This window comes from Drosophila nasuta, chromosome 3 (genome assembly GCF_023558535.2).
Source record: "Drosophila nasuta strain 15112-1781.00 chromosome 3, ASM2355853v1, whole genome shotgun sequence".
Lineage (NCBI taxonomy): Eukaryota > Metazoa > Arthropoda > Insecta > Diptera > Drosophilidae > Drosophila > Drosophila nasuta.
Genome location: NC_083457.1, coordinates 6508148 through 6634483, shown reverse-complemented (window position 1 = coordinate 6634483; position 126336 = coordinate 6508148). Strand labels below are relative to the sequence as shown.

Sequence of the window (126336 nt, the reverse complement as noted above, 5' to 3'; positions counted from 1 at the left end):
CACGTGCATTTGGTAATAATTTCTAATGAACTGTACGCCAAAGCAATTGGCGTTAATTATTTTTACACAGCACGAGGACATTACGTATACGACGCACTGACATCACACTTATTTTTATACAAATATATACTATATATGCTTAAGTGCAACTGTGGTGCGGTGGCGGGGTGGTAAACACAACAATAACAAAAGATTTTACGATTGCAATAACAAGAAGTGCGCACAATTAAACACGCTCTCGCTGGATAGATGGATTGTAGTATCTGCGATTGGGATTGGGATGGATGTGCTTCAATGTGGTTACTCTGTGTGGGGGTGGATTTTGACTGTCTGTGTGGGCAGACAGTTGTCGAATAGCAACAGGAATGTTACTAGAAATAGAAGAATGGGCAATAAAACTTGCCAACTATCACGAGAGTGTATTGATGGGCACGCTTCCAGTTTATGAGAGCGCGTGAAATTCAATTAAAACGCTTGTTCGATATTAGTTGCAATGCGTCTGTTGTCTGTGTCATAAACAAGCTTATTGAATACAATTGAAGGGCATCAGCAGTAACAACACAAACAGATAGAACTACAGATACAGAACAACAGCAAAGCAGCAGCAGCCAGTGGCAATGGCAGTGGCAATTATTCAGCTCCTGCTGGCAGTTTCACACAGTTTTGTATACCCTCTAAACAAATAGCTCACTTAAGTGGGTAGCTTGCTTAGTGTCTATAATCTTCTGGTTAAACTCGTCATAGTTTTTATTATACTATCGATAAAGTTTAGATATCATTTGGGCCAATTTTAATCTAAATGGCGACGCAACAAGTTAATATTAGTATCCAAATCAAGACGATATCTAGTTTTTACTCTAATCAGAACACTACTAGTCTTAAGTTATAAAAGCGATTGTACTATCGATTGTTTTGTATTTCCAAGATGTCGAAGACCTGAATCACACACAATTTCTATTATCTCACTAATAATGTTTTACAATTTAATACGGCTGACTGCTGAACTTTAATCGAAGGCAGTATAATAAATTGAATTGCATTTTATTTAACTGTGCATCTACACCAAGAAGCTTTATAAAATATAATATAAAATAAATTCAAGTTTATTTTAAGCAGCTCTAGATCTATCATTCTTCATACTTATATAAAGAACTTTTCAAGAGGTATCTACTACGTTGCGCACTCTACACTTTTCAAGTTCAACTTTCACGTTTACCATAGACAATAGTTTTCATGTGTTTTATGCTCTGTGGGCGTTTGATTACTGTCGAAGCATTTGCGTCAATTTTCTCCGATTAGGCGTCATGCCGCGCTGTCTATAAAGATTATATTTAATATGCTGATTATAATCAGCTAACTTATCAGGAAAAATACGTAGAATAGCTAGCATAGCTTGGGAGCCAAAGAGGCGGCAGTTACCTTAAACATTTTTTTAGAGCAAAATTAATTAAAGTAATGCCATGAAAAATGTAATGAACTTGTCGCTGCCGACGACGACGACGATGTCGAGGACGACAATCAAAAGTGTCAGGCACTGCAGCTAATTGTAAACGTTGTTAAAATTTTATTAGCCAAGTGGAGAGGAGAGAAGGAGAATAAGAAGGAGCAAAAAAAACCTGACTTGCTGCCAGCTGCCATAAAGTGCAGTTGTGAACTGAACCAACCGAGCGAGTGCAGACTGTTGCATAATAATGAAAACTTTTGCCCTGTTGCACACACATACACATACTCCCGCACACACTCAAAAGGGAAAAGAAAAGAGCTTGAACCCAACATGACCAGTTATAGCAAAGTCTAGCATTCGCATTCACTTTACTCCCCAGCCAGTCAGTCATTTGAGTGCAACGAATGGAATGCTAACTAATTAAATTTGTACTCTCACTCGCACTGAAATATTAGAGAAGAGTTTCAGTTGCATGTTGCTGCATGCTGCAACTGAAGTCTGGCCTGGCATTGCGGCCGCTCTCTTGCATGTAATTGCTGCCCGTTTCAATTATTGTTTTATATTTCTCATAACAACTACTAGAACAACTGCAAAGATTTATAATACACTCTCTCGTCGATGTGAATTTAATTTACATTTAAGTAAGTTGAAGTTGAGATGTTGCTTGTGGAATTGCCACTCAATTTATTAGCCAGATTAGACAATGCTTGAAATTTCATTGAGTTTATTAGTCAATTTTGTGCAACACTTTTGAAGTGCTTCACGTTTTTGCAAAAGTTTCAACCTTTCTTGGAAACATAAAAAAAACTTAGTTAGAATTTGGGTTAAAACTTGTTTCCCATGTAATTCATATCTTTTAGCCCAATAAATTGCCTTGCATATGTTACACAGCTTTTTTTCCTTTTTTCGACAGTTCGTTGATTGACAATCCGACAGTCTGTCAAGCCAAACTAAAAGTAAAATTAAAATGTGATGAACAGGGAGAAAACAGTTTATAATTTTTTACTACTCCATCTATTTTATTAAAATGCAGACAGAAGAATGCAATTTAATTGGAAGCTATTTAAATTCTGAACATTTACTGGAGTGCAAAATAACTACCTAAGGACCACAAAAAAATAATATGAAAAATAACATTGTGAAACGGAGAACCGCAGAGAATAAGCGCACAAAGTTGTCGCTGGTCGTTGGTTGGAAGCTGGAAACTATTTGATAAGCTCTAAGATGGGCGGCAACCACAGCAAAAAAAGAAGAAAGAAAAATATGGGTATATATTATAAGTATATCTGAAAATATTAGAGAGAACTGTGTAAAATGAAACTGAGTGATGCGAAAAAGTCAAAAGTTGCTGCCTTGTTGGCCTGGCCAAACAGACGAAACATGCAACATAAAAGCCGCAGAAACAAAATGAAGTCAACAACATTGTTGGCGTCTCTCGTTGAAAAGACGGAAAAGGAAGCACGATAGCCAAGGAAGTTGGCCTCAACTCAAGTCAACTCGATAGCAGTTAGTTGTACTTATACATAAGTACACATACTTATAAGTATAGACTCGAATAATAAGGGAAAGATTTTTAAAGTCTATAATAAATATTTGTAAATAAAGTAGATAGACATCGAACGAAGCATTGAGTTCAGCGTTGCGCTTGACATCGTTGCTAGTATCTCAAAAATGCAATAAGAGAGCTTAAGCCAGATAAAGCAAATATGTGCCAACTTCCTCAAGTGGCATTGTCATATCTAAATATCTATATGCGCTATGAGTCTACACTTCTGCACGAAAGGTCCTCGCAATTGGTCTCTGAAATACGAGAAAAGTGTAACTGCCATCGACGCTATTTGCCCCGCAGACAAATGAGTTAAACTGTGTGCGGGTTGCGGAGTTTAGCAAAATGCAATTTTGCGCTAAGAATTCAACTACAGAATTGACAATCAAATAGCGCTCTGAAAAGTATGCTACAGTTTGCAGGTGACAAACAGAAAATTGCTGCATACTTTTCAGCGCGGCGCGGCACCTTTTGTTGAATTTCGTTAATGCAAAAGTATTAAATGTGATATTGCGCACGCATATTGATTAGCGCTTGTGCATTATTAATAACTGCTAAGGACACTGAGACCTGAAATTGACCTGCACCAAATTCCAATTAGAATTTAATAATTTACGAGTATGTGCGAATTAAGGCTAAAGCTCGTGCATATTCAAGGCCCACAAGTATTTCTGTATGCTTAAATAAATATATAACTGCGTACAGTCAAGTGTGCAAAAGTGGAACCAATCTTTGCTTATCTTACTGTTTGAATTTCTATGGAAAGTTGCTATATTAATAAAGTCGAATTTAGTCGCTTAATGAAAACGAGTTCCTAATTAAAAATGCTTTATTATAATCAACTGATGAACGGTACAACTCTTTACAATAACTTCACAATTGAAGTCGACTATTCAAGCAGAAACTTTTCAAGTGCATTAAGATGTTTAGGGTTAGTGAAGTTCGACTGTATCAGTGCTCGTATTTTATGATTCACAAGGATAGTGGAAAGGGAAAACGTGTAGGGCGTATCGCTGTATCATGAATGGAGTATGATTAAATTTGCGTCGACTCTACACGGTTCTTGTTGTTGTTGTTGCTGTTGTATTTGTTTTTGGTGTTGTTACGATAAGCCCGCAACACTGTTTCATGCTATGCCTCATAAATCAAGCCAAAATTCAAATGTTATCAGTTTGCGGAATATTCCCAAACTACGTAATAGGGGCAACAGTTGCCCCTGTTTCTATAATATATATGTGCATATAATAGCGGTCTATGTGTGTGTGTGCGGTAGATAAGCAAACGGCTGCTGCCCAGTAAGCAGCCACAGTCACTGCAACAGACTTCTCCGTATATATGTACAACCCTTGTTTGTGTGCGTTGTAATGTCAAATGGCAAGTCTTGTGCTGCTTTTGTAACTGGTTTCTAGATCAACTTGCAGCTAATTTGCCATGACAATTATGCTGTGGGTTCTTCGTACTCACACACACACACACACATTGACAGTTGTTTACATAGGCGAATGCAGATAACGAACTAACGAACGAGCGGGCATTGCATTAAATAATTGCGTGTTGTCACTTTTGCACTTCGTCAAAGGGCTTTTCCCACTATTTCGATGTGACAACAGCACTGTGGTATGCAGACAGCAGCAACAACAGCAGCGACACACACAACAACAGGTGGCAATATCTAACAATAGACAGAGGCAGCGAATTTATTTATTCCGTCAACCATATACAAAAATATATACGCGTATAAATATAAATAGTGCTGCCTACTCGGAGGCGCAGCATTATAAATGTCGAGTTGCTCAGCTGGCTGGCATTCATTCTCGCAAACTCCTCTATCGCGATCCCAACTCAATTCATTACAAAAAACATCTATGTAGTTCTTAAGAAACGAAATCGCTTTGCCTATCATCGATTAAAAACTAGTTATTGATCTTAAAACGCGTATATAAATGCATGCTTAATGCATAAGAAATAAAAACAAACATCGAAACAACGCCAACGAACGAACGCATCATCAGAAGTTTCCACACTTAACCACGCAGCGACCATAACACGTATGCGCCATGGTGTCCAAGGCATTGGTAAGTGCAGCGGCAGTCATCGTCGTCGTCGTCGTTGTCAAAGTTTCATGCTCTCGGTGGGCGAAAAACTAAAGTTTGTGAAAGAAATAAGAGGAAAACTACGCTTTGGGGAGCAAGTGAAAGATGCATATTTATTTTTGAATTAGTTTTCTGTGCGATAATCGAGAAGAAACTCAAGCGATAACTTAAACAGTTATCAATTGTAATTAAGTTTGCAGTGATTAATAATTGATTCAGCAATTAAATGTAGATAATTCTTAAAGAGTTTGCAAGCTAAATGGCAAAGTGATTGCAGCCTTCAGCTGACAGGGAATGTGCAATAAAGCGCAAAAAGGACACTTCAAAGGGCATTGCATACTTTTAGGGTCTGGTTTGGGTCTGGACTGAGAAACATGAGCTCCCACAATATGCAAACAGAAATTGAATTAATGCCATGCCTGCCTGCCAAGCTAACCAGTGTGACCACCCATGTAGTGAGAGTGAAAAGCGAGAGGAAAGGAGGGAGAGAGCGAAAAGTGAGAGACAGGCAAATGGATTTGGTTGGCAAAATTGCAAATTAACAACAAGTAAGAAAGCTACAGTCGAGTGTACTCGACTGTGAGATACCCGCTACCCATTTTGAATAAAAGAAATATATTTTGCGGGATTTTCTCAAAATATACCAAATATACTGCAAAAATACTAAAAAATATACCGAATGGTATATTTGGTATATCGACATAGTACCGTATTCAAAATATACCATAGACAGCACAATATACCAGATTGTCAGCCAAAGCAACTAAGACCCCTAGTAAGTAGGCGTTTTTGCCCATACAAAAGTATTTCTTTAATAACTTCGACAATTTTTATCTGATCGCAACCAAAATTTCAGAAATCATAAATACTATAGTTATTATTGTATATACCAAAATTCGGAACTCTAGCTTTAAAATTACGCTTGTTATTCGATTTTTTTGATTTGCGGGGGCGGAAGTGGGCGTGGCAAAAATTTGAAACAAACTTGATCTGCGTGCAAACATAACAAATGCTGTCGAAAAAAAAATTATAGCTCTATCTCTTATAGTCTCTGAGATCCAGTGTTTCATACGGACAGACGGACAGACGGACAGACACACAGACGGACAGACGGACATGGCTATATCGTCTCGGCTGTTGACGCTGATCAGGAATATATATACTTTATAGGGTCGGAGATGCCTCCTTCTACCTGTTACATACATTTCCTGCCGGCACAAAGTTATAATACCCTTCTACCCTATGGGTAGCGGGTATAAAAAGCAGGCGTAAAAAACGCTGGCACAAATTTAGCTGCAATTCAAACAAAAAGTTGCTTCCACACACACACACTCCCATACATGTATTTGTTGTTTAGCTTATGTTGCAAGCTGCATGAGAATTAGTGTTGCCACTCGACAGTTTTGCCAACAAGGAATCAGCCAAAGAAACAAGTCAGGCGCACAAAAACCCAACAAACTTGCTCCAAATCAGAGTTGAGCCCCCAAACAACAAGTGCAATGAGCGAAACGACAGAGACAACAATACTAGTAAGTGTGACAGAGCGAAAAAGAGAGAGAGATAGTGTAGGCGAACGTAGTGTGAAAACAATGCCTTGAATGCTTAACGTGTCAGTCGCCTGGTAAAAAGGCGACGGCTTCTCTCGGCCAGGCTGTGAAAAAATATGCAAATTAGACATCAAAAATGCTTTAATGAAAATTCCGCCCGCAGCTAAAGGCATGAGAATGGTTCAGCAGAGCAAAAAAAAAATTAAAAATTAGGTATAAAACTGCACAATTTCACACTTAAGGCGTTTTGTATTTGCAGTCGCTTAAGTGCAATGATAAAGCAAGCAAAATAATTTGAAATGTCGAATTGTTGCTTAATTACTGCTGAATATTTTGCATTTACCTTCGGTAGTTTTTTTTTTATTGCATTCTTTTTTTTTTGGTGACATAAAAAGTTGAACCGCAACAGCTGCCGCATAATAAAAAGCATAAATATTGCAAGCAACGCGCCAGAAAATTCGACCTGTTACAATATGCGGGCGCTTATGTGCATATTTCATACACGCAGACACACACATATTGTTGCATCCACCTGACCCGCCGCAATTTGCGTTTGCTGCCAAATTGCCACACTAAACGCCACACAAAGGCTCACAATTTGCGATTTGCTCCACACGAAACATGAATGCTATTGCAACTGCCAACAAAAAAAAAAGAAAGAAGAAAACAAAAAAAAATGGCGGGCAAAATGAAAAAAAAAGTAAAATGTATGTGGAAGTGGCAGTGGCAGACGCAGCAATTAAAATGACATGCAGCAAAGACTGCAAACTCTTTGGCGGCGTCAATCACGAAAATTGAACTGAATTACCAACTCTTCAACATGGCATTTGCAGGCAGAGCCACCAAATTCTTCGTATATAAAGTGAAAATCATATGGCATCTTACTAAATCATGCATTTATTCGCTAATAACAACTTTACAGTAGTGTTTCCGTATAGAAAGAAAAGTAATTTAAAAAAAAAAAACATTAATTTTTAGATTGATTTCAGCACAGAGATTTTAGTAATTCTCGGGGATTTAAGACTTGACTACAAAATTCTCGAGCCAACTGAATATTCTTTAAATTGTAATTTCGAAGTTTTAAGATCAAATACAGCTCCATTCGCAATACAACGGAATATAACAAATTATAATTAAATTAGGATAAATAATATTCAGGATAATTAAAAAAAAAACACAAGTAAGAAAACTACTATCGAGTGTGCTCTACTATGAGATCCCCACTACCCACTTTGAATATAAACAAAATAGTGTAATAATATTCCGAAAATATGCCAAATTAATATTCCGCCTAAATACTAAAATATATCGAAGGCTATATTTGGTATTTGGAATAGCACAATATTCAAAATATACCATAGAGTAGTAAAATATACTTGTACCCTATGGGTGGCGGGTAGAACCACTTTTAGCTTTTTTGGAAAAAATACCATTAATAATAAACATCGGTATTCAAATAAAAAGTACTTTCGAGTTGAATTAAGTAAATCAGGGTTTGGCCAAATATTGATATTCAATCTCATTTATTTATCCTGGATTTTGTTTTTTCTATGCACGTTAACGAACTATTTTAATTGACTTTATTTGACTGAAAGGAGTTTCTTATTAACGCAATTAGAGACGACGGCGTAAGCTCACTTTGATAAAGTAATCTGGTGGCAAAGCACACAGGTATTTAGAGGCAAACATACGTGGCAAGAGGAAGAGGGGAATAGAGAGGGCATGCACGTTAAGGGCCTTTGGTGGCTAGGTGGCAAGTCAAATAAATTTTGCAATTAAAAGTTGCACTCCTTCGAAAACATTTGTCAACGTAAATAAAAGTAAATTAAGTTTATTTTGCATTTCGCTGCGCAAATTTTCTTTGGCTTGCTTCACATTTTCTCTCAATGGCCAGTCGTCGTTGTTGTTGTTGTTGTTTTTATTGTGGTTTTTCCCTTCGCTTGTACTTGACTGTGTTTTCTCATGTTGTTGTCGGTGTTGTTGTTTACTTGGTCGCGTTTTCTGTTGTGTTTGCTAAATAGGAAGCAGCAGATAGTGAAGGAAGGGGAACCGAGTAGACAGGATGCAGCAGAGGGAGGCGAACTTCCGTTGAAACTGTAACTCGCATTTCATGTTGTTTTAATTACTTTCTGATTTATTTAACGTGCCCTGCCAACTGTACTCTACGCTGGCAAACTCTCCACACACACATGTGTGTGTATGCATTATGTAGTTGGGTTATGCCACACTCACACACACACACAAATTGTGGTATTGTTCTGTGCCATACATATCCATTGAATGCCATGCCATGCCATGCATGTAATTATTTGCATTGTCACCTGGGCGCGTCTAAACAAAAACTAATGGCATAATGGCCAAACATGAGCGGGCATAAAATGCAACTAAATATTTTTGTGCGAAACTAAATCGCTGTGGCAAACAGCAAAATTATATTTACATTATTTAAGTGCAATGCCAGACTTGAAAACATGGGCCCAAAATGCGACAGCAGCAACAGCAACAGCAGCAACGACAAATATTAGGCCTGCAACCACGTTGTTTGTTCTAAAATGAATTAAGCAGCTCTTTTGCATCCAACAATTTTGTTGTTCAGGTAATTTTATAGTACTTTACTCCCAGAATGCAGCGTCATCACGCCTCATCTCATTCCCTCTCCTTCTTCAATAGAATCTGTATTCACAGTCCACGCCAACTGACCAAAATTGTATGCAACATTTTGCAATGTTTATTAATTCAAGCGTGCTTGTTATTTGCTATTATTGCCATGGTTCAACCAATTCAAAAATTCAGCTTTTCATTATACCCTTTAAAGAAAGGTTTAACAAGGTATACTCCAAAATAATTGTAGAATCTCTGCTTTGTTTTTGCTTTGAATTTATCGATATGGTTTGTTGCCTAATGTCTTATCACTTATTTTAACTTTTTCATTTTATTTTTTTATTAGTTTTGTTTGCATCATATTTGCATCACTTAGACATTTTGTTTAGTTTTATTCTATTTTTCATCTTATTTATTTTTATTGTCTTTATTTAGAAAAAAAATTGTTAGTTCTCGAGTTGCTTCATTGAATAAACACTCAATTTTTCTTTTAATTTATTTAATTTAATATTTTGGAGTTTTATTAAAATTACCACAACACAATTTTATAATCTTATTTCAAGTTTTTGAAAATTATTTCATACAACATTTTACTGCATGTTCATATTTGTTATTATAACTTATGTATGTATTTGATAAATCTGAGAAAGTTACTTCCTTTTTCATATTGAGTTAATTTAATTATTTCACGTTTTTTGAAGTTTAGCTGACTCAATTTTTTCAAAATTATTTTCAATATTTTATGGAATATAAAATATATTGACTATATGTAATTATTGTACTTCAATTTAAACATTTTTTTCAACATTTTTATAACAATATTTTATTACAAATACATATAGAATTATTATTTCAATATTTTATAATTCAATGAAACAGACTTTCTGTTTCACATTTAATTAAGTTGCAACCAAAAACGTATAGGGTATTTTGTCTTCGGTTGCCTGATTATGTTTGTTCTTTCTTGTTTTAATTTTAACTAGTTTGCCGACGGTCAAAGCGATGATGGGTTAGGTCTAAACAAAGCTAGCCTCAAAATACACACACAATACTCACTTGACACACATACTGCTGAACAAACTACACATTCACACACACAAATGTATATCTATAATTCAAAAATATACAAAAGCTAAACGCAAATTTGATACTTAACATTCGACACATGTTGTGCCTAAAAACACGTCCCAAAAAAAGGTCAAATGAATAATTGGTGACCCGAGGCAAATGTTAACTTCATAATTTAAATGACGCTGTTTGAATTTTGCAGCCTGCAGTCAGCCCCTTTTGTTTACAATAGTAAGTTTATTACACTATATGTTATATATATATATACATGTGTGTGTATACACAATATATTAATATTGAAATTTGCACGACAATTTGCTACCCTGCAGGCAATTTTAATAGTATCACGATGCAATGAAAATACAAGCGATTTTAATGAGCCAATAACTGTGATTTACAATAACCGTCAATTAGCGACATTTATTTATTTTCATATTTTGAATTAATTAAAAAATGTAAGAAAATATCTTACTTTAAATGGTCAGCTTTAGCAAAATGAATTTCGCTCAACATTTTCGCAATATAATTAAAGTGAAAATGAATATAGCTTTTAGCTTTTAATCATTATTACAATTAGTCGTTCTTCAATTAAGTTTGCGATTACAGTTGACTTGGCTTGCTGCAACTTTGTTGCAGTTACCCTGACAATCGCAATGCTAATTAACGCAGCAGCAGCAGGCACGCAAAAACTGTTTACCAACTTTCGACTGCACATAAATAGTTAATTAAAGTAACAACTTTATGCTGCTACCTGATGTTTGTTAAATTCATATTAATATAGTAAAACGAATGAGAGCTGAAAATTGCATATTGCAAGCGTGTGCTCGCAAGAAATTAATTGGAATCCAAAATGCACAAATTCACATAACATATACAAGAGTGTTTGCAATTTAATTGCACACTTTTTTGGGGCGCGAGGCGCACCAATTAAATATGACGGCGTTGACATTGTGTATGTGTGTGCGTGTGTGTGTTACGTACTCGTCTGTACAATTACAAAACTAATGCCATTTAATTAAGTTCACACGTGCCACAATTAAATCTTCAACACTAATTGATGAACGTGTGTGCATACATGTCCTGTCGAGGCACTTTTAAGCGGAGCTAACCACCTCGCATTCGCATCCCGTCTCAATTCAACAACAAGGACAACAACATCTTTTTGCCGATGAGGGAGAAAAGCAGGAAAAATTTCTCACGTAATCAGCAAAGGCAAACAAATAAACGAGTGGACGGAAGGTATACAAAAATTGTGAAAGCTACTGAAATCGTGTTAGGAAATCATAAACAGTTTTGTTTTTCCCTCCTCCACTTGCAGGTTGTATACTTTCTGAATTAAGCAAACACACACACATACAGAGTACGCTCATCCATATCGTTGTGATGTGCTTTGCTTTGGTTGTGTGAAGCTCTTCGGTAGTTTTTTCTTTCTTTTTTTTTTACTTTTTTGTTTGCTGGCCTTTATCCCTTTCCACTTAGCGTCGTTTGTTTTGTTGCTGCTTGCATATTTGGCACGTTTGCGCCTCGTTTTTGGTTTGACCAGCTCTCCCTGGCTAAGTGGGCGTGTCCGCCCCTACTAACTCTTGCGTGTGTGTGCGATGCGTATGTTTTTCTTGGTGAGTTAGTGCCATTTATTTTGCTCGAACTCTGCACCAAAAAGGCCGCACAAAAATTCGAAAATTATTTAGCAAATTAACACGCTGACAAGTCAACTGTATTGAAGTGAACGTGTTCTGGGGATTCATTCTGGCTAGCAAGTTATGTGATCAGATTGCCTAAATTTATGTATGCCATGCATTTCAGGGCCCTCAACTAATAAACACAACACACACGCACAACAACATTGCCTCAATCCTTGCGCACCTGAGAAGTGCTTTTGCCTTTGGCCTTAAGTATGCGCAACATGCTGCTTCCCATTAAACTAAACTCAACCATTGTGTTTTCCCTTACAACTTTCTTTTCTCTGCAATGTTTTGTTTCCCTTGTTTTGGGTATGTATGTGTAAGTAAGTGTAAGTGCAAGTCACAGAGTTTCATTTGCACCTGTACCTGAGCATATCCTGTTCCACTCCGTAGCTGCATTTTGTTGTGGCCAAGCATTTATCGCTTATACTTAAGCAAATATTTACTCCCTGGGTATATTTGCTTATCTATTCAATGCTACCTCGGAGTGCTTCAAAATTTCAGTAGTATTAGTTTTAATTGCAGCTCGTTAAATGCGTGAGAGAGAATGGTTATTTGGTTTGAATTGATTGATTTTTTTAAGTTGAAAAGTTTTGAAAAACTAATTTTATAAAGAAAGCAGAACAAACAAAACTATACATACGATTATGTACTTAAATATAATCAGCTGTTATTTCTTTTAAGACTTTAATTCATTGTGTCTTTTAATTTTCTATTTGTTTTTTACTACAAACTCTCTTTATCATTTATCACAGAATGCTCGTTAGAGAATATTCATTCATTCATTCATATTACGCATACGCACCGTCTCTTTTTTCATTACGTGTTTCTTTTATAATCAGCTGCTTTTAAACTTCAATAAATTTGACTAATTTGCAAAGCTTTGTGCTTAAAGGTCGTTAGCTAGTCGAACACTTGAGCACATTGCATTTGCATTGCAACCAGTTGGCTATTCTGTGAGACAACCACAACATATAGTACACGCCACAACAGCAGACTTGGGCAGCTGTTTAGTTTTGGTTTTCGGTTAGACAAGTTTTATAGTATATTCGTAGTGCATTGTGTCGGCTAAATGTCTTGTTGATGCCTTAAATATACATGCTTTATTCGTACAACACACACATTCATTTGCCACACGTGCAACAGTTCGGTACGGTCAACGTAAATCCACTGTGAAGAGTTGTGCGCTTGACTTAATGAAGTTGCTGCCACATCGGCTTTTTTTGGGTTCATCAAAGTGAAATAACAATGCAAATGCATTTGCATTAATTTGGGTAGAAAGAGGAAGCGGAGAAGAGGGGAAAATAAATAAAGCAAACAAATAATGAGCGAGTGCAAAGCAAATGAGTAATGAGATTTTTATAAAGTTAATTAAAAATTTGTGGCAGACAGAACTCATAGGCCGAACGTTGTGTGCCCTCAAGTGAGACATTACTAAGAGCTGATGACGTGGCTGTGGCCCTGACTGTGGTTCTGACTGCGGTTCTGTGCTGCTGCTGCTACTGCTGCTGTCGCTGCCTCTGATGCTGTCGCTGCTTCTGTCAGGGCACGCCTCAAGTATGCACTTGGCATAATTTGTGCAGCAGCCAGAAACTTGCCACACGCTCATATATCAGACAGCAGGCGACGCTGAGTTCGACAAGTGTGCGAGAAAAAAAATATATATCATATATATATTTATATATATATATAGCAAATCCATGGAGCTGTTGCAACCAGGTCAACGACAGTGCCAAAAACTGGGCACTCAATGGCTGGGAAATGGTGTGAGGTGGAGAAATATGGGGCGTTGCCGCTCTCTTTCTCTCTATGCAATCGCCAGCACTTTGTGGATAATAAAACAATTAAACGCAAACTCAAACATTGCCAACACAAAACGAAAAAAAGGAGAAAATAAAAAAATCAACAACAAAAATTTCGCCTCACATTGCCTGCCAAATGAATTGGAATCCGAAAATGGAAATGCGGAATAGAACTGTGGCTGCCACACATAGTGAATGGCTGGCAAATGTTTCGCCTGCTGCCATACTAACCACATTTGCATGCCGTTGTTGCCGCTGCTGCTGCTGCTGCTGCAGCCTGGGGTGAATGGGGCGTATACTTAATCAAAACCAAAACATAGACGCACTGCGCCCCCGGCCGCGGCGTAGCGAGGGAAATTGCTCGATAGCTGCCGTCGCCTGCGTCGCCGACTCCCATTTTAGTCGTGCACTTACGCAGAGTTTAATTGGAATTTATGGTTGACATTCTGTTGCTGCCAATGCAACTGCAACTGCAGCAACAGCAGCGAAATTTAGCCAAATTTTCAATTAGTTGTGTATATTTAATGAGCCAAAACCATTTGCGCTTCGACGCCTTCGACTCGCCATTCAACCATTTCAACCCAGCCTCCAGTCTCCAGTCTACAGTGAAAGAGCGCGGCCACATTACGTCATTTATGATGCTTCAATGCTCCGCTGAGTGACGTTATCCGTTGAAAGTTTTACACGCGCCACGCAAACTCGCAGCGTCTCCCCGTTCTGTATGCGAATGCGTGTGTTTGAGTTTGAGCTAAGGCTAAGGTTAATGGCGGCTAACGGGCATGCCAAGGCTCCTTGTGCTACTGCTGCTGCCAGCTGTACATATTTCATAATCATTAAAACCCCATGCCATGTCATGCCCCATGTGCTACGTGTGGCAGTTGAAGCCAACTTCAATTAAAGTTTTCATCTTCAAATACATCAAGAAAAGAATGTATTTGCTATCCAAGCGATTCTTTTTTCTTGCAGCAGCGAAAAATATAGAAGCTTTTACATGGCACAAAATTAAAACAAATTAATAATAAATATTAAAATTATTTTAAATATTTTTTCTTTTTTTAATGTTGATTGAACAAACATTTTTTATCTTATAGACGATAACTATATTTTTGTCTTCTATTAATGAAATAAATTTATAATTGAATCTGCCTAATTTAATTTAAAACTTTAGAATCTAAGAGTTTTCAACATTTCAGTCTACTCGAGTCCCATTCTTTTCACAGATTAATTATAAAAGTTAAAAGTTTCGAGTTTTTATTAAAAATATTCATTAGAGCTCTCATTTTTTATTGTTTGATTGTTATATTTCTAAGATCATAAGATAAGATCGGCAGCAACCTTCATTATTTAATTTTCAATTTTACAATTGAAATGATTTTCAACATTTTTTTTTGACATTCTTTTTAAAGCTTAAGTATATAGGTAATATATGTATTATGTATCACATATCAATTAAAGTAAGCTTTTCAAAACTAGCAACTAAACCGAATTTAATACTCTTCTACATACACCTTTGTGTAATTTAAAATGAAATAGATTTTGTATCTTTCTCTTGTAAGCTGTGCAAATTCAAATGCTTGCCACAAAATACGAGTATATCATATATATTTAAAATAGAGTCTTTTGTGTATCTTTCTCTTTCCCTACCTCTTTCCAAGCTTTTCTTTAGAATAGGCAACAAACATTTCAGACACACTCACATGAAAAGGCTTGCAACAAAGCTTACGAAACAAATACTGACAAAACACTCGTGGAAAGGCCTTGGAAGTCCTCCTACTTTGATTGACTTTCCTTTACGCTTGCCACAGTCACTTTCAACTTCCCTATTGCCTTGAAGCGTTTGCAACTTTTTATATTAGATTTGAAATATTTTTAAAACTGCCACAAAATAAAACTTCACTTTTGATAGATTTTCAAGTCCAATTAGAATCTATCAAAATATCAAATGCGAGTGTAATTTTCCTTTCTTATCATTTTCAAATACTAATACTTTACAATCGGCTTAAGTTTGTGGCACTGCTTACAAATTTGAGCAGCTTTGCCCTAACAAGCTCAACACTCAACACTCACTAAACATTTTCCTTTCACATGCAAAAATTTGCTGCCTTTTTTAGAGGTTGCGATGTTTCTTTGCATTTGGCAAAGAATTTGTTATAAAACCATGCTGCACACACAACACTGAGTTCATGAAATGCTCTACTTTCATAATTAAGAAAATGTAAAATGACACTCATGTAAATTGTGTGCTGATGAATGCTTGACATCGTGATTCTCTATAGTTTGAGAGTTTAATTATATTTATATATTATATTTTCTTATTTTTAATTTAAAATATGAGTATTAATGAAATCACATAAATTAACTTTAAATATGATAATCAATCAAATCATAGGATATTAAGAACTTAATTTCAAATATGACAATAAATCAAATCAAAGGAAAATAAGAATATTATTTCAAAAATAAATATAAACCAAATCGAAGGAAGATAGGAATTTAATTTTGAAAATAATAATCAATCAAATTAAAGTAAAATACAATAGGAAAATAATTTTAAATTAAAAAAAATCAAAAATCAAAATCAGTATACGAATTTTATTTCAAGTATTAAAAATCAATGGAAAACTGTAATTGTAGTTCTTTATAGAAATATCCACTCTTTCCTTTATAGTTAGACGAACTAAAAACACCTTAAGACAGAGTCACATTCACCTGCCAAACACCAACTCAACTCATTGCCATCTGCAATCTAATACTCAAGTGGCTGAATCAATGAATATAACCCAAGTGCCACTCACTTACTATGATTTACATGCTAGATTATTTTCTATACACATCAACTCTGCTTCGCATTGAATTAAAGTAGGCGTGGCTGGCTGTCGTGTCAATTAGGGGGCGGTAGGCGATGTGTAATTGTGTTGAGCTGTCGATTTGCCACATTATTGCATGCCTCACGTCAGCCAAGATAGAGAACGCGGAAGGGTCGTAAAAAATGGCTTTAAATATTAAGAAGCTTAGGCAGCTTTTACGGCTCACTTGTCACTTACAATAATATGACACACACTAACACACACACGCACACATCTTCCGCTGGCCTCAACTAGCCATAAGAATGAAACGTGTACGCTCAACCATAAAATAAAAGATAATCATTATTTTTCTAAGATTGCACATAAATTTTTCGCGTGCGCGCTGTAGCGTTCGCCCAGGAAATGCATCAAAATTCGTTATACGAGTGCGAGTGTGTGTCCGCGTGTATGTGTGCGTGTGTGTGCGGTATTACAGGAAATGCGCCAGCGTACAGGAACAGCAGGAACAGGAATAAAGTATACGTAACGTGGCATACGAGTACAAGCAAGCCCGGATGCAGCGGTTGTCCGTAGTCCACACACTGTCTACCCACCTTCTCTCCCTCTCTCTCTTACTCGCACTCTCTGTTTCGCTATCTCTCTCGCGCTGCTTTGTGGCCCAAAAAAGTGCTCGGGCGTTAAGAATGCAACGCTTGCAGTTGCTGTTGCCTTTTGCCCGGATGCAGCTCATTTCACTCGGGCAAGCGCAAAATGTAGACCAGCAGGATCAGACACAAACTGCACAGGAGCAGTTCCAGTTCCCAAACACACACACACACACACACTGCTCTGATAAAGATGGATGCATCGAGCCAAGCCGATGCTTGATTTAATAAATTTTGAAATATTTTCACTTCACGCAAAAGACTTTTACAGGCTGGCAATTTAATAAACTGGCGTGTCAAAGTGCCACAAAAAAATATCATTACGTATACGTACACTCGCACCGACACACACAAGTGTCAGTGCGGTTGTCTGTGTACGCGTGTGTGTCTGTGAGTGTGTGGGCGGCACTGAGTGTGCGCTCCATTAAAACTTGAAAAGTTGAGCGCTTAATTAAATGTCGCGTAAATGAAATCTTCAACATTCTTCAATCAAACTCAACAACAAAAGCGAAAGCCGCACTTTGAATTCTCTACAAATTAACTTAACTTGACAATAAATGCATTTTATTATTCTTCTGTTTACTTAATTACATTCGACTCTCTACCAAATAACTTGTCTTTAGTGCAGAATTCAACTTTATTATAAATTAATCAATTTATTTAAATTTGAACATTTTATCAATTAGACGATGCTCAATAAAAAAAATGTTGTGGTTATTAAACATATTCAGCATTTAACAGTTTTTGTTATTTTATTTTAAGTAAGCATCTTCAGCACTTAAAACAGTTTTATGGGCTTCATAATCTTCATAAAACTAGATTCTTCTCTTTTTTTTATCGCATACTACTCATATGATTATCTTTGATAAACTCATTTCAAAATCAACTTATTGTGACAAACGATGTTGTCACATTTTGCATTCTTTGAAACTAGAGAGTACAAGGTGCAAAAGTTGATGGCACCTTCTCCTGCGGCTCTCGCTTCAGTCCCCTTCGACTGGTGATGCTGCTACTGCTGCTTCTGCTGCCGGCAAAGTGATTAAATTGAGCAACCATTAAAATAAATATGGCGACAAATGGCATAAGTGTTCGTCGAAGGCAACGGAAAAGCTCATTAAGGCGAAAATGTGCACAAAAAAGCGAGAACGTGAGTGCAAGAGAGTGAGCGATCAAAACAGAGAGAGAGAGAGGAGCGAACAAAGTTGGTAGAGAAAGAAAACGTTGACACGCTGGGGAAGTTTTTGGTGAACGAGTGTGCAGCATCAGCGGTAGCAGCTGCTGCTGACTTGACTTAACTTGACTTGACCCCGCCTACCTGTTTCTCTTTGCCTTTTGACACTGACTTGATGATTTTTTTAATAACGTGGCTAATTGAATTCAAATTAGCTGCCTAATCGACGAAGCCCTATGCAAATGATTGAGCCAACCGCCACGTGCAGCCGTTATGACAAGCCAAAAACTGCCAGTCAACTAACAATGGCCACTTCAATGCCAAGCTAAGTAGTAGAAGCTTGCAAGATGGACTATGTGATACCCTGTACTTTTTGGTATTATATGAATATTGAAAAAGTTGTAGCTTATTGTTTGAGAAGATTACATTTCAGTGACAAACAGGGTTGAAAAATATTTAATACAAATTCAGTTTTTTTTTAAGTTTATTTGATAATTTGTTTAGTTAATGTTGTAGTAGTCCGTTTTATAGTAATAATATAAATTAAAGTATATATAGATTTCAAATTTTGTATATTTTAAGCAGTTTCAAATTTAAGCCATGTCTTAGCCACTTCCATTAGTTAAAAAAATCAATTGAAATAGTTTGTCATTCCCTGCGACTCTCTATTTAGTTATAGCGTATAAAAGCTACTGCACTTGTCGGCGTGCTCAACCACAGCTACAGCAACAGCCACGTCTATGGCATCAGCAGCAACAGTCAGCTACTGAATCTCAGTCTTCACCTCAGACATTGTCCACTTGGACTCTGACTCTGAGTGTTTTTGGTGTTGGCCAAACTGTCATTGTGAGTGCTGCTGTAGCTGTTGCTGTTGCTGTTCCTTGACTTGCCTTGGTAGTGGTGGCGGTGCGGTGGTGTGTGATGCTGTGGGTGGTTGGGTGGTTGCCTAGCTGCCGTTTCTCGCTTCTCCGTTGTCGGCTGTCGGCCTGGCAATCATACTAAAAGTGCCACCTGACGCTTTGGCATAGTTGTTGTCTGCCTCTCTGACTGCCAAGTACCTAGCCTATTTGTTGTTTGTTATTATAGCCACAGCTTCTTCTTCCTCCCTCCCTCCTACGCTCTACGGTCATCCCCTTTAGCGTAGTCTGCCCGTTTGGACGACCGTAAATCTTTCCGCACACTTTAGCAATTTATACATAACCGCCGGCATTTATTGTCACATTTAGCTCGCAGTTCACGGCGTCACGTCTGCTATTTACATTTTGCCATCGCAACAGCAAACAGCAACACCAACAACAGCAACAACTAATAGCGAGTAGGTTGCTTTGGAGGAGGCTGCAAAATGTCAGCCATTTTTTCTAGTGGCGATGCCACGCCCGATAGAGTCATCTCATTTGCGGCCCGCGGCTGTCCGTCCGAACTTCTACTTCTACTGCTTCTGCTCCTTCTATGACCAAGTGTCACGTTGCAGACTTATTAGCGTGTCTTCTATATTTTCTTTTTGTTGTAGTTGTTGTTGTTGTTGTCGCCGCTATTGCGACTTTTTTTGCTTTTGCATTTTGCCAAGTTCCACGTTGATAAAATGAGGCGCACCGAAAAAAGAAATGAGATTAAACAACTTGGAATACTTTTATTGAACTGACAAGACACAACCCTCAGATACTCAGTAGAGATATTGTTTTAAAAGTTTTTAATTTTTCATATTTGAGTAATATGAGTAATAACCAAATTTTTAATTTCATATTGATTTATCAACATTTTTGGCAAGTAAATAAGGATTTTAAGACTTATTTATTATTTATATTATAAATTTATAAATATTAAAGAAATATAAATTATAAAAAAAAAACTTAAGTAAGGAAAATTACTCATACAAGATTTGTGTAATTTAAATTGTATTTATACTAAAACGAAAACCAATAAAGCCTTACTAAACAAGTAACTCTATTCCTACAGCTTATGTAGGGTATAATTATGTACTTTTTTTTGGAGAAATGCTTTCAAATAAATAAGCAAGTGTTTACTCCCCTCTCGATGTCCTTCCGGTACGGCCTGCTGTCAACTATCTCGCTCGCACTTGTCATTTGCATGTCGCATTTAAATTTGCATTTGTCAAGCCGGCAAAACCGAGCACATACACTAAGTTAGTTTGACAGCAATGCGAGTTGTCTTAAATATTTATCATATTACGCATACGCAGGGTAGGCCAGGCCATGCCATGCGATGCCATGCCAAGTCAGTCAGCCAGTCGTATTAGTGACTTGTCTGACTTCGTGATGATTTATGCTCATTAAAGCTGCGAGGCAAAATAAAACCGCAAGAGGCCAGCCAGAGAACCAAATAGAGAAAGCAAAGTCAACAACTGCTTGCTTGATGTATTGCGGTCATAATGATGCATCATTATTCCGGACTAATTGTGGGGTTGGCCAAGTCGTTTGTAAAGGTCAATTATCATAGCATTGAAATGCTCAAGGAATTGACAGGACATCGAGTGGAGGAGGAAATCGAGAGAGTGCCATCAGAAGTGAAACACAGTCAAACTGAGCATAATAAATTAAAGTTACGTTTGATCGCCAACAATTGATTATTCCCCCAACCACATATGTACATAAATACACATATATACAATATCGACCTACATATATCAAAATCACGCCACATGCGAGTTTGGGGTCAAAGGCAGATGTGTCACATTTAATTGGGTTTTGCACAGGCTTTTGCACCGTAATAAGCTATTAAATAAACGAAAATCCAAAGCGAAATCCATCGCATTGAAACATAATTGAGCAGACGCTCACACACACACACGCACACATACACACACAGGGAGAGAAGAGGCTCGTTCGGTTGTACAGTCATAAATAACACGCGAACTTCCGTTTGCCATAAAACTGATGCGCGCGACAAAGCGAAATGGCGCCCAGCAATGGCGGGCGCTGTTTCCGCTTCTGGGCGACAACACAGACGACAAGACGATCGCCAGCAACAACACAAACAACGACAACAATCACAACAATGATAATGACACTTTGCTATTGCTAAAGATGCCAGACCCCAATCATAAATTTCAATCAACACCGGGTCGAGTCTTTCGAAACCTATACCAAAAACTCGAATGACAAACACTCGCATAACTGTGAATTGCCATCACTTCCCCAACCGAGTACTTCTTCTCCCTCCCTCCATCCATCCCTCTTTTGTCTGCTGGCAGCAATATGACAGGCTTTTGCTATTAATGCCCCCCAGACTCGCTCTGCAACCGGCGACGGCGACTTAACTCATGTTTTATTGCTGCAAATCCCATTTTTGAGCCTCAATGCTGACAATAAAAGTCATAGAGATTCAACATCTACAACAACTACACCCGCTTCTGCTCTGGCTCTCCACTCGCCTTTCCCTTCTATCAGCTTCAATTTCTTCGTCGTTGACGGCTCTGCATCATTGGCAGCTGAAATTTTGTTGTTCACAAGCGTCTAGGTCATGATACCAGCTGAAAGTGTCATCAAAAGCTTAGACAGCAGACGAAATCAAACAGATTATATATTTTGGCAATATCGTCTAAATTATTTAATCAGCTGTCACTAAGTCTCTAGCATAGATTTTTGAATTGTACTCAATTTTCAGTAAATATTTTAACAACGACTTGTGCTAAAATGCGTCTTAAGAGTTGGTAGCATCTAAAAAATTTAGATTACATTTTTGAATTGTGTTAAAGTTATTTATTTATTATATTAATAAATAAAGCCCAAAATATTTAATATTTAGAAAAGATTTTTAATTAAATTCATTTTTTCATTTAATTTACACTTTAGTAATTATTTTTATTTGTATTTCAACAAAATCTTTGTCTTAAATACCATACTCTTTCAAGCTACATATTTGTAAATCCTATCTCGCTCTTTTTTTATTTATTAGAACTTATTATTTTCAGAGATTAGTAGCAACATCTTAAAGCCGATAATTTCTTCACTCTTTTTGCTTTTATTTAATATATTCAAAATTAATTTATTCTAATAGACTGTGATAGATTGTTTCACTAATATTATTAGTTCAAAAGTTCATTCTAACTCCTAAGGGACAATCTTACTTTTCAAAAATAACATATTTTTTTACTAAGCTTTCTTCTTCATCTATTGACAGCATAAGCTAGTGTCATTGGCGCACTTTTGATTACTCGCAATGGAATGTAACAGCATTTGAAGCTGACAACCCCTTAACAAGTTGTTGCAACTTTCAGAGAGCAGCAGCAGCAGCAGAGTCAGAGGCAGAGCAATGTGTGTGTGGCAATATGGTCGTAAATCATTAAAAGTTCACTCATAAAATGCCAGCCACAAGAGCGGCCACAAATTTCACTGTGTAGTCGCAAGTAAAGCTTTCAGCTTTTTGGCCAAAAACTCTCTGCCCTCTGTGTACTGTATATATTGTTGTGGCTGATAGCCCAAGTCATCTTCATGGCTGTCGCCTGTTTGCCATAATAGTTGTTCGGCCTTGTTTGTAGGGCTCGACAAATGGCTACGGCTGAGCAGGTTAATCGAAAAACTTTTGGGCAAATAATTTGAAAATGTTCAAATTGCCATTTAAATCGCAATATACCCGCAGGCAGACGAGGTCGAAGAAAGTGAGCAGCGGCGACCACAACTGAAAGCTGAGCGCCTAATTCTAGGCTCTGTTCTTTATTTACACACTAATTAATGTGTGTGGTGGTCTTGAAGCACACAAAGCAGGTTTATGGAAAATCAATGCGTTGCCATAAACCCCAAAAGTGTAACAGTAGCCTTTTGGTTTTACCAGTCAATTTCGAGACAAAGACCAAAAATTATATCAACTTAATTAGCGCACATCAATCACATGATTATTTGAATGGAAATTGGTTTTACCCAACCGAACATATTTACGATATTTAATGAACACGCACAAAACAGCTGATTACGACGAGTTCACAAAACAAAGCAAATACAAAAAAAAAAAACAAATTGAATTACACATAATGACATCAAATATACACATACATTACGTATACGTTATGTTGGTCCTAATGTATTGAATAAATATTTGGCAACGAGTTACGTGCATATATGTATGCTGATCAATCTCATCTCACATTTGCCGCTCATTTTGGGTAATTTCATTTCAATGAATATTATTTTAGTTTGCACTCAATTATCTTAATTGAAATTTAGTTACAAAATGTAATTAGTTTCAATGCGGAACTAGCCAAAATTTTACACGAAGAGACATAACAAATTATTCAAGCAGCTACTTTTCTGCAATTGCAATTTGCAATTATTTAAATTTAAAGCCCTCAATTTGATTCATTGTTTGCATTCAGTATTTGCTTCCCTGTTCTCGGGCTGTTGATTTAATCAATTTATTATAAATTAATTTAATGCAATGGCATTCAAAAGAATAACAGCAGTGCAAAGATAATTATTAATAAAATAAAAAAAAAGTTGCTAACGTCACATATTCAATCAATTATCCTTAATCTCAATACAAACACAATTCTACATATTTTTTTGTGCAAAAATCAGATATGTAAATGAGAGCTGGCACGGAATTTGACAAGCAAAAGATTTAAAATCTATTGGAATTTTAAATTAAAATTAAACTTTTCTTTAATATCAATATTGGCATTTGATGTCAGATTGTAAATATAGCAAAAAAACAGAAATTTTTATGCGAAGTAAAAGCCCAATCATATTGCTTATTTGGTAAATAGTGTAGGGGAGTATTCGATCTTTGTTTTAGCCATAAATATATCCAGTTGTGTGCCTGCTCACACGCATTTCTTAAACAATTTGCGTGTGTGTTGGGGGCCACATAAGCATAAACATTTATGCTGTTCAGTCCATATATATACAGCATATTTATATGTGTTGCCAGCCCACTTGACCCTTTTTTATTTTTGTTATGTATTTTATTGACAAACAAAATTTTTAGCTGCCACTAAAATGAGTTAGGACAGGCTGAAAGCCGCCCAGAACTCTGGCTTATTGTTTGTGACGCAGGCAGAGAGACAGTAAAGGTTTTTATATGCCTGCCAACACGAACAGCGTGCAGCGACTGTTCGACTAACTGTGGGACAGTTTGACATAAAATGCTGAACAAAATATTGACCGAAGCATGTATACTCTGCAAAAATAGAGAAACTATCAAAACACATTGACAAATTGAACCTAGTGCATGGAAATTTCGTTTGCCAAACTTTAAACTAACGGTAAACATGTGTCACTTAATAATGCAAGAACTTGTGCTACTCTATAAGCAAGCATATCAACAATTTGCAGCAATGGCAGCACACAAATATTTTTACGAATTCCGTTTGAAACCCTTGCAAAACGAGCAGCACATAAAAATGTACGAGTACACTCCTATTATATTATTTATAAATCAAAATCACGCACCGCAATTTCATATGTGACGCTTTGTGAGCCGAGCTATATAATCTGACATAACACACACACACACACACTGGCACACACACTTGCATACACACCGACAGAGAGACAACAAACAGTCGCACAGAGTGCGGTCTTCTCTTCATTTGCAGATAAATTCATTCATTTTCATTTGAGTCAAATTTCCGTTTGCTTAGCCGCACGTGCTATGCCTCATATTTTGCTTCTGATTGATATTATATTATATTGTATTATATCGTATGCTATGTATATACCGCCGAGCCTTTATCCGGAAATTTTTCCCTTTTATTATTATTATTTAGAAGTTGATTTTCCTTTTCTTACCGCACAGCAGACTGTGTATGCGTAATATAGCCTTTTATGCGATTAGTGGAACGCAGTCGTCGGCAGGCAATAAACAACTTCATAGTTGGCCAACACTCAGCAGCATTCCTTGGCTTGATTAACGCTTTAAGCTGTAATTAATTAAACCGCAATGACAATGCATTTCATATACATATATTCTGTACACACTTAAAGCTGAGAAAATTGACGGCAAGCAAGCGAGAAAAGAGGATATGCAGTTTGCGTTACTCTGAAAATGTTGATAAATAAATTTGTTATTTATTTATGGATTCAAGTTTGCAAAACATTAATGAATATCATAATTAACAATATACTTTAATTCTCATTATTAATTCAATTTAATGAAATTATTATTTAGTACTCCACTAAGTCAACTTAGTATTTTCTCAGTATTAAGTTGTAAATTATTAAAATTGCCCCTCAGTTTTTGGCTCTTGTTTACAGGGTAAAGCTACGCTTATAATTGAATTAGTTTCTCACGCTACTTTGACAGTTTTTTGGCTAAAGGCAGCAATTAGAGCATTGAGTAAAATGTAAATAATTACAGCCTGAGCTGTGTGTATGAAAATCAAAATAAATTGCTAAATCACGAAACTAATTTGAATGTCATGAAGCTTTCAAGCGCGCCGACAGGCATTGTTAGCACACTCAAAAGGACACGCACAGGACACTCACGTGCGTAAGTGTTAATGAAATTACGGGATTTATGTGTTGAATCATAGTATATACTAAATATACATTATAGTATGTGAGTTGACAGCTAACATTTCATAGTATTTATCGTGCAATTGTGTTGCACATCAGTTGAACTCAAGCATGTCCTTAATATCCTGCTCAGCACAGTGCATTTACTTATGCTTGTCTTCTGCTGACTTTTATCCTCTTCCCTTCCCTTCGCTTCTTCGCATATTGCCTGGCTGTTGTTCGCTTTCGTTTCCGCCATTCTCAATCCGAGTCTCGATACCGATTCCGAGTCCGAATCCGTTTTTGGTAATTTTTCATTCGGGCAACAGCACGCGCCATTTTCGCAGCCATTGGGTAAAAGGGAAATCGAAATTAAACTGTCCAAAGGCTGCAGCTGAAATTTACGACCTTTTCGTGCTAAGCGACCAGACACGACTCTCGTCCCCCCCTCATTGTGTGCTTTCTCCACAACTCGATTTTGTAGTCCGCAATTTACCCTCTTTGCTGAGCTCAACTGGCCAACAGTTTTGTCGTCCTTTCATTTGCCCACAAACATCCGCCCCAGTAAAATGACTTTGTGGCCGCCTTTACATAACGTGCTGCAAGCCAGCAAAAGAAAACAGCCAACCGACCAAGCAAGCATAGTCCAAGGCACAGAGGGGGAAAAGGGGAAGGTCCACTGGGTTGTCCGTTTAATCCTTGGCAGGATTTGCATTGCTGCATTGGTTTGCCCTCTTGATTTTTGGCCACTCATCGTTTGTGGCCGCATGAATGTTAAATGCGCATTTGTTTTCTCCGCCAAGCACTCATGATTATTTTATTGAGCAGCTGCATTTCTCTTCTTCCTCTTCAATTCTCTTCAAACGCGCAAATAGCAAATTGTATTTCTTAACATTGTTTGCTTAACAAGATTTAGATTATCCCACGATCTGGCATTGACATATTTTTTGCGCAAACATTGCGTAACACGTTGCCTCACAAAAGTTTCGCGACCAAAATAATAATCCTTCGCCTCCCTCCCAATTTCCCTCTTTATTTTTTTTCCTTTTGAAAGCTGCAGCTGTCGCCACACTAACAAAGCCAAGGGTGCAATTGAGAGGTGGAAGGGAAGGTAGTGGAGGGCATGCGAAAATATTTTCTTTCGAAAGCTGGCAAAAATCTCAACTAGCCGCAGTTATCTGCTCAACTATGCAGTTTTTATTTGCATCTACGTATTCAAGACATGCGAGAGGAGTAAACAAAGTTTATCCATAAAAATAGCATTATAGAACATATATAATATAACAAATACTTTGCTGGATATCTGGCTAGTTTGAACTGAACTTAAAGCTGAGTTTATACAGTTTAGATATCTGACAAATTATTTATGTTACTTGCAATGTAGAAGTACAATTTGGATAAGGAATTTTAGCTAACTTATACTTTAGCTTCTAACTGACAGTTAGTTTTTTAAATTACATATGAAACAATTTAAATATCTTGCAAATTATTTATGTTACTTACAGTTTAGCTCACTTACTTGCAATGTAAATGTATAATTTAGTTTCGATATATTATCTGACTTATAATTTAGATTCTAATTGGCAGTTAGTTTTCTCAATTACATATTAAACACTTTAGAGATCTCGCAAATTATTTGTGTTACTTACAGTTTAGCTAACTAATACTTTAAATTGTAAACGTCAGCTACAATTATGTTGTTTATTCTCAAAGTTAAGCTGCAGTTTTGCTTGAAACACACCTTGGAAATTGCACTCGCTCAACTTGCATAGACAGCAACATATCCTAAAAAAGCACTCCACCTTTGTTCGACTCTCCATCTATCTCCCTCTCTGTTCTCTCGCCATCTCACTTGAGTGTTTGCTGGCAACTGTTCGCTTCGTTGCACGCACAAATTGCCACTCGAACGGCCCAGTTACCGTTAGCTACACGCACACACACAAATACAACAGACAAATACATACATGGAGGGCATAATATGGACGACGTATAGTATCTGTAGCCAGAGTACTTGGAACTGGCATCGCATGTAAATAACACTAAGCACAATACTTCTCGTATATTACGACTACTTGGGGGGCTTCTTAGCAAAAACGTGAAACCTGCTGGCAATGCATAAAGCCGGAATAAACCAAATTTGTGCATTGTGAAAAGGGTTTTCATCTCCCTCCCACAAACAAAGTTATTTCCAAGTCTTAAAGTGTGATTATTTTTGTTGGTATTGTTGTTGTTGACCAGTCGAAAGCAATGGCAAATCAAATAAAATAAATCCTGACAAAACAATTTGACAAGGGCGACGAGGCACACAATAAAATCCAAATAATATTGTAAGATTTCCACGAATCGAAGAGCAAAGACAGCAAAGTGAATAAACCACCTGTCATGTTTGACTGCTCAATTGGCAAAATATTAAGTATACGGACGGATTATTCTATTCAATTCACAGTAAATTCTATTATTATCGCATTTGTTTTCGACAGATATTAATAGTAATTCCATATATTAAATGCACAGTACAAATATCATATTGCAGTCAATAACTTAAAGCTTCAACAAGTAATTCCAATTCTCCCTCACAATCAACCAGAATTTCGGTGCAATCAATGTCGAAAAATAAGCCTCATTTTGCTGAAAAACTTCATCACAATCACATGGTCAGTCGTATAAGTAATTCGGCGCAGTAAATGCACAAAATTTCTCAAAGGCAATTGCCAAAGAAATTCAGGCTGCAATTTGTGGTAAATGCGGTTTGAGCAGCAAACATTAGTTAGGACTACAAATGAAAAGAGGACAACAAAAAAAAAATACGAAAAGAATTCCAGACAGGAAATTAGCACAGCTCGATGCATTTTTCGAGCAAAATGCTAGAGCAATTGTCATGTGGAACAGAGGACAAATTTGTGTGCAACACTTGAAGCGCAACAAACAACAAACTATTGTACATCGTAGTGTACTCATCACATATGCCACACAAAGAATTTCAATTGTATGAGTCGGAAAACTGGGATGAGCCATAAATTGAGAGACAGCGGAAATGCTGAAATGCACATGATATTTATTACTGTCAACGCCTGGAAGGAAACTTTGGGCCATCAAAAATGAAGATGCAGCAAACTGCTATCTAACAAATATGTATAGTGAAGGCAGGACCAAAAAATAATGTCAACAATTGTTTCTGTCTCTGTCTAAAAATTTGTTCGCAAATTGCCAAAAGTGTAATTGCAAAAATTGTTTGTCACATTGCGACAGCTGCGCAGAGCAACAAAAGTTCCGGAAACTCTCGACCAAAATTTGTGGTCTTCTGATTGAAATGCTCATATGAGTATGAGAACGAATTCGAGACAAACTGAACAGAAATTTCTTCACTCTACTCGTAAATCCCAAAACAAAAGTTGTATAATGCCCATGAGCAAAAGAAACAAAACACACAAAATAATACTATACAAAAAAAGAGGGAGTCTAAAGACAGAAGTACAATTACTGCTATTTGTCAATGCTTACATACATTTAGTATATATAATATACTATATATTGAGTACTCAATGCTCTAAGCGACACTCAACAAAACTCAAAGGGAACTTAACTTAATCAATGAGAGATTAAACTTTTGCATTGTGCCAATGTCAAAGCATCAATTTGTCACCAACAAAAACCCTCGGCTAAAAGCAATCACAATCACAGCCACAGAGCCACCCAACTGAGTCAACAGGAAGTGAGGCGATGGCATTGTATTGTGTGCACAAATTATGAAAATCTTCCCCTAAACACAAAACAATCTCTCTTTCTCTCTCTCTGTGCTTTATAATAACGAAGAAGCAGCTAACGTTGCGACAGACTTTTGTCATTTTGACATATTTTAATGCGAATTTATAACACAGTCTCAGCTCCTTCGTCTCTGTCTACCACCCGTGCGGCAGCTCGTCAGCACTTGAGCTGTTTGCCTCAGGCCGTTGACAGTTGGTCAACTTTAATTTGTATGTCAGCCCTTTTACTTGGCCACCTTTAACGCAATTTATCGTTGCCTACTTCACGGCGTCGTTTTCCCTTAGCGACCAATACACACAAGCACACAAAAAAAGGGGCACTAAATTTAATAAATAAGTGAAGATTTCGCAAGATTTGTTGCCGCTTGTTGTTGTCGTTGTTGTTGATATCGTTACTGATGTTGCGCGCTGTTGTTGTTGTTGCTGTTGTTGTTGCTATTGTTATTGTGGTATACCTCAATCAAAACATGTCGCACACAATGCTGAAGCAAACGGCCCCAATGCGCCGTCTATCAACAGTGTCTTCAATAATATTTCACACACACACATACACACACAGTTAGGTTCTGTGTGTATGCTGTCACACTGTCTTGTTATATTCCCGTTAGGCGCGATGTCTCGTCGCAAAGGGGCAAAAATTGCAAATAAGAAAGAAATACACGCATATCACAAATGAAATAAAAAATAAATTCTGCGTCGCACATAAAGTGTATGGGCAAAAAATGTGTTTGTTGAAGCCGATTTCATGATACTCTAATAAAATAGAAGTGATATTTAAATAGTTAACAATTATCTTACATATTTTAAAGTATAATAATAATTTAATTGAGGTTTTATTAGAAATTCTTTAAACTTGAATGCATTTATTTTTGGGAGTCAAATTACTAAAGTTAAGAGGAAGAAATTTATATTTTAAAATTATAAACTAAATAATTAATAAATTATTAAATTAAATTGCCTTAGAAATTAATTTAAATGTTATATTTAAGTTGTTATTTAGTAAAAGAATTGCCCAATTTTGCGCAAATAAACTCATCCTATTGAATATTATTTTCGAATAAATAAAATCTAATCACAAAGATAATAACTAATAATTGTAATTCATACAAAATTTATATTTACTAAAACGTAACCACAAAACTAATGCTTAAATGTTGTGGCGTTAATATGATTGTAATTCCTGATAATTTTTCTAGTAATTGCCTAAATAAAGTAACAAGCTTATGCAAGCTATACATTGAAGCCAATTACCGTATTATTTTAATTAATTAAAAGCAATTACCATATCAAATATAAACTAGAGCAGTGAGTAAATGCTACATGCCAGCTAAAAAGCAAAGCAAATTCAGCTTTCGAGTTCCACTCTGATGAGAGCAACACTTACTCTAACAAGCTCAACTCTTCACAATATATTGATAGTCCCACTGGGAGAGTATTGGCCCCATGAATGGCTTCAAGTGTCATTTATTTGTCGACGCAACCTTAAAAACTTTCGCCCAAGACTCGCTCAACAAAATGTGTTAGCCATGTGTGTGTGGGTGCATGTGTATGTGTATGTTGCGTGGATGATTTCGTATGTGTGTGTGTAGGCCAAAAGGCAAAATAAATGCATATAAAATAGAAAATCGGCAAAAGATTGCGGCCTTAGAGCTGGTTGCCGGTTAACTTATTCAATTTTTGGTTGCCCTTGACAAGAACACTATACTACATTGAAATTGATTTGACAAATATTTTCGCTTGGCGTTTATTACATTTTTGTCGCCTGACGCAACGCGTTTCCTTTGCTTTTGCTTTGGCTTTCGCCTTGGCCTTTTCATGTTTTGAACTGTGATGCTGATGCTGTGGCAAGGATTACGTCTGCTATGGCAACAATTTCAATATGCTTGAGTCAAACACACACACAAACACACACACAGTTGCATGCCAATAAGCTGATTTGCGGAGGGGCGCCAAGTGGAGTCGTCGTTTTGTTGTAAGTAAATGCGGTGCAGTGAAATGCCACACATGTTGAGTGTCTGCATTTGCATACAAATACATTGATGGCAGCACATACTCCGCTGGTAATGTCACTTGTTGCATGCATCACACATCACACCCACACACTTACACACGCGTAGAACATGTATGTATATGTGCTTTATATAAATCAATAAAGAAATCAAAGTAGTGCTCAACAAATCTAAGAACACGCCGCGTAACTAAAATACTTAAATCTAGCAGGCTGTTCATTGCTGTGCAAATCACAAATAATCACCCATAAATTTAAAAATTTTAATAATAATGTGGTTATAATATTAAAGTTTGAATTAAAAAATATCAAATTTAATATATAATGTTTTACCTCGAAGTAAATTAAAACGCCGTCGTAAGGTTCCCAGTCAAGGACTTACTTTTTCTGACTACAGTTCAAAGATCTTCATGGGTTCAGTTCAAATGAACCAAAAGCCATTGACGCTCTGTTCATTTGAACTAAATGTTCTTTTAAGCTTCCTGCTCATTGATGTTTTGGGTGGTATCGATACACAAGGTGTAATCGATTCTCAACTTTATCGATGCAAAACCACTGTCACATTCATATTTTCTATAAAACCATTGTACCTCATATCAAATTGTAAGTTGCGAACAAAATTGTAATTTTGATTAATTTATAATTTACCTATAACAAATTAACTTAACTCGTCCCAATTTAAACATCTAGTTTAATATTAATTAAAATACATTATTTTCAAACTTAGCACAAAGTAAATAATGTGGTAAATTGTGGACTTTAATATTTCAAATATAAATTTACAGCTAAAATGATTACAAACTCATTTAGTACCAAATTAAATTGGCAAATCAAATAATTGATTTCTATGCTAATGAGTTTGTTTCTCCGTCTAATTTGCGGCTTCTATAATTAGTTTGCGCTCGCAGCTTTACTCGACTGTTTTTCACAAAGAATAGCAACGATTGCGCGTTTTTTGTGGTCAATATTGACTCTTGGCCAACAGCCAATTTAATCAGAGATTGCTTGAACAGCAATTGATAAATGTTAATTGCAAGCAAGTGCTCTGTAAATGCCTCGCAAGTCCTGCAGATCAGCCAAGCTTGTCGCCATAAATTTGCCTTGTAGCAATATGTTGTGAGGCGCAGCTCAAGTTGAAGCCGGATCGTAAAAAGAGCATCAACTGGGCTAACAGGTGGAAGCCAAAATTATCCACTAATTGTTGCATTAAATATACCTGCAGCAGAAAGCTCAAAGACTTAAAATGACTTAGTACTTGCAGGTGCGTGTGTGTAGAGTATAAGCAACTAATACACACGCATATGTGCTGGAGGTTGGAGGTTGGGTTATTAACAGCTTAACAAGCGTAAAGCAAAGCAACGCAGAGTAGCAACACGCTAGAGAACAAAGGCAAATAAACGCGCTCAATATCAGGCAAGGTGCACGTGGCGTATGCGTAACATGCAAAAGACCTTCTTCGTCCCTCTCAGACTACTGCGACTCAAATAAGCTCCACTTTATGACCTGCTCCCTATTAAACAAGTTGAAGCATCACGTGAAGCACTTTTTGTTAGCTTTCCCCAGTCGCCATAATGAAAGAAAGTTTCGAAAGCGTATTAAAACAATAACCTCGGTTCATGTTTGGTTTTTTGAGGGTCAAACTGAAAAGCTGTATAGCTAGGGTATTGCAGAAAGTGAAGCTAGTTTGACTTGTGGCAAAAAGCTTCGTCTACTCACATCTTAAAATGCATATAGCCAACCACATTTTTGTCAGTTCAAAAGATTCTATCAACAATTCTCACTGCATTGCTTATTCCATCATATTATAAATTCGTTTGGCATTCTCTTAAATAACAATATATAAATGGCAAATTGACCTTTCAACACTTTCAAGCACAACGAAAAACACAACATGAACATTAAAAAAATAACAGTACACAAAAAAAACAAGCAGCAGAAGTTGTAGCAACTTTTGAAATTGGTAAACTTTGAAATTAATTAAAATCGGCATGAATGCGCTCTCTGATGAAACCATAACAAAAACTAATATTTGACAATTGGCAATAATCGGCAGGCCAGCCGCATGTATTGCCCAAAACAACACACAGCCGGAACAACAACAATAGCAACAACATCAACGGCAACAACAAGTGCAACAATTAAAACAAATCGAAAAGAGCAATGTAAAATTTTCATGTTTTAGATGTTGTTTTTTTTTTGTTTTTTTTTTGTTTCGTTTCGTTTCATATTTACTTTTTTTTTGTTTTGTTGAGAGTTGGGAAATCCCTCTCTCACCCCTAACAATGCATGCAAATTGCTACTGAGTGTGTGCTTCTATATACTATATGTGTGTGTGGGAATAAGCGTGAGTGTCTGTGTGTGTGTGTGAATATTGTTGCTTGTTTTTGCGCTTTTGGTGTAAGGACAAAGTTTTGTTCGAACAATTGCTGCCGTGAACAAAATTCAATTGAAAACTCAAAGGTCACAAATTTATGCAACACACAAACACATGCACACAAACATGGTAGACACAAACGCACACACACATTTACATATCGATACACTGCATATGTTTGCGGTGTCTGTGTGTGAGCGTGTGTCGACAGTTGAACATTGCCGTGTGGATTGTTGTTTGATTGAAAATGTAATTGAATGGCAGCACCAAAAAAATGCCCATAAAATATACGTTAAGCCACGACTGACTACACAATACCCTAAAATAGTTAGTTAAATATATGCATATTATATATATGTTCAAATAGGAAAAATTTATAGTTTGCGATTAAACACTTTTGAGCCAATCTTTGAATGTACTTAATATAACTTTTTAAGCTTTATTTATTATTCCAATTTTGTCTTCGACATTTACAGGGTATTAAAAGGGTTCCCCCATAGATATTACCAACTCTTTGAGTTGTTCTCTGTCATTTTATTACGAACAACTTTTTCTTTAGTTCCTGGGTATTGCACTTTTTATAAATATGAAATGCCAGACAAAATAATTTAGATAGAGAAGAAAAAATCGAACTCTCATCGCAAAAACAGTCTGACAAAACATGACGAATATAAAGAGACTTTAAAAACCGTTTTCATATAATTAAAGTAAATAGATATGCAATCAGAAACTCTATAAGTGGTATATAAAACGCTTTTACATACTATGTAACATATATATATATATACCACCTTGCGACCGACTCAATTCTTCACAACATATGACAGAAGAAAACAGACTTTTTTTAGCCGGATTCTCTTATAAATAATAGAGCACTTGTCTTGCCCATCATCAGCTTTTTATTAGTCCATTACGCTTGTCGTCAAGCTTTGTTTACACAGTATGAACCGTAAATGCAAACAACAGTTTCGAAAAAGCGACAAAAAGTGGGCATAAATCGTGAAAAAAGCGAAACACAAATAAAATGTATTTGCAAACATGCGCTAATAAATTATGAAATTATAATTTCAATTGTCCTTGACACGTGGTGCAATTGTAAAACATGCACACACGCAATGTCCAATCATTTATTTAATTAATGTTCATTAAAAGTGCTCAAAAAAAGTTGTGGACAAATAAAAATATATACATTTTTTATGCTAGCTTAAAAGAGAATTAATTATGCCAAGATTTTTTTGTTGTCTGCGCACTTTACAATAGAATTAATATTTAAACTTAATGCCATAAAATTGATTAACAGTCCACAAAAAAGAAAAGGGCTTTAATCACAGTGCGAAAAACGTAGCAAGCCACAAGCGTGTGGCAAGGATTTGTACCAAGTTGCACTTTGGCTTACATGACCTTTTACTTTACTCCTTTCAGTTTTTTTATTTTATTTCTGTCTCTGTTGACCCAAAAAAGAATCGGCTTATGCTGACAAGTTTAAATCAAGCAAAGATGCCCCTAAGACAAAAGCCACCTGTAAGACCAAAACCTGCAAAAGCAGGGCCAAAAGCGAGTCACACAGCCATTGTGTTGAGCTGGTGGCGCCTTCTCCAGACATCCCTGACCCCCGAAGTATTCCAAAGTATTCAATTCCATAAACACTTGTTCACGCAGATCACGCGGCCATCGTAAGCCAGCAAGAGGCTTCTGTGAAACTTCATCAACAGAAATTGTGAATTCCATACAAATAGTTTGACAAACTTGCCCCAAACATGGGGGCATGAGACATGGGGCATGCAGCCTGAGGCCTGTGGCAGGGGGTGGTTGCTTCTTACTGCGGCAAAAGGCGCAAATGAAAGAAGTTTTGCGGTAGGCACTGTGAGAACGATAGGCGACGGCAAATGCCACAGCAACAGACATAAAAGAAATCTTATAAATCCACAAGAACAAGAAATACTTACTACCAACTCACACACACACACACACACAGACACTTACATAGGGCATCTACGTGTCTGTGTGTGTGTTGTCTACTAAAGTGGCAGATTTATACTCGTCGTATTGCTGCGTGTTCTTGCGGTTTATACCTACAATTTAGACTTACTAAAAGTCAATGAGCTTCTTATGATAGATACAACCTCGAGCCCAGAGTTCGTGGACAAAGTAGGACCTCAACTTTGTTATATAATACATCTAATACTTGTTTCATTCAGAGATAATTTTGGAATATATTAGACTGTAATAGATTAATGCTTATCCGCAGCAAAACATGAAACTTGCATTTCATGTAAACAGCAAAGTTTTTATAACCATCCTTTAACTTGATGGCGCTTAGTTTGATTGAGACATGTGTAAAATATAATACAGGATGATTACGAATAGAAGTACATCTTCTTACAGGAAGTTACTATCTGCACGCGCAAAAAATTATCAGGTCTTCAATAGATGCGTGCAAAAATTATTAACGTTAACTACTCAAACTAAACAACTGAAAAAGACAAATTTATGAGATATTTTTTACGTTTGTTCAATTGAACTAATATTTTATTATTTTAATTTTTTAATAAATATATTTAATATTTTATATTTATAATACATTCTTGTATATTAGTGTTCTATTTTATATACTTTATAGAATATTTATAGAATCTTCTTGATTAATAATTTTAAACAATTTTATATTATATTTCATCATTAATTATTATTGCCTTACGTTTAAAGTTGATTATCATAAAAGCCTCATGAATAAATGTTAAATATATGATATCATATTTATTTGAGCTTAATTTTTTTTAGTCCTAAAGTATATTTAACTTAAAATTCTAGTCAATTTCATCACATATATTTTTTGCTTATATATATTTAACTTAAAATTCATACTGGTTTGATTATTAAATATGCATAGTTAATAACTAGGAGAAAACCTAATACGCTTGGTTAGTTAGTCTAGGCAAATATTCAATGATTACACAATAAGTCTCTGGGAGCGTTTGCCAACGCTTTGTTTAGAGCACATTTTTTATATTTTTGGGCGCCAACTATTTGGTCACGTATCGTGTGCCTATTATGAATGTGTGCCGAATTATAGGAGTGCACATACCTATAAAGTATATAATATGTATGTACATATGTATGCCTACACTACTATATCTTTGTGTAGGAGAAATGTGTTGCGCGTGCGGCATATTATCGTCTAGTGTGGCATTGTCAGCATTCAGCATGGAACTCCAAAATGCGATGACGCGTCGCGATGGCTCCATTTGACTAGGGGCACAGTTAAAGACCCAGACCCGGCCAGAGACAAGACCACATAATGAAAGCCAGTCAGCGAGCATTGGACAGGCGACTGTCACAGACAGGTTGACACAGAGATGGGGATGGAAGTGGCAAATAGCAGCGTGCAACACACACTCTGTGTGGCAGCAGCCTAGACTCGAAAGTTTTAGAAAGAACTTGTTTGGGTTCGGTTTTGGCTTTGGCTTTAGCTTTCGGCTTTCGGCTTTGGGTCCTTTTTTGGTTTTGACATTATGCCGTCGCATTGATTGTTGACAACGTCCAAACGGGAATTGAAGTTTTCTAAGGGGGAAACGAAAGTTTTCCTCGTTGTTTTTTGTTTTATTTAGTTATCCATCAAATGCCTATGAGATTTTAACTCGGAATTAGTGGCGTGGCTTGAGGGTTAAGTCTCAACGGTTGAGTGACAACCGTTGAGCAACCTTCAAACACAATCATCAACTAATTGTGCAAATAGACAGAAGTTTCTCTATCTCTCTCTTTATCTCAATGTGATTAACTATTATCATTTGTTTGTTATTGTTTTTATCTGCAGCTGCTGCTGGTTGCCATTGTTGCTGCCCGATTTGGTGGCTCAACGAGGCGAACAACACTCGCATTGGCCTGCGATGAATCCTTGACAGCGACGGCAACACACCAAGACAATAGATACAATAGCTACTACAGCAGCAACAGCAACAACAACGATAACAGCAACAACGACGTAGACGACGACGACGATGGCATCGCTGATAGCAAGGACAACAATGTTGACGATGACGACAACAATGACAACTATAACTACAACAAAGCGTTGGCCAAATGGCAGTTGCCGCAGCAAAAACTATACGGAAATCCCCAGAGCATACAGCAACAACAACAACTCCAGCAACAACAACGACTGCAACAATTTGTTGATGATCCAGAGGCAGCAAGGAATGACTTCCTACTGCAATTGCCAGACCTAAATACAGCGATGTGGCAAGGTGTGGGCCTGTTTGCCACAGCACAGGACACAAGCAACAGTAACAACAACAACAACGACTACGACAACAATGTGTGGCAAGCAGCATCCGAAACAGAGCGAGAACGAGATGAAGAACATTTGCCACGCAACAGTCGAAGCAGCCACAAGCCAAGGTAGGCATCAGCATCACTTTTAGCATTCAGTGTGTTCAGTTTTCAGTTTTCACTGAGCGCACACAAAACGACACAAATTTCGAGTGTCCAAGTGAATGAGTGTTTGAGTGTGTTTGGGTGTTTGTGAGTTGCATTCATGCATCTCGTTGACTTTGTCACATTCCTCAATGTGCCCAAAATATGATAGCAGCTAACAATGAGCAACCAACCAGCTGGATTTGCTTCTCCTCACCCTCTTCATCCTCCTCCTTCTGCCCCTTCTTTACTCTGTTCTGCATATCAACTAAATCCCAGACCTTCAACACTGACGTAAGCAGTTAAGCTGATTCTCTCTATCTCCCTCTCTATCGTCTCCTCTCTCTCTTTTCGTTGCTATTTCGGCTTTGTTTGGCAGATCAAGCTTAGAAGGATCAGGCGATTTCTATGCCAAAGATTACGAAATGCGGGACCAAGCGAAAGTCAGCTAACAACAAGAAGAACAACAACAACCACGACAACAACTGCGAAAATAAAACTGACGAAGACAAAAGACAGCAAACTAGCGAAAATGTTATCAGCATTTTTTTTTTATAAATATGAAACTATGACGACAATTGAATACGCTATGAATAAAAAGTGATTGTTATGCAGAAAGTAAGAAAATAATAGAATAGTTACCAACAAATACTTCGATAATTATCACAAGTAGATACCTCTAAAAATTCTCAATAAAAATTGTGAAATACTTAAACATATTTTAGTGCATTTGGGATAATTAGGTAGTTGCTTTAAAATTTGTAAATAAATAATATCACACTTTTAAAATATTTCAATGAAATAGTTATAGCTTTTAAAATATTTTGATGGAGTTTCAATAATTTTCAAAAAATTAGAATGTTCCAAGAAATTATTTAAAAAATTGTTTAGTAAACTTAGCATAATTTATAGTAAAACTCTTTTTTTAGATTGTTGTTAAAGAGTTTAAGGAATGACTGTATCAATTGATAATTATATATATATATTAAAATATTTATATACATTTAATCAATTTAATCAAAGCCACTGTGTTAGTAGATTTAAATTTCTTAAAAATCGTATTTTCTCTCTTGACTTTTAATCAGCAAAAAGTCACTCAATTATGGTCAAAGCATTGAAAGCAAACACAAGCTGCCATAAGCTTTAAATACTAAATAGTTATTTTTCTGGCTCTTGCCTAGGGAGTTTCCTACTTATTTCCTGTCCCCCTCTCAATCCATGCACCTCTTCGCTACCCCGTTTTTAGCATAATTTGAGCAAACGGTCGAATGAAACAATTCCTAAACACAAGCATTTATTTCAAAACATTTTTGCAAACTTTGCGACAAAACTATCAAAGCCGTTGTGTTGCCTGAAGTGCGCTTCAAAAAACGACCCCCTGCGGTAGCACTCGGTTCAGGCGATGGCGGTTGAGTGGTTGCATTTTGCAGCGGCTTCAACTGTGTGTGTGTGTGGGTGGATGGGTTATGCACGCCAAGCAGCACATCGACAACGACAAAAAGGAAATCCGCTGGCAGCCAACGACAGTCGCGTAACGGAGCAAGCTTTGTGTCAGCGTCCACACCTCCTCCCCCCTTTCGGCCTCCTGGTTGATTTACCCTGCCCAGCAGTTGGACTCCTCCACGCTGCAGACAGTTCAGACAAAGCCCACGAAGCGAATGGCGCAAACGCCGCAAAATGAAAGCTAAAAAATTCATTGGCATTTGCTGCAGTTGAATGCAAAATGATGCGCTTTTGTTGGCCAGCTAAAAAAAAAGAGGGGAAATGGAGAAAAAAAGACGAAGAAAGATGGAAATATCTAGTGGCAGGCAAATAGCAAACGTCAAAAGCGAATTTTCCTACCATTTTTCGCAGCGTTCGTCTTTTTTGTGTGCATTTTTTGTTGTTTTTTTAGATAGTCTAAAAGCGCATTTTACAGGCGGTTGCAGACGGTTTCCGGCTGCGTCGCTAATTCATTGCCAAAGCCTTAATTTCTATGGATATGCAATTGCAGGCACACAGCTGGCACTCAAACAGGAACGGGAGCTGGTGCTTCAGGTCAGCTGGAAACTGATGCCGACGGCATTGACTTTGAGGGCGAGGAGGACTTTGCGGTGGCCAAAGTGGATGCCGATGAGCTGAGCGACCAGCTGCCATATGGCATTCAAAATGTGCGTAAGCGACGCGTGCGCAGCGTGATTCAGCCACCTCCACCAGCTAGCAGTTCGAGCCCGGAAGGAGTAAGTCAACTAGCAGTTTACCTCATTATACTATTACTGCAATTGCAACTCTCTTTTGCAGGTCACCTATCAGTCGCTGTGCCCCACCAAACGCGTCACCGTTAAGCTCGACAATGGCGAGTATCGGCCCAATCACTATGTCGAGGTCACTTGTGCCAACAACTATGCGCCATTGCCGCCCAGGCTGCACAACTATGATAATTACAACTATCGCAGCAACGAGCTGCCGCTGTTGCGTGCTTTGCTCAACGAACGCGCTGGCGAGAAACGTGAGGTGCGTATACTTAATGTGCTCTTTATGCTTGGTATTTATACACTTGAGAGGCATCTCTAAAACCTTCTTACCAAATTATTGAATATATCAAATATAAAATTGTGGAGCAGCACTATTTTTTTTTTTACTTTATGAGTCAGGAATATTTGCATTTAAATTTCTTGTGGACAACAATATTCTACTATCATACAATTTGTTTTATTTATAATCTTTATAAGAATACAATTTGAATGTGAGAAGGATTTAGAGAACTTATTATATGAGAAGTCGTTTTTAGCTTTAGAACAATTTTAGATTAAAATATTAATTGCGAAAACAAAGGAAACAAGAATTTATCAAAACGTGGTCAATATATGATTATGACATTGAAAAAAAATGGAATATGAAAATGTCTTCATTAAGTCCAGACACAAACCATCGCTTATATTTCAATCCAAGGCACGCACCAATTGCTAGCATAATGCAAACATTATTTTAATATGTAATGCATGTTTAAATGTGAATAGAAAATTTGTTAGAGTCTCCCTGCCAGTTTGCATTAACATCTATTCAAATCAAAATAAAATATATTTAAATAAACTTTAAATCAATAAATCATTTTAGTAAGCATCTGTGTCACGCCTAATCATATAGTATGCTTTTCAAATAGTAGCTCTCTTACTAATGCACTCTATAAATGTTTCACCCGCAGATCTGCTCGGCAACGGGATTCGCGTGCATTCAGTTGAACCGCACCATACACCTGATACGGCTTAACGAGGGCAGCGGCTGCTGGGAGTCGGAGACGCGCACGGTGCCCTCGGGATGCGAGTGTATGTGGCCGAAGCACAGCTATGGCGACATTGCCTCCTACCATCAGGCCCAGAAGCGTGTCAGCAGCACACTGACCAATCTGCGTGCCCGAGGTAACGCCAATGCTGTCATCGATTATACACCCGGTGTTGGCTATCGCCAGTTAACGTTGCGTTCTCGTGGACCCAAAACAGGAGGCGGAAGTGGTGGTATACGCAGTCGACGAGCGGACTTGGACCTGGACTATGATAACAACTATTAATTTGGAACTGAGGAGCAACGGGAACAAAAGTGTGCCAAGCACAATTTTGAATAGCACATCGAAAATGTTATGTTCTATCATTTAGCAACTAAGTAAGGCGTAAATTATTTATTTGCTGTGGTTTTTAGCCGTTAACATGAAATTTGTATTATTAAGATACCGTATGTAAAATACAATGAAGCAAACAAATGGAATGAACATTAATCAAATGGGATTACGATACAATGATGCAATGAGCAGCGCGCGTATTTAAATTAACATTGGCTATTCCTAATCCCTCCCACTCCCAGCTACAAATGCATTTATCCAAACAATCTATTTACATCGTAAATTAAACACTTAAATGTACGCCGCGTAAATCAATTTAAATCCCCTCGGGTAATACGTTAGGTGAGCTTGGCCAGCGACTGTGAAGGTGTCTCTTTCAACACTTCGTCGACAATTGCTGCAATTTCTGCATGGAGATTCTCTTCGCTTTGGCAGGCGTCGAACTGATGCCAATAGCTTGACTCTTTTTCACAGAACTGATCAAATACCACGCCCACTTTGCGCTGGAATTCCAATTTCTCATAACTGCAAACAATAAATATATAGATTAGATTATTCAAAGTGCATTATTGCATTTTGTTTACAAACCGTTCGCCGCCGTAGTTGCCACGTGATGCAATTGCCTCATCAGACGATGCCTTCAGATAGATGACAGCGTCGGGTTTAATTAGTCCTCGATCGGGTGAACAACACCAATCAAAGTGCAGACCCTTGGCCACCGAGTAAGCGGCTCCAGAGTACGCATAGCGATCGCATATGAATGTTGTGCCCGCCAACATTTCCTGTCGTATGCCATTGATGTGCTCCCAGCGATTGGCAGAGAACATTAGGTGTATCACCTCATCGGGTAGATCTTGTGCATTTGTCAAGTAGGCATTTATCACCTGACCAATGGCCGAGGAGCGCTCTGGGAAATGAATTAGTTTTGCTTTGATTCCCTTCTCGGTCAACCGGTTATCTGTGGCAAAACATGTGCAATTAACTTAAGCAATTGTTTATTTCACTTTATCGATTTCTTACACAATCGTCGTGTTTGCGATGTTTTGCCGGTTCTATCTAGGCCTTCAAATACAATAAATGCACCTCGTGATAGACTCATGATTGAAGTACTTAACTATTTGTTTCACTATGAAATGAGTCTTGGCGGGAAAACCGCTGTTATTCCATGCAGGGCTGCAGCATCAAAATTAGAAAGCACGACAAAAGCTGATTGCTTTGCCCGCGAAGCATTTACATTCGACGTCGTATCCAAATTGTACAATTACCCAGTAACAAAAATTAATTTCACAATTTTCAAATTGTTAACAATTTTAATAAACCAATAGTTTACTTATGATTTATTTTTGGTTTATATTGCATCCCTATCGTTAAGGTGCTAATCGATTTTTGATCAGCTGTTAGCAGTGAACTTTAAAAGGCATATGGGCAAAACATTTTCATTACTCACATTTAAAAATCACCAACACTTTAATCGTTTTCAAAAAAAATCGAAATTTATTAACGAAAATTGTTCTAATTTTCATTTAGTGTTTATTTTTTGCGCGCTTCGCACAGTTTGTGAGTTCGCAATGTTGCCACTTGAGCCGAAACCGGAATCAGAATTGTAGTTCACCAACTCCAGTAATGAACCAGAAAACTGACATACACAAACACACACACAAGCATACTCATAACACAGAAGCTGAAGCACACGTAAATTACAAATTTTATTTTGAAACAAATGAAAACTACGGTCGAAATCAAGTGAACGGAATGCGGCATTCGTAAAGTTCGTGATAAAATCCAACAAAATAAACAACAGCAATGTGCTAGCATTAATGTGCGTGAGTTTGTGCAATTTTGCAAAGGCTTGGTTTTGGCCTCTTTGGTTTTCGGCCCAAAACAAGTAATTCGCAAAAAAAAACATAGTCGCAACGAAACTGCAATGCGCTGCTCTTGAGTGAAAGAGAGAGAGAGAAAGAAGGAAAGATTGGAGGTATTGTGTAAAGTGTTAATTAAAGAAAAAAAATACCCCAACTAATAAAAAGCTCCTATACCCTGCAAATTCACATTGTTCTAACTGCATTTTAAAAGCATAAGGAAAACAAACATATTCATTGATACACAAAAGACCGCGTGTTTGTCGCGTAGCGCCCAGCCGAAGCAATAGCAGCATCAAATAAATACCAGGGCTAGGCATGCACAACAATGCTCTCGAAGACTGTCGATATATTATCGACTGTGTGAGTTATCGCGCAAGGACCGCTCACTGAAAAACTCTTTTTGCTAAGTGGGTGGATATGTGGTGGTGTTGCATGGTGTGAAAAAAGTGCGTGCGAAATTTGTTTATACTCGGAAATTAATGTTAGCGGAACATAAGTTGAGACTATTTCGTGTTTTTGTGTAACTCTCTCGCATAAACAATGAACGTCGCCTGTAAACAAATGAGCCGCCGACAGGACATCATTGCTGTTGTTGCCGTATGGCGCTATAGACAGTGCTAGTTGTGTTGTCCCCCATTTATAGCTGTGAATATGTGTTAGTTGCAGCGGCAGCAGCAGTGTTGCAGTCTGAATCCTTACTGAGAGGCAATTGTCCTGTGCCATCAACCGGTTTTCGCATTTATCGCCTCGTTCTGCTTTCGTGTCTCCTCCGCCCTGGTTTTTAACACATGTATGTAGGAACTGTAGGATATATAGGTATTAGTATTAGCTGCGAAGTCTAGGATATTTTGAGAAGTATGTCAAATAACAATCATCCGCACGCTCACTTGAGTCAAGCGGCGGCCCAAAATCCCTCATGGAATCCGCTGCAAGTAAGTATGGAAAGCTCGGTGTATCGACGGATATGAACGTTGAACAGGACATATTATCATCTCTGCAGATACCTTCATACATACCGCGTCAGCCGCAGTTGGCGCACATGTCCAACGAACGACCAATGGTTCGCTCGCCGTTGGCGTGGCATGCATCCGCCCAGCCACCGCCGCCGCCGCCTCCCGATGCCATTTACAATTTTATGTCGGCCAATCATAAAAACGTAATTAAGCGTAGTTCGTTGCCGTTTACGTTTCGTCGCTCCTAAAACAACGCATGCACCAAGCTAGTCTCAATTCCTAGTTTCAACTCCTTCAGCTCCTTCCTGACCCTGCCGTAGTAGTTGACACACATTTCCTATATTTGTTGTTTGTTTGCTTCTCTAGTTCCTTCTTGCCTTTTGCTTTCGTCTCATTTTTACTCTCCTTTCCTATTTTTCCTTCCACTAATCGTGTTATCCTTGCAGCTGGATCATCATCATCAAATGAATCCTTTGCTGGCGCCGCCATACAGTGGAACATTGCCTTTTGACTCAATGGATTTGTCGCTGCAGTCGAGTCGCAGCGCTGCCCCAACGCTCAAAGCTGGTCAGCAACAGCAGCAACAATCCCAGCAGCAACAACAACAATCACATCTTCATGCACCTCCCAATTACCCAACGATGTAAGCAATCTTTTCCTATACAGAAATAGAGTGATCGTTAAATATCATAACTATTTAAGTTTATGAGATAACTGTATAGGTCTTAAGCTAGGATTACCTTAAATATTATAGTATGAAGTTAATAAAGTTGCATATTTAATTTTATCGCATAATCCATTCTAAATTACTTTTTTTTAGCAATTGTATTTAGAATTTGATTCTAAGGTAGAAAAATAATTGCCAGAGCTCTCAACTTCATTTCATTAACATTTTAATTGTTTTATAATTAAGTGTTATTACTTTCCTTGTAATTCGAAATTAATTGCTTTTTTTTTTTAAATTCCAGTCACAATCTGACCACAAATACGCCCGCAGGAGCCCAGCCAGGACATCTGGGCGAAGGACACCTGCCCGCCTCGGCGTCGCCTGCCAGCGCAGCCAGCAAATATTTGAATGCCAACGGCGCTGGCAGTGCAGCAGATTGCGAGAGTCTTTTTGCCACCGCCACCAAATACCCCGCCCAACAACAATAACAGCAACCACAGCAGCAATAATAACAACAACAGTAGCAGTAGCAACAACAACAGCGGCAGCAGCACCAACAATAGCAGCAGCAGTAATAGTGGCGGCAACAACAATGTACCACCGCCGCATTACATGCAGAATCGTGATGAGAACTTCAAGCTGACGCAGCTGAAGAATATGCAGAAGAACAGCGAACTGACTGGCAAAGATTGCGGCTATGTGAGTGGTGGCGCCTCCGGCAAACTGGGCACGCACAGCTTGCAACAGCAGCAGCATATAGCCAAAAAGCGTAAGTCGAATTTATATTTCTTCGAAGCAAATGCTAACTAATTGCATTATTTTGTAGCCTCGCCACTGCGCAACTATCAACAACAACAGCCATACAACATGACGCCCCCGCCGCCCGCCAATATGAAATACAACGGGCCGCAGACGCCGCCAACGCCACAGTCGCCTTTGGACTATAATCAGCTGCATCTGCATCATCAGCTACATGCGAATGTGGCCAGCTATGCGCCACATCAAACGCAACAGTCACAACACAATATGCAGCAGCCCGAACAGCAACAGCAGCAGCAACATTTACATTATGCACCACCAACAACTCATCATAATCAGCATTTAGCACCACCGCCACCGCCGCCAAGTCATCACCAGTTTCAGCCACAAGCGCAATCACAAGCACAGCAGCAACCACAGTCGCTGCACCAACAACTGACGCCGCAACACACGCCACAAATGCATTCCCGCAGCACGCCATTGACGCAATTGAATCTCGACATGTCCAAGCACAAGCCAAATGCCGATGAGACGCAGGATGAGGCGCAAACGATCATCACGGATCTGTCCACAACTGCAACATATCGTGGCAACAACAATGCACCGCCAGCAACATCAACTGATGACAAACAGCAACAGCTAGTTGAGGCACCTGAATCACCCTACATGACCACGTCGAATGAGGAGTCGCTGGAGTCTAACAGTAACAGCAGCAATAGTCGTAAGAGACGCAAACGTAAAGCGAGTCAAGTGATGCGTCTAACACCCAGCGAGAATGTGAAAAGGCAACGCACACCGAGTCCAACGCACAGCAACAGTTGCAGTCCCAAGCGATCACCAGCCAAGAGTGGCAGCGATGCCAACGAATTTCAGCCATTTGGGATGGCCACGAATAAAGAACAAAAGTTACACGACCTACCTCAGGAGAATGGACGTGGCGTATCGCCGCCAGTTGCTGCGGCAGCTGAGAATAGCAATAGTTCATCGATGTACAACGACGCGGACAATCCGAAGACCAAGAAGCAGCGACAGGCGCTGCTGCAGCGCAATCTTACAGAGCAACAACAACAACAGCATCAGCAACGACGTCTGTCGCCAAATGGTGAACAGTTGTCGGCACACGAAACGCTGCCAGCGAGCACAGTTACCATCAAGGAGCCTAGCAATGACAGCAAAATGCCACCGCCCAGTCCACAGAGCAATAGTTCGAGCAGCAGCTCGAGCAGTTCCAGTGCTGGCACACATAGCAGCCACAGCAGTCAAACGAGTGAAGCGCAGCCGTCTAAGAGACACGATACGGAGCCGCAGCAGGATAACAACAAGGTGATTACCGACACCCCAGCCTCGCCGGCGCTTGTGGAGCAGGGCAACATCGACGCACGGCCTGCGGTGAGCGTTCACGATGACGAGGACGAAGTGCAATCGCCAGCAGGAGCAAAGCAATCGCCGCCAACAACAACTGTAGCTGCAGCGGTAACACCAACTGTGACTGCCAATGCGGATCCCAGCCACTTTAACGAGGTGGAGGATAAGCTGGAGGAAATGTTTGCAGGCATCGAAGATGAGGAGCCGGCAAGTGAAACGCCAAGTGTGCAGGCAACAGCAGTCGCAACGCATCATGACTTAAGCGCACAGTTAGCACAGACCAAAGCGTTAGCAGAAGATAAACCAGTTGTCAGCACACCACCAACTGTTGCCACAACCACACCCGCAGCAACTCCCACGCCTACGCCTGAGTTGCGGCCGATGGCAACGAAAGCGGCCATGAAATCCACACTGCCCAGTCCCATACACAGTCCAGCGGCACTAGCTGAAGTCAAGCAAGCCAAGGAGCCATCACTCTCGCCACAGCCAAGTGCAAACAACATTGTTGCTCGTGCACCGCCAACGCGTAGCTTGCCGCCACGTCGTCTGTCGATGGGCATGGATCCATCTCTCTTACGCTTTACGTTCGAAGAGCAGGCTAAGCCTAAAAAGACGCCGGGACGCAAGAAACAGCAGCCACCGCAAGCAGAAATGGAGACATTGCAGCTGGACAGCGATGATGACAAGCCCAGCACTTCAGCAGCAGCTGCTGCAGCGTTGGCAGCACGCAAACTAAGCGAGGCGACAGCGGCAGCCAAGGCAGTAAACACTAAGGCGAACAACAACAGCAATGCCAAGAAGAAAAAGAAGACAACGGCTGCCAAGAGCAAGAAACCAACGGGGAAGAACGCAGGCAAGCCGAATGGCAAGAAGGGCGCCGGTGGACGCAAACCTTTCAGTACGGATGAGGATAGCACACCGGCGCCGAATCGCGAGAGCAGCAATGGTGGTGGAGCTACAGCGGCAGATCTCAGGTTCAAATCGCCGTTCATACTCATCAAACCCGATGGCACCATCAGCATTAAGAACACACACAATGCCGAGGATGTAAATGAGAAACAGACGAAAAAGAAGCAAACAAAGGCGCCGCACGAGCGCAAGAATTTGCGAGGAATGCACAGTTCCACCCTGAGCAATCGCTACGATGCGGACACCACTGACTCCAGTTGGATTTGTGTGTTTTGCAAGCGTGGACCACACAAGCTTGGATTGGGCGATCTTTTTGGCCCATATCTAGTGTCCATTGACTGCGACGAGTATCGCTGTGCACTGCAGATGCCAGCAGGCACACAAGATGTTGATGGATTGTTTGTAAGTAAACGCAAGCGCACGGATATGGTCAAAATGCAGGAGCGCAATCTGCCCGTGGTACCTGCAACGCTGGCTAATATTATGCAGGCGCCCAAGATCACCATGGTAAGGCACAATTAAATCCCTTATCCATTATTCAGATTGCTAAACAATTTAATTTCTTACAGCACAAGCGTAAGCGCAAGCAAACCCATGAGAGTGCGCATTCCTACAGCGACGATCAAAATGAATCTCAGTGCTCGTCACAGGATCCACTCGACTGCAGTCACGAGGCCAAATTCGTTGAGACATTTCGCGGCATGTCGAAAACCTCAGAGCACGGCTACGAGATTTGGTTGCACGAGGATTGTGCTGTGTGGGCAAATGACATTCAATTGATTGGTGCCCATATCAATGGCCTGGATGCAGCAGTTTGGGATAGCACAAGGTATCAGTGTGTGCATTGTGCACAGCCCGGAGCAAGTGTTTGTTGCTTTGAACGCGCCTGCAAGGCACCAGCTCATGTACCTTGCGCCCGTTCTGCCAACTGGAGTCTCAGCGAAGAAAATCGCAAAGTGTTCTGTGAGCTGCACACGCCGGACAAAGCTGGAGCGGCAACAACAGCACCAGGGAAAACGCTTGGAGCGACGCCAGTGCCGCTGGCGATGCCACAAATGGAAGCTGCAGTGCCAGCGCCAGCAATATTCAACATTAATTCGCTTCCCTGAGTGCGCGTGCGCGTGCAGAAATGTCGTCTGGTCATGAAGCGCTGAGCGCACGAAAAGCTCGTCATAAAAAAGAATCCACTCCACAAAAAACAAGGAATCGAATCCTTAACCCAGGTGTTCACAGTTTCTCTGTACATATATAGAAATATGATGTTAGATGGATGGATGTGTGTGCAAGCATGTAAAAACTAAAACGAGACTTATTCAACAATTGCAAAGGGGATCAGGAACGTTTCTGACCCTGATGCTCATCCTGATCCCGATCCTGATTGCTTTGTGTAATCCTCTTTTTAATCTTATGTAAAAAGTGCTGTACATTTTGTGTAGACTTCGATGCAAGTTTACAAATTATTGTTTAAATTATTTTACAAATTATATATAGACATTTATATATTCATAGACATATATATATATTTTTTCTAGTTAGTATTTACTTTACTATAGTACCTTTTTAGTTATAATTATTATGTTTATATTTGCTTGGTTTACTGTCTTCGATTGCACTTGCTGCTTGCATCACAGAGGTCATTATTTAATGCATTAATTATTATCTTTTGTGTATTTTTAATAATTTCATGCATATGCCAATTGATAATTTAGTTGAATTTTGTATGTACAAACAAATACTCCATGCCATAACGTTAAATTACACTACTAATAATGAGAATGATATATGCATTGTGCACAGCATTAAATAAGTTAAGCATTGTAACCATAAATAGAAAATGTTTGACACCAATTAAACACAAAAAAAAGAAAACAAAAGCAAGAACGAACATTCGAAAATTATTCAAAATGGATTATTGTAAAACAATATGCATATATAAAACGATATGAAAGGTAATTAAAAAGTATATTTATAATTAAATAATGATAATTACGTTAGCGACATGTAAAAGGATCAAGGATAAAACACTGTATTGTATTTGTATTCAATATATCATTTTAAGGTCAAATTCGAAATACACATAAACATTAAACAATAAATCTTAATCTCACAATGAAAAAAACAACAAAAAAAACCAAAGATTCGTTTTCAAAATATTCGTCGTTTTATTTATAAATATTGTTTATAATTTTAATTAATTTAAGATTGACAAAACAACTCAGTTTCGTTCTGGGATGGGAACGACAACGTCCAATGATTACTAGGGATAGTTTGTATATTTTACAATTGCATTAACTTAAGCGTAGTATATAAATAATAACTTATGCGTCTAGTAGTAATCTCACTCGGGTCTAATCCGCTGCAACTTCAACTAAAATCTTTAATCCATTCATTAATAACGACGCTGGCGCAGACGCCGCAGATGCGTCACATCGTTCGGCAAACGACCAACGCTGCTCTGCGGCACCTGGTAGGATGTGCGGCCAGAGTAGAAGGCAATCTCCTGCCCCTGATCCATGTCCTTGTTGTTGTTGCTCTCCTTGTTGCTGCTAGTCAACTGCAACTCGCTGACTTTGAGGTCGCTACGCTTTTGTGCCACCTGTAAAGTTGGTGCAGGTATCAGACCGTTGGGCAATGCCGGCAATAGCACATTCAAGTGATCCGCCTGCTGTTGGCCTCGTGTGGCAGTCAGATGCGACGATTTACCAGCAGCTGCTGCTGCTAGCGGTGGGAAGAGGGGTAAATGTTGCTGCTGTTGCTGGTAGGGCACAAAGATGTTGGGCGTCAGATAAGGTTGTTGATTAGATTGAATGGAGGGACGCTGCACTTGCTGCTGCTGGAAATGTTGTTGTTGCTGTTGTGGCTGGGGCAGCTGTGGTTGCTGCTGTTGATAAGGACGTTGGTATTGTGTTTGATAAGTGATTTGTTGCTGTTGTGGTTGCTGCACGTGGAAATGTTGCTGTTGTTGATAGCGCTGTTGGTGTTGCAGTTGTTGCTGTGGTTGCGGTTGTTGTGATTGTGGCACTGGCTGCTGATGGCGCTGTTGATATTGTTGCGTTATGTAGTTCAACTGTTGCTGTTGATGCTGTTGCTGCTGTTGTTGATGTTGTTGCTGCTGCTGCTGCTGGTGTTGCTGTTGTTGTTGATGTTGATGTTTAACTGGCTGACGCAGCTGCTGTTGTTGCTGATGATGTTGCACATGCTGTTGCTGCATAGTTGTCGCACCTTCGGTGTTGCTGTTGCCAAATTTAGTGTTCAAGAAATCGCTTAGTGCCACATAAGAGGTTGGTGTGCCTTTTGGTTGAGGTTGATTGACGAGAGAATTGATAATGTTGCTTGGAGAGTTTGGAGCAATGCGTTGTCCCTCGGCGCGAGCAATCACAATGCTTGGCTGCGTGGGCAACAAGACTTGCGGCAGTTGTTGCTGTTGATGCTGATGTTGCTGCTGTTGCTGTTGTAGAGAAACTGGTCGTTGTGGTATGGTCAGACTAGCAATCGCTACAAAATCAAAAATCGGAAATATTTGTAATGACAACTTAATCTATTAGTATTCTATGTTGTTGCTGTCGCTTGCCTGGTGCTGCTGCTGCCGCCGGCTTGGCATAGTTGTAGTTGTTGCTGTTGCTGTTGCTTGCAACACTTGGTGTTGCTGGCTTGTTACGTTGCTGTTGGCGCAATTGCTGCTGCTGTTGGCGCTGTTGCTGCTGCTCCTGGATGCTGCTAGTGGCGCTGCCTCGCTGTGGCTGACTGCTCTTAAAGTTCTGTAAAATCGATTCATCAACAATGGCGCGAGTTAGCTTATCAAAGGGCAGGAAGGCAGAGGAAGGGGATAGGCTTGAAGTGGATTGCACTGTTTGCAGTTGTTGTGGCAATGTTTGTTGTGATTGTTGTGTTTGTGGTTGTTGTTGTTGGTGTGTTTGTGACTGAGTTTGAGTTTGGGTTGTTGTGGGTGTATTAAAGTGGGTGTTGGGAGCAGTGTAAGAATAGCCCGAAGCAATGGCCGAGATTTGTTGTGACAGTGTGGACAACGCAGCAGAAGCTGTTGTTCGCTGTGTAGTTGTTGTTGTGCTGCGTGGTGTGGTTGTTGTTGTGGTGCCGCGTGTGCGCTGTTGCTGGGGTGCTTGTGTGCGATACGTCACATGACGATTACGACCACGCTGCGCTGTTGCCGCTATTGTTGGTCTGCTGCTAATGTGATTGCTGCTGCTGGTGGTGCTGTGATGGCTGCTACCCGTGGTGGTGGTGCTGCTGCTGGCACGTGTTGCTGGCGTGTAGACGCGATTGCCGCGCGACACTTGGAAGTGTTGCAGGTTGCCTTGCACCGTATCCCAGCTGGCTTTTGGTTGTGCCGTCTCCCTATCCAAATGACGCACGGAGACCTTCTTATTGGGTCCCAAGTCGGCGCCAGCGCGCACAGCTGACAAAGGGGAAGCCGTGGTGCGTTGAGTGGTGCTAGAGGTTGTAGCTGCTGTTGTTGCTATTGATGTGCTGCTTGGTGTTGTTGACTTGCTGGCCAGCGACAGACGTGACAAACGCAATCGACTTGCTGCCAAGCGTTCCAGATAGCTGCGAGTTGGCGTCGTGCTGCGGGGCGTGGTTGTTGTGGTGGTTTTGCTTTTGTGGTTATTGTTGCTGCTACTAGTTGCTGGAGTCGTGGTGCGACGCAGTATTGAATTGCTGCCACCAACACGTTTCTGTGCAAAGCGTCTGTAGCCACGAATGCGCTCCTGTGTGCTGCTAATCTCCGTGACAGTTTCCGTTGAGGTCATCATAGTTGGTGCAGGTCTTGTGGTGGTTCTAGTGGTGGTACTGGTAGTGGTTGTTGCTGTTGCTGGCCTGCCAGCTGTTAGTCGATTTGTGTGCAGTGCAGTCTCCTCATCATGTGAGGTCAGCTTGACGCCAGCTAAGAGCAGTTTCTCTGCTTGAAGATGCACATCGGTTTTCTCTGCAGTTTGTGGATCGAGTGGTGCAATCTCCTGCTGCACTTGCTCATAGAAATTGTGGCCAGCAGTAAGTGCAGCTGCTTGACCAATGGACTCAATCACAGGCTCCTCGCTGCTGTAGCTGAGCTGACCAAGAGGTTCAACTGTGGTGCTGGTGGTTGAAGTGGAGTCAAACTCAAATGCAGGTGGCACTTCGAAAGTTGGCGAATCTTCGAAAGGCGGTGACACTTCCAATGATGGCGGCAACTCGAATGCTGGTGGCAATTCTGGTGCAATCAACAAATCTTCCTCTTCAATGGGAACAGCTTCAGTGGTTGTGGAAGTGGTGCTGCTTGTGATTTTTTCATTATTGAATTTGAGCTTGTGTTCAGTGTCTTTGTGAGCATCAATGGGTATCTCATTGGGCTTTTGAATTGTGAGTGATTTTGATTTGTTGTGTGGTTTAAGATGTGTGTGGGTGAGAGTCAATGTTGTAGGCGATAGACAGAGTAGCGACAGTATCAAAGATAAATGATGAAGAGAGAGAAATTAAGAGAGAGATAGAGTTGAAAGAGTGAGCATAGATAGATAGAGCAAGAGTTAAGCTACAGTTTTAGTTAATTATATCTTACCGTAAATCTGACTGTGCCCGGCGTCTGTTTGGGTCTGTTATACACATAGGCTGAGTGTGACTTTCCTTTTCCCGCATCCTTTTCGTTGTTTTGCGTGGCAAAGCCACGACTGAGGAACCTAAATGGTTGCTTCACCTTCTGCGGACTCATCGACTGATAACCCGACACGCTGGGATCCAAGTCCGTGGAGACTTCCTCCAGCAGATTGTTGATATTCGATACCAGATCAAGTTGTGTGGCCTCGTCCTTGGTGTTGCGTATCTGCTTGATGTACTCGGGCGCCATTTGCTCCTGGGAGCCAGCTGGTATGTCCTCGAGCTCCTCTAAGCCTGCATTGACACGCTCGGCAAAGTTCTTTTGCTTTTGGAAGTGATACTCACGTGGATACTCGGCAATGATGTGCGCATTAGTGTGATCGAACTGAATGCCCGGATCCGAGGAGAGTTCGCCCAGGCTATTCACATAGATGTCATCGTCATCGTGCGGCGCAACTGCTGCTGGTGTTGGAGCCGGCAGAGGTTCGCTCTTGATGTCCTCGCCACGCAACACCGGCTTGCCATTGTTAATGGCAGCTGGTTGGGTGAGAACGCCACTCACGCTGCTCAGATCCTTGCTCAACGTTTGATGTGTGTTCCTTGGCGCCTGCTGCTGCTGCTGCTGCTGCAAAGCCTTCGTTATGGTCATGGTGGGGTACTCCATCATCTGACGCACACGTTCCATCATCTGCTGGGTGTTGCCCACGCTGTGATCGAGATTCATATCGTAGTAACGCTCCGACAAATCACAATCCACATTGCGATACCAGTCGCAGACGAACTTCTGCTGACTAAATACTGTGCCATTGGGGCAGAGGAAACCGAAGCCTTGCGGGGTGCGTGCGGTGTGGGCGCAGATGCGGAATGCCTGGCAACGACTCTCCACATCCGCATAGTAACCTACAAATTAAAATAATGATATAGTCAAAGTGTTTTTTAATTATTGATGTGAAGTTTACGTATTATTAGTTTATTGTTTATTTAATATTCATTGATTTTTTTTGTATTTACATACATATATATGAGGGCCAAACTAAAGAGTGGTAATATAAGATATACATAGTAATGAATGAAACAATTGAAAACCCCTCGTAAATATTTCTTTAATAAAATTAGTATTCATTCGTTCATTATTGATAAATTATATTGTAAAATAGGGAAATATTAATATATATAATATATTAAATACTTGTTTACTTATGTATTATTATTTAACTGTTATTTATTTGTAATTCATTTACTATAATTATTTGGCAATTTTTTATATGTTTTGTTGTTCTTTCCTTTGTTGTTTTATTACTATTTGTTGATCATTAAATCGATGACAAACTCACCTTCATGTCTTCCCTTGCACACAAAACTCGTCTTGGGCACCTCACTCAGTATGGGATAATCGATGCCTGGTTCGCCGGGAATCGTGTGACGCAGATCGAACTGTTGATCCGTGTAGTCATTCGCTTTCTCCGCATCCTCAAAGTGGGCCTGTGCAGCACTTCCTGTAACGAGCAACAGCAGCGGCATCCACGCCAGCAATCGTAATCGTAATCGGGGCATGCTGAAAGTAAAATACCCGAAATAATATGTAAATTGCTGCGCTTGCCAAATAATGATTACATTATGCATTAGGCTGATTGATAAATTATGAATCAATAAACATTCATTGATTAAAACGAACATGCTGTTGAAAACATTTGAATATAAAACGCCTTACGCGACGTAAGAGCCGCAGTCAAGCGGCATAATTAGCATAAACACGGCGACAACAGCAACGACAACAACATCGACAACAGCAACAGCAAAAGCAACAAAGACAACAACAGCGAAACGAAACCGCTTTGAGGCGTGCCCATTTCTCAGATCACACGTAACCAAATCGAGCGTATTCCATACTGATTTATTAAATCAAAACAAATGCCAAACGAGAGTGGTCTACAGACTATTGACTGGCACTGTCAGCGGCAAATTCGCGTGGGTCATCATCGTCATCATCATCACCATCGTTGCCGTCACATTCGATTCGTCAGCTAGTCAAATTTAAGCATTTTGTAGACCTTATACGAAAGAATGCCTGGCAGTATCGCATATCTTATCATGTCGATTGCCAAACTGGAACCACAATAAAAGGAAACCACTGACCATGTACGATGTGACGATCGACCTTCGAATAACTGCCTCAATTTCCGTTTGATCTACATATTTCGCTTATGAAATTTAATTATTTTTATAGGCTGGCAAACATAAAAATCCAGCTGGGCATAACAGTTAAAACTGAAAGTGAATGCTCTTTAAATGAGCTAAGCCACAGCGATTTAATTTTAATAAAATACAGTTTTAATATGCTTTAAATTGATTTCATTTAATCAAGAAGTCTAAATCGATGGCAAATTATGCAAACGTTTAGTTGACAATCAAAAAGTCCAGCTGTGAATAACAGCTTAAGCGGAAAGTAATTACTTTTTCTTAAGAGTTTAGGATTTAACAAATAAACTTTAAATGACTTTAAAATGCTACTAACAAATAACTCAATGGCATTAATATGATTGAGAATGCCACTAAAGGAGAGATTAAATGCAGCTGAGTATTTAATAAAGCAGCTTAAATCAAAGCTTCACAGCGATATAAATCAAACGCTTAATTTCCAATTATGGCTAATGTCATTCAATGGCTTTCATTAATCAAAAAAAAAACCAAAATTGATGAATTGCTGAATCAAACACGCATTAGAATGCGACTAATTGATTATGATGCTTCTGGTCAAATATTTTGAATGAAACCATCTCGAAGTGAGCAGCAAACACATGTCTAAGGTCAACTAAGTGACAGCTCATTATCAACGCATGCCATGTCTAGACAGTAGACTGATTTAAACGAAAGACTTAAGAAACGAACTTGCTAGTGAGTGGAGTAAAATGAAATGACTTAGGCAACGAACTTGTCAGACACTTGACATGTTTTGTGCAACTTTCAAGTGTGGGTTGCCATGAAAATTGGCCTGCAATTGAATGCCAACAAATTGAGTTCCATTGTATGTAGTATGTGGTAGCATATAAATGTAGCCCCAAAGCAATTGTGAATCGCACCGCAGTGGCCCATTGTGAATATCATGTCGATTGAAGTGTGCGAAATGAAATTGAACAGCAAACAAACAATGCATAAATACTGAACAAATAAATTAATAATAATATAAGAAAATAATAATAATATGCGAACAGAAGTTGCTAACAATTTGCCATCATAATTTTTGTTGGCCTTTGTTTGTCTGCGAACAAAAGCGAGTGAAAAATACAACATAAAAAATATAAAAAAAAACTCAGCATTTAATTATTTTCCAATTTTAACTGTCTGCAGCAAAAGTTTTGATAACTTAATCGATTATATAAGCTGCGACGATGATGTAAAAATTATTTAATATTATTTGATACAATGCTATGCAAAACTAATTTGTTGACAATTAAAGCGCTTTCAGGGCGCGTCTCACAAGCGGCCAAATTACTTTTGTTTATTACAATCAAAATGGAAATAAAAAAATAATAATAATATAATAATAATGTGACTACGATGATATTATGGCTGGCAAGTCAATAACCCAGGTGTATATGTCAATAAACTGTAAGCATACCAGTTCTATTTAAGTTGTATAATGACTATCTAAGCAGCAGCATCTAATTGTATTTTAATGACTTGCCAAGCAGCTGCCAAACACCCAAGGCATACGCATACTTATGTGAAGAACTGTCTGTCGGAACCCAATTACATTTACCAACTACAATTACAATTACACTTACAATTACAATGCCATTATGCAAATGCATTTCCATTTAAATAGTTTTAACAAATTAGTATGCAAAGTAAACTTGAAACAAAGTGTAACAAAACGATTTACATTCGACATTCAAACATCTTCATGCTCAGGGTCAATATCAAGAGCAGATTTGAGCTAAACAATGGTAATAGTTGTACTTCATCTTGCTGGACAATGAGGAAGCATTCCCCCCGTTCGAATTTGATTTTTCGCCGCATCATGTCGATCATATTTCACTTTGTTTTGACTCAGTTACTTCGCATTGTCGACACAATGATCCATCAAAATGTTCGACAGAAGAAGATACAGAAAAACTGACTTATAGACAAATAGATAACAGCTATTGATTTTTGGCTGAAAAGTGAATGGATATACTCATTAAATCGTTTTGAATGATTTCTTTAAACTTCTGTCAAAAATTGAAATGTTTTTTCATGTTTTGTAATCGTATTTTGATTCCGCGTTGTGTAATTTGTAATTATTATTAGAGTTCCTCTTCTAATAAAGTGCTCGGCATTTAATCATTTTGTTTATTCTACGTTTGTTTTGCATTCGATGCCAATAAATTAGCAGCACGTTTTATGGTATTCGAATCATTAATCTTCAGTGATATCATTTGCCCGCAGTCAATTACTCTGGGAACTGGTTTCGCTTTTTCCCTTACCAAATCTATCAAAAAGAAACCCACTTCAGACTCATCTCGTAAGAATGTTTTATATGACCAACCAGGATGAGCAAAAGGATCTTTACCCGAAATGTACTTCAAACATCGTGTTGGCCATCAATTAACAAGAGCAGACTAAAATAAATTTTTTGGGGATTTTCTCACACATTCAGTACCGGCATATTCGACTTTTTTGTTGGATATTTCGTCGTCGGCATGTACCCCAACCCCAAGTGGCTGTCATTACGGCCATCTGACGTTAATTGAGTGCGTAATACAAGCTGAGAATGTGGCCCACTTCAAATTATGCTGATCGCATTGTGTCTCTTGTCTGTGCCTCATTCCCAACTTGATGAATTATCAATTTTATATCCGCATTGCTATTCTCTATTTACTAAGCGCAAATAATCGATGTAGGTGTATTGAATAAGTTATCATCTTCATCTTTAAGTTTGATATTATCTCTACCAGAGCAACGCAATGGCGATCTGTTGTCGGAAACTTGGAATCTTTTTGAGCTACCCCCACTAACAGTACAATGCAGACTTGAGCTGGTGAATAGAAGTATTGAGTTATAATTTATATTGGCTGACTACTTTAGAAATTCCATTTATGATTGTTATTTTCTAAACAGAAGCCTTTATTTTTTCCTAATTCTTTTACTTGTAAATATATGTTTCACTTTATTCAATTTAATTAAATTTTTAATTAAAATAAATTAAATAAAAATTCTTGCTGGCATTAAACATTTTAGTTAGTCTTTTAACTGCGAATCTTAGCTACTAATTTCAAAGATCAATCTAGTAATTTACTATATATTTACTATATATAATCCACTCTTTCGAAATTACTATAAAATCTAAAGGATATCCAAAGAAGTATTTCCTAAAGTTATCAGCAATAAATATTAAATATATTTTTATGTTTCATTTTCAATTTTAAAATAAAATTTTGAAATTTCACTTAAATTTGTAAGAATTCAACACATTTATTTAATGAAGTATATTTAATAGCCTGTTCAACAGTACTTTGTTGCATAACCAAATCTTCAATTAAATTTTGAAGAACACAGTTTTCATAATTTGAAAAACATTTTGTAAGTAGATTTTTTTTAGATTAAATTTGCATGCACAATTTATAAATTTACCTTATTTAATTTTCGTTTAAGTTTATTAATTATAAATTAGTTCGTAGTTTAGTATTGGATTTTGGTTCGATTTTCAGACACTTTTAGTAAACAACTTCACAGTAACCGAAGCAGCACAAAAGCATTATCCTCTTAGATAAGTATATCCTTGTAAATCCTTTATGTGTTAATGCTGATCCTGCAGCTAATGCGTTATGTTTGTGAGTGAAACGCTGGGTTATCTCGACGCGTCAAATCGAAAACTTAACCGCTCGAGACGCGAACTTGAACTGAACTGAACTGAAAACCGAAAGATATCCAAATATTTGGCCAAAATGTGACGAGGCAACAGCAGCCGCAATACCAGCAGCCGATCAAGACGCTCTTATAATATACCAAATAAAAAGAAGAAGATACCCAAAAAACAAGAAACAGATAAAGCAGAGACCAAGAAAACACACTCAAAAACACAATCGATTGCGTATGATGCGAGATGCTCTGCTGCTGATGTTGCTCTTGTTGTTGCCCATGTTGTTGCTGCTACGCTTGGAAACCGGTGACAACCTGCTGCTGGTGCTGTCGTTGTTCATGTTGCTGCTGCTGCTGCTGCTGCAACATATCAAGCATGCACTTTATTATTTTAACCCTTTCAGTGCACTTGGAAATGGTTTCAGTGGACTTTCATTTTCATTTTGGGGCAGAGTCTTTCTCACGATTTGTGCCCAAGGAAAAAAAAAAGTAAAGAAGAATGCCTGGTGACAGATGGACACTGCAGAAGATATTTTGTTAAATTTAATATACACTTATTATAGATGGTTTTTAATACATAAATAATTTATCAAGCGCAGCGTTCATTTCAAGGCTTGTGAGAGGGCAGTTTATCGATGGGGGAGAAGGGGGAAGGGGGCCACTGTCAAAGTAGCAAACAATTTGACAATTTCCGCATCTTAAATATGAGATGGCTAAGACCAAGTTTTGAGTATCGTGTGACCCAAATCTAAAAATTTTATATCTATGTTGTATGTGTTTTTTGTTTTTTAATTAAACTCAAACAAAAGCTCGTGCGATCAATTAAATTACCTTAAGAGGTAATTTAACGGCTGTTTGCGAGCTGCACTTGAAGTATTTTTGTATTTTGTGAGTTTGTGAGCTTTGCCTTTGGTTTTGGCTTTTTGGCCAACATGATTAATGGAGTAGGTGGCGTTGGCGTTGTCATGTGAGCAGCGTCAAAATCCCATCCACGCACATCAAATGCAAATTACCTATCGCATTTGCGGTTCTTAATCATCGCATCATCTCAGGAAGGGAAACAAAATAAAAAGAAATACATACTGCTCGTAAAAAGAGCAGCAAAAACAAGCGTTTAATTTGCGCTTCAACATTGTGCCCATGATCCGCTTTTGCCGCTTGTGTTTAACAAGCCAAAACAATTTGTCTATTTGTCTATTTACCTGACCACAACACAACACGCAGTTCATGCACCATCCAACAATTGGACAATCGAACAACTGTGGCAACATGCAATTTATGTCAGCAATCATTCGCCTATAAAAAGCTGACAACAACTCGAGCAAAATAGTTGAAATAACTTTCAGAAATACTACAGAATATCAATTACTAAACATGACATTTCAAATGCAACGCTGGCTGCTTGTTGCACTTGCAGCTCTTCTAATGCTGCAACTTGTGGCAGCCGCAACTCCTGCGGAAGAGGATCAACCGACTATCGACTTTCCGGCTCTCTTCAAGGCCTACATTCGACTCGGCGATGCTCTCTTTGGAGACTGGGTTCCTGAGAATTATGAAAAGAATGGATTACTATATGAATCCCAAAAATAGAAATAAACACAGCGACGACGAGAACAACAACAACAACTACAATAACAACTGCAGCAATAACTATTAAAGCATTCTTAGCAATAGTTTTAGGTTGGGCTCTTGCTTTTGATAAATAAATATTATTGGATGATGGCATTCCTTTTAGCCGTCATTAATTAAACAGTGGGAACAATTTAATTATGCACGCTTCAGTTCTCATTGCCAGCATTATTATTGCCATTTAGCTGATTGTTTATTTCTTTTATTGTCTGCTAAAGCTGCCTAAGCCTTTTGTCCGCCTTATCTACAAACATGACACTTCATATGTTTTCTTTCATTGGCAAATTTATCTTGATTCTTCCTCTGCAAAACTTGACAAATCCGCTGAAATAGTCAATAAATATTATAAAAGAGCGTGAACGTCTTTGCTAATCGACCACAAAGATACCCTGTACACCATAAATATGTTTCATACAAGTTTCGTTTTGCATCTAATTATAAATTGTATTAATATACAAAATTCTTTGTTTTATCATTTTTTATATTGTATAGTATCATATATTATTATGATTCCCGATAATTTGCTTGAGATCTATAGATAAAACAGCTGCTGCAGTCTGGTGTTAGCTGCTTTCGTTGGTATATTTATTAAATTTTTTCTGGTATATATTGAATGTAATGGTATATCAATATATAACATATATATGCAAATATAATATATTAGTATATTTTAGCATTTTTCAGTATACTAACTTATACTGTTGAAGCGAGAAGCAGTCGAGCACACTCGACTATATATTTGTTATATGTTTCATCCTCTTATAATGCTTTGTCGATAAAATCTCAAATTCGATTACCCCTTCAACTCATTCTCTACAGGGTATCTGCTGCTACACTATAAGAGCGCTGAATTCATTATTATTTTGCTTGGCATCCATCAGATCGACACATAATCATCGTCAGACATTCGATTTTATGCAAAATACCTAAAATCTTATTTCATTTGAATGTTTTGTAGATGATTTTTTTATTAAAAATAATCATTATGCAAGCACTTGTGCCATTTTCTCTTCTTCCTCCCCCTCAATTAGTTGGCAATATAAATTAATGATATTGCTGATTTGTGCTGAGAATCGATTCTACTTTAACATCGTCTACTCCATCATTATGCTTCCATTTTGTACTTTACTTCAAGTGCTATTCTGCACTTCAAGTTGAAGTAATCCAATTGTTGGCACTTCACTTTAACTACAAGTTCTTTACGCATAATTTGTTATAAGCTATTAATTTTAGATTTTATTTATTTTGCATAATTCGCACCTGCGGCCACACTTTGGTTGATTAGTTAGTTGAAATAAATGTGGGCGCTTCTATTTTTATGTTTTATTTTATTTATGTTGTTGGTTGCTAGACATATTTCACTTCCTGCACGTGCCTCATAATTATGCCTGTATTGTATGTTTAAACGCACCAATTATTGTTTTTCATTTCCAAATAGTTATTAAAACTGAAAAATCGCTGTGTCTGAAGATCTTTAAAATATTCAAAAATTCTGAAGTTTGTCGCTAAGCACAACCTGCTAAGATACCAACATTTATTTGTTCAATAAAAGCGACTGAGTTTTACGCTTTCAACAGTTATACGTTGGCCCAATTATTGTGTAATTTATGGCAACCTTTTCACCCAATTAAATGGACGCAATAAATCAACTGAACATGAAAATAACGCCAAAAAGATATTAACTTAATCAATGGCCAGTCAAAAGTTAACCACACGAAAGACATCAACATTGTGTTTTTTCGGCAACCAAATAAATGCAAATGGCTGGATATTAAAAGCAATGCTACTGGCCAAATGAAAGCAGCATACATATACAGTGTGTATATCTATAGTATAAAGCATATTCTGGTTCCGCACACGCAAAAACGTTAAGCCACAATATCAAAAAAGAAAAGAAAAATTAGATAATTAAAGATGATTAAAAGAAATTTGGCCGCATGCAGGTTTACACAACGATTATGCTTTGGCTACGCCAACAAAAGTCGAATCTAAAGTGCAGCACGCAAAGGGCTGATGGAATAGAAAATTAATTTGATCGGCATTTCATTCATTTTGTTATAAACTGAAAATCAAAGAAAAAGAAAAATTCCCACAACCTGACACAGACTGATGGGCGTTTGCTTCTAAATGCTTGTCAAATACCAAATTACCAAAATACATTTAGGACTGACAAGTAGATAAATCAAAATTAAAATCACCCAAACTCAATCGAAAAATAAAAATACACCGATGAGCAACAGAAGAAGCCAACAAAAGTTTCAAAGTTTCACTTTCATTTGCTTGAGCAAAAGATTCCCAAAGATATTTTTCTTTTTTTTCGTATTCAATAAAATATTTGGTGGTAAATTAATATATATTGGAGCTTACATAAAGCCATAACAATCAAGAAATTGTTTAAATTAATACTTGGTTTTGTTTAATTACTCGTTTTCCGAATTGAACTTCCATTTCCGCAGTGAATTCCACATACCAAAAAAATAAAAGAAACAAAAACAAAATAAATAAATGCCGAAAAAAAATATTCAAAAAATCCAAAAAACCCAATTCCCTAGATAATAAAAATCAAACGCATATTACATCATATACAAGACACGCAAACACACACACATACACACACATTGATAGGGAGAAAGATACATATGTAACTGGATATGTGATTACTAATGTCTTTGCCGGCGCTGACAAACACATGTTAATTTCATCTGCTCTCGTCGCACCTTTTCTACACTCTTCGGTCTCCACTCTACACGCCTTATGCTTGTTGTGTTGCCCTTTCTTTCACTCCTCCGCTCCGGTGTATTATTGATTTCTTTTGGCAACGCCAAAACCACAAAATACAAATTTCATAATCACACGTTGACGATGCCGGTGCCGGATTATTATCAGCGCCATAAATTAATCAACACGCGCATACATGCACACTCATACACACATACATAGAGCAGCAGAGGCAGCAAATTGTGCCGGCTGCGCATCATCTTACGCAGGGGCAGCTAGGCAATGGGGAGGAGGGAAGGAGGAAGGGGAGTCAAAGAAATGCATATGCAAATGCGAGCAACGCTTTGATTTTGCCGGGTCCAAGTTATAGTAGTCAAGGCGGAAACGGGAGCGGCATAGGAAGCGCAAGAGCAAGCGAGACGGATGCAGCAGCATGTGTGTGCAGGGCAAAGGCAAAAGGCAAAGGCATTTATTTAATTTTATGTATTTATTATGCATTTGCCACTAAAAGTTGTGTTTTAATCGCTAGCCAAATGCCAGCGGAGAAAGCGACGCGCCTACCTACCTTTAGATGCCACCTATATGCATATATAGGTAGACATCCCATATATACATTACCTAAATACCTGTAGTTGCAATCCCCACACAATCGTATAACTGGGGAAAACATGTTTTCTCTCACGCAACAGGACAGCTAAATTGTTGTCGAGGCAACATAACTAAAGACGGTTGTCAAAAGTAATCCAAATTGTATTTGGGAAATCCACCAGAAAGAAACTAAAACGATCCAGTTTCGCAACAATAAAGAAAAGGCAATGAAAAAGCTTATTATATCTCATTATATTTTATGGTTACGTACAAACATACTAATATTCTTTTTCGTACACCAAGTTTTTTAGATTTTCTAAATATTATTTTTTTTAAACATTATTTTAGCTAATAAATTTATTGTCTTTTCAATTTTATTTAAGCAAATAATTTTTATGGTGCACACTCGGTACCATTTGTAGAAAGCGCGACATTTATTTATCAGTATTCTAAGCTAAGCTAAACTAGCTTGTTAATTCCCACGCATAGCGAAAAGCAGTAAACCGTTAGACGAATTCAACGAATTCTCTAAAAGGCAATCCCGAATTCGAAGATCTATATCTTTTGCGAATATATTGTTATGCATATCTGAGTCATCGGGACTATTTTTTATAGACAATAATCAATAAACAATAAAGATACTTTTTTGGGTTTTTAAACGTTTTCGATTTTTTTGTTTTTGACTTGCGAAATTGTTTCTTTTTTTTTTGTCAAATTAACAAGCGTTAATTTGTGCCTCTCTCGCCTGTCACCAACCACAGTTTGTGCGTGTGTGTGTGCTTCGCTTTGAAATTAGAAAATAATTTTCACTAATTTTTATGATATTTTACATAAGAGGTTTTTATTGGGTTAACAGGTGGCGAGCATAAATTAAAGCTATTAGTTTATGATGTTCCCAAAATTGTCATAAATCAAGAGCTTTTATACCAAATCGTGCAATCCGGTAATCGGAGAACTGTAAGCAGAGATCGGTAAATCTATTTAAGAAATGCTGTGATATAACATGTGTCCCCCCAATTTCTCTCTCACAATTAATTAAACACTCGGAATTCAACTTTATTTTGAATGTTTATTACAATTGTTACAGTTTACATATCATATAGTTTTTTACCTTTTTCTTTTGTTTTTTTTTACGCACATAAGTCGAGAATTTTCATTTAAAGACTAAGATTTGTTGTTGTTCCATTTGTTGTTGTTGTGGTTGTTATCTTTATAATTATGTTTATGGGCAGGCTTAAAATCTAATAAATGTGAGTGTGTCTATTTGTTGTATGAACAACTTCAGATGCCTTTTGTTTCTTTTTGGTCTTATAAAGAGATTAGTTTTGTTTCCTCCTTTATAAACATAATTATGACATATTATATATTACTTCATATTAATTTTGTGAAGATTTTGCAAAGTAGACCATTTTTGTTGTAGTATTTGTGTATATTTAATCTGATTTTGTTACTGCAAAATCTTCTAACAAAACAAACAGTTCCATCATAGTAGACGTAGTTGGGGGAAAGGGGGACTTCCAACGCATGCAGACAATGTGCACGATTTAAGGTAGTTATATGTATTTATATATTCGTATATATTTAAGGTATTTATTTATGTATGTGATTATTTAAGGTGTGTGTGTGTGAGTATATATATGGTTTTTAATACTGGATGTGTTATTAACGTGTGCGTAATGAGGCCTTATGCTTAGATTTCGTACGATTTTCCGAATGAATTTTTTAATCATGCACATTGTTGCAACGAGAAACGTTTCGACAAAATACAATTTGACATAATGCAACTTAACGCTTAATTCTGTGCTGTTTACTGGATCATTAAAAGCTATTGTACAATCAATTTTTTCTTTTTAACAAAATAATGAACAAACTGTTATGTATCTGTGTGTGTGTGTAAACATGAGACATTAATAGTGACAATGACAGTGTGATAAAACAAATAGATAAATATATTAAACAATCAAAAAACAGAAATGGGGGACATTTAAACAACACGCTATTCATAAAGATGCTCAGTTTTTAGTTGGATTACGCCAAAAACTGAGCATTTACAAAATGGTTTTTAAACATTTAATTATAATTATTAACGATTATGTAAATTGTATTTCCTTCTTGATATATATTTATATACTATACCACAAGCAAATAACATCCCAACGCCACCACACTGTCACAATTTATAGCAACTACAATTGCCATAAATTGTTGTAAGTTTGCAGGTTTTCGATGGGTCCCAACAAATTTCGATTCGCCAAAAACAACAATCGAAACTTGTTTAGCTGCCAGTTGTAATTGTTAGTGCTTATATAAGTATAATAATTATAGTATTATATACATATATAGATATTAATTTATATATGTATATAGATTCATTATTCGACGAGTTCCATCATACAATTGACCACAAGCAGTAGCAGTTCTTATGCTTGTTTTGTTTTTCATATTGGCTTTTGGCTTTGAAAAAATAAATTAAAAATTTCCACAAGTGTGTTTGCGCAATGCTAGCTTGTTTTACGATTTCCTCTTCTCGATTTTTCCTTTGTGAGTTTTTGTGTGGCAACAAAATTTTTGTGTTTATTTTTTGAAAGCGTTGCGCATAAGCATTTTAGCAGCCGCATGCAGCTAATAAATTTCTTTTATATCATTTTATATTATTTTTTTAATAGTTTTTAAATAGGTTCATCAATTCAATTCAAGTGCCTAACAAACTTTTTTGTTCTTAACTATAAATATTAATGTGTGCAACATGCTGCAACAACATTTCTTGGCTCTCTCCTCTCGTGTCTCTCACTCTTTCTCTGTGTGACTCTCATTCTATAAGGCTATATTCAGTTATTGTTTTTAATCTCTCGTTTCTTCAATATTACTTTTGTTTAACATGGTTGAATTTTCGTTGCGCGTTGACGTGGCTCAGAATCTGTTCAATCGTTTTCTCAATTTTCAACAACAAATAAATAAAATTAATAACAGCAGTCAGCGCAATCTACGCAATGTTTTTAACAAAACAAACGACGCAAATTGCGCCCACTTGCACATAAATAAATAAATAGGATATATTAACTAATAATTTGCTATTTCAAAAAGTACTGTTTTTTGCAATGATTTCTTTCCTTTCCTTTCGATTCCAATTTGCATACAGCTTCCTTTTCCATTTTCGTTTTTCATTTACTTTAACTTTGACTTTCGCTTTTGTTTTTAAGGTTTGATTTGTGGACGGGTATTTTTAAGTTTCTTTTTTTGTTTTGTTTTGCGTTTTCATTGGCAACAAAAATTGCAATTAATAGGTTAATTTGTTTTGGCTTATTTCTTGGCATTGTTTAGGCCCAGTTCGCTTAGGATCTTCAGTGCATTGCGTGCGGCAGCATTCTGCGATTCCTCACAGCTTTTGCCAACGCCATGACAGATCTGTGGCGGACTCGTCGACAGCGTGACAATTGTTAGAAACTCATTGTGATTGCCCTTGGGATAGTCCGAGAAGTTCACCTAACAAAATAGACAATTTTGTTAAGACTGTTCGATGTGCTGTTGGGAAACAACTTACCTCAAAGTCCAACAATTTACTGAGATATATTAGCTGCTCCTTCATATGCACACCACCTCCGCCGCCACCATCAGCACCGCCACCAGCAGCGCCGCCACCGCCACCGCCACTTGCATTGCTGCTGTTGCTGCTGACGCCGCTTGTGTTGCTGCCAGTGGAAGTATTCAGTGTGCTCTCACTGCCATTGACAGCTTCATTTGCATTTGACTCGCTGCTCCTGCTACTGCTGCTATTACTACTGCTATTATTGTTGTTGTTGCTGCTGCTGGTTTCCTCTGTTGCTGTAGCTTCTGTTCTGGCTTCCTTTTCCTTGACTGGTTCCGTTTTTTTCTTTCACAACGACCACATCTTTTTTCTTGGCTGCTGCAAAAAAAAGAATTCGTTAAGTAAATTAACAGCAATTGTTTCGTTGTCAGCTTACGTTTCTTGTTCTGACGTAGAATTAAGATGCCGGGCACAGGACCAGCTGGCGTAGAGACCATTGGCACCTCCAGCACTGCAGCTGGCTCCGCTGCAGCCGTATTAGCCACATTATTGTCCAAGGCTCCGTGCTCTGCATCGCCATTGCTTGGCTCCGTTGATTCCAGCAACTCTAGCAGCGCTGAATACAAGTAAATAAATTAATTGAACGTTCAATAAGCTATCAATAAATGGGTATTTGTTACCTTGCGCCGCATTGCGTTTTGCCAGCTTTTTGCTGTTGCCCGTGCCTCGGGCAGTGCTGCCACTGGCAGACACCTCCATGACGAATTCCCTGCGCCTAGATGACTCATTGCCGTTCTTGGCAATCAGCTCGAAGATGGGCTCCTTTTCCTTGCGCGTCTGCTGCAGCTGTATGAGCTTTGTGATGGGATTCTCAGCGTCATCAAGCTCAACAACTGGTTTCTCCTTCTCCTTCAAAGCAACGCTGAGGCGTTTACGTCGCTCTGGTTTGCCCAGCGGTGTTACAGCAGCCGCAGCAGCTGCAATGCCAGCAACAGCTGCCACAGCTGCCGCACTCACAGCTCCTCCCTTGCCGGGCGTCTTCAGTTTGGTCCGCTTGATGGGCGTCTGTTTCGTTGGAGTCAACGGCGGCAGTTTCTGCAATTCACTGAGCATCTTTTCAGCCGCCCGCTTTTTGGACAACTTCTTGCCATTGCCCTCGCCCTCGGTGACAATGGAGCCCACAATGCAGGCCGTTATAAAGTTTTTCATGTGCGCTGGTCCCTCTTCGCGCAACACCTTGAAATGTACCGTCATGTTGCGCTTGATGCCGATCTCGTGCACCTGCGAGATGGGTGACTTCTTGTCGCCTTCGTCCATTGAATCGTCCAGCGCCTCAGCCGATGTGCTGTTTGATTGCGTCTTCAACACTTGCAAAGCTCGTGCCGCCGCATCGTGCTTCGCCTGCTGCAATGTGCGTCCAATGCCCACGAACTTTTGCTTGCCCACGAACAGCGTGATCTTGCTGGGCGTCACCGGCAGTGGTGGCGCATACGGTCCATGTGGTCCGGCCAGCATATGTGGCCCCAGTGATGGCGCCAGCGCATAGCGCGACTGATACTTGGCTGGATACGGACGCTGTGGTCCATAGATGCCACGCTGTGCGGGCAGCGCGACATGTGGATGATGGGGATGCATGGGCGGTGCAGCTAGCACATAGCCACCCCCAGCAGCATTGGCGTTACGGCGCAAAGCATAAGGCGGTGGTGGCGGTGGCGTGGGTAAGCCTGCCGCTGGCGTTGGCAGCAATGGTGTGGCATATTCCGGTGGCAGCATGGCATCCGCTGGTGGCATTTGCGTCGGATCCAGCACATAGTAGGTGCGTTGGCCCAGCTTCATGGCCAGCGCATTCAACTCAACGGTGGGCGTAATGTGTGTGCGCGAGGAGCTGCCTTCGTCGTTACGTCGTATCTTCGGCGGCGGATGCTTGTATTTGGTTTCCTCGATGGCCTTCGAGGCCGCCAAATGTTGCGCCTTTTTAATCTTAAAGCCATCTGCCGAATACTCCTCCTCACCCAGCTTCAAAGTCACCGTGAACGTCTTGCAATGTGCCGGACCACGTTCACTCGTCAAGCGATACTGATGTGTGATCTACAAGAGTAAACAAGTCAGTTATAGTAGACAGTGTAAAAGTATATTAGCTCACCTTGTTATATCTGGCTAGTTCGTTGACCAAGCACATAGGCGTCTTGTCCTTGGAATTGCGTGCAGCGCTACTGTCCTCATTGGGCAGATTGCCCGCCGCATCAATGTGTTCTGTACTGCTGTTGCAATCCTCGGCCAATGGCAACGGATCACAGTTGTCTGGCGTCTCCACTGCAGGCAACTCGCAAATCTCCTCGCTGGCAATGACAATGTTGTCGCCATTGCTGTTTCTACAGCTGCCCACAATCCTCAGTGTGGTGGTGGGCAGCGCGTGCTCCGTGGCAGCAACAACTGTTGGTGCTGCGGTCACAGCAACTGTCACTGCTGTTGCCTCCGTAGCGACAGTTGCTGCTTGGCCATTGCTCTTGCCAGCATTGCGATATGTGTTCTGTAGTATTTGTTTGGGTGCATGCTGTGCATAGTTGTTGCTGTTGTTGTTGTGGTTGCCTGCGTTGTTGTTGTTGTTGTTGTACTTGGAAGGCTTTGCTGCGCTGAGATAGTAATGTTGCTTGTTGCTCAACACTGTGGGTGGCGGTGGAGGCGGCGCCTGTGCAGCATAGCTGCCCATGTGTGCCATGTGAGTGTGATGCGGTGGCAGTTGACTGTATGCAATCCCAGCCGGATTGGGTGCCATGTGATTGTAGGCCTGTGGAGGAGGTGGCGGTTTTGTTAGGTGGCCATTGGTTGTGTTGAGATGCTGATGTTGTTGCCGTATCTTTTGCATTTGATTATTATTGCTGTTGTTATTGTGGCTGTGGCTGTTGTTGTTATTGTGATACGCGGCATTCGATTGTTGCGGCGGCGGCGGCTGTTGCTGCTGGGCGAGATGATGCTGATGAAGATGATGATTTAGCCTGCAAAATGGGTAAGCTAAATTAATAGGGATACTCTTGCAGATACATATAATTCGCTTAATGTTTTAAACTTTCAACTATTAAAAGCCATAATCCGTTGGCATGTTGAGCACATTTCCAATGCTCGAGCGCACACAAAAGTCCGTCCACATATAAACTGGCATATTGAGTGACCATCGAAAGCAGCAAAAAAAAAAATAAAAACGAAAACAACAAAACAAAACAAGGTTCACCCTTTAAGTTCTCTGGCCCCTAGCAAAAAAGTGTGTGTGGCAATTGTTGTTGTTGTTGTTGTTGTTGTTGCTGCTTCTGCTGCAGCGACAAACAGACAACAGCGGTAAAGCTTGAACAATAGGATGAAATGCCTAACAAAGCACAAAAGCCGCATTCTTTTTTACGCATCGTGTCATTTTTCGCCAACTGTCAGTTTCAATTGAGACACGCACCTTTTACCAACGATGGACAGGGAGAAAGGGGTAGAGGGAAAGGGAGATCTTAACTTGCTAGAAATCCTTGGAATCCTTTTTCAGCATCTTAGCCAATAAACGTATGAGTTACACGACAACAAAGTTGGTTTTTAATCAGTAAATCTAATTAAATTGGCTTAACAAAATGCTAATCCAAATTAGAATTATTCAGCAAAAGTATTTCTTATGATAATATAAAGATTTTTTAATTTTAAAAGGTATTCTTTGATATATTCAAATTATTTCATTTTCATTGTGAAATATATTCCTCGATATATTTCAAATATTATTTCATTGCATTGCGAAATATATTCCTTAATATTTTTAATATCACTTTAATGTGCAAATATTTATTTTGTTCCATGCGGCAACTTTAACAATCACGAGAAAACTGCAGTTAACTGCAAAATGAAACAGTTCCTTGTTATATTTAGCGGATATTTTAACAATTATTATGATTTAACAGATGTCCAATAAGTGTTTTCTACATTAAATATTTCACAAATTGTTTAATATTTCATTGATCTAAACTGCATATTGTTTTAATGCATTTTATTGGAATGAATTCTTTCCTTCACATAGCAGAAATTATTAAATAACTTCTATCAAAATTAGTTTGATATGAATTTAATTCATTTAGTGCACATTAATATGTTCATTTGAAGCACTAATTCACTAATTTAATGAAATGAATGAATTCAGCAATGTGGAATGGACACAACATCTGCAGCACTAACAAGACTTTTTCACATACTCAACGCTAAAGATTGGAATATTATGTTATGTCTAACAAATCTTTGGCACGAATATCCGAGGAATATTGATGAACAAAAAGTACGTAGAATTTATGATACGAGTTAAAGGAAAAAGCGATCCGCGTTGCGAGCGCGAGACTAATGGCGACTGAAGACTGAAGAGCAACTGAAACTATTTTGTTTGCTTGGAGCTTGAGAGCGAAACATCTGATTGCAGACAAAAGGCGACAAAAGTGAGAAGAGAACTGAGAACTGAACTGGACGAGAGGCAGATCCTTCACGAACGTCAAGGATAATTGCAGCCGCTGTAGCTGTTGCTATCGTTTGCTGTTGTTGTTGTTGCTGTTGCTACTGATGTTGCTTGTGCTGTGGCAGAAGTAAACCCGTTATCGAGCGGAAGTCATGCTGAGCGCTAAAAGAACAAAGAGCCACTGAAATTATAATTTATGAGTTGAGAAAATGGGATGATGAGTCTCACAGGCGATTGTCAGTGACAGGAATTAACATAATTGCCGCAACGTATAAAAGGCCTAGACATGACGGCAGCAGCGATAGCGACAGCGGCAGCGAACGTCGCCAAAAGGGGCGACATCACCCAAAGCTAAACACAAATCAAGCGTTCCTCTCGATCTTTCTAAACTCTGATCTTACCGTCCATGATGAGCATCGCGTTGCTGCTGTGGCGCCTGTTGCTGCTGCTGTTGTTGTTGCTGCTGTGATGCAACTGTTGCTGCCGCGAGTGCTCCCAAATGCTGCTCCATGCCTGCAGCATGTGGATGTGGCGCATGCGGTGGCATCGCCATGTGACTGTGATGGTGTCCAGCGCGGAGATGCGGCGCTGCCCGCGTCGCATGCACATGATGTTGCATCTTGTTAAGCAGCTGCAATTGAAATAGGGGGGAAGGGAGGACGTTAACAACAATGCTAAACAAAGCAAATATTATTATTGGACATACAAAAGGGGCAAAGGCAGCAGACAAACGGTGTCTCTTTGTCCAACGATTGTTCGTCACTTTCAGCGAACATGCAACGAAGAAAAACTGCATTCAAATGCATTCCAAACATTGAGAGAGAGGTGAGGTGAGAGGAGAGAGACAAGAGACGTGCCTAAATCAAATTGTGACAGGCAGCGGCGAACGGCGGTCAAAAGGGGCTGAGAGCAACCACCAAGAAATTAAGGCTAGCTAAAAAATTGTACATCGTTTATATCCCTCTCTCTTCTTGAATTACCTAAAGAGTATGTTGCACTTTTCTAGTTTTTTGCTTGAAATTCGATAAAATGCAGCTGCATTTTGCGATATTGGAATTATAATCAGGTTTTGCGCTTCTTTTTTTGGTGCATTGAACCTACATTCGGCCCCTTTCGTCTACGCCACTGCGCAATGCGAGTTTTATGGCATAACAGCAGTGTCTCGATTTATTTGCATTTGTGTTTGTGTATTTTGTATTGATGCCGCGCACTCACCTTCTTGGTCTTGCTGTTCGCAGTGCGAAATGTATTTTTGTATTCTGTATTTTATTTAGTTCGTATGCAGAAGGGCAAACGCAGCAATGGGAACACACATTGAATCGAATTCCAAATTCTAGCAGAGATAGAACCACACTTTATAGGTGACAATGACAACGACAGCGGCGACGGCGACGACGACAGCGAGTTTTTCTCCTTTTTTTCAGCTTTAGTTAGGCTTATTTTGGAAGGACTTAAACGACACTTTAGAACTACTTTAACACTTAAATTAAGTTGATGAACGTGTAGGGCTAGGTTTTAACTTTAGTTTAGCATTGTTATTTGTTATGTATTCTTAATTTATTAACGTGCGGCCGTAAGTTGCACTGTGGCTGTGGATGAAACTCGGAAAATAATAATGGCATTTAGGTAAAGCGGGAAGCGGGGTGTGTTGCGCATTGCAGTGTTGCGAAGTGCAGAATTCGCTGCTGTACATTAACAGTGTTAGCAGATAGTAACAGTGCCATTTTGAGTTAAAAAATAAAAAGGTTTTTGAAATTGAATATTTTATTACATTGTTTTTTTTTAAATAACTAAATTTTATAAGAAGTACAGTCAGAAAAAAATATATTCGAAACTAAGATTTATTTATAAACAAAAATAATAATACCACTTCAAACCATCTCTTTGTTATTATCGTTTGGGGTATCTCCGCGTAAAAACGTTAAATATGTAGTATAATTTACAAAATAATAAATTTCACACTGGGTGTTTTTAATGAGTGAGATGATACATCAGCTCGTACATCCATTTAGGTTGGTCATAGGGAACCATATGACCCGCATTTCGAACTAAAACTTCAATCAGATTACCCGCTTGCTTCACATAACCCGCCAATTCTCCATCAACCCGCCAGATTTTCCGTGGCGCAATCTTGTAGTAATCGGCGTCTGAAAACTTCAACAGTTTAAGATAGTTGCGTGTCAGGGGATACGCGATAATGACATCCAATTGTCCGCTGTACATGCAGATGGGATAATATTCCAATAGCTCCTCAATCCAAGATGCTACACTGTCCATAAAATCTTCCATCAGGTAATGCTTCACCTTATTCTCCTTATCCATGTTGTGAAAGGTGAGATTGCCCACATGAATCGCACGACGAGTTACGCCAGATTGCAAAAAATTGCCCAACTTGGTGAAAGAGTTATCATCATGGGCCTGTAAATAATTGTAGAACCAATCAAAGCCCGTTAGGTTCTTGAATATTGAACCTTTGTCCAAATCTCCCAGGATCAAAGAGTCATATATCTTAAATGCACCGACCATATCCTTATTTCGAATGCATTCCTCTGCGGTTGCCTCGACTGCATGAAAACCCGCCCGGCCGTTGTCATCGATCAGTCCCAACTGATAAAGATAGTCTCCATATTTGAGCTGGTTCACCGGATCCGACAATCCATTGCCAATGGCCATGCCCCTCAAAGGAATGTGCATTCCCATGAAGCCGCGAGACTTCTGCGCTCTGTGGATGTGATAGGCTAAGGCCGGCACATATTTTCCAGCATAAGATTCGCCTGTGACCCAGAAGCCCGATGAGTTGCTCCAATCAAAGAGCTCATAGAGCTGCTTCAAGGCCTCATGCAAATCCCGACCCACATCGTCTTCATTACGTGCATAACCCTGCTCCTGGTCGGTGAAACTGAATCCTGTGCCAACGGGACTATCGATAAAGATCGTATTGTGAGTCTTGCTCCAGCTGTACTTGCGCTTTTGCAATTTGCCCTCGGAGTGCAATTTCAGTGGACCATTCTCCATGAACAAACCAATCATGGAGGATGCCCCGGGTCCGCCTTGCAGCCAGAGCACAACAGGAGCATTTTCCGGCTGCTGCTCAGCGGGAAAATACCAAAAGAACAGATTGGAATTGTAGGTACTGTTTACAGTCAAAAAACCCGCATAGCTTTTGACGTTGAGGAACTGTTTGCCCCTGACACTAACCATACTTTGAATATCCTCCTTGGACAATGAATGGTTTCTCATCAGTGGTGTTACGAAAAGAGCTTCGCCAGGATCAATGCCATCGTCGTAATAGCTAAAGGGCGGATACGGATGCATTAGGCTACTGCGATAAGTCGTCTCTATTGAGTAAGCAGCTGCACATACGACAGCCGCTATAATTGCAAATATTTCGCATTCGTAATTCCTCATTTTGTAACGACAGTTTTATCTTTAACCCTGTTGCGGTTAGTGTATGTTGTAAAATACGAATATTTTAAAGAACACTTTAGTCACTATAATTATAAAAGCACTTTAATTTTGGTATTTGTTCTATTGTTACTAGTTTGACTGTCAAGCTACGAATAACTATAACATCAATCATAGCTCCAATTTATACAAATGCGCATCATTCTATTTTTCAATTTAAGCGTTTGCCAATCGATTCCCTGTCCTCAAATTTCGATTAGTTTTGAATGTTATAGACTATTTCCACTGCACCAAAAAAACCTCGGTTTTTTCCGTTCAGGTCGAATGTTATAGCCTCTTTCCACCGCACGGTTTTCTTTGGTTTTCTTTGGTTTTTTCACGTTCAGGCCGAATGTTACGTTCGCCCCATGTAAAAACCCATAAGAAAAAAACGTCGGTTTTTCTACGTTCGCGAGCTACGTAGAAATAGCGAACGCACTTTTTGGGTAATTATGCGATATTTTGATCGATATGACAACGAAAAAGAGCTCACCACTAACAAAACAGCTGACATTAAAGTGCGCCAAGGTATGAAAATATAAAAATTAAAATTTTATTTTGCTTTTTAAAGCAAATTTTGTATATTTTAGATGAGCCAAAAAAACTCGAAAGCCATCAATATCGTGGAGTGGCATCCACGAGGCTATGTTGTTCGAGTTATGGGAGGATATATGTAGTGCCTTTTTTGGCCAATCCACAAAGGCTCCACAAGGGTGCCAAACTCCTCCCTATTAATTCGAAAATTATCTTAAAAAAATGATTCGTTGTTTCCAGGAACATCGCGCTCCCAAAAACACCCATGCTGTTGCTAAAAAGTAAATGTATTTATGTAAATATTACATTGCTGCCAGCAAATCTACTTATGTACATAGCCCCAAACTGATGGCGATTTCTTTACTATTGGCAATGGCCTATACTCTATACTCCGCTAATTTTCCCTCCACTTCGTCAAAATCCTCATAAAAATCCTGCAATTTAATAAAATTTTCCATTTTAAAATGCGCGTGCTGTTTTTTGAATTGTTCGCCAACTCGTGTTTACATTTGAACAGCTGACATTTCAGAGCGGCCATATTGAGAATTTTACCGTTGCCCATATTTCTCGGTTCGTGCAGATGGAAACCCCGAAACGGGACTTTAAAAAACGTAGAAAAACTGAGTGAGGTGGAAAGAGGCTATTACGTTCGTCCCATGTAAGAACCCATAAGAAAAAAAAGTCAGTTCGAAAAGTAAAAAAAACTGAGTGCACTGGTTATACGAGTGCGGCATTTCTACTGTTTCAGGTCTGGTCACACTAACAGCTGGCTCAGCATTCAACCAGTAAAAATGGCTGCTGCAACATCGTAATTGTTTATTTGTTAAAAAATAGAAAATACCCAAGTGTAGTGTATATAGCAGTCTAACTGAAGCTGTAAAAGAGTGCGCCCGCTACGAATCATTCCAGCAACACGCAACATTCCAGACGTCCAACATGTCGCGCTCGCACAACAATGAGATCAACAACAGCACTCGCAGTATTTACATTTGCTATGTGATTTGCATCCTTTGGAGTTACTGCTGCAATCTAGTTGCATCTGTTTCCGTAACCGAGGTAAATTCTTAGCAAATAGAAAAATCAAGAGCGAGTGAAACATATGTTTTCCGCCTTAAATGGGTACACAGATGTTTTGTATATTGATTTTGTATTATGACGTCACAAACCGTATGCAAACAAAAGTGTACAATGAGTGTGTATGTGTGAGTGTGTGTGTATTTATACTTGCTCCCGTGGCATATTTTTAAAAATATGCGTCAATAAATATATGCTGATTAACGTATCGTATTGTAGAATCAAAGTGCGCAACGTTACCTGCCTAATGTTGCCTTGGGCGATGAACAGCTCAAGCAGATGATCAAAGGCGTCGGAGCAGCGGATGCCAATTGGCGACAACGCGCCAAACCAGAAGTAACCGATGTGAAGACTGAGTTGGCCAAATTGAATACCAGTAAGTAACCGCAGGGCATTTCCAGTCTCCAACCTTTCTCATTTCACCTAACTTGGCTTTTAGCCTATGTGTATCAGAATGATTGGCCAGCGAATGATGTGAAACTGGGAGCAGTGACCGCAGTCAGCTTGGATGGAGCTGGCCATGTTGTCATCTTTCATCGCGTCGATCGCATCTGGAATTCCATAACATTTAACAACTCGCATGTGTATCAAGAACGTAACAAGGGACCCATTAAACAGAACACCGTGTTGGGTCTTGAGCCCGAGACCGGCAAAGTGCTCTACGAATGGGGTAAAAATTTGTAAGTAATAATACTATAATAATTAAGCTTGAATCGGTCTAATTTTCTATACATCGACACAGCTTTTACATGCCACATGGTCTGACCATTGATCCAGAGGAGAATGTCTGGGTCACCGATGTTGCCTTGCACCAGGTCTTCAAATTTCCGCCACGCGGCGTTGGTGGCCAACCTCTTCTTAGTTTGGGCACCGCCTTCCAGCCCGGTGCGGGTAAAAGGAAGTTCTGTAAGCCAACTGCCGTTGCTGTGCTCAACAATGGTGACTTCTTTGTGGCCGATGGCTATTGCAATTCACGCATTGTGAAATACTCGAAGGAGGGCGAACAAATCTTGGTCTGGGGACAAAATTCCTTCAGTGGCTACTCGTATGACGTTTCACCTGTCAATTTCTTTGCCATTCCGCATGCTTTAACTCTGGTGCCCGAGCTGGAGCTGCTGTGTGCCGCTGATCGTGAAAATGGACGAGTGCAGTGCTTTTACTCAAACAATGGCAGCTTCCATTCGCAATACCACAATCCACTGATTGGCGATCGTCTGTTCAGCATGGCCTATACACCATCAGCTGGTAAGTTGCAAATTACTTGTTTTTATATGAAATACATAAACCTTGCCCGTTTAAACAGGTGGTCAGTTAGTGATTGTGAATGGACCCACCGGCGAGTTGGGAATTTCACCTCAGCACTACAACGAAGTGCATGGCTTTGTCATGAGCATGCGCACCAGTAAACTCATCTCCAAATTCGGACCCAATAACTTGGAATTTCAGAATCCACACGACGTTGCTGTCACAGCCGATGGCAATGCAATCTACGTAGCTGAATTGAATCCGATGCGCATACACAAATTTGTGCACAAATCGCTGGCCAAGCCGATGTCGCTCTCGGTGCAGAAGATGAGCAGCGGTGAGAGTGAGACGTCAGTAATGACGGCGTCCACGTCCTCAACGCGACATCATCCCAGTGGCAAGGCCATATTGGTGGCATCCCTGATGCTGCTGTTTGCTGGCTCTACATTTGTGCTGGCGCTGATTATGGCACGTCGACGCAAACGAGGTAATCAAGCGACGACCAGCGCAATGCCACCTAGTGATTTGGTTTATCGCAAGCTGGCTGCGTCCAATCAAAGTCTGTGCTAACTCTCTAACAACTCGAATCATTTCTCCAGTTCTCATATGTATTAGTTGTCTATACTGTGCTTATAAAACTTACTACATTTAAGTTGCGTGTTCGTGATTAGTTTCAACATTACCTTTTGTTGTGAGTTCTTTTGAACAGTATTGCATTCCTCTGGCATCTACATAATCTCATTGTTATGTGCATTATGACTTTATACTATATACATAAACATATATATTTTATACAAAATACACATACACAAATCTATACAAAAACTAATGAATAATTATTCTCGTTAAGTGTGTTTATTGTTTTTTTTATTTCCATTTCAAAAATTGCAGCGAATGAATGAACGTATTTTTAATCGCATGTACATAATGACTGCATGTACATAAACAAAATGTATTATTCTTTGTGTAATCCCATAATTTTCCTAATCCTAAAAAAAATAATTATGTCCTTTGCTGCGGATCTCAACAGGTTGCCTACCATTTGGCACACATAGTCGCCGGCATGCTTGGGAGAAGAGCGAGGGCTTTAAACTTGGTGGCCTGCTGGATCGCAATGGCTTCGAGAAGCTCGATCAGAATGCCAGCGATGAGGAGCAGGAGCAACAGGAGACGACAACGCTCTCGCAGCAGTACGCCTAGAGAGCGGCAGCCTGACGTACACCAGGACCAAGAGACTTATCTATTTTATAAACATTCCTAGTTCTTAGTAGTTCTAAAATACCTCACAGTGAATTTATAGCTATGTTTTTAAATATGTGTTTTCTATGCTTTTACGATTGTGACTGTGTATTATACTTTTTCTGACCATTCCACAAAGAGCCAACCTTTGCCAAATTGACAATTTAAGTACACAATATATATGCAGACATATGGATTTATGTGTAATCATTTTGTAGTGCTGATTGAAGAAATCGTTTTGTCGTCGGTGGTCGTTATTGATAAAACTTAACTACATTTCGGTTCGATTTCGATATAAATATATATACTATATACTATATAGATAGATATATTGCAACTTATCGTCTAATAAGGCCCCTCTGTGGCAGATATTCCAATGGATGCAATTAAACAACCTGCGACATGAATCCTTCGTTCTCTTCCGTTACAATTGCATCAATGTTATAGAATATAGCATGCATGAAGATGACAAAGCAGGAAGCACCTAGTGTCCAGAATAATACGGCGCCAGCTCCGACCAGGAACAGCAGAGGTGCCGCACACAAATTGATACCGACAATTTGTTGCTTCGGCGATATCGTGTGTCCAAGAAGCGTTACGTTCGAGTTCTTTGTACGAATCCTATGACAACCATAAGCAACGCCCGCCACGACAAACAATGTAAGCGGCGACGTAATCCTAACAAAATGCATTTGTTTAAACAGTTGTTATACAGATCGCATAACTAATAGATCGATGTGTACTTACAGACAGTATATCATTAGCACAATGAATACAAATATGTAATTGCTTTGGAAATAAGATAGATTCCGCATAATACGATTGTTTAGACGTTGCATGCTGACAGCTGTCTTAAAATTTCCAATGTTGAAGAACACTGTCCATGGACGCAACGACCGTCGTACTGTGTGTATCAATTCCAAAGGAGAGGGTAAATTTTGAAGTGAGGGTATGCTGGAAATAGGAAAAACATTAGAACAATTATGATGATAAAGCTACAGTCGAATGTACTATATCCTGATAACCACTTTCATACAATTTATAAAACAGTCTCAGATGAACGAATTAAGTAACGACAATCGTAATTAAGATTGATAAGCTACGGTAGCTATGATACGCCTTAATTATTTTTGGATAATGAACTTTAATAAACTGTGGCCCATAAACGATATTTACAAATATGTACTTAATCAAGAACAATTTAGATGAGGGTATTGTGCATTTCCTAATTTAAACATTAAGCAAGGGGTGAAATCAAGCAAGGTCAAATTCTAAATAAGAATAATTTGTGTAGCACTCTCAGAAGATTGTTCCTTATACACGGATATACTATCTTAGAATACTACTTCCCCCCCCAAGGCTATAGGATATATTGTGTTGTTTGTGTAATACGCACTTCTGTAGATCCCATTTTGTTGTCTGGCCACCAGCTGCCCGAGGCGGCACCTCCATCTCTCTCCACTGACATCAATGCTTGTTTCCGTCATGTCTTCGCTGCCTTTTGTCGTCCAAATTGATGACGCGTCGTTAACACTTATGGTTTACTGCGTCGACCTCTTGTTCTTGCTCGTGGTCTTTAGCTGCACAAGTTTTCGGTATTCTGCTCCGGTTCCGATTGATAAATTAGCTTTTATCGGTAGCGGATGCTGCACAAAAAAATGGGATCTGACGTGTTCCAAATTTGTGTTGACGGTTCACAATTTGAATTACATTGGCTTCCACGCCATACGAGCAGTCAGGCGAGTGCAATGCTGTTATTGTTTAACACATACTATTAATTTTTTGTACACAAATTTTACCCAAATCTGATATTATTGTTTCAAAGACACAAACAAAAAGCAACAACTTACTCTGATGTGGCAGTAGTGCTAGCTCGACAACTCTAACAACGACAACCACAGCAATGAGAGCCCTGTTGAAAACAGCTGAGAGTCACCTGCCATTGTTCAACACTGTTCAGAAGCAGAGCGCCTAAATTATACTCGTTTTGAAAAGGTATCGAACCTTCAAACTGTTGCAATTGAAGGAAAAAGTACTCACTTTAGTTTTTTATCGAGGTCTCTCGGTTTACACTTTTAAATAGAATGTGACTCCATTTTTTTTGGTAGCCATTATATATTTGTAGCAAGTTTAAAACGTAGTGGATGAGACCTCGCTTATATATTTTACATTTATAACTGTATAGCAATACATATAAGTATATATATATATATATTTCTCATATAAGATTTGTTTTCTTTAAATTCTTGTTCGAACCGTGGCATTACATACATACATTATTAATATATGATGTAAATACATTTATAATAATATTTTGATTCATTACAATGCAGAGTTTATTCCATTTTCCTTGTTACGGTACTATTTGCATTTTTAGTTTGCTTTCTCCTTATGTATATTATATAATCACATCTATAGATTTTATTTAGAGAATATTTGTCTTAGTTATTTGCATTTATTGTTTTTACACTGAAACACATTTAAGTATATGTTTTTTCGTAGACCAGCTCTGACACAAATATATAATTATCATGAATATTCTTTCGGTTTTTTCTTTAATGACATTAATAAATAACCATCGTAAACTCGACTCCAAAACAACAAAAATTATACAACATTCTCGTTGTTATGTGTGTACAGCAAAATTGTTTAAGTTATTATTCGAAAATCTCCGCTTTTGGTTTAATGCGTTCGATACGTATGTTTGAGGCCTGATGTTCTTTTCTATATATTGTTATATTTTTTGAATGGGGCTCTTTCCGAAACTTCAATATAATATACATGCGTACATATATTTTTAAACGTTTATATAGGGCAACATACGTATGAAGCTGATTCTAATACTTTTACACCTTTCTTTAGATCATTTATGTGTGTTCTATTATTTGCATAGTGCCAATTGCGTCTCAACAATTGTTTAAACTATATCAAAAAATTTTGTTTGATTTTCACTTGATATTGTTTATTTTTATCTATTTATTTTTTCATTTTCATTTTTCTTTGTTGTTGTGTTTTGTCTTAGTCTCTGAAGCATTATTTCGGTCATATTTAATATTAAAAGCTGCCAATGAGCATTATTTTGGGGATCATTTTGTTAATAATAAATCGCATTTTGTTGGAACGCTTACACATAATAACATACTGTTTATACATTTACGAATATGATTTTTGATTTTTTTTTTGTTATTTTTCTTCTTTTAAATATTTGTCGATTATAAGTTTTGTTTGTTGTATATTGTTTAAGAATACATACATATATTGATTTATTAAATGTGCGTTCCATAAATTAATAAACACAGCGGATGTGACTATATCTGGTGCCTACTGCTTGGCGAAAACAAAATATAACTATGGAGTATACATGAAATGTACAAATACGATATTGGATATGGTATATATTACTATATGTATGTATGTATGTATGTGGTATGTTCTTTGGGTTTGGTTGGCTTCAAATTCTATTCAGTTTTCGTGATGTAGGTCTCTTTAGGTAAACTCTATAGTTGGAACTGTTGGCTTCTTTGGCAACAGCAAAATGTATCCAAATCTTTAACTGCATTATTATTTACTTTTTTCTTGTATTATTTATTCATGTATATATGTATTTTGAATCAAATATTTGATTTGCTAGTTCAGCAACGTTTCTTTGTTTTTTTTTGTATTCCTTTTTTATCATTTATCATTTTTTTTAGTAGATTTTTGTTGTTGTGTTCTTTTTAAACGCACACAAAAGGACGTTAAGAAAGGGATCGTTGCTCATTTAGAGACCAATCTCACGCATGGCTCGGTACAAGCAAGGATTCTTCAAACATTCACGTGGACCCAGCTGACGTCCGGGAGTCCCACGCAGGATCATCAGCACGGAGCGAGCTGCAGCCTGGCATTCGTTGCTGGTGCCACAGATGGAGTCCGCCTCGGCCAAATACTGATAATCGCAGGCCACTTGCGATGTGCCCTGCGGATCAAAAGGATTGACAGGATTAGCTAGTTTATTTCGATGTACTTTGGATAACTTACGCAGAGATAGCAAATCTGATGGACGCCGCAGACTGGAAGAAGCTCTTGGTTCAAATCTCCGGAAATGAGATCAACGCTGCGGCAACGCTCCGCCATGGATTCGATAACGGGACATTGATTGGAGCCAATGATGTAGTTCTTGTTGCCCAAGTAAGCATCGTTGAGGGCCTCGTAGGGAGCACCATTCAAGCTCATGGCCTCATCCATGGCATTGGGCGGCTCTGGATAACGCATGTAACCGCTGCGCTTCTTCTTCGACTGTTGTAGGTCTCTGTTTATAAAGTATTTATTTATTAGAAAGTGTAATTATTTATTTATTCAACTTTACATAAATTTTGTGTAAATAAATACAAAATATAGAAATATACAAACTATGCACATTTAGGAAACTTTATTTTCTAATTATTAAAATAAAAATAAAAATATTCGAAATAATATTAAATTCTAAAATATTATCTTTGGCTTAAAAAAATACAATAAATATTCTACTTCAACTTACTCTGCCAGTTCATCAGCCTGCTCCTTCTTTACGCTGTAGCGCTTCGATGGCCAGCGCTCATCTAATGTGTTCTCGTCCGAATCGGATTCAATGACATTGCGCAACAGATGATTCTCAGCATCCACGGACTGACGCAGCTTATCCAGTGCCCGACGCATCTTTTCCAGACTATAAGCGGTCGCTAGGCGTGCCAACACATGCTCCTTGAGCTTTCGAATCTCCTCCTGGTTGTTGATGCCCTCGTGTGCACCCGTATACTTGATGGTCTCATCAATGATGAAGTCCTCGATGGACTGCAACTTCTTGTCCATGCTCTCCAGCTTCTCGGGATCAAGTTCGCGCTTCTTCTTCTTCTGGGCATCCTCTTCGACTTCCTCTTTGCTGTCCTTCCTTATTTCGGCTCTACAAATAACAAAGAGAATTTAATAAATGCATTTCATGATTTGTTGGATTGCACTTACTCTGACAGCTGCTCAGATTTCTTCTTGCGATCGAGTCCAAAGTATTGCGACCAATCGATGGATTTTTTTGGCACGCAGCATCAAGTGACCCACAGTTGGACTATGAACATGTTTGGCATTGGCAGCACGCTTCTTCTTGCGTCGTCGCTCGCCAGCATCGCCTTCACCCTCGCCCTCAGCTTCGTCATCCTCATCGAACTCATCGTGATCATCCTCATCGGAACTTTCTTCTCCCTCGCCCTCACCATCGTGTTCATCGTGCTCGCCGTACTCCTCATCCGAGTGATGCTCGCTGCGCTTCCGATGGTGTCCCGTGTGTCCACCATGCATGACCATCTCGGGAGTGCCAACTGCCTTGGCTGGCGCTGCTGTTGGTGTCTCCTTTGGAGCCGCATTCGTGACGTTCACTCGCTGAAAGTTGATCTCTAGACGCATATCACCCAAAGCTGTGGCGGTGGCTGCTGTCTCCGGTTGATGAGTTGTGGACGCGGCTTTGGTTTGCTCCTCGGTCGAACGTTTCTTCTTCTCCTCCGACTGCTGGTCGCTGGCGGGCTTGCCAAAGAGTTCGCTTAGCTCCTGGGCCACACGCTCATCGGTCTTGGCCAACGGGGACTCGGCAACCGCGCGCTTGGCCACGGGGAATCGCTTCTTCTTGTCGCCATTATAGGGCAACCAGGGCAGCACCGGATACGAGCGTTTCTTCTGCATCAACAGATAGTATGGAGGCATGCGCATGCGTTTCTTCTGCTCGAAGAGCTGTTGCTGTTGCTCGTGTTCATCCTGATCGCCATTGCCAAGCAGTTCGTTCTCCTGTTGCTGATACTTCTCCCAGAGCTGCCTCAAAGCGGCCTTGTAACGATCCTGACGCTCATGCTCGCTGGCCTCCTCAATCTCCCTCAAGAACTGCTCGGTCAACTCACTGTGACTGGCTGCATCTCCAGCGGCGGCGGCGGCATTGTTGTTCAGGTTCTCACGTTCACGGAAGACGGACGAAGCGGCGGCAACTGGTGCGGCGGCGTCTGCAACATGGCAAGCAAAAGTGTGTCTTGACTTTGACCTTCAGCCTAAGCTTAGCTAAAGAGTAAGTTGAACTGGCAACGGGTCGAGCTGACAGGCAGCCAAGTGAACCTCGTGCCTCGACTATAAATCTATGTTGTATAATTAATTGGGATTGTGTGTGTGCGAGTAGGTGTATGTGTGTGTACTTGGGTGTGCTTGTGAGTATGCGTGGGAGTTGTATGTGTTTATGGGCACGCATCAAGTTGTTGGTGTCCTTTCAAGCAGAGCCGCAGAGCTATTAAATCAAATGACAGGAAGGCAGTCAGGATGTGTGCCTTTGCCTTAGCTTCCAGCTCGTTGCATTTATCATTGACTAAAAAACGTATAGAGCCTACATTGAGAGAAAAGCTTGCGAACTAAATTCAAAGAGAGGAAAATTCACTAATGAAATGGCTACCATTTAAAAGTGCAACTAATTTAAAGATAAATTATTATAAAATAATAAATTGTCTTAAGAAATTATGCTTAGGCGTGGAAAAAAGTCTAAAGATGAATTACAACATATATTTATTAATTCTATTTAAAATTAAGTATAGTTCTAAACAAACAATCTAATTTCCAATGTACAAATAAGTAATTAATAAAAATACTAAAGTAAAAATCCAGATATTTTTATTTTGTGAAATCTATAATCAAGCTACCCGCTTCCAATAAACTTTAACTTAAACGTACCGCATTAATATACAAACAAATGAAATATACAAAAACGAATATTTAGTATATTGAGATAATAAATACTATCAACAAAATTTTAACTGTATGTCTCATAGTCTCTGGGATCTAAGATAGATGAAATTTATTTTCTCAGTATTGGTTATTTTTCGATTTTTTTGATTTTTCTCTTTGTGTACAAACACACACAAGCATCCACATAATACATTCACTCACACATAGACACGCACAGAAGTTAATCTGAGCTAAGTGGTTTTAGTTCTCACAAGTGAAAAGCATTGTTATCCCAATCCATTCGAGGCACTCACTCAAGTGGACACGCATCTAATCCGACTCTCTTATGCCTAAGGTGTTCATTTGTATGTGTGTGAGTGTGTGTGTATTTATGTATATGTATTGGGGGTTACTTACCGTACTGCTCGTCACGTTCCCTAAAGGGCGACGAGGAGCGCTTGCGTTTCTCGTCCACAAAGAGATTTGAATTAGGATTGGGATTCGTTTGCTGGTCGCGCTCATCATCGAACTCATAACCGGCAAATGGTGAGCCCAGACCCATGTCATAGTTCTTAGCATTATCATTATCGCGCTCTAAGTACTTGGCAATTGCCTTATTTATTCTATGGCGATTCCGATTCTTATACTTGTTGCCAGTGCCAAATAAATCGCTTTCTGTGCAGCATTTCATAAGGACAAAGCCGAAGTGGAAAATAAAAAAAAGAATCATAATACAAATGAAAATGTGAATAGGCGAGAGCTGAATTGGCAGTGCATTTGGGGTTAATATGGGGCAAGGGGCATGGCATTATATATATATATGTGTATGTGGCAAAGTTCTATTTTATTTTTGGGTTATATGTTAGCAAGCCGATGGGTCACGTGCGCCTCTCTTACATGCGGGCACAGCTGATGTTGATGCTGTCACTCCAACCATCTCCCTCTCTGCCTTTCACACTCGAACTCAAGTTACGAACTGTATTTCCCGTTCTTCACAGGTCTCAGTTTCCTTTGCCTGCAGCTGACAGCTCCCAGCTACCAGCTCTCAAGTCTCTCTACTCTCCCATCCTGAACTGACCTGACCTGACCAGCCATCTCAGATTTGCTGCTGATTACGCGATTCGCTTAAGTTGGGCAATATCAGCTGATTCTGGCTGAGAGCTTTACTCTTCAACTTAAGCTGATTGGCCCTATTGCTTGCTTTTAAGAGTGCCTATGAAATGTGTCGTTTTTTATCAGGGGAATTTCCTGAACTACTTAACTTTTCAGTATGAATAATACAAAAAAGCATTGAAGACGATAAGATTAGTAAATCGTAAAATATATATTATGTGTTCATTCATAACTGCTTATCGTACTGTTAAAAAGAAATAAATATTTCATATATATCTAAAAGAAATTAGCGAAGAAAAAAACTCTCAAATTCCTAAATTACTATCCCTTCACATCTAAAACAGATTAATCGAATGGGATGCGAAATGGAATTAGTAGTTAAATAGAACTAATGAATTTAGGGCTTTAGTTACTAAGCTTCATCAGAAATATATTACACACATTTTTGTTTTTCTTTTAATGTTACATTTATCACTATGAAATGCCAAATTAATTGCAGCTAAAAATATATGTTGCAAATGTTCAACTAGGTGCAGTTCATGATGAATGAATTCATAAGCTTTCATTTAGGAGTGTAGTCAACTATGGGTTTAGGATGTGCTGAGGGTCTAATTCATTAATTCCTAATGCATGTATTCGCAGTTTTTATGAAGGAGTGTAGTCAACAATACTCCAAGCTGTGCCAAAGGTGATGTAATTAATTAACAATAATTATACAAAATTGTGTTGCTACTTAAGTGCAGGCCCTAGAGCGCTCTATAAATTAACAAACTCTTTTTTCGCTTGGCTTTCGATAAGCTCTGTTTATCGCCTGCAGCGTCGTAATGCTTTTGTTTTGGGTGTTGCATAAAATCAAAGACTCACCTTCGTCCCAATCGTCCAGAGGATCCGTGCCATAATGGCTGGAGGGTGGCGGAGCGTTCAGAGGATACTTGGCAGCCTCGCGGCGATGCAGCTCATCGACTGCCGCCTGGAGAGAGTAGGCTGCATGCTGCGGCGTTGCATGAACTGAGGCAATGAGACCCAGTCCCAGATAGGCAACAGCAGCCACGACAACAGCCAATTGAACAGACATCGTTACTCCTGATGCTGACGCTGCTTTTGTTGTTCTGTTGCTGGTCGTCGGCAACTTTAATACGGCTGCAGGGCCATTAAAAAGTAAAAGGATAAAGTATCAAGGATAAACGCATTAAATACATTTTATGCTTGGCACGTTTCAGGTGCTCAAAAAGATGAAAAAAAAGGAATTCTCGTAATGCCCGTGCATAACCCCCAGGTAAAACTTTTAATTACATTTACACTTTAAAGCGTTTGCTGACTTGTGCTGTTGTTTCTGCTATGAGGTGACAACTGCTGTCGTGATATCGTGTCACTGCCACCTACCTATAAGTAGTTCATTACGTGGCCTCTGCTGACATGCCACATAACATTTCCAATTATGCGAATTTTCGTGAGCATAACTATGCAAATTGGGATGGGGGATAGATGAAGCATTTGGCATTTGGGTGAAAGGTATTTCAATTATTTTCTCATCTCTGGACCTCTAATGAACTGCTGACGCAAAGCATCCGCAAAAATAAATCAATAAAATTCCAATGTGTGTGCATATTTGAGCCACGAGTTTTGCCAACATTCCTCAACGTTCCATTCGGTTCCCATTTCTCTCGTTTGACAATTATATTTCATGCTGCAGAAAAGCTTCTGGCATTGGCTTTTCTCTGACTCCACACGCTGCGTATACGTTATATCACGTATACACCCGCAGTGACATCTTATGCCTGTTGCTCTGCGGTCGCTCTATCATATGGTTAAAGGAAAAGGTATACACACCCATTTTGCGCACAGTTGGCTCATAGTTTTCAATAAAGTCAAACCAAACCACCCTCCCTTCATCCTGTTAGCCGCACTCGACTCGCATTGCCATGGAATTTATGATACCGAGTCGGCGTCTACGCTGACTTTAAGCGCCATTAAATGTCAAGGCAGCTGCTTTTGCTTTGCGTTACAGCGACCGACTTTCTGCGCTTCCCCCTTTTATTTATTTTTCTTTACTGCTATGTTATTTTTATTATTTAGTTTTTGTGCTTTTGTTATTGCATTTATAATATTATTACTGCTGCTTGACTGCCTCTTGTCTTGTCTTGTCTAAGCTTAACGAGACTCTACTACGCTTCAGTCTGGATTAAACTTCAACGTGCAGACATGGCAAAAAAAAATACACAATTCTGTTTGAACATCTTTGCGTAATCTTGATCTCAGACTAAATTGACGGCAGTCTTTCAGTTTAGCATAAATGAAAAGTGTTTTCTTTGAAGCGCAACAGTTTGAAGAAAACTTTCGTTATCTAATTATAATTTGTATGTCAATGTGCTAATTGATTAACCTTGAAAGTTACGACACATTACGTACATCTTTTTAATTCAATTATCTTTAATTAATTAATAAACTTTTTGCTTTTCTGCAGTACAAGATTTATATTTCATTGTTGTGTTGTAAATTAAATGCTAGAGATGTTTAAATGTCAAGCTTAGTTCTGCACAATTCTAAATATATCTGTCATATCTATTTTTGTCGCACCATAGTGCGTATGAGTAATGTGATTGCTTTCAATCAATATTTGAAGAAATTAATATGCTGCCAAAATCTGCTAGATTTCAAAAGTAATCAAAGAAGATACATACATGTCTTTAATCTTACTCAGAAGGTCTTCAATATCGCGCAGGCAACAATGCGTATGCGTAATATTTTACTGCATCGCAAGCTGAGACTCTGTCTAATGCCATTATGATTGCTAGCAGTTGCTAGTCATCTATATATACTATATTAATTTCTTAGATCTGCAAAAGAACAAAGGAGTTTCGAAGGACAGCAAATAGGAGCAAAGAAAAACTGTTGCCTACTTTAGTGCTGACCATTTTAATAGGCTGCGCATGGAGGGACCGACATCAGATGCTGGCGCTAAGTGAAAGCCATATTATACATACAGGATGTGACACTAACAACTGCGACAGTATATGGCAGGAGCAGAAGCAGGAGATGCAAATTGGCTCGTGCAGCGAGCCAACATAATTACATTTTGTCAGCGAGCTCCAGCGAATATTCTGCGAGCTGCGAACAGCGAGTTGCCAGTTGCGAGTGTTGATTTCGGGGCAAGGCAATCAAATTGAGACAAATTCAATTGGGAGAGCGAACAGATTGAGCGGAATATGTCTCATAATGTATGTATGTGTATCGTAAATATGTATGTATGTGTATTTGTGTATGCATATAGTATTAAGGTCTTTTGCGACGTGCCTAATTAAATGCTTTAACATGGCCCAGGACTTGCCTAGGGGGCTACTAAGTGAAAGCGGTTCTTCATTTATTTTAAATTGCTTGCAAAAGTGTGCGGAACCTTTTTCCATGTCACTTTTTTTTTTGCTGCTGCTGTCGTTGTTGTTGTGTGTGCTTGTTATCCAACAGTTTGTTTGAGCTCGAAGCTCGGACATTATTTATTCAGTAGACGCCTGTAACAGTCGCTCAACTGACAAAAGCGGGTCTTACGCTCGTAATAAAGCCTATTATGGGACCTGCATTGAGGGATTGAAACAAGTTCGTTTTGACTTATTGACACAACGCCCCACGCTTACCAACAAACAAATCAATGGACGTCCGCACAGAAAATTTTGCACTTTTCTTACGCAGTTTTTTCGTTTCACGTTTCGCTAGATTATTTTTGCTTATTTGTTTATTGTTATTATTTTTCTTTTTATGCACTACACAAAAATGTATAGAGTGTTTTCTTTAGTTGCCTTTTTTGTGTGTAAATACAAATGGTAGACACTTTTCACAACATGGCGTCACACTCCTACGCCTTCTTCTGCTGCTCTGCTCCAAGAACTCGGCACAAGGACTCGGCACTTTGCACCAGCCACAGTCAAGACGGAACCAAGAGTGACATCAAAATCGCGAGGCTTCTTCAATTTATACACAACAGGACGACCATTCAAGCCGAAGCAAGCACGAATAAAGCCAGAGAGAGAGAAAGAGAGTGAGAGAACGAACGCGTGCGAGAGTGAGAGAGGGAAAGAATGAGGGGTAATGGGTGCGAGAGCGAGAGAGAAAGAACGCGAGTAGAAGCCAGAGCGTGCTTTGTGTGTGGGCGAAGCTTGTTGCTGCTGTTGTCCGCCCCCCAAAATAAAAAGCTTTCATTTGACTTGACTTTCGTTTCATTCGTTTCGTTTTGAATGCAACTGAATGGATTCATTAAGTATTCATAACCGACTCTGTGAATGCCATTTACTTAGCATGCCCCAACGACTTGGGTTAATTGGAGCTAGGAGAGCTAGTACACACACTCATGCATTGCGCTTAGTTCTAAATGAATTGAGGATATGACTCCCATGTTGACACATTTTGTTACCAATTATAATACCCTATCAACTTCAAGTGCTGGGTATAACTAATGAAGTAAAAGAAACAGGCTATACGTGCAAACAGTCGAAGATATTCTGAGAATAATCACAAGATAAGGAATACAAGTATTTAAATGTAACTAGATATTTGATGCCAAAGTTTATTTTACTTATTTACATACCACTAAGTTGATACTTGACTATATATTCTACTCTACTTGCTTGTGTACCTAAACAATCTTACATTACAGTAGCTTTAGCTATTACGGTGTTGGCATCATTAAAGTATATTAAATATACATTCTACTACTACTGTATCTTGTATACTAAGTTTTTTATAATATTTTTTATACTACTACCCCATCTTTCATACTAAGTACTCTAGGAATTCAGAGAGATTTTTAACAATCTCAATAGAAGTTTGATAAGAAAAAACTAAAACTAAAATATTTTAAATTAAAATTTCGAAAACTTGTGTATACGAAGTAGATTTGAATTATTATAGTGAAACAATTTTGATTTAAAAACTTTTAGTAGTTTATTTTTTTAAATTTATACATATACATATACCTTTTTTAATATTGGTTTAAATTTGCATACTGATTTCTGCACTCACCGTAATTCCCATATTTGCACAATTTCAATATTTGCACAATGTTGCACCTGGTGTGCCAAAAGAAAATCACAACTGAAATCAAAATTTGTGTGTTGCAAACGGGAAAAGCTCGAAACTGCAGCTTTGAATGCATTGAAATTTGAACGCCAGAACACTGCGCATGGGCAGAGAAGGACGACGACGTGGACGACAACGACGACGATGAGCAGGTGGAACATTTGGAGGGGTATATACTTGTCTTTGCGTATATGTACAGAGGGTAGGCCTGGCAACAGAACAATCTGTTTGCGTTTGTTGTTGCTCCTCCAGCCGTGGGCGATTTTAGAGGGCTCATCATCCATTCCCCGGCCACCCCAAATAATGCTGTTGCCGAACTGTTGCTTCTCGTTATAACGAAAACACACCACCGCATCGCATGGCACCACCTGTTACACGCGAATTGATAATTCATTCGGCAATTACTTCCCATATCCGCAAACCGAAAACCCCCCCTTCAATCCCCTCTTTCTCTCCGTCCCCCCTAGCCCCAGGTTCAGCATTCTCTCGTGTGTGTGCTTTAAGCATTTGGCATTACGTTCAATTGCATCTATTTTGAGCATCGAGCTCAGCGTCCCAGGGACTGGAGCTGAAGCTAAAGTCAAAGCTGATGCTGGAATGCAGATGGACTTGCATTGGACAAGCATTCATGTCTGGGTAATCGCATGCGAGCATGTTTCAGTGAAACTTGATTATTCCATTTGACGTGACATTTGATGGCTCCTTTTGCAGCTTGACCAACAGATTCGATTGCAGCGTCTGGACTTGACTATTAAGTTTGTTTTATGCTTGCAAGTGCTGATATAGGAATTACGATGAAAGGTAATACTTTCGTACTGAAGAGGTATGGAAACATAATGAAAAGAAATAACAGAGATGACTTAATTTAAATTTCGAATAATTTATTTTTGGCTTTATTAGCAGGGAATGAAATTCTATTTAAATAAATATTTATTATGTTAAGTTTAATTTTTCATTTGATATATTGTTTGTGTTTATTTTAACACTTAATATCTAACTGATTTGTTGCTCAATTCTCTATCAACTATTTCACAATTAAATAAAGTAAACAAATAGCAAACACAGATACTAAACAGACGCCCCAGAAATATTTTTCTTTCACTTTGTAAGCATTTCTAATTATTAATTGACATTCAAAATAAATTTAAGTGCCAAAAATATAAAATGTGTTAGTTTTAAAAATCTTTTTTCTCTATTCATAAATTCATTCAATAATAGACACGTCAATAAGATTCTCTTGTTTTTATTTATGGCCATTTTTGTCTAGAATTATCAAGTTATGGAATAAAGTATATACAAAATAAATATGACAGTTTATGCATGATTATGTGTGGGATTAAGTTTAGGATAATGTTTAAGTGTTGATAAAATACGATTATGAGTTACATCTAAGTCTAAGACTACAAACTAGGAATCTACTTTTGCTGTATTCGTATTCACGAGTAGTCAACTCCACTCGACTACTAAAGCTTGAACTCTTCCGCGTCCCAAGGACAGACTTCTAGATCTTGATGATGCCAAAGTAGCTGCGATTATTGCGATTCCTGAAGATGACATTGCGTTGTCTGTGAATATCACGCAAATGGATTTTCTCATTGCGCTCCAGCTGAATGAGGCCACTTGTGTGACAAGTGTGAACCTTTGGCATATTTGTTGGCACCGTGTTAAGGCACTCCAGGAATGGTGTGTGCTCGTGGAAGATGATGTAACCATTCTCATCGAAGGAATTGTTGTAACAGATTTGCGCATAGACATAGTAGAGTCCCGGTTCGTGTACCATCAAAACGCCTTTATCGACCGTAAATGCTTGCTGATTGTACATGCTTTCGGCAATTTCTCCCACGTAGATATCACCTGTATAACCTAAGCCTGATGCACTAATTAATTATGAACTCAATGGGAGGACAATCAATTTTCTACTTACCTTGCAAACTCTGGTGTCCCTGATCATGTCTAAGAGAATCTCTTAAATGGAAATGAGCAGCTGGTCGCGAATAGTTATCTACGGATTTCGCTGAAACAGTAGATTCGCCTGTAAATTAATTGATAACAAAGAGCATAATTTTTGGAGAACTATTTACAGCCAATTGGAGGAGGTTTAACTATTCAAATGATTTACCTTTGCGCACCAGAACGCGATGACGACGATGATGAGCCCGTGAATGCGACTTATGGGAATGATGATGTGGCAGACTCTCAGTCGAAGCAACGCTAAAGAATATTAAATAGTGATAGTTTTAATATATAAATAAAAATGTAGCAAGCTAATGAAATCACATTAACGACATTCTAAACATGATTTTTAATTAAAAAAAATTTTAAAATAAAATAATTATCATCAGCTTTAAATGTGTTTTTCATTGACAAAATTTAGTTAACATTCAATTGTTTGGATTAATTGTAAAATTCCATTAACTCAGTCGAATTTGAGTTCAATATAAATGAATTTAATGTTATTTGTAAAGCATTTCGTATACACAAAAAATTGCATTTAAGCGAATATACTATATACACATCAAATCAATTTATACTTACTTTTCCTTCAATTGCTGCTCGGTTTTGGCTTCGGTTTGGTTCTGATTCTGAGTGACTTCGTTGCTCTGCAGCTCATTACGCAAGTTGGCAATAGAGCGAGATTTACTGTAAAATGATAAGAAATTATTAGCTACATTAAAGATTACTAGTATTATATACTGCCTTACCGTTCCTTCTTCTTTTTCGAGTCATTGTAGCTGGTGAAATCATCAAAGACATTATCATCATTGGATGAAGACGATGTGGAGGCTGAAGATTCAGTTTGAGCACTGTTTCGGGGCAACTTGGTGTGATTGCCATTGGTTTCTTGATTGATCAAATCCAGATAATCAACGTAGTCGTCTTCCACACTGCTTGAACTCTCCTCCTCAGCACCATTGTAAACAGTTTGATCATCATCGGCATCGTCGTCGTCGTCATCATCGTCTTCAACATTGGTATCCATGTCATCCAAGTCGTCATCATCCTCGTCGTAATCGTTGGTGTCGAGCTCATCGTTGTTGGGATCATCAATGAGCCTGTGGTCGTACTGCAATTTTCAAGTGGATGCCACAGTAAATATTAGGTCAACAACTTGGTGTCAAGTACGTGACTTTGTTGCGCTTCTAGCTTAATAAAATGAGGAAGATGCAGAACAGGGAGAAGAGGCTGCGATGGCTGCCCCATATACATAGTAGCTAAGAAAGCGCATTTCTCAAATACATTTGTGATTTCACATTTAAAAATACGCGCACTCATTTAAAGATACTTTTTCATCTCTATTTTGGCATTTGCTTTAATTGCTGGCGCCTTCCCCACACACACATACAGTCAAAGAAAAAGAAATAAAGATACCACATCAATAGCTTTGAAATCTTTGAAACGATCTTTGCCATTGATGAGATCAGATCAGTCGTCACTTTTAGAAGCAATCATAAATTTTGTTTTTATAGTATATCAAAAATTTGCCTTGAATTTATTTGTATCTATATCATTCGCTAGATACATTTCTCAATGCTAAACCCAAGTAAATATCTCAAGTGTTAAAAATGTTTCAACTTATCCACCCCATAAATTATTTGCATATATTTTTCCCTGGGCACAAGTCTTTTCGACATTAATTGAGTGTTCAATCTAAGCGGGTTTAGTTTTCGTTTAGAGATACACATTAATTATCTACGAAATTATCATTTGTCAAAACGCGAAACCAAAATATATATTTCTACGAAAATTCGTAAGATATTTGAATTTAAACGCACTGTATTTCTATAAATACAAAATTGTCCCATTTACAATATATACAATTTTATTCTAGCTTTCACTTCTGAACAATGACGCAACACTTCACAAAAATAGCAAATATTAATAAGAAGAAATAATATTAATAATTAGAAGAAATGTAAAGCTCACCTCGTTCTGGAATTCGTCCATCTCCTCCAGATAGTTAATGCCCAGTCGATGTCTCAGACTTTCCACATCTTTCTTGAGTCCATTCAATTCGGATTCTAGGTGCTGGACCCGCACCGTCTGCCAGATCTGCAAAATGGAAACAGCTCTTATATTGTTGTTTTTGGAACCAAGCGACTGCGTCATAAATAATGTATATACATATATGAGATCACTTGAGCAGTCTATAGATACACATTATGATCATGTGTTTATTCTCTTAGTGGTGCGGTGGCGGCCAAAGGGAAAACCATTGAGGAACATAATGTATACATCAGTCGAAAAAATCAAAACTCAAAAGCCCCCACTTCAGATATGGCAAACCATCGAAGTTTATGTTTGGCAATCGACATCATTTATTTTTGTATTCGACTCGCCTATCATTTATAATGCATTATCTACAAATTTCTACAATTATTGTAATGAGCTTTAATTATGGCGATAGGCGGTGCTAGAACTAACACATCATCTAATCCCAACGGGCGAACTTTGACACCCGCAAACGAAAGACGAAAACCGACAATCGTCAGCCGAAATAAAGAAAGATTTTGATAGACGCGCAACAAGATGAACGAATAACCCAATTAATTGCGACGTTTGCTCGACTAAGCAATACCCCAGAGACGACTACGAAAATAATCAAATTATTTCAAAGTGATTAAATAATTTGTGTTTATTGCTCCGTCGAAAAAAAAAGTTATAATATATTTTGATTATTTTTCGGAATTTTTGTGCTATATAGTAGATGTTTATGGACAAAATAATTATATCGTTTACTAGAATTTCTAAACTATAAATAACTTCTTTCAATAGCCAACCTTTCCTTTGCAATGTTAATATTTAGAAAATGTTTTTGTTTTTCATGAAGTTAAATTATTATTTTTGTAATATTCTAGTATCTATTGAAAATGTGTTATTATTATTGTTATTTGCAGTTGATGTTCATCCACAAACTAATTATTTTGTGTACATACATGTATGCTAAATATACACATTTAGCTATAAATAATACCCTTCAATAACCAAGAATCTTTTTCTTTGCAACATTATAATAATTGGAAAATATTTTTGTTTTTCTTGCAGTTCCACAAAATTCTTTTCTCCAATACTTTGTGTTGCTATATTCAAACTACACTTTGTGGTACAATCAAAGTGCGTGGCATAACAAGAACATGAGTAGTCTACAGTCTACCGCTACCGACGAGGCGTATAATCTTTTTAATGGATCATTAACATTCAGTGTGAGCAGCCGCAACTTTCAACGCGTTGCTCAATATGAGACTGGCAGCGCCTTTTCCTAACAGAGATATGGATGTACTTTATATATATAAAGCTTCATATATCTGTCTGTTGTTGTATCTTCATATATATTTTCGTATTTCGTTCTTGCATGTCTTTTCTTTAATGCTTTGTCCAATGGCGGCACCCAAAATTTCAGTGTTCGCCGGTTATGACAGGCAGCCAGCAGGGCGATCAACTTGAGCCGTAAATGACAAGTTTTGAGCACTCGAGACATGTGTACTGGATTCTAGTGGATAGTGTGAATAAATTACGAGTATTTTTGAGAGCGGAGCCATGGAACTTGTTTATGACTTTATTGAATTAAGCTTAAGACACTGTGACATGTGGCCACAGCTCCACAACAAGGCCATTGTCATTGATGCACTCAGAAAAATGATTCAGCACAATACAATTAATGAAGAGGAAAACTATTAAATCCTTTACTACATTCATTTATTAATAAAGAACATTATTTTCAAGTATATATATTTTGTATAAACCCCTTTTCGCTCAGTGTAATTGTTTTTCCATTTTAATTACCGTTCACTTCTGTCTAAAAACTGAAGCTGTTTCAGCGCCATTCATAAGCACAGTTTGTACACTCACTTTGTCCACCGCTATTATGACAACTTTGTGGATAACACAAAAATGTAAACAAGTTTCCCATTAAAAGCTTTATTCCCCCCACAAAAGTAAAACCAATAAATCGCCCAAGACCAATGCAATGTAATCTCGTTACGCCAGCAGAAAAACTTGAACTTTGTTTCTACTTTCACCGTGCCATGATGAGGGTCACTCTCACACTGGTCCATTGCCACTCTTGTTCCAAAGAAAATTGAATTAAAATCTTAACAAAGATTTATATGCATATGCATATGCAACTGAAGCCAATCCAAACCATTTACAAGTCAGTTGACAATTGACAATTGTATGATTTCCGTTTTCGAAACGCACTCGTTTCTTGTTGAGATTTATAATCAAAATGCACGAGTACTCAATGTATCGGACTTCTTGAGAAATCGTCTATCTGAATCCGTCTAAGTGAAATTTTCTTTTTCTCTATAAGCTGCAAACCTTCTATTCGTAGATATAGTACAGTAAGCGAGTCAACAATTCGAATCTGGAGCAAAATGAACAACTTCCACCGATAAGCCCCCAATGTGTCATCTTAGCTCTGGAGTTTGTGAACATATTTTATACACCAACTGCATATCATATGCATTGGAATGGGGAAAATGAGTTGATTATTCGCCACCTCTATGAAACTTGAGACAACTTGATTGAATACTGTATATGTATAATACTGTATAATATCCAGTAAAAATATTCTACTGCGACATAGAATATCGCAACTTGGTCGCTTCTTCTTTACAAACGGAAAATTAACTTTTGTTATTGTATAAAAAATCCTATTATTTAAATTGTCTCGATTAACACTAGATATACCAATTCTACAAATAGTGGTAATCGAGGCTATTTAAATACTATGTTTTTAATGAGTCTTAACTTTACTTCTTAAAATTCTCATCCAAGCGCGATTTTTTCACACATTTTTGTTTAAACTTCGCAACTATATTTCGATCGTTTAAAACAAATCTTAAAATAAACTCAAATGGATATTAGGAAACACGTGCGCTCCTCCAGAACTTCAAACAGTTCATCCATTGGCACCTAGTTAAGCATTTGCTTGCGTGTTTATAGCAACAAGATTTGTTTATTTGTATATTTGTTAAGACGCCGATTTGTCTCTGTCTCCAGCTACCTAAGATGCATACACACATTAATCTTTCTCACTCGTTCTCGCTCGCTCTGTATCTCAGGCTTTGTCTTTCTGTGGCTTTGGCTGATCGGCAGCTTGTTGAGTTTTATGGTCACAATCATTAGGAAACGATTTGGCCAAAGACACGCTTCAATTTCGATCCAACGTCGAGACGGGTTTTATAGCTAAGAGGCTACCGCAGCAGATACACACATTCATATGTAGATATTGTATTTTCTGCTTAGATATTGTATCTGCTGGCAAATTATAGTTATACATGGTGTGCGAACTAAATGGCTGACGGTCACGCGTCATAAAATTTGCTTTGTCGATTTCAATTTAAAATGTTTTTTAATTAAAATTTAAATGTGGCTTCATAAACAAAGCAACCAAAATTCTGCTTAATTTTGACAGTTTTCTATGCAAATGAGCATTGTTTATTTATGAGATTGCCTTTAAAGTTTTTTTTTTATTTTGGGGAATTTCTAATTAATTGACCTGATAATCAACTCAAGATTAGAGTAGAGAAGGGGACAAGAAATACTCACGGTTAGGACGAAGATCCCAATGACGAGTGCTGCAGCGATGATGCCCAATACAATCGGAGCGGCATGTTTAGTCTTCCGTTGCGAGTGCGTTCCGGCCGAATGCTTGGCCGGAAAATTATTATTAACGACACCCGTTGGCGTTATAAACGGTTTAAGTGTCTCCGCTGTCATTTCTGTAGCTGATGTTATTGATCAAATGGCAACTGGATGAGCGAGTCAGGACCGTAGACAGTCTGTCTACTACCGTCTCTAGATACGTCTATATGAAAGTCTGAGAGACTGTATCGCTGGTATGCCGCAAATGTCAAGCAAGTGCCAAGTGCAACTTAAGCACCGGACACAATAAAAATAACAACAAAAGCAAGAATTTACTAAACACTCGCGCACTTGTTGAACAGCCCTTAAAGAGTTTTTCCTGCACTTGATTTTTCCTCTTTTCTCGTTTGGTTTTTTTTTTGCTCGTTTACTCGCGTTTTATTTATATTATTTAATTGGCCTGAAATCTGCTGAAATGCTTTTTTTGTTAAAACAAGTTTTCGCACTAGATATGAGATACACAGAAATTCTTTTGAGATTCTTTTTTTCTTGGCTTTTTTTCTTTCGCTATTTTCAGCGTTCTTTTATCAGTTGCCGTTGTTAGAGGTTTCGATAAAATAGCTTGTCGCTTGCTTGTTTTGACTTTTTTGTTTTATTTTTTTACTACGCGTGTATGCCGCTTTATAGTATAGAATCTTGGTAATAACTTGAGATACTGGTGTAACTTTCAGCTGATGCCACGCACGCGCTTTCAAGACGTCGGCTTGCGTCTGCGATTCGCGTTGAACTGAGCGCAAGCTATTCGTCTGACGCTGTGCCTTGAGCACAGTCGCAGCGCTGAGAGAATCTCTGATAGAGCGAGAGAGAGCGAGCGTGCGAGCACTATTATGGGAACAGTTGTGAGAACGACATTGCCAATTATTTTGGCAGGCGCCGCGGGTTGTCGTTGGCCTGGACCTGAGGGGATCGATCATCCGTAGTTCTTGTTGCTGTTGCTGATGCTGCTGCGGTTTTTGGGAACAGCGCCAGATATGAGCGCTTTGTATATTTTTGTTAATACTGTCTATTGACTTGGGAACCATTTATTTTTGTTGGATTTGTTTTAGGTATTGTTTAGATTAACCTCCCCGCTTTTGATTTTTTGTTTTTCTAGGGGTGTCAAAGTCTGCTCCGTTGATTGCGATTTTGAAAACAACAAAATCTGCAGGCCGCAGCAAAAAACACCCCTGACTTGATAACAATGCACATGCACACCACTTCAATTAGAAATTTAAGTTCGACGTTATACAATTTTTTTTTTTTTTTTGGTTTTGAAATGAAATACTTAGGAGGTATATGTATAAATAATGACTTTTATTATTTTTTTCTTTTTTTTGGGCGATAAGCCGGAGGAATTGAACTTTTTGTGTTTCATTAAAATTATTACTGTAGCTAATGGTGATGTGCCTGACGCCGGCTTATCAGCTAGCTAGGACAGCTCAGAGATCTAATAATACGCGTAATACGAGTCCACGTACCATGCCATAAAACTAATGCGTTGTGCTACTGTCTCGACGACAAAGGCGACGTCGGATTGTCTGCCAGACAGAGCGACTCGACTAAGCAAACAATTTCATAATGTATGCAACTCTAATGAGGCAGATTTTGCAGTGCTCGACGGCAACTAATTAGTTTCGAATTGATGACGACGTCAGGTAGCGCAGGTAAACGGGAAATGCGTATTGAGACGGCGTCCCAGACATGATTACTTCTTTAATTTGTTTATCGCTGCACTTAACCACATGCGCGAGTACTTCAACAATGTGGTTGTGGCATTTACGATATCTGCGTATCTGCGAGAAAGATCTGAGAACGAGCCGAGCCAAGGGCAAAACGCAGTGGATACTCGAACAATTCAAAGTCAATGCCAGTAATTGATGTTGCATACGATACACAACGAGTCGTCGAGTCGAGTACTTGAGCCGTTTATTCAATTGCTCGGTTATAGCTTACAGTTATTGGTCTTTGTTTGGGGCACCATCAGACACAGATACAATATTGTACGAGTGCTGATCGTACATACATAATTTGTTTGCTTTTTATTCGCCACCATTTATCGCGCGCCGAGCATCGGTCAAAATTTATAGGCAGAGGGCAATCCACAGCTCAACGATGCCTGAAATGAATTTCTTTCGAAAGACAGCGACAGACACAGCGATCGACTGGCTGCTCTTTATCTGTGCCTCCGCTGACTGTATCTACTGCCTGCTCGATCGTTTTACTGCGAACCCATTCTCCACATACACAAATGCTCCTCGATACGGACAAGCAATCGCGCTTGTTTCTGTGTATCATAGTTCAGTGTAATTAAAATTCGTTGCGATAATTAATATCTGGCAAGCTTATTTCTGCAGCAATCAAGTGCTTTCAATGTCAATATATTATACAGAGCTTTCAATAGTATTCATAAACACTCACACTCACGCACTTCAAATATATACATTGCGACAAATGTATGCAAATAACAATTATTAAAGTAATAATTTCAACGATTGTGTAAATGGTTCCACACTTTGCCTAACGGTCGATACATATTTTGAATGCTTGAAGTCGATAACCGTCAAAATGAATCAAGGAATCGATAGAGTACACGAAGTGTTGAGGTACGATATATCGATTGATATGCTAAAACGACACTGCTAAATACATAGCGCAGTTAACAGATGTTGAATTTTAAATTTGAAACCTACATATTTTATTAATTATAATTATATATTTTCAACATTTTATTAATGAAACTACTATTTACATTTAATTTCAAAAACATTTCACTAGCTAATAAACAAAAATACGTTGCTCGAAAACAAGAAACAACAGGTCGTTCTGACACTTATGCGGGTCCAATGTTAATAACATTTCAGCAAAATGTTAACTTACTTTCATGTATGTGTGTAAAAAGAACAGCTGACGTTCAGTCGAGAAAAAAAATGAGGTCGACGAGGCAGTTTTCCGGCTTTTTATTAATATTAATTTTAATTAATATAATTGGCCAAATTAGCGCGCAGGCCAATGAAGTTATTGGATGCGGTGGTTTCATTAAAAGTCATGCCGAAATCGACTTCTCCAAAGTTGAAATCAAACTGTAAGTAATTAAAATTTGTGACAGAAAAAAACCAATAAGAATTGATTTAATTCTAGTTTGACGAAACAAGGCTCTCTAAAAGACAAAACTGACTGCTCCCCATCGAATGGCTACTATTTTCTGCCTATTTACGACAAGGGTGAATATCTGCTGAGCATTTCACCTCCTCCGGGTTGGAGCTTTGAACCCGAGCACGTTGAGCTCAATTTCGATGGCAAGAATGACGTGTGCAGTCAGGGCAAAGATGTTAATTTCGTTTTCAAGGGCTTTGGCATAACTGGCAAAGTGGCTTTGGCCACTGGCAGCGGAGCACGTGATGTTGATGTTGAATTAAAATCGGAGCAGGGTGAGATTAGACGCACCAAGAGCGACATCAATGGTATTTTCTTCTTCACCCCGATTATACCCGGTAAATATGTGGTACGCGCCTCGCACCCCAAATGGCATTTCTCCAAATCCGAGCACAATGTCGTCGTAGTCAGTGGCAACACGGAGCTGCCGGCCAACTCGTTGGTCGTCTCAGGCTTTGATATCAATGGCAACTTCGACACAAGCACACAGATTCCAGCTAACATTGCGATCGTGCTCTACCGGAAGAAGGGCGTAAGTATCTAATCTAATTAGTCTAATAAGCCACTATGAGCCACTTCATTTAAAGCTAACAAAAGATTTTAAGAATTTAATATGTCCGATTTTGGGCTCATAAATTTGCATTTACTACTCACTTATAATACCTTATAATACCTCACTTATAATTCCCTGTTTTACTATATGTTCTTAGTCTTGCCAGACTTTTATATAGTTATTTATGAGCATTATTATAAAAGATAACGTCTCACTTATTTATGCTACCTTCTATAGCAAACTCTGCTACCCAAATGCAGCAGTTCCCCCTCTGCGCCCGCCAATAAACTGAACAACGATTATGAAAGCGCTGCGTCTTGCTATGTGCCGCTATCGGAAAAGGGCGAATACAATTTCAAGAATGTGCCCACTGGCAAGTATCTGCTGCAGGCCGTCAACGAAAACAAAAACTTAAAACTGCATCTGACGCCTAAGTTCTTGAAGGTGGAAGTCGGCAAGGATACGCTGCAGCTGAAGGATGAGTTCAAGATCAGCGGCTTTACGGTGTCCGGACAAGTGCTGCGTTCCGCTGGCGGTGCTCCACTCAAGTCGGCCACTGTCAAGCTCAATAATGAGAAGGTGGCCGAAACTGACGCTTCTGGTAGCTACATCTTGGAAAATATTAAATCCGGCAGCTATAATATCTTAATCGAATCCCCACAATTGCAATTTGAGCCTGTGCAAGTGAAGACACAAATCTTGACACCAACACTGCCTGTTATTGTGCCATCAGCCTATGAAGTGTGCGGCAAAGTTGTGTCACCAAAATCCTATGAGGTGGGCATTACAAAAGCTGGCTCCACGTTCCATACGACGGTTACAACCAAAGCGGAAAGCGGCAGTTGGTGCGCCTATCTGCCTGCTGGCAAATACAACTTTGAAGTACTTACCACCGAGGCGGACAAGAGCAGCGGTGTTCAATTCTTCCCCGTGCAACAGCAGTCCGATGTAGGAGACTCACCTCTTGGCGGTATTACGTTCTCTCAGTTGCGTGCAAAGATTCGTGGCGAGCTGCAGTGTCTGCCAGATGCCACAGCGACTTGCACTACAGCTGAGATTACTCTACAGGGTCTGGATGCCACCGGGCAGCCAACGGAAAACAAATGGAAAGCCAGGGCTCATCGTAAGCAATAATTTGCAAGACTATTATTGAACTAGTTATACATTTTTCAATTACTTTACAGGTGGAAAGTACTCTTTTAAGGATGTGCTGCCCGGTCCCTATGAGATTACCATTCCACAGGGAAATCTGTGCTACGAATCGACTCGCGTCTTTTTGAACGTTGCCGCTGCTGAGGAGAATGCGCCACCTTTCATTCACAAGGGTTACGAAGTCTCCATCATATCCAGTCATCGCGCTTTGGTAGATATAAATCTTCGGTATTTTTTATTGCAACTATTTAAGCTCGTATCTCATTTGTTAGATGAAATATACCCACATCACTGGACCCTCTGAGCCGAAATCGCCTACTGAAACCCTCAAGATTCTGTCCGGTGTCAACACTTTCTGTGTATCGAAATACGGCAGCTACGACTTTAAGCTCGAGGGCTGTCACATCTACGACGACACGCTGCCCAGCAAATTCATTACACCCGAGCCGGACCAGTTGCAGACATTGATTGTCAATGCCATTGCCCACAAGACCGGAGTACGTGTGTTGTCCACAGAACCCAATGCTGATTCACTGAGATTAGCAGTCGAAACAGAAGCCAATGGCAGACAGATCATAACCCCAATTGCTGAGTCGCATAAGGTGGATGGCAAATACGCATATCGCTATGATACCTACTTGAAACCCGACGAAATCATGAACATTGCCCCAATAAGCGATGTGTTGTTGTTTGCACCACAGCATCAACAGGTGGTTGGTGGCAGTGATTGTGTAGATATTGCCTTTAACTTTGTGGCAACGCGTGGTCTGATCCTGCGGGGCAAAGTCGTGCCACCTATCAAGGATGCCAAGGTGACACTCAGTTTCCCCGAACATCCAGAGCGTGAAGTAATCGATACACTCACTTCGGTGACCGGGGAGTTCAAATTTGGTCCCATCGATGAGTCGCTGAAGTTTGAGCTGAAGGCTGAGAAGGAATCCTACGTATTCAGTGAATACAATCGCCAGTCGAATTCGTTTAGTGCTCACAAATTGTGCGAGATTGAAGTCACGGTTACAGACGATGCCGGACAGTCATTAAGTGGTGTTCTACTCTCGCTTAGCGGTGGCGAAAGCTATCGCAAGAATCTAGTAACTGGCGACAATGGTGCCATTAATTTCCACTCGCTGTCGCCATCGCAGTACTTCCTGCGCCCTATGATGAAGGAGTATAAATTCGAACCAAATTCCAAGATGATTGACATCAAGGATGGCGAAACGATTCAAGTAACGCTCACGTAAGTTCCATTCGCAACATATCTACGCTCAATTTAATCACACATATATATACATGTTACAGCGGCAAACGCTTTGCTTACTCGATCTTTGGCGCTATTACCTCGCTGAATGGTGATCCTTTCGCTGAGGTTAATGTGCAGGCCATCGCCACAGAGAGCTGCCAGCATCAGCAGGAAGAAGCGACCAGTGAACTTAATGGACAGTATCGCATTCGTGGTCTGCAGCCCGGCTGCTCTTACGTGGTGCGTGTGGTGACTGACGATGAAAAGGTGCATCGATCCATACCCGCGAGTCATACAGTCACCGTGGGCAACGAGGATGTGCGTAACATCAATCTGATTGCCATTAATCCCATTAAAATTGTGGACATCACTGCTCGCATCTTTGCCTCCCACAAAGATTTCTACAAGACGTTGCGCATAGTGATGTACAAACGTGGCTCCTCCGATTCGCCAGTGTTCTCACAGAAGGTTGCTTCTCCACTGAATCCGAAATCTAGCATCAATCCTGGCATTATGGTTTATTTCCCACGCATTCCACTCGATGGCAAGAGCTACGTGGTCGAGCTGCAATCTACACTGTCGGACAAGACGTACTCCTACAAGCTGCCCTCGTTTAGCTTTGTGGCTGACAAAGTCTCTGTCTACATGAAGTTGGAATTCAATCCAGAGGTGCGCGCCACTGAAGCGGATCTTAATCAGAATTCAATTGGTGCTTTGGTGCTCATAGCACTGGTGGCCATTGCCTTCTTTAAACAAGATCTGGCTGTCACATTCCTCACTTTCGTCTGGGACAAGTTGAGTGATATTGTTGCAGAAATTGCTCAGCGTCAAAAGGGCAAAACAAGTGTGAAAAAGAACGAGCCCATCAATCAGCGAGAGATCGAACAAATGGCCGATCAGATCAATGCGATCAAAAAGGAAAAAGTCAAAAAGATTTAGTCTGATTTTATTAGGGATCAATACTTTCCATTTAGTCATCGGTATTCGGTATTCAGTTGTGTTTTTAGTATTTCCATTTAATGAGATTTGTGAATTTTGAGTTAAAGTTGTAGCATTTGTTTTAATTGCATTTCCCCACCCCAGGCAACAAATAATTGTACCAAAATATTGTTTAATATAGCTGAGGCAAGTTTATTTTGTGTGTAGATTCATTCATCACTCTTATAGCTAAAATAAATAATTAAATAAATAAATACAAGTGCTAATCGTTAGTTATTCGTTGGTCATCTACTGTGTCAGAATGTGTTCAGCAACGGAACTTAACATGCGTTCGCCGCGTCGCTGCTTCAGCTTGGCATGACGACGTTCCGCCTGCAAATTGATTTCGTTTTGTTCCTCAGAGGTGTTCTCGGCTTCCTGCGCATTCTCAGCGGTCTCAGCATCTAGGGTTGCTTCGCTAGCAGGCTGCTCAACAGATTCCACTTCTGGATCGGTATTTTCCACGAAAACGCACTCAGGATTAACGGCAGCACATTCATGGAAGTTTGTAGCTCTGGCCGTAGGATTTGCCGAGTTGGTGTACTTCTCGAAGAAGCCACGACCCACAATGCGGAAGGCCATGCTCGACAGTGGGTTCAACTTGGAGCGGAATTCCATTTCGCAGACAAAGCGGCGGCGGCAGGCCTTGGAATCCAGACCCAAAAAGGCAAACATAAAGTCAGCAATTCTAAAGGGCAAAGTAATTAATGAAATGAAATACTTAGTGGACAATAGGTGTCTTACTGCTCTTCGGCGGGCTGTTGACGTGCCACACTCTCGGAAATCTCTTCATCTACGACCTCCACCTGCTCTTCCTGTTCCACTTCTTCTTCCATAGTATCCACAACATCATGATCAATGCTGCGTCTGCCACGACGACGTGTGCTCGATGGGCCTGTGGGGCCGCTGGGTCCTGTTGGAGCAGAGGAGGAGGGATCGCTTGAGTAGTCCGAGACAATATCCGAGTTGGAAGAGTAGCTGGAGTAACCAGAGTAGGGCTCAAAGGAAGGGCTCGAATCGTATGAGGGCGAGTCGTAGTGCTCATGCTCATGATGGTCCAAAGAGTATGGAATGTGATCGTGACTGAAAGATGGTGGACTAAAAGGAAATTGTTAAGGGAAATTGTAAGTATAATTTATTATACTAAAGCTTACGGATGATCGAGAATGACTTCCTGGTTGCATCGAGCATGTGGCCAGAAGTAACGGAGGCCCAAGTAAATGGCGCTGCCCACAAAGAAGGAAACGATGACCACTTTCACCTTGATCCAGTAGGCAATTGCCAGAGGCCACAGATGACGATCTGAAATTAATAACAAGATGATAATAAAACTCGGATTAGATAACTGACTTGTGATCTATGATAACACTTTCACTGGGCACGATCAGAGTTCTATAAACAGCGATGCTTGGACTACGACAATTTACATTGTTATTATACATAGTATATGTTGAGGCATTGAAAGTGAAAAGTGTTAATTAACTGTTATCGAACGGTACATGCAAATCGTGATGGTCCAATTGGAAAAGATAAAGATACATTGGGCTGGGAGGAGCGCCAGACAGCCTCAGTTGGGGGCAACTTTCGAAAGAAAGTGCTGATTAACACATGCACAATAATGTGCCTCAGAATGGGAGTGGAATCAATTTAAAATTGAAATTGTTATTGAAATGTGCTAATTGTTACGCCTGAGCACAGACCAGATGTTATTACATAGTAGAATTGAACATACACCAGAAGCGATGGCGATGACGACGAGTACGTCCTTCAAATTCCTGTAGAGCTCGCCCAACGTTAGCTAGAATGTCAGTATCCGTATCCGTATTGTAGGAGAGCAATTGAGTGTCGGCATTCTCCTGCGTATCTTCACAGAACACCAAAGTAAAGTAGACGAGGAGCAGCACAGCCGCATACCAAATTGTAGTTTTGTTCATTTTCGTAGAATTGAATGTATATCCTATCGCTGGCGGCGTATATTTTATTTGTTATATGTGTATATGTTCACTGCTGTGGCACTTGGGACAGTTGCTGCAGAACTGATGATGCACTCTAAAGCGACTGGCAGCTTTTATACCACCGACTAAAGTGGTTTGTTGTTGGTTCAGGGTGATAATTGATAGTGGAGTAGTCTTTTGTGGCTTTACGCGAAGATATATATTTTTTAACACATGCGTAGACATGGTAGATGACACAGCGACGATCACTGCGTCGTCGACTGGGTAATATTTTAATGCCTAGAGCATGCATTTGAAATGAAATGCTAACGAAATTTCTATAAACTGCCGCAATTTCACTTTTCATAAATCGTGTTTTATTTTCTAAACACATTTTTGTTTTTTTCGCAGCAATCATATTTTCTATGCATCAGTTGCTTTTATGAAACACGCAGATTTTTACATAATTAAAATTTCATATGCGAAATTCAAATTCGAATTTTTCAGCGGGCACATTGCTTACATTTATTATGTAACCCTAGAAATTCTTAAAGGTATCGAAAGTATCGATGCTTGCAATGCTGCATGTTTGTGTTTTTTTTGTGGTCCAAGCATAAATAATAAATAAATAAATTGTTAGCATGTCCAGCAGCACAAAATCAAATGATTTGGAAGCAAATCCAGCGCCCGATCCTCAAGCGCCCATAACGCGTAAAGGCTTCCTCATATCATTAAAGAACAGCGGCACTCCGATGCCGATTCCAGAGCAAAATGTCGTAAGTAAAAATAAATGATGCAAAGATTGCGACACCTGATAATAATAATCTATTTTGATGACTTTCTTAACCATGTGTCTAGTATGGACGTTGTCGACCCGTATCGGAGTTTGAAAAGCTCAATCGCGTGGGCGAAGGCAGCTATGGCATTGTTTGTGAGTGCTATTATGTTTATAGTATTAACTTAGTAAAGTAAATCTGTTTCTTTGATGGATTGCCCTACGTTTTAGATAGAGCTCGTGACTCCAGTAATGGCGAAATTGTGGCCCTAAAACGGGTACGCATGGATCAGGAGAAGGATGGACTGCCGGTCAGTGGACTACGTGAAATCATGATATTGAAGCGTTGTCAACACGAAAACATCGTACGCCTCCGAGAAGTTGTTGTAGGCAAAAGCCTGGACAGGTTAGCAAGTCGGGAGTACATTTGCTGTCTCCACAAGAAGCCTATCATCTTAAACCTTGACATTTACATGTTCATCCTTGGGGATTTCCCCATTGATCGGAGAACTAACCACCAACCCTAATGTCATGACCAACTGACAATTCATGCTCCATCTTCTGTTCCATCCCCCGCAGCATTTTTCTTGTCATGGACTTCTGTGAGCAGGACTTGGCTTCAGTGCTGGACAATATGTCGAAGCCTTTCACCGAATCCGAAGTCAAGTGCATCACACTTCAGGTGCTGCGAGCTTTAAAGTACATGCATTCCCGCTACATCATCCACCGCGACTTGAAGGTCTCCAATCTTCTGATGACGGACAAGGGCTGCATAAAAGTGGGCAAGTAGATGGAGCACAATTAGGCTATGACATACTATTGTTATATTAATTGTGTCTTTATTTCATAGCTGACTTTGGTTTGGCCCGTTTATATGGCCACCCGGCAAAACCAATGACCCCACAAATGGTCACGTTGTGGTATCGTGCTCCAGAGCTTCTCCTGGGCGCCCGAACACACACGACAGCTGTGGACATGTGGGCTTTTGGCTGCATTCTGGGTGAACTATTGCTGGGCAAACCGTTGCTACCCGGAAACTCGGAAATAGCCCAACTGAATATGATTATTGATCTGCTCGGTGCGCCGTCGGAATCGATTTGGCCGGGCTTCCAGGATCTGCCCGCTGTGCAGAACTTTACGCTTAGTGTACAACCTTACAACAATTTAAAGACCAAATTCCATATGATCGGTCAATCGGGCAGAAGTCTTCTCAACATATTATTCTACTACAATCCCAGTACAAGAGCCACCGCCGAAGAGTGCCTGACCAGCAAATATTTTACAGAGGCTCCGCAACGTAAGTTAGAATTGCTAAATGTAAAAAAATTGTCATACATAAACATTTAATGATTTTTCAGCTTGTGATCCTCGAATGATGCCCACTTTTCCGCAACATCGAAATAATGTTGCGCCAGTTCAACCAGCAACGGCATCAACTGATATTCCAATTTCCCATTTACTGGATGTTTTTATAAAAAGGCAGCGCTTAGAATAAACTAATTATACAAAAACAAAAACGCCACTTCTAAGCAAATGAGCTTGATGCTCTTTGGTCGATGAAATCGATAATAAGGAATTAATGCAATTTTAACTCGCGAAATCGCTTTTGTTATTTTATTTAATAGTTGTCCTTAAAAAAAGTAATATAAGCCATAAGTTATTTTTCGGTCACTGAAAGCATCGGCGGGCTTTTTTTGGAATCGCTTGCTAGTTCACTCAAATGAGCTAGTTTATTTTACAAAATAGATGTTATTTTTCCCGTGTAGTTCTTAGTTTTTGGCTTCCAATTTTAGTTACCAGTATAGTCTTTCATCGGTGATTCACAACTAGTTTGCTACAATTGGTTATTTTTTTTATTAAATTGCAGGATTTATATAGCAATAGCGAAGAAATATGAATTAAAATGTGAACGGCATAACAATTATTTATGCATTTAGTATATCTAATCCGCGTTAAAACGTGTATTCGAGAAATGTTGCTTATGGTCACACTGCGACACAGGTGTTAAGCAGCTTTAAGAAAGCTCTCTTTTTCAAGAAACAAGTGGTCCGAATTCATATAAAATACTTTATTAAAAAATAAATGAATTTATAATAATAAATTGAAAGCAACTAAATATCAATGCATCGATAATGCCAACAGAACCAACAGAAACCAATCAACCAGAAGAAAAGATGACCAAGGAAGATGTGAACAGTTCTAAACCCGAAAATGTTGCGGCGTCGGCCGTTGTAAGTAACGATAGTGATATATTGCCTCAAAGAAATGAAGCCTCAGTCAATGTGCTGTCAAATAGCGCTCGAAACGATACCAATAACTCGGCTTCCAATTCACCCCCCCACCAACTCGATGAAATTCAAAACACTGAAGACGCTGTTGATGCCGCCGATGCCGTCGATGGTGTCGACGCTGATGAGAATGAATTACTCAGGCGCATGCGTGCTGATGCCGTAGACAACACAATGTACAGCAAAAAGTTCATACTACAAACGATGATGACGCTTAGTCAACTGCCTCCTCAGACACCACTGGAGACTGAGCTAGAGGATGAATTGTGCAAGCTCTGGGATATGTCTGTGTCCAAGGAAGTGGTTGACTTCCTACTGCTAAACGATGCCATCGATGTGATCATCACAGCTATAGAAGCCAGTGAAGATGTACGTTTATACGAGATCCTCGTTGGTCTTCTGGGCAATATGTGCGCTCAGGTGGAATGTGTGGAACAGCTGACGTCGAATCCCGAGTGGGTTGAGCTCTTGCTGCGACTGTGTACCTGCATGGACACTTGCATGCTGCTGCAGCTCATGCGCGTCTATCAGTATGTGATGGCTCACGTGGTCACCGGCAAGGAGCAGCTGGGCATCGATTGGTACATTTGTTTTGCCGCCTGCGACAGTTCCGCAAAGAATCTCGGCTTTATATTGCAACAGTGCATCAGCGAGGAGCTGCTGGTGGCTGCCCTGAAAGCCATTAATGCTGTACTGGCGAGTTGCGCCATGGTCGAGGAGGAGAACTCTCAAACGGATCTCAATTTGAAGCCATTTGCTGAAGTATTTTTAGTCCAAGAACTCGTTGATGGTGTCAACAATGCCTTTATGCGTCTAATGCGAGATGATCTTGCCAAGCAAGCGGAAGAACTTGGGGATGCTACTGCTTCTGCTGCCAATGTAGCAACTACAGATGAAGAAGATGATGAAGATGAATCGGGTGTACCAAAAATCACTTGCGACATAGAAATAATTCAAACCTACCTCAATATTTGCACCATTCTCGTTCAGCTACCGGAAGCGCAGCTATCCATGGCTTCGCATACAGCCAACATTATGTGTTGTTTGACCCGCATCCTCATCTTTCTGCAGCAGCCCACTCAGCTGCATCCGCTGGGTGAACGACAGGAGGAATACCTCGAAGACATGGCGCACATTTGCAGCGTAAGTTTTGAAAATGCATTTTTTTTTCTTATTTTTACTTATTTCCAATTTTGCAGTGTTTAAAGTATTGTTACGACAAAGAAATGTTTGAAAATCTGTTGAGCGTCTGGTTAACACTGCGACAACATATCGAAGACTATGCTGAATACGATGAAAATGATTTCGAGGCCTTCGAGGATGAGTCTCGCTCCCAATACGAGGATAATGCCTTTAAGCTTTTGCGTCTTTTAGCTCACATGCTAATCACTGTCGATCACGATGTCATGGTCAATGATATTGCTCACCTTGATGCTATGAAAACGGAATTGCTGCGCTGTGCTTTGCAGGAAGATGTTCTGCTCCAGAGAGCACATCAGCGTCTAAACCTGATTATCAACGATGCAGCTGGCCAAGCCAAATAATTCTCACAGAAACAGGACTGAATATTGTCGTTGCCTTCAAGCGCAGCGCAATATATAAAAAATATTATACTTAAAAAATATACAATAGATTTTAGAGTAAATTATATCACTTTGAATTGAAACATCTGCAGAATAGTTTTAAGATTTAACATTCGAGTTTATTGTCTGGCACATCAGATCAAGCCACGATTGTTTGCCCAGTCGCACTCCATTGGATCCCGTGCTGCTGACGATTAAATGATGCTCTTTGGCGCCACTCAACTGAAAAGTGCTCTTATCATTGCTCAGCGCATGGGCAACGTGCTCCAACTCGTTGTCCAGCTTCACCACGGCAGCCTTTACCTCAATGTTGATGGTAGATTCGATGGCTTCGGATATCTTGATGACAGCCTCATTGGCCAGATTGTGTGCGACAATTTGGCTCTTGCCAATTAGCTCGGAGAGCTGCAGGCTCAGGTTTCCACCCTTAGAGTTGACACTCAGATTGCCATGCACACCAGCTGCGGGGAATAAAGCTGTGTAAGTAAAGCATTTACAATTAACTTCGAGGGTTGTTGCGCACTCATTTTAAGATCGCCTGCCTCATGTACATGGACTTCACTTGTCTTGTGCACATTCTTCAGATCCATATTTCCCGTTGTGGTTTCAAATTTGGAGTTCTCGACATAGCAGCTGTCAGTGTTGATGCTGCCTGTCTTTGTGGAACACTTTAAGCTGTCTCCCTGTAGTTTGTCCAATACAATGTTCTGGGGATAAGAATAAGACAATAAGAAATATCGCAATGCTATAAATGAAGAATTGCCTTACACCATTGTGCGTCTCGATTTCGGTGCGCTTGCCCAACAATACGCCCTGACAAACGATGTTCCCCTTTTCGCTGTAGAGCGCAATATTTGTGGCTCGCACATTCCTTGTGGTAATGCCTTCGTTTGCTTTAATCTCCAGTGCCTCACTCTGTATGCTTTGCACAAAGACCTTAGCTGCTGCTTCAATGTGAGCTTCAGCCCAGATGGGAATCTTAAGAATGCAACGTGAGCGATTCGCTTGCGGTGTAAGTTGCTTGATTAGGACATTGACTACTTTGTCATCATCGCTGACATTCACATCTAGCTGGGCGTTGCAGTTGTGTGTCGCCTCACCACGCAATTGGGCTATAAAGACATCGCCACTGGTGTGCACATGGACATCAACGGGTTCCACATGCACATATATATCGGACTTGATATTAATGCGTGCATATTGATTTACATAATGGAGAAATTCTTGTTGTACCATGAGTCGATTACCCGGCATGGTGGCAATTTGCGGTTTCTTTGCGTAATAACGGATACAGTTATTTACTGCAATTGGCGGGAACCAACGCAAACGATGCAAAATTTGCATAATTCACAAACTATTAACGGATCGCGCTTTTTCGATTTGTTTACACTGCTGTTGTTCTAAACAGCTGATTGTGCTTGCAACGTTTTATGACACTAAATGGCAGTGTAAAGTGTTGTGCAGCTTTTATATGAAAGTCAAGTAAAATGCGTTAATCAACACTAAGCTTATCCAGTCCAGTTGGAGTTTTTCAGTGTTCTTCGACGGGTGTGAAAAATCATTGGTGGTGCGAAAATATTAAATTAGATTCGAAAATATAAACGCAAAATGTCTGGCAAAGATAGATTACCGATTTTCCCGTCGCGTGGCGCCCAAATGTTGATGAAGGCACGTCTGGCTGGCGCCCAGAAAGGTCATGGCCTTTTGAAGAAAAAAGCTGATGCGCTGCAAATGCGTTTCCGTATGATTTTGGGTAAAATCATCGAAACCAAAACTGTGATGGGCGATGTTATGAAAGAGGCTGCCTTTTCGCTGGCCGAGGCCAAGTTCACGTCCGGTGATATCAATCAGGTGGTTCTCCAGAACGTGACGAAGGCACAAATCAAAATTCGCACCAAGAAGGACAACGTTGCGGGCGTTACGCTTCCCGTCTTCGAGTCCTATCAGGATGGCGGTGACACCTACGAGTTGGCTGGCTTGGCTCGGGGTGGCCAGCAGCTGGCGAAGCTCAAGAAGAATTACCAGAGCGCTGTCAAGCTGCTCGTGGAGTTGGCCTCGCTGCAAACATCATTTGTCACTCTCGACGAGGTCATCAAGATCACCAATCGTCGTGTGAACGCTATCGAGCATGTCATCATCCCACGTATTGATCGCACACTTGCCTACATCATCTCCGAGCTGGACGAGTTGGAGCGTGAGGAGTTCTATCGCCTGAAGAAGATCCAAGACAAGAAACGAGAGGCGCGTCAAAAGGCGGATGCTAAGAAAGCAGAGCTGCTGCAGCAAGGAATCGATGTGCGTGAACAGGCTAATATACTCGATGAGGGCGATGATGATGTGCTCTTCTAAAAACGAAGTATTACTCCACTCGGTTTACTCGTATTCGTGTGTGTATTCCAGCAATATATTATTGTTACAACTTGTTTCTGTTTCCATTTTAAATTCGCAAAATAATGAATTATTGTATGTAATTGAAGCTACTTAAGCTAAAAGTATATAGTCGTAATTCCAATAAGAAAAAAACAAATGTATGTATTCCATTTTGTAGTTATGTAGCGCTCAAAAATCATGCATTAAAGTCTCTTTTGTTGTTCCATAGAATACAAATGGTTTATTATTTATTTTGGCTGCAAAGTGCATAAAATTCATTGTGAAAAAATGGTCATCTGACTTTTTTATACAATTGCAAAAACAATGCAAATGCAGTCATGTGACAGCAACATATGGCCCACTCACTCACCAGTGTTGGTTAACACCGCTCAGCTGTCAGCGCTACAAAATCAGCTGTTGGCTGTTGTGCGTTGCCGTCGTTATCGTTGTCCACGCGTCTTAGGCACTTTTCAAAAATCAATTGTGTTTATTATATATATTAAAAAATGACTAGTTGTGAATTTCAAGCGGTAGTTTTGGCTGCGGGGCGTGGCACACGTCTACCCGAAGTTCTGGGCGATGCCCCCAAATGCTTGCTGCCAGTCGGTCCTTTCCCCCTCATCTGGTATCCCCTTAATATGCTGAGCCGACACAATTTCACAGGTAAGTTGATAAATTACAAACATTTAATTGAATTGCAACCACGATTTATTACTTACAGAGGTGATTGTTGTGGTGCTGGAGCAACATAAGGTGGATGTACAGCAGGCGCTGGAACGCACATCCCTTAAAGTGAAAATCGAATATGCCACAATACCCAACGACAGCGATTTTGGCACCGCAGACAGTTTACGCTATATCTATGACAAGTAAGTTGGGAATTTTTCTTGCTTGCGAATTGAAACTAAATCTTCGCCCCTATTGTAGAATCAAGTCTGATTTCTTGGTAGTTAGCTGCGATATCGTTAGCAATGTCAGCCTCTTTCCTTTGATCAATAAGTTTCGTGCCGATGACGCTGCGCTGGCGCTGCTGTTATTCAAAAGTGGGTTTGAGTCGGATGTGGTAATACCGGGACCCAAGAGCAAGCACAAGCCAGAGCGTGACATGATTGGCATTCATCCGTCCACACAGCGTTTGGCATTTGTATTTGCTGCCAGCGATTGCGAAGAAACATTAAATTTGCAACGATATCTGCTCAAGAATCGTGGACAACTAGATGTATATGGTCGACTCACGGATGGTCATGTTTATGTGCTGAAAAAGTGGGTGATCGACTATCTGCATAGGGTATGTATAGCTAATACTAAAGTGAAGAAGTCTTCCAATTATAATGTTTGTTTCTTGTAGAAAGAAAACATATCCACGTTTAAGGGCGAGTTTTTGCCGCATCTCATTAAGAAGCAGCATTACAGGCGCACGCCCAAATCAATGCCGGATACAACTTCCGACTTGAATGTAGCCACCAAGCAAGACGATAACATTTTGCACGTGAGTTAAATATCAGTATAAAGAGTAATTCTTAGCTTAAACTGCGATTCCTTCCTAGTATGCCCCACACACTTTGATGGATCAGAAGGTGACGCAGGCTTCACTATTCAATCAGTCGCTCTCGCATGTTCCTTACCATGGCGACATTATACGCTGTTTTGCGGTGCAGGCACCACAAGGTGCGATTGGTGTGCGTGTAAATAATACGCTTAGTTTCCTTGCAATCAATAGAAAACTAGCTACCATTTGGACCGATCTATGTGACGATGCGCATCCATTGATTGCACCAGGTGCTGTGGTCAAGTCTACACAGACCAAGGACATAATTGTGGCTGACAATGCCAAACTGTCGGAGAAGACATCGCTCAACAGCAGCGTCTTTGGCTCGAATAGCATTGTGAACCCCAAGAATATTGTGACCAATTCTATCATCATGTCCAATGCGATTGTGGAGGAGGGTTGCAATATTAACAACTGCATCATTGGACATCGGGCGCATGTGAAGAGTGGCTCGGTGCTTATCAATTGTTTGATTGGACCCAACTATGTAGTGGAGGAGCAGACAAAGAGTCAATCGTTGCATTTGTCCAATGATGATCAATATATGGAGATAGATATACAGTGAATCAGCGAGAGGGAGGCGAGAATTAACTTAATATGTTGCTTCTTTATTAACGAAATATGAGTTAGAAGGCGGATTCTTCTAGCAGGACATTAAATATTACAAGATAAGGTACATCAAAACTCGCGCTAAATTTTGGGACTATATAAAGTGTAAGTGTTTATAGTAGTGACAGATGGGCACAGCTTAAAGCTACGTTAACTATCTCTCTCAGCCGTTAACCGGGAGTAGTTGCATGTACAAGGCGTGGAACGACAAGACTGTTTACAATGAGTGCGCTAGCGACTTGGACGACGACCCGTTCGCAACGCTTCACTTCCTTCGCTCATACAGATACTCGTCCTCGTAGTAGCGTGGCGTCGATGTGGCTATAAACACTTGCGGCCGGCGTTGCTGCAACGAGATGTTAATCTCCTCGGGTGTTCGGAAGACCTGCTGTTGATGCTGCTGCTGCTGTTGCTGATGCAAATGCTGCAGTTGAGGTGGCGCGGCGGTGAAGAAGCGATATGGCGCCGGTGTCACAGTGGGCGCCAATGTCTGTGGCCTTTGCTGCTGATGCAGCTGATGTAATTGCAACTGAGGCTGGATCTGTGGTTGAATCGTTGTTGTTGGCAATGGCTTGCGATAGGCAATGGTTGTAGGCTGTGGCTGTTGGTGACGGATCTGTGTGACCACCTGAGACTGTGGCTGGTATTGTACGCGCTGCACCTGAGGCTGGTGCTGCAACTGCAGCTGCAGTTGAGGCTGCGCCTGTGGCTGCGGATGGTAAGCGATGGGCTGACGTTGTGGCTGCTGCTGCTGTTGTGGCTGGTGTTGAATGCGTGGTCGGGGAGCTGGCAGTTCCTCCTCCTCGTCATCGTAGCGCTCGTGTTCGTAGTAGTTCTCGGGGAAGTAACGCTCCGAATAACGCAGCGTGACATTGGGCTTGCTTTGATGCTCCTGCAGATTGATGGGCTTGTAGAGATAGTCGTTAACAATATGATACTTGGAGGACTGCTTGCAGATGTTATCGTGCGATGGCGGCATGCAGATCAAGTGGATCTGATGGAAAGTGAAGCCCTCGGGGCAGATCCACGAGTGCTTCTGATTCTCCTGGCAATAGTGGAAGACCTCACAGCTCAGCGATTCATCAGCATAGTAACTGCACGAGCAGAGAAAGTGAATTAGTTTCATGAACTGATGATAGTTTAAGTTTAGCTTACCCGGAGTTGCGTTCGTTGCACGTGAACGAGGATTTGCTGAGGAGCGTGGACAGACGATCGGGTTCCTCGACTTCTTCTTCTTCCTCCTCGCTCTCTTCACTTGAGGGCTTCTTCTTCAAATAGTTGCTCTGCTGCTGCTGTTGCTTTTGCACATTGCGATTGAGATAGACCTGTCGTGGTGCCTCCTCCTGGTCCTCCTCGCTGTATTCGTACTGTGGTCGCTGTTGCTGCTGCTGCAGTTGTTGTCTGTAAGCCAGATGTGTTTGTGCCTGCGTCTCGAAGTCATCGTCTAGATCGCCGGCAGCGCTCACGTCCAGAGAACGCGACGAGAAGCCCTTGGGCTTCTCCGTGGTAGCCGTGGCCGAGGGAGCTCCCGTGGCGGCGGCATGAACGCAGGCGGCGCACAGACCAATGGCCAGGAGGAAGACTAGGGCTAAGTGTCGGTTGCGTCTGCAAAATGCAAAATTGGCAATAGCAATCAGATTAGCCAAGTCATGCCGTCAATAAGTTGCGACTTTATGATATGGGAAAACTTTTCTGCTGTCTTCGCTGTGGCAACTTCAATGCACCAAACGCGCGGGAACCTTTTGTGCCAACCACCAGCAACAACAACAACAGCATAGCAAGCTAACCACAACAACAATAACTGAAGATGCCGCCAAATTGCAGCCAAAGAAGGCAACAACAACCACAACAACAGCAGCCCAGCAACAGTTATGCAAGAGCAAGACCAGACCAGGCCAGAAACTTGTTATAAGGCAACGACAACAAGACGCCTGAGACACAGCTGGGAGCTGCGAACTGCGAGCCAAAAGCTGAGACTTGCGAACTGCAAGACGCAGCTAAGAAGTGCAGTTAGTCGACCGCAGTGCCAAAAGATTGTGCAAATAAACGACTTACAGATACGCTTACCCTTCCATATTTCAAATAACTGACAGTTTGGTAAACGCGTTATGTTATCGAAATGTTTATCGAGGTATCGCTTATGAGAATTGCTCAACACTCGCAATTAATTATTGTACACTTCTGGTATATTTGGTACTTTTGTTACTAGATGGGTACATTTTTGGACTGTTGGTACATTTAAGTGCATCAGTCATTTTATGTTATTAAACTAAGTATGCAAATATGCGGAATTGAACTTGGTTCATTAAATAAACTTTTATGAAATTAGCAAAAAAAAACATTTTAATGCAAGTATAAGCGTAGAGAATGCAGTAATGAATACCTTTTTGGCAATTAACTTCAGAACAGAATGCAGTTAATCGAAGAGTCCTGATCTCTGTTAGGGAATTTACATATTTTTAATTAAAAAAAATATAGTTTTAGAAAAAATTATTAGTTTTTTCTAGTTATTAAATATTGTAAGCCGGTGAATATTATTATAAAATTAAGGTAATATTCTGTAATACTGTGAATGGTACAATAGTACACTATTTTTATTTCACAGAGTTTTAAGAGAGTAGGAAATGCTGTATTAGGAACTGTGTGGAAATAATTGGACTGGTTTACCCTGCTGCTATGCCCATTTACAGGCAGTGTATAAAATGAAGATGTGCCACTTGCAGCGGGTTCAATTTGAACGCCATTTAGTTAAACCACATGGAGCAACAACAAGCAGTTGACTTGGCCAGTTGGCTGAATGTCAACCGCGGCACATACGCATCCATGGAATGCGACTGACACAGGCGGGAGTGATTGGTGGAGGGAGGCAGAGGAATATGTAATGTAATTGATCGTACGTTCCCGGTCTGGTAACCGGGCAGAGGCAATCATCAACAGCTCCGCTCGACTCGGCTCGGCTTGGCCAATGTTACGTGCCACAATTGCATTTAATTGCGGCCTTTACGTGGAAAGCAAAACTGTTACCAATATTATATGTACGGGTTTACGAATCATAATGGCAGCTGGAGCACAACAAATCCGCGTCAAACTTTTACTTTCGTTGCCAATCGCATGTGTCAGACAGCGACTCAAGTGCAGAGCAGAAACAAATGGTATTTGGGCTGGCAAGGGGAAGGGACAGTGGGCACTTGTTAATGGTGATTCAATAGCTATAAGCCAGCGCTAATTAAGGCATGTTAATAAACCAAATGCTTAAGATTATGTAATGGCCACAATGCCCCCACACTCAACAATGACAGCCAAGTGCTTATGCGATTTATTTAAGCAATTCTTGTTGGCAATTTGTCAGCCTGTCTGTCCAACTGTTTGTCTGTCTTTCTGGCCTTTGGCAAATTTTTAGTGGCCACCTTTGAACTTTGATGTGAGTGCAAAGTACTTGTCGATTGGTTTTGGCTACTGTTTGATTGCGTCTATCCATAATCCCGAGGCCATCCACCTGACAACTGGTTAAGTCATTAGCCAAAGCTATCAATTCATTTTATTTGGAATTGGGTTAGCTGGCAAGTCGACAAAAATGTTTCCTAGTGCTCTACATAATCATGCGTTGCATGCCGCAAAAGTGGTTACCTGCCATAAATGGAGCACCCATTGCACCTCACCACTCTCTCTTTCTCTCTAGCTGTCTCCTTGTCCGTCTGATGTTAGTAGTCCAGTCACCAGCTGTAGCCATATTACATCACATGGCCAAGAAACATTGCGATGCGATGCGTTGATGTTGATTTTGTTTTGAACTCTGAAATGGATGTGGGACTCTAACTGCCTCTCGCCTGTCTCCTTGTCTCTCCAGCTGTAAACTGGTGCACTTAAGCTCAAGCTGAAGGAAAAGTGGTTTCATTACACACTAAACCCGACTGTGAAATCTGTGTGCGTTTTCATTTCATGACAGCGTTTCTTACATTTTCCATTTTCATTTCGCTTTTTTTTAGTTTTTGTTTTTTTGGAGCAAAAGCTGCATTCGCTTTGATTTCCTTAAATGTTGGGTGTGCTGTGTGTGGTAGGCGGGGATGACATAAGAGTTGTTGTGCAGCCTTATGAAATGGAAGACAGACCCATATTTAGTGAAGTGCACAACTAACCCACTAAAACTTCCCATTATGAGTGTCTTACGAGAGAATACTTTATGCAGCTAAATAAACACAATGCTAAGTTGTTTTTAGATGAGCAGTTACTGTCATAAGTTTTAAGTCTTTTGTTTTCAGTGTAGGTTTTGTTTTAGTTCATTAAACTATAGGGAAACAAATTTATTTAATTTGTATACTTTAAGTAAATTGTTTTTATCTAAAATAATTTACTGATTTTTATGACAAGTTGTAGATGACTATTTATTATCGTAAGTTTTTGACCCAAGTCTTCTGCTTTCAAAGAATATTTTTTCTCAACTTATTTATCTCTAGTAAAGTGAAGCAATTTACGAACATTTTGATGAATTTTGAAAAGAATAAAAAAAGAAAAATAATAAAAAAAGGTATAAAAAACATTTCATATTAATGATTTATTAATACACATAGGTGCATTAATGATTCATTAAAAATCTTTATCGAAAGTTAACAAAAGTTCTTCAGTCAAACGCAGCATTTCATGCGTTGCTATTTCATGTCCAAGTTCGTTGCCTAAGTCTTTTATTGTCACTTTAAATAATGAACTCTTTTGGTAGCAGTAGTGTGGCACAACATTTTCAAGCTAATCTTACATAGGTAGGCATGTATAATAATAAATTGAACAAAAGAAATTTTAATCCATTCAATACGCTGCCATTGTCCTTTCATCCCACAAAGTCTTTAATCTCAAGCTATTATAATCAGCCGATTTGTCAGTTATGTGCGAGCATAGCATAATCGAAATATATTAACTCCTAGTTAGGTTAGTTGAAGCAGCTAAGCGTAGCATTTGCTATTGTTGCCATTAGCTGCTATTTAACACTCTTACAAGTTTGTTGCCTAAGTCTTTTGTTTTCACCTGAACTATTACTGGCACGAGGGTAAAACTAACGTCGAGTACAACGAGCACTACATATTAATAAATCTCTTTCTCCATTCGCATTTTTTGGTTTTTATTGGTTAATTATACGCACGCTCGTTAGCAACGCCAACTCGAACAAACTCGAAAAAACTCGAGAAAGAAAACTCGAAAATAAATTACATTGCACTGTTACAATTACAAGAAATTAAACAACGCTAATGGGCGTGCATTTAGTGGGACTTCAGTTTGTGGCTATGGCCTGGGATTCGTTGATTTGGAACCATGTGAATTATGTGATGGCGTTGGATGGATAATTGCGTGGCAATGAATTTTATGTGCAACGTTTTCTTTTCACGGGACCCAAAAAAAAAACCGACTGAAAAAATGTTGTTACAATTTCGTGTGACCTTCGCTTGAGATTCGACTGTGGGAGCGAATTGAAATGGGGCGTCAACTGGTGAGCAATTTATAAATTGCACTAAACACACACCCCGAAAAAGAAAAAAAACAGCAATAACAACAATCTAATTCGTCATAACTACGATTTGGCATGTCTTTTAACCGAGGGATAGAGCAAGAGAGAGGAGGGAGGCGTTGTCTTTGTGCTTTGGGCACATTGCTGTGCGTAGCAGCTGCCTAACTGTAATTTCAAACGCGACGTGTTGAAATATTGCGTATACGCCTCGTGTCGTGTGTGCGATACAATTTCATTGCAGTTACCATCGCTGCCACGGATTATATAAGATATATAAGGTAATTGATACGCCTTTACTTTTAGAAAGGATTGTCATAACTTTTGTGCATACAAATGTTGCAATTTTTTTCATTTGATTTTGTGATGTGACAGATTGCGATCTCTTTCTGTGTTTGCCCAACTTAGTGCAGTGACCATGGCCTGACAATGAGTCAGCTCTCGGCTGCTCAGCTGGACACCCCAAAAATTGTAAGCCAGCCAACAATATTGATTGACACAAAAAGGCTGCCACAGCATAAATACGTCACGTAACGTAAGTAGCATTGAGCGCATTTTCCAAGCGCTTTACTTAGTTACCGTCGTCGTCATTCGCCTTTTTTTCCTTTTGCGCACATTCAGACAATGCGATTAGGTAATAAGCCAAGGCAACCAAAAGCGGTCCAAAAGATTTAGCTTGAAGCGCCACAGGCAGCCGCAGCAGCATTGGCAGCAGACAAACAAACAAAAGCAAAACTCCCACGCCAACACAAGCACACACACTCACATAGGTACATACACACACACACACACACAGTTAGTTAGCTGGCAGACACGCCAACTAAAAGTCGCGGCAGTTACAGTTACGTATGGGGCCGACGACGTTTTGAAATGTTCGTAAAGAATCTTTTGTGGTTGCCAAGCGACACAAATCTGAAGCCCAGAGGCATTGCCCCACCTCCTCCTGCTGCTGCTGTCCCCTGATCCCCCCGCTGCCTCACATTCTCTCCCCTTTTTCATAGACAAGAATACAAAACGTTTAATTATTAACTGGCGGCTGCACGAATTGTTATTGTAACTACAACTGGATGATTCATTTTACGTCTGTGACTTACTGCATTTTGTGCTTGATTGCAGCCTATAAATCAGCTGCTGCTCCTGAATATATCGATATATATATAGTTGATTGTGTATATCCAATTGAATTGGTCTCGGCTTTTGAACGCACACAAAAGAACACACACACAATTGTCGTTTTTACGTTTTAAAGTTTTGTCTTTGATTCGATTGTTGCACACTTATTGAAAATTGAGGAAAACTCTGCCTTCCTCTGGACACTTTGTTTTTTTTTTTTAAATGCCACTAATGCTACTACTCTGGGCTCTAGCGGACTAACGGTTCGCGTCAGCTCAAACAACTAAATGAATGACTTTCTTTAGCGTGTTTATGTTTTATACCAAAGCCACAGAGTCGTTTTCCGTTGCCGTTTACCTTTTTGACGCTCACAATTCACAGTCGAAGAGTTTGTTTTTGAGTGGCGAGTGGCAAGTGGCAAGTTAACTGGGCTTGGTTGTTTCTGTTGTTGCTGCTTGGTTTCTCTTTGGCCACGCTCTTAGCCCGCACTCAAACTAAGCTCCAAGTGCTGTCTGACATCGTTCGGCTCAAAACTCTTTGAGCGTTTTTATTGTATTGTTGTTGTCGTCGTTATTAATAATTGATTTCAATATGAATTTAACAAATAACGATGTGAACTGTGGGAAATG

The 126336-nt window shown here is 39.5% G+C and overlaps 18 protein-coding genes across 22 annotated transcripts; 8 read left to right on the top strand and 10 right to left on the bottom strand.

Moving 5' to 3' along the window:
* Positions 1-4790: 4790 nt before the first annotated feature.
* LOC132788783 (uncharacterized) lies at positions 4791-42153 on the top strand. Of its 2 annotated transcripts, XR_009632655.1 has the most exons (6): positions 4791-5065; positions 37814-38397; positions 40406-40631; positions 40693-40905; positions 41597-42051; positions 42116-42153. XR_009632655.1 is itself a non-coding variant. In XM_060796358.1 (5 exons), exons 1-5 carry the CDS (start codon positions 5048-5050, stop codon positions 41957-41959), a joined length of 1404 nt encoding a protein of 467 aa, XP_060652341.1. In that variant the 5' UTR covers positions 4791-5047; the 3' UTR covers positions 41960-42153. The 2 variants fall into 2 exon arrangements, 1 of the variants encoding a protein (XP_060652341.1); XM_060796358.1 differs by having other exon boundaries at positions 41597-42153.
* Positions 42049-43167, bottom strand: LOC132788784 (thymidylate kinase). Its single transcript, XM_060796359.1, has 3 exons — positions 43028-43167; positions 42596-42965; positions 42049-42532 (listed from the first exon to the last, which is right to left on the bottom strand). Exons 1-3 carry the CDS (start codon positions 43104-43106, stop codon positions 42346-42348), a joined length of 636 nt encoding a protein of 211 aa, XP_060652342.1. The 5' UTR covers positions 43107-43167; the 3' UTR covers positions 42049-42345.
* Positions 43168-43641: 474 nt separating this feature from the next.
* Positions 43642-50030, top strand: LOC132788782 (uncharacterized protein CG5098). The gene is given in 7 exon segments (XM_060796357.1): positions 43642-44801; positions 44870-45025; positions 45269-45465; positions 45791-45938; positions 45940-46258; positions 46316-49029; positions 49092-50030. Coding segments are annotated over 7 exon segments (4194 nt in total). The 5' UTR covers positions 43642-44726; the 3' UTR covers positions 49677-50030.
* A 784-nt stretch (positions 50031-50814) lies between these two features.
* LOC132791250 (putative mediator of RNA polymerase II transcription subunit 12) lies at positions 50815-59796 on the bottom strand. Its single transcript, XM_060800095.1, has 5 exons — positions 59722-59796; positions 55443-55663; positions 54074-55008; positions 52094-52280; positions 50815-52017 (listed from the first exon to the last, which is right to left on the bottom strand). Exons 2-5 carry the CDS (start codon positions 55660-55662, stop codon positions 50912-50914), a joined length of 2448 nt encoding a protein of 815 aa, XP_060656078.1. The 5' UTR covers position 55663; positions 59722-59796; the 3' UTR covers positions 50815-50911.
* A 6119-nt stretch (positions 59797-65915) lies between these two features.
* On the bottom strand, positions 65916-74494 carry LOC132789322 (maternal effect protein staufen). Its single transcript, XM_060797256.1, is given in 8 exon segments — positions 65916-68367; positions 68426-68737; positions 68739-68788; positions 68847-69026; positions 69091-70498; positions 70554-71406; positions 73280-73509; positions 74094-74494. Coding segments are annotated over 7 exon segments (3204 nt in total). The 5' UTR covers positions 73498-73509; positions 74094-74494; the 3' UTR covers positions 65916-68184.
* A 243-nt stretch (positions 74495-74737) lies between these two features.
* LOC132793007 (venom serine carboxypeptidase-like) lies at positions 74738-76448 on the bottom strand. Its single transcript, XM_060802564.1, has one exon. The coding sequence runs from the start codon at positions 76284-76286 to the stop codon at positions 74850-74852; it is 1437 nt and encodes a 478-aa protein (XP_060658547.1). The 5' UTR covers positions 76287-76448; the 3' UTR covers positions 74738-74849.
* A 1157-nt stretch (positions 76449-77605) lies between these two features.
* On the top strand, positions 77606-80584 carry LOC132788895 (peptidyl-alpha-hydroxyglycine alpha-amidating lyase 1). Of its 2 annotated transcripts, none has more exons than XM_060796556.1 (6): positions 77606-77912; positions 78150-78306; positions 78370-78610; positions 78673-79175; positions 79234-79662; positions 80206-80584. In XM_060796556.1, exons 1-6 carry the CDS (start codon positions 77793-77795, stop codon positions 80373-80375), a joined length of 1620 nt encoding a protein of 539 aa, XP_060652539.1. In that variant the 5' UTR covers positions 77606-77792; the 3' UTR covers positions 80376-80584. The 2 variants fall into 2 exon arrangements, with proteins under 2 accessions (XP_060652539.1, XP_060652540.1); XM_060796557.1 differs by lacking the exon at positions 80206-80584 and adding an exon at positions 80067-80092.
* Positions 80585-80594: 10 nt separating this feature from the next.
* On the bottom strand, positions 80595-82258 carry LOC132788896 (prenylated Rab acceptor protein 1). Its single transcript, XM_060796559.1, has 3 exons — positions 81811-82258; positions 81162-81368; positions 80595-81092 (listed from the first exon to the last, which is right to left on the bottom strand). Exons 1-3 carry the CDS (start codon positions 81864-81866, stop codon positions 80801-80803), a joined length of 555 nt encoding a protein of 184 aa, XP_060652542.1. The 5' UTR covers positions 81867-82258; the 3' UTR covers positions 80595-80800.
* Positions 82259-84055: 1797 nt separating this feature from the next.
* Positions 84056-93373, bottom strand: LOC132788897 (uncharacterized). The gene is given in 8 exon segments (XM_060796560.1): positions 84056-84369; positions 84432-84702; positions 84931-85316; positions 85364-85459; positions 85461-86410; positions 87534-87791; positions 89094-89369; positions 93240-93373. Coding segments are annotated over 8 exon segments (2565 nt in total). The 5' UTR covers position 93373; the 3' UTR covers positions 84056-84174.
* A 1150-nt stretch (positions 93374-94523) lies between these two features.
* On the bottom strand, positions 94524-101887 carry LOC132789015 (protein eiger). Of its 2 annotated transcripts, none has more exons than XM_060796746.1 (7): positions 100845-101887; positions 97221-97346; positions 95999-96360; positions 95832-95936; positions 95416-95507; positions 95221-95310; positions 94524-95165 (listed from the first exon to the last, which is right to left on the bottom strand). In XM_060796746.1, exons 1-7 carry the CDS (start codon positions 101013-101015, stop codon positions 94798-94800), a joined length of 1314 nt encoding a protein of 437 aa, XP_060652729.1. In that variant the 5' UTR covers positions 101016-101887; the 3' UTR covers positions 94524-94797. The 2 variants fall into 2 exon arrangements, with proteins under 2 accessions (XP_060652729.1, XP_060652728.1); XM_060796745.1 differs by having other exon boundaries at positions 95221-95328; positions 100845-101886.
* Positions 101888-103822: 1935 nt separating this feature from the next.
* LOC132789014 (BOS complex subunit NOMO3) lies at positions 103823-108227 on the top strand. Its single transcript, XM_060796744.1, has 6 exons — positions 103823-104001; positions 104058-104604; positions 104863-105748; positions 105810-105988; positions 106050-107014; positions 107077-108227. Exons 1-6 carry the CDS (start codon positions 103847-103849, stop codon positions 107954-107956), a joined length of 3612 nt encoding a protein of 1203 aa, XP_060652727.1. The 5' UTR covers positions 103823-103846; the 3' UTR covers positions 107957-108227.
* Positions 108209-110017, bottom strand: LOC132789016 (uncharacterized). Its single transcript, XM_060796747.1, has 4 exons — positions 109728-110017; positions 109150-109297; positions 108740-109093; positions 108209-108683 (listed from the first exon to the last, which is right to left on the bottom strand). Exons 1-4 carry the CDS (start codon positions 109927-109929, stop codon positions 108245-108247), a joined length of 1143 nt encoding a protein of 380 aa, XP_060652730.1. The 5' UTR covers positions 109930-110017; the 3' UTR covers positions 108209-108244.
* Positions 110018-110384: 367 nt separating this feature from the next.
* Positions 110385-112349, top strand: LOC132788346 (cyclin-dependent kinase 10). Of its 2 annotated transcripts, XM_060795685.1 has the most exons (7): positions 110385-110483; positions 110570-110705; positions 110788-110860; positions 110936-111110; positions 111284-111486; positions 111555-112001; positions 112063-112349. In XM_060795685.1, the coding sequence occupies exons 2-7, from the start codon at positions 110571-110573 to the stop codon at positions 112197-112199; spliced, it is 1170 nt and encodes a 389-aa protein (XP_060651668.1). In that variant the 5' UTR covers positions 110385-110483; position 110570; the 3' UTR covers positions 112200-112349. The 2 variants fall into 2 exon arrangements, with proteins under 2 accessions (XP_060651668.1, XP_060651667.1); XM_060795684.1 differs by lacking the exon at positions 110385-110483 and having other exon boundaries at positions 110527-110705; positions 112063-112347.
* A 339-nt stretch (positions 112350-112688) lies between these two features.
* LOC132788342 (protein saal1) lies at positions 112689-114598 on the top strand. Its single transcript, XM_060795681.1, has 2 exons — positions 112689-114135; positions 114192-114598. The coding sequence occupies exons 1-2, from the start codon at positions 112837-112839 to the stop codon at positions 114534-114536; spliced, it is 1644 nt and encodes a 547-aa protein (XP_060651664.1). The 5' UTR covers positions 112689-112836; the 3' UTR covers positions 114537-114598.
* Positions 114599-114674: 76 nt separating this feature from the next.
* On the bottom strand, positions 114675-116012 carry LOC132788347 (uncharacterized). The gene is made up of 3 exons (XM_060795686.1): positions 115344-116012; positions 115099-115282; positions 114675-115036 (listed from the first exon to the last, which is right to left on the bottom strand). The coding sequence occupies exons 1-3, from the start codon at positions 115917-115919 to the stop codon at positions 114675-114677; spliced, it is 1122 nt and encodes a 373-aa protein (XP_060651669.1). The 5' UTR covers positions 115920-116012.
* A 79-nt stretch (positions 116013-116091) lies between these two features.
* On the top strand, positions 116092-117182 carry LOC132788348 (V-type proton ATPase subunit D 1). Its single transcript, XM_060795687.1, has one exon. The coding sequence runs from the start codon at positions 116184-116186 to the stop codon at positions 116922-116924; it is 741 nt and encodes a 246-aa protein (XP_060651670.1). The 5' UTR covers positions 116092-116183; the 3' UTR covers positions 116925-117182.
* Positions 117183-117349: 167 nt separating this feature from the next.
* On the top strand, positions 117350-119090 carry LOC132788343 (translation initiation factor eIF-2B subunit gamma). The gene is made up of 5 exons (XM_060795682.1): positions 117350-117608; positions 117667-117814; positions 117873-118233; positions 118294-118434; positions 118493-119090. Exons 1-5 carry the CDS (start codon positions 117452-117454, stop codon positions 119057-119059), a joined length of 1374 nt encoding a protein of 457 aa, XP_060651665.1. The 5' UTR covers positions 117350-117451; the 3' UTR covers positions 119060-119090.
* Positions 119082-125982, bottom strand: LOC132788344 (putative cyclin-dependent serine/threonine-protein kinase DDB_G0272797/DDB_G0274007). The gene is made up of 3 exons (XM_060795683.1): positions 125689-125982; positions 120259-120708; positions 119082-120197 (listed from the first exon to the last, which is right to left on the bottom strand). Exons 1-3 carry the CDS (start codon positions 125691-125693, stop codon positions 119369-119371), a joined length of 1284 nt encoding a protein of 427 aa, XP_060651666.1. The 5' UTR covers positions 125694-125982; the 3' UTR covers positions 119082-119368.
* Positions 125983-126336: the final 354 nt, after the last annotated feature.

What these genes read in the sequence shown, in the direction of transcription:
- LOC132788783 (XM_060796358.1), top strand. An exon ending in GCAGTTCGAGCCCGGAAGGA is followed by an intron (nt 40,632 to 40,692) that starts GTAAGTCAACTA and finishes TCTCTTTTGCAG; the next exon opens with GTCACCTATCAGTCGCTGTG. An exon ending in GCGCTGGCGAGAAACGTGAG is followed by an intron (nt 40,906 to 41,596) that starts GTGCGTATACTT and finishes TTTCACCCGCAG; the next exon opens with ATCTGCTCGGCAACGGGATT.
- LOC132788784 (XM_060796359.1), bottom strand. Translation starts at nt 43,106, where the DNA reads ATGAGTCTATCACGAGGTGCATTTATTGTATTTGAAGGCCTAGATAGA. An exon ending in ATCGCAAACACGACGATTGT is followed by an intron (nt 42,966 to 43,027) that starts GTAAGAAATCGA and finishes GTTTTGCCACAG; the next exon opens with ATAACCGGTTGACCGAGAAG. An exon ending in GGCAACTACGGCGGCGAACG is followed by an intron (nt 42,533 to 42,595) that starts GTTTGTAAACAA and finishes TATTGTTTGCAG; the next exon opens with TTATGAGAAATTGGAATTCC.
- LOC132791250 (XM_060800095.1), bottom strand. Translation starts at nt 55,662, where the DNA reads ATGCCCCGATTACGATTACGATTGCTGGCGTGGATGCCGCTGCTGTTG. An exon ending in GTGCAAGGGAAGACATGAAG is followed by an intron (nt 55,009 to 55,442) that starts GTGAGTTTGTCA and finishes TTTAATTTGTAG; the next exon opens with GTTACTATGCGGATGTGGAG. An exon ending in GGCGGCAGCAGCAGCACCAG is followed by an intron (nt 52,018 to 52,093) that starts GCAAGCGACAGC and finishes TTGATTTTGTAG; the next exon opens with CGATTGCTAGTCTGACCATA.
- LOC132793007 (XM_060802564.1), bottom strand. Translation starts at nt 76,286, where the DNA reads ATGAGGAATTACGAATGCGAAATATTTGCAATTATAGCGGCTGTCGTA.
- LOC132788895 (XM_060796556.1), top strand. Translation starts at nt 77,793, where the DNA reads ATGTCGCGCTCGCACAACAATGAGATCAACAACAGCACTCGCAGTATT. An exon ending in GTTGGCCAAATTGAATACCA is followed by an intron (nt 78,307 to 78,369) that starts GTAAGTAACCGC and finishes CTTGGCTTTTAG; the next exon opens with CCTATGTGTATCAGAATGAT. An exon ending in GGCACGTCGACGCAAACGAG is followed by an intron (nt 79,663 to 80,205) that starts GTAATCAAGCGA and finishes GGATCTCAACAG; the next exon opens with GTTGCCTACCATTTGGCACA.
- LOC132788896 (XM_060796559.1), bottom strand. Translation starts at nt 81,866, where the DNA reads ATGGAGGTGCCGCCTCGGGCAGCTGGTGGCCAGACAACAAAATGGGAT. An exon ending in ACAAAATGGGATCTACAGAA is followed by an intron (nt 81,369 to 81,810) that starts GTGCGTATTACA and finishes TCCTATTTCCAG; the next exon opens with CATACCCTCACTTCAAAATT. An exon ending in GTGCTAATGATATACTGTCT is followed by an intron (nt 81,093 to 81,161) that starts GTAAGTACACAT and finishes GCATTTTGTTAG; the next exon opens with GATTACGTCGCCGCTTACAT.
- LOC132789015 (XM_060796745.1), bottom strand. Translation starts at nt 101,015, where the DNA reads ATGACAGCGGAGACACTTAAACCGTTTATAACGCCAACGGGTGTCGTT. An exon ending in TTGGGATCTTCGTCCTAACC is followed by an intron (nt 97,347 to 100,844) that starts GTGAGTATTTCT and finishes TCCATTTTGCAG; the next exon opens with ATCTGGCAGACGGTGCGGGT. An exon ending in GGGACACCAGAGTTTGCAAG is followed by an intron (nt 95,166 to 95,220) that starts GTAAGTAGAAAA and finishes TTAGTGCATCAG; the next exon opens with GCTTAGGTTATACAGGTGAT.
- LOC132789014 (XM_060796744.1), top strand. Translation starts at nt 103,847, where the DNA reads ATGAGGTCGACGAGGCAGTTTTCCGGCTTTTTATTAATATTAATTTTA. An exon ending in TCCAAAGTTGAAATCAAACT is followed by an intron (nt 104,002 to 104,057) that starts GTAAGTAATTAA and finishes ATTTAATTCTAG; the next exon opens with TTTGACGAAACAAGGCTCTC. An exon ending in TATCCAGTCATCGCGCTTTG is followed by an intron (nt 105,989 to 106,049) that starts GTAGATATAAAT and finishes CTCATTTGTTAG; the next exon opens with ATGAAATATACCCACATCAC.
- LOC132789016 (XM_060796747.1), bottom strand. Translation starts at nt 109,929, where the DNA reads ATGAACAAAACTACAATTTGGTATGCGGCTGTGCTGCTCCTCGTCTAC. An exon ending in TCATCGCCATCGCTTCTGGT is followed by an intron (nt 109,298 to 109,727) that starts GTATGTTCAATT and finishes TATTAATTTCAG; the next exon opens with ATCGTCATCTGTGGCCTCTG. An exon ending in CAACAGCCCGCCGAAGAGCA is followed by an intron (nt 108,684 to 108,739) that starts GTAAGACACCTA and finishes TTTGCCCTTTAG; the next exon opens with AATTGCTGACTTTATGTTTG.
- LOC132788346 (XM_060795685.1), top strand. Translation starts at nt 110,571, where the DNA reads ATGTCCAGCAGCACAAAATCAAATGATTTGGAAGCAAATCCAGCGCCC. An exon ending in AGGCAGCTATGGCATTGTTT is followed by an intron (nt 110,861 to 110,935) that starts GTGAGTGCTATT and finishes CCTACGTTTTAG; the next exon opens with ATAGAGCTCGTGACTCCAGT. An exon ending in CAAGGGCTGCATAAAAGTGG is followed by an intron (nt 111,487 to 111,554) that starts GCAAGTAGATGG and finishes TTTATTTCATAG; the next exon opens with CTGACTTTGGTTTGGCCCGT.
- LOC132788342 (XM_060795681.1), top strand. Translation starts at nt 112,837, where the DNA reads ATGCCAACAGAACCAACAGAAACCAATCAACCAGAAGAAAAGATGACC. An exon ending in ACATGGCGCACATTTGCAGC is followed by an intron (nt 114,136 to 114,191) that starts GTAAGTTTTGAA and finishes CCAATTTTGCAG; the next exon opens with TGTTTAAAGTATTGTTACGA.
- LOC132788347 (XM_060795686.1), bottom strand. Translation starts at nt 115,919, where the DNA reads ATGCAAATTTTGCATCGTTTGCGTTGGTTCCCGCCAATTGCAGTAAAT. An exon ending in AAATCGAGACGCACAATGGT is followed by an intron (nt 115,283 to 115,343) that starts GTAAGGCAATTC and finishes TCTTATCCCCAG; the next exon opens with AACATTGTATTGGACAAACT. An exon ending in GGCAGGCGATCTTAAAATGA is followed by an intron (nt 115,037 to 115,098) that starts GTGCGCAACAAC and finishes TATTCCCCGCAG; the next exon opens with CTGGTGTGCATGGCAATCTG.
- LOC132788348 (XM_060795687.1), top strand. Translation starts at nt 116,184, where the DNA reads ATGTCTGGCAAAGATAGATTACCGATTTTCCCGTCGCGTGGCGCCCAA.
- LOC132788343 (XM_060795682.1), top strand. Translation starts at nt 117,452, where the DNA reads ATGACTAGTTGTGAATTTCAAGCGGTAGTTTTGGCTGCGGGGCGTGGC. An exon ending in GAGCCGACACAATTTCACAG is followed by an intron (nt 117,609 to 117,666) that starts GTAAGTTGATAA and finishes TATTACTTACAG; the next exon opens with AGGTGATTGTTGTGGTGCTG. An exon ending in TGATCGACTATCTGCATAGG is followed by an intron (nt 118,234 to 118,293) that starts GTATGTATAGCT and finishes TGTTTCTTGTAG; the next exon opens with AAAGAAAACATATCCACGTT.
- LOC132788344 (XM_060795683.1), bottom strand. An exon ending in TGCAACGAACGCAACTCCGG is followed by an intron (nt 120,198 to 120,258) that starts GTAAGCTAAACT and finishes CTGCTCGTGCAG; the next exon opens with TTACTATGCTGATGAATCGC.